The 144,179-nt window shown below is 37.3% G+C and overlaps 3 protein-coding genes and 1 pseudogene across 3 annotated transcripts; 1 reads left to right on the forward strand and 3 right to left on the reverse strand.

Annotated features, from left to right (window-relative positions):
• Positions 1 to 25,875: 25,875 nt before the first annotated feature.
• Positions 25,876 to 100,416, reverse strand: LOC129777566 (carbonic anhydrase 2). Its single transcript, XM_055783915.1, has 4 exons — positions 99,871 to 100,416; positions 48,879 to 49,294; positions 32,466 to 32,537; positions 25,876 to 27,179 (listed from the first exon to the last, which is right to left on the reverse strand). Exons 1-4 carry the CDS (start codon positions 99,902 to 99,904, stop codon positions 26,871 to 26,873), a joined length of 831 nt encoding a protein of 276 aa, XP_055639890.1. The 5' UTR covers positions 99,905 to 100,416; the 3' UTR covers positions 25,876 to 26,870.
• On the forward strand, positions 63,058 to 82,444 carry LOC129777567 (uncharacterized). The gene is made up of 3 exons (XM_055783916.1): positions 63,058 to 63,173; positions 82,043 to 82,207; positions 82,281 to 82,444. Exons 1-3 carry the CDS (start codon positions 63,117 to 63,119, stop codon positions 82,368 to 82,370), a joined length of 312 nt encoding a protein of 103 aa, XP_055639891.1. The 5' UTR covers positions 63,058 to 63,116; the 3' UTR covers positions 82,371 to 82,444.
• A 29,825-nt stretch (positions 100,417 to 130,241) lies between the features above and the next one.
• Positions 130,242 to 131,507, reverse strand: LOC129773506 (A disintegrin and metalloproteinase with thrombospondin motifs adt-2-like). The gene is made up of 4 exons (XM_055777119.1): positions 131,467 to 131,507; positions 131,219 to 131,354; positions 130,626 to 131,144; positions 130,242 to 130,563 (listed from the first exon to the last, which is right to left on the reverse strand). The coding sequence occupies exons 1-4, from the start codon at positions 131,505 to 131,507 to the stop codon at positions 130,309 to 130,311; spliced, it is 951 nt and encodes a 316-aa protein (XP_055633094.1). The 3' UTR covers positions 130,242 to 130,308.
• Positions 131,508 to 139,092: 7,585 nt separating this feature from the next.
• On the reverse strand, positions 139,093 to 139,249 carry LOC129780860 (U4 spliceosomal RNA; annotated as a pseudogene).
• Between the last annotated feature and the right edge of the window lie 4,930 nt (positions 139,250 to 144,179).

Here is a 144,179-nt window from a genome sequence, read left to right on the forward strand (position 1 = left end):
TAAACTAATCCATTTTTCAGGTAGATAGGTAGGTATTCACGTAGGAGAAGAAAATAAAACAATATATTTAAAATATATATTTAACAAAAGCTGTCCCCTGTGTATAGTCCTACGTCACTCCGGTTATGTCCCCGACATTACCCACCCGTCTTTTTTTATCTGTTCATGAAGGAGAAAATCCATGGAATTCCAGATTATCATCGATCGGGGATCGTTCCTACGATCTTCAATGCAAAGTATGGGCGTATCAATTGTGATAATATGTACTTCACTGATGGGTCCGCTATGAATGAGTCCACAGGATTTGGAGTGTTCAACGAATTTTTTAGCACCTCCCACAGTCTTCAGAACCCTTGCTCAGTGTATATTGCTGAATTGGCAGCAATACACTGGGCGCTGGACAGCGTCGCCTCACGACCTGTTGAACACTATTACATTGTAACGGATAGTCTTAGCTCTGTCGAAGCTATCCGTTCAGTGAGGCCGGAAAAGCACTCGCCGTACTTCCTTGAGAGAATACGAGAAATTTTGAGTGCTTTATCCAGACGCTGTTATGTCATTACCTTTGTCTGGGTCCCTTCACATTGCTCCATTCCGGGTAATGAGAGGGCTGACTCATTAGCAAAGGTAGGTGCAATTGAAGGCGATATTTATCAGCGTCAAATCGCCTTCAATGAATTTTATTCTTTAGTCCGCAAAAATACCATAGTTAACTGGCAACGCAAATGGAACGAAGATGAATTGGGCCGGTGGCTCCACTCGATTATCCCTAAGGTTAGCCTCAAACCATGGTTCAAAAGTCTGGACTTGAGTCGGGACTTTATTCGCACCTTCTCCCGACTCATGTCCAATCACTGTTCGTTAGATGCGCTACTCTTTCGTATTAATCTTGCCGACAACAATCTTTGTGTTTGTGGCCAAGGTTACCACGACGTCGAACACGTTGTTTGGTCGTGCAAGGAGTATCTTGTTGCCAGATCGAATTTAGAAAACTCTCTTCGGGCTAGAGGAAGGCAGCCCAATGTGCCGGTGAGAGATGTGTTGGCTGGTTTAGACCTTGATTACATGTCCCAAATATATGTCTTCCTAAAAGTTATCGATCTTCGTGTCTGATTGTCCTTATATCCTTATATTCTCCTTTTCCTTTTCCTTCGCGAGAAATCAAATCCCTTCTTATTAACAATAGAATAAGGTGAAATGTAAAAACATATTAGATATAAGATAGGCTTAAGAATTGAGTGTAATGAATGTGAGTGTGAATGTGAGAGTGAACATTGTCAACATATCCTTTTATCCCTTCCTTTTCCTGAAGAAAATATGTCACCCTTCTAAACTCGAGTAGACCGCGAGTAATCGGTTTTCTACACCATTAACATTAGAATTAAGGAAAAATGTTTATATATACTTGTAACAATACAGTCAGGAGTTTGGCTCCTTTAAACTTATGTAACTGAGCCTGTAAAAATAAACGATTTAATAAAAAAAAATTAACACTTTGCCGTCCGGCGTAACCACAGAGGTTATATGCGCAAACAAGCGCCTAACCGCCGGGGTCACCACAGTGGTTACGTGCGCAAAATAGATCGCACCGCATTGATGTCGTGAGCATAGTATCGCTCAGTGGCCGACGACAGTACTTCAGTATCGTTTGCATTCTGTTGGTGTTTTGTTTGGTAACAATAACTTACACGTACACGTCAACGTTTTTTTTTATTATTTCACAAGTACTTTTGCCCTGACAACATTGCAGACGAAAGAGACGATACGATTCTTCACGATGAATGAAAAATAGTATTCATTTGCGATACATATTATACATTTACTATACTACACTTCGAAATTTCATGACAGTAAAGGAACAGAGTCGAGAACTTATGAGAACTATCGATGAGATTGGTGAAACTTAACAAATTGTAATTTCCCGCTAATGTCAAGAACCGGTCATATCTCAAAAACTAAAAAATAGCATCTCTGAAATCGAGACATGTTATGTAAAAAAATCTCAGCTTCCAAGAAAAAATATAAAAAAGTATAGCGCCCTCTAGTCCAAAGCCATGAAAACAATAAAAAACAACTACAATCAATAATTGCGAAAATAAAATGCATGGCTTTCGCAAGTTCAATGTTTTTCAATAAAAAGCTGGCCCATTGGCTTTCATTCGATATACCGATTATCTAAATCGATTCAGTGGTTCGAAAGTTATGAATTCATTTTAAAGTCATTTTAGAAAAAAATGAAAAAAGTGATTTTCCGGACCACTCTAAAACGAAAATGTGGTTCTCAAGATGAAAAATGATTTTTCAGACCACCGATTAACTTTGAAAAATCCTAACCCAAAAACGAAAAAAGACGGGTGGTTAATGTCGGGGATATAACCGGAGTGACGTAGGACTATACAAAGGGGACAGCTTTTGTTAAATATATATTTTAAATATATTGTTTTATTTTCTTCCCCTACGTGAATACCTACCTATCTACCTGAAAAATGGATTAGTTTACTGTCTACCCTTGCGGGGAACTCCAGATCAACACGGTTCGAGCGGGATTTTGCCCTTCCCTTCACTTTTCCTCCTTTGCCATATCCAACCATGGCTGCTTGGGTTGGTTTGTTGATGTGTTGTGATGCGAAACGATGTGGTCTACTGTTTCGATGAGAATGATCGTTACGGCAGCGGAGCGGGGATTTTTAAGCTTTAAGGCTGGCTCGAGAATTACGCATGTGTGAGACTGCGACCAATGTTTCGTTCATTTTTTTTCTTTTTCCTTTCCAATCGTGCTTCATTCTATTTCGCTGCTGCTCTGGTTGCCCGTTTTGGTCGGTACGATTTGAGGAGCACAAAATGGACCAATCAAAAATGGGTACATAGTGCATTTTGACAATGCTTGATATTTCACAATTATTCAATTATTTATCTCAAGAAAAATGAAATGTTATTCGTTATGATAGATGCGTAGATATATTTCCTATCAATTGATGCAAAAACCTTTGCGATCTATTGAGAAATGCTCGAGTTATTAGCGTTCCAAATCTTGCATTTTTTCCTACTTGTTCAATGCCTAGATTTCCATTTCACCCCCTATATCTTCCGGTTAGACGTAGTCCTACATCAAAATAGCGCTTCTGAAATCGAGATATGTTATGTAAAAGCTCCTCATCTTTCAAGAAAAATTTAAAAAATATAGATATAGAATATAGATAATACGAGTCTAATGTTTTGCAATAAAGAACAAAACTACCACTTTTCATCGAAATCTGAAAACCACTTTATCGGTTTGGCATGAATGACTGTATACATACAAAATAATAATACAATAATATACAATAGACAATCTTACGTGCATCGCGATGCACAATATATTAATGAATCTGTGAAAATATAACGTTAAAAGACATTTCTATAGATCCGCAAACTTTTACAGACATTTCCACATTTTTAACAGACTTTCACATATTTTTACAGACTTTTTTCAAAAATCATCTGGCAACTCTTCGTTCCACTTTTTATCGAATCGCAGGAGTAAACATTTGCGTGACTTCGTTTTTTTTTATTCCGTTCGAAAAAATAGTATATCAGGGAAAGGCTGTCCGAATACGAGCGAAAATGTTCGCGTGTGCTTTTATCGTATACCCTCGGAAACGTTTTTCCAGACGGCTGGGTCGATTTTTGCGGAGACGACAAACTAGTTCCGAATAAGGGTTCCCGTATCTGTGGAGTAAGTATGATGTTTGAATTATTAAAAACCAAAAGTGTATCAAACCTTTCATACACATTTTCAGGATTATTTTGATAGAAATACATCGTTACATTTTAACCGAAAAAAAAACCTCGTGAGAAACCGTAATGCCTCCACTATTAAGCTGGTAGTTCACTCAGAAGATTACGTCCATCATCAACACGAAGCGCAGATTGCTTTACCGTTATATTCATCACAAGCACTAGCGGATCTTTCATTCGGTCAGCTTCACTTGCAAAGCTGTTTTCATGTATGTACTTATCGAAATTCGCCAATGTTGAATTTTGCTCCCACATTAAAATCATGGAGTGAGCTCAGCGTTATTCGTAGGTTGTTGATATTCTGTCAGGTTCTGATACCTTGCAATATAAGATGCTCTTTCAGAGATGCAATGGTCAGTAAAACAATTGACGGAAAAATGTAGTTCGTTTATTTTATAAGTTTAATTATTTTTGTCTTTGATAACAATACCTTTTTAATAGTATTGATTATCATAAGAAAAATAACACTCCTGATCGTTGGATCTTATTTGACATTTCAATTGGATCTTTGTTGACACACCTATTTACTCACACCTTGTATTGCCTCACATTGTTATTCACCGATGCATACCTTACCTTACGAGCGAAGAGAAGAACGGACGCGAAAGCTGTTACGGACACAATCTTACACATGGTATGGCTGTATATATACAAAATATACATATACAAAATATACAAAACACAATCTTTCGTGCATCGCGTTGCACAAAATATCAATGAATCTATGAAAATTAACGTTAAAAGACATTTCTACAGACCCGCACACTTTTACAGATATTTCCACATTTTTAACCGATTTCCACATATTTTTACAGACTTTTGTTTAAAATCATTTGGAAACTCTTCGTTCCACTTTTTATCGAATGTTTTCAAATCGCAGGAGTAAACATTTACGTGACTGTGACTTCGTTGTTTTTTTTTTCGTTCGAAGAAATATTATATCAGGGAAAGTGGACATTCAAAATGCGTTGCTCAGTGAAAGGTTGTCCGAATACGAGTGAAAATGTTCGCGTTAGCTTTTATCGTATACCCTCGGAAACGTATTTACAGACGCGCTGGGTCGATTTTTGCGGACACGACAAACTAGTTCCGAATAAGGGTTCCCATATCTGTGGAGTAAGTACGATGTTTCAATTATTGAAAACCAAAAGTGTAGGAAACCTTTCAAACACATTTACAGGTTACAAATACATCGTTACTTTTCAACCAGAAAAGAAACCTCGTGAGAAACCGTAATTCCTTCTCTACAATTAAGCCAGTGGTTGACTCAGAAGATTACGTCCATCATCAACACGAAGCGCAGATTGCTTTACCGTTATATTCATCACCAGGACTAGCGGATCATAATTAAGCGGATTTCATTTGGTCAGCTTCACTAGCAAAGCTGTTTTCACCGACGTTAGATAAAAAAACGTCTCCAAAACATTTAACTTTTGCTATGTATGTACGTATCGAAATTCGCCAATATCGAATTTTGCTCCCACATTAAAATCTACAAGGTAGGCAATACACTACACCATGCCTAACCGATATAGTGGTTCTTAGATTTCGATGAAAAGTTGTAGTTTTGTTCTTTATCGCAAAACATTAGACACGTATTTTTTGACGTAGGCCTACGTTTTTCATTTCTATACCGGGGTGTAAAATCAAGATTTCGAAAACGAAAGCGTTACGCCGGAGTCCGAGATTTTGAGTGTTAATAGCTCCTAAACAACTGAACGAAATGGTATGATAAACACTTCATTCGAAAGATAAAATGTCTACGCGTTCTATACTTGTTACTTTCTGATCCAAAAACTTGTTTCAATAGTCTTAAATTTGCTTTCAAAATAGGCTATTGAAATCACCAATCGGTATATAAGCGAGCGCCGCTCGGAAATCCACTCAGTTCTAATTGAACAGCGATTGGAGCATGTTGTTGCTGTTGTGGTGAAGCTCTTCATTTATCATGAAAGCGCGGATGAACGGTGTCACCAAGAGCCTGTTTGTGCACCTTAGGCCAGAAGGGAATCCATCAGGAGGAGAGTGATGCTACAAACGGTTCCCCGGGAAGATCTCGAAGCAGCCGCTACACACACACACATACACGCACGGAATTCTTTCCGTTTGGATCGAGAAAGATCCGGAAAATAATCTGCCAGTTCCTCTAGGAATTTAAAAATACATTCATGTGAAAGAGTTTATTTGAATGTTTTCTATCCATGTAACACTGTGACCAAATATGTTTCAATCAAGTGCTATTAAGAGATGGTTATCGAGTTAGCATTAACCACTGGTGGGCTTCCAGTATCGAGGAAAATGTGGAAATATCTAATCGTTACTGAAAATAATCTGCCAGTTCCTCTGGGAATTTAAAATTACATTCATATGAAAGAGTTTATTTTAATGTTTTCTATCCATGTAACACTGTGGCCAAATACATTAGGTTTTGTGATTTTTCAATCAATCGCAATCAACAGGATAGCTTCTGAAGATTATTCTTCCCCATCAGTAGGATGTTTCCGTATCCAATATTGGATGCATAAAACCTTGTGCCTCCAACGTAACGCTCTCGTTTTCGAAGTTCTCCAAATATTCATTCATTCAGAATGAATTCAGATTCAACTTCATACAAATGATCTCTAAATCAACGATAGTCCTACGTCACCCTTGCGGTTATACCATAGATATAACCCACTTCCTGTTTTATTTTTTCGTTAGAGTGACCATGGTCCGAAAAATAATTTTTTCCACATTTTTTCCCAAAACTAACTTTTTTCAAAAATTCTTAACTTGAGAACCACTGAGCCGGTTCAGATTATCGACATATCTAAATGAAGCCAATGATCTAGCTTTTTTTATCCAAAATATATATTTTTATTAAGGCTCATATGGCGTCAGCCTAACGGGGCCGGGAGTTCAATATTTTGACAACGTTTGCTTACAACTATGTTAGTAATATGTAACCGATTACTCGCGGTTGGCTCGAGGTTAGTATTACAAGTGTTCTCATAATTGGGATGTTGCAGTCCTCAGTGCTCTGTACCGTTAATCACCAACGCCCCCCCTTGTCTGCACCCCATATCTAGCATGGTGCGTCTTTGTCGACTTGAGGAATCCAGGATAGAATGATCACTAGCCGGCTCAATCATCAGCTCGTGTAGAGTTGTCATGAGCGGTACAACCTTTGGCTCTTGTTGAATCATCAGTGGACTGCACAACCTTCGGCCCGTGTATCTGTAAAGAGTGCGTGTATGTATTGCCGCGACTAAGTAAAACTTTATAGATCGGATAGGAGGGATATGAAATAGGGACACAACGAAGGAAACATCATTAAACGTTGACATCGGCGTTTCTGAGGAACAGGTATAGATGAAGCAGAAGATCAGGATCACGGCTATCTAAGATATCCCGGACGGGGATATCCGATTGTCTGCCTTGTGCCCTCAATGCACTGGAGAGCTGAGCGCGGGCAGCATGAAACCGGATACAGATCTAGCTTTTTATTAAGAAATATTGAACTTGGAAAAAAAATGATTTTATTTACGTTTATCGATTGTCGATTATCGATTGCATTTGTTTTTTTATTGTATTCATGGCTTTGGACTAGAGTGCGCTAAATTTTTTATATTTTTCTTGAAAGATGAGGCTGTTTTACATAATATATTTCGATTTCAGAGATGCAATTTTTTTTCCTTTTTGAGATATGGTTTTTCAAAGGTGATCCGAAAAGTCATTTGGCGGTGGTCCGAAAAATCATTTTTCCCCTTTAGAACGCATGGAATGGCTGTATATATATACTAGCTGATCCGGCGAACTTCGTCCCGCCCAAAATTATTGTTTTAATATGAATTCTTTAGAACGAATTTCTAAAGGAAATTCGTGAGCAGACGTGTTTTCGGTAGCTCCGTTTTTGCTGTGGAAATATAGCGTTCTCCAGTGAAAAAGTGTGGTTCCACTTACAGGAAGACCATGACGAAGACCGCTGATGCAATCATTTGTCGAACCGGTTGAAGCATGTTCGTGCAGTTCTGTATATGTGTTTTACTTCGTGCTAATCGAGGTGCGTGTTGGTGTGCGTATCGTAGTGAAACCATATGAGTGAATACCACCATAAGAGAAATTGCAGGAAGTGCAACATGATGAGTTGGTTCTGGAGCTAAGTTTTCAATTATTTTCATTCTCATACACATACTACAATACATGTAAATGCAGGGGTTCTGTTGCCATATGGCAGACAAAATACGCTCCATGGATTTGTATCCAGCCGTACATTAACCCTTTCCCGTACAACATCGAGTCTCACTCGTGCGCTAGAACGCTCAGCAGGCTAGTGAAATCAATTGATGTGTGACTTATTAAATAATACGGGAAGGGGTTAACGAGGTTCTAAGCTTGGGAAAGTTTTTATCGTGGTGCTGTGTTTGTTTTCTTTCAGTGTTTGAAATAGTTGGCTAGTGGGATGAACTTTGAACGATATAAATATTTTGTACACATGCCTCCAAAGATTTCTAAGACACTTTAACAATGATAAGTATTTTTTCGATTGTCGAAAATTTATACTTGCCTCGAGAAATACATACTTGTTATTGGGATTTTATGTTTTAAATTTGTCATTTACGTCTCATATTTTTTGCGTCAATTATTGGAATTCAGTGGCTTGAGTTTTGTTTTGTGTATTGTTCTTTAAATTTTCGTGTTTTAGAGAAGTTTCATCGGCTACCTTCTCAGGTCTCCCAGAATTTCAATTAAAAATACGTGCGATGAATAGTAGAATATATAGATGATCCAATGAAGTTTACAACTTTTCCTTTTTAGGATACATAAAGATAATCTACGTGGCAGTGTCACATGAGATTTTTGGATTTTCGTTTCGTCGAATGGTCGATAGTTTCCGTTTACATAATCACATCACTTACCACAGTGAATCCTGATTGTTCTTAACCATTCCCACTAACAACTATCCCTTCCATGATAAACGCTAGGGAACCACGCTATAGAGGCGACCCTTCTGGCCTTCGGGCGGCGAATATCATACTAACATTCCTTCCCTTCCCCTGGTGACTGTATGGACGTGGCCGGCGTCGTTATTGACCATTCAAAGCTCGAATTACCGAGAATTGCACAACGAGAATGATTTGCTAGTCCCAAGCGTCATTCTGTGTGTTCTTTGTGCAATTTGTTTGGTTCAGGTCAATTACGGAGAGCAACTACGAATTGTGCAGTCTACCCAAGCTCAAGCTCAAGCTCAAGCTCTTTAGAACGAATTTCTAAACTTTTTCTCATCATAACATTGTTCTATGGGCAGAATACAACAAATACAACAAAATGAAGATGACTCAAAAGGGACCTTTCCTTCATAGGATTTTGCGATTAGCAACACATTTGGCTTCCATTTTTACTATTTTTATTTATATAGATAAATGGATAGAAGATATAGGAATGCGTTGTTTTGCCTGAAAATCCATTTCCACTTTCGAACAAAGATCAACTTCGTTTGTGCAAATATCAAATGGCCTAACAACGCTCATCATGATGTAATTTTAGGTCATATGGGAATTCCATTTTCCAAATTTTCCGACATTCCTCCAGAGTTTTCCGTAAACTTTCCAGTTTTGATCTCCACTATATTGATCTACGGGAAGAGACAAATACAACAAAATAAAGAAGGCTAAACTCGGGCCATCCCTTCTTCGGATTTTCCGCTTACGAACAGATTTGACTTTCCATTTTTATGTATATAGATAGGTATAGGCTTACAGTGCAAGGTTGAAGGGATGCTCATGAACTGGGATGAAACGATCTCCGTTATCGCTTGGATGTAGTCAATCTTAATATTACTCAAAGATGTTCAGTCAAGGCTTTGAAAATCAACTCATTGTCGTTTGCTCAAAAAAGACCGCTCTAGGAGAGTCATTTTTAAGGAAATTAGCGACGCACATGTTTGCCGTCCACACGTTTACTAAAAAATGATTCGCTTGGCGCCGGTAGCGCTTATTCGGTTTAGTTGGTTTGTCGCCGGTCGTTCTTGACATTAACGGGAAATTACAATATGTTAAGTTTTACCAGTCTCATTGATAGTTCTCATAGGTTCTGGACTCTGTTCCCTCACTGTCATGAAATTTCGAAGTGTAGTATAGTATGTATAGTAAATGAATGCAATTTTTCATTCATCGTGTTAAATCGTATCGTCTCTTTCGTCTGCAATGATGTCAGGGCAAAAGTACTTATGAAATCATAAAAAACGTTGACTCAAAAAATAGGTATAACGTCATGTGTATTGATATAAACTAAATATGAAAACTTTTTATATATTGAAACTATGGAAAAATGTCATACGTTGAGTCAAATAAATTTGATGTGGTGTATAGAGCCTCTCATATTTCATGAACCTGTGAAATATTGTTATATCAAAAAAGTCTGCAACAAAAATTAAAAGTATTTTACAGATATATCTGTGAATTTACAAACATATCTGTAAATCTGGCATCTCTGGTGGTATGAGAATTTATTGCAAGAAATCACTTGAAAAGATGCATAAATTTGCTTGAAAATTAAGTGAATTGAGTCCGCACCACTTAGGTTCTAACCAGTTCTTTGTAGCACAGCTGGCGTTTCGGCAATTTTTTTAAAATAAACGAAATTTTATTATTTTATCATATACTAGGTGACCCGGCAAACTTCGTTCCGCCTAAAACTTATTTTTTGTTATCACATCCACATCACATCCATCAAATCAATGTTTCACCAAAAACAATCAATAAAATTCATGATCAGACTCAGCAGGTCCTAAACAGTTTATATGTATAGAACACTTTAAAAAATTGACTGTTTTTCAATGACTTTTCGATAAATTTGCTCTTGCTGCTCTAAATTGGGAGTTGCTAATACAAAGATGGCTCCAAAATAAATATCTTTAAAATATCAGGCATGTTGCTAGATATCAGAACTAGTTACCACATAAGACTAGAAGTGATAATTTATTGTTAACACGTTAACTCCCAATTGTTCTTGCTGTGTTCTCCATTCAGCTCGCATCAAGAGCATTTGCACAATATCAGTGTCGGTCCTAGCTCCCAAAGATACATACTGTATAAATAGAACTTTCAAAAATTCGACAAGAAAGTAGTCACATTTCGTAAAACATCCGAAAACAAACCATATAGGGTAGAAGTACCTATCATCGCAATAGTACTTATTATGATAATACGAGTGAGTTTTTTATTAGTTTAGAAAACATATCTTATTTTTAAAGGCTCTAATATGATTTTTAAACATTAGAAATTCCTTCTTTGTGCATTCTGGTACTTGATTCCATGTCCGACCGAAGCATATTTGTTTGATCCACTCTGTCGAAAATTAAATTTTAGATTAATGGGATAATTTTAAAACAATGAAGAGAAGCGAAAACTGCATCACAACCCAATGAGGTACATATTAAGGTGGAGCAGTAGGCGAAGTATATCTGTATTGGCAAGCAAAATATCGTGTCGTAATTATTTGTATTCAAAATGGAAAAAACAAAACAATGTTCAAAGTACTCACGGTTGCATGATAATTTGAGCCGAAATTCTCATGAAATCATTCAAATGTTTGTTTTTTAACAGATGACAATTGTATTGTGGCTTATTTCGATTATTTATGTAGTAAAAAGGTCCAGAGAGCAATCTTATACTTAGATCTCGAAAGCAGTAACATTTTTGGTGAAAGTTTCATTAATTGCAGATTATTTTCTCACAACATACACACCGACACTGAAAGCTTTCAAAACATTAACTTCGTAACGTTAAAAGAATGAAAGTTTGTTTGTTTCTATGAACGTGGAGGAGTGAATATGGCACATGGAAATATCACTTTTATCCGTCTTTTTTGACGTGATTCCACAAATATTCACTGCACACTGTCACATTAGCTTCATATTCAGCGGAAACTGTAATAAAATGTACGTTTTTAATTGATAAAACACATCCTGAAAATAGCATTTTCACATGGATGTGGTAGGCAATCAAATATAAACACAACGACTGACGTCACTATTTGAGAAATAGTTGAAGCAGCGCATGCTATGTCGCTTGAAAAACCACCATCTTCGTTACCTTTTTTCCAGGACATTGATCACAACCCTCACGCCTTTGAGATTCTCCTGTCAGCTAGCAGAGAGACCTAGCAACGAGGAGCAGACAGTTATTTTACTACCTGGAAGCACATAACAATAGTCAACTTTTGAGATGAAACGGTTATTCGGTATCCTGTCTATTCTGTTCAATATTTTTTACCCAGCCGGATACCGGATATTAGGAAAAAGCAATAATTTCTCATTAACAGAAGATAAATCATAACCGGAACTTGTGATGCTTGTTAATTCTTTTCTGGTTTGTAGTTAATTAAGTGTACTCTTTCTCAAATTATCATCCCGAAAGTTCTTAATTTTTTAAATTTTGAATATAAATAATTGGTTGATGTTATTTGCATATTGAAATTATGTGGCACAGAATCTGTCTGGAAAGCCCTAGTTATCGTAAGAGAAAGTCAATTAAGAGAATCGATCAAAGCAAAAGCAAAAATTAGGCAAAAATTGGCGAATAATGAATAACATTCAATTAGTATTGTACAGAATGTATTGTAAACTGCCTTCTGATTTGGGAACTTTTTCATTCTGTCAAAACTTTTTCCTGTAGTAATAGAGCGTTCCTGGAATCAAATGAATGCTGATTTATAAGGTTAATTGGATTTACTATTGACTTGGTTAATAAAACCTTGTGTTAATCTACAAATTCTTTAAAAAAACAGAAAAAATTGATTTTTTTCTTGCCAGTATTGTTATTTTCTACACCTACACAAAAAGAAAGAAGCATTCAAGTATTACATCTCAAAACTTGAAGCTTTCAAATGATGTACATCCCGTCTTCATACGTTGTTTTTTCACAAAATTATAGCGTTTCTAGAATCACTTAAAAACTTCGTCTTCGCGCTCCGCTCCCATATTTTTTGTTGAGTGTAGAATCAACGACATAGTATTGCATACTAGGAGCAGAGTTTTATTTAAAAAAGATTATTGAAGTATTATTTGAATCCTATTAACACTTTTTCCATGTGACTCCGACTATTACCATAATAGGTACACTTATTACGAAATTCCAGGAACACTATTACCATGATGGGTACATAGAAGTGGGATTTTCAAACATGTATTTTATACAATTTAGTCAAATAATCATCGAAATTTCAGCGAGAATCTTCAAAACAGAGTCCAAACTATTACGAAAAGTATACTTTTGTATACTTTTGAACTGAAAAAGAGTGTTTATTCGCTAATTTCTGAAAGCTGGTGACATATGTCTTCCATAATTGGTATACTTACCCTATGTTTTGACGTAGGACTACGTCTAAACTTTCAATATAGGGGTCCATTTCAATATTTTGGTGTGAAAAAGTTTTCAGTTTTTGAACGCTAATACCTCCTCAATTAATGAATAAATTTTGGTTCCAAATACACACATTGATACGAAATATCCTCAGCAATTGGTTATATACTACACATTACGGGTTTTCAGCTCATATAAAGTTCAAATTGATGAAAAATTGGAAGAAAGAATTCCCTACTTTCCCATACATTTTGTCTACGCTCCCGCAGCAAACAGCTATTTATTACAACCACGGGTACGGGCGAAACACATGGACAAGGTGGAGGAGGGAGACAGAAAAGAGATTATAAATAAATATTGGCGGTCGCTAAAACATTAACTATATGGCTATATAAAGTGAGCGATGGGGCTTGGCCACATTCTATCATCGGACGCCAAGCAGGAAAGACGCTACCCTGAAATTTATTTTCAGCATAAGAGATATCGCTGCATTTGCCGGGGATGTATGCGAAGCGATACCGTAAGAGTGAGAGACAGGAGTTTCAATGGGATGTGGAGCAGGAGAGCCTATCGGATTGTGTTAAAAGCGGTGGAAGCGTCGCGCCGGGTGAATGAGTGGCTAATCGCGCTCGATTTAATAGAATGTTGGAGTTTTTAAACGGTTTTATTTAGCTGTGACATATTTGTATGTTTGTATGTAACATGTTTGTCTATGGCGCTGTACCATATTAATTGAAATTTGACCCCTTTCCTATTGACCGGTTGATCTGAAATTTGGAACACACCTTTATCTCTGCAGTCATTATAAAACATGATTCATGATATTGAAAATCCAAGATGTCGACCGCTACAAAATGGCGGATTACATATTTTCTCAAAGCCCCATCAATATGGGTATCAAATGAAGGACTTTACTAGTAGAACACAGTTATTCATGAGAAGTGCAAAGCCCAATTATATCACGATACCAGACGGTAAATTCCTATCACGATATGCTTGCCATCAAGTATGTGTTCGTTGCCGGCTGAACAATAACCCCTGCAACATTTGCACCGCACGACATTTGCACGACAAATTTTGATTTTTTCGTATTTGAATCTAAACGTTTGAGTGTTTGCTGAGTGCTGAGGTTTTATTTTATCCTTTAATTTTTTTTCTGTAATTACGTCGAAATTTCATAAAGTAAAAAGTTCTGGAGACCCTGAAAAGGTTTAATGGCTTGCGTGGTTTTGTAGAATCATTTCCTGAAGCAACGATTCTTTCGTGCCTTTGAGAGAACAATACACTAGTTGGTCATATGTGGCAATTTGTTCCTTTATATCAATGAACGCATTGCATTGAGTATTTAACGAGAGGCATCTTCCGTGCATCGCCATCCAACAAGCATCAAACTCGCGTCTAACAGATGCACACAGTTGCAGCGATAAAAATGAAACATCGAAACACACTTCATGTGAAATATTCGCTAGCGTTCACAGCTCGAGGGGAAACATAAAACACAAAACGAGCAGAATAAGCGACCTTTGTTGTTTCGGGCACAGAAAGATTCTGAAAATTTCCCTCAGAGGAGATGGAATATATATACGCTAGCGACAGCTAATTTACTATGCAAGGGTGGAGTTTACTTCGCAAATATTCTCCTTTCGCTGTCCTTCTTCGTTGTTTCTATTCTAGCGGCTGCATAAGTTGACCATTATTAACAGCTCTGTTCGGGAAAGTACACAAATGGACATAAAAATATGGGAAATATAGGGAAATAGGAATGCTTTTCATCAATTTAAACCATACACAGACTATGGGTTTGTAATGTATAGCATATCAAACCAATCTTACAAAAATTCCGATTCGATTGGTATGCAAATCGTTGAAATCCATTCGTAGCAAAAATAGTTATTAACGTTAACTTTATTTCATAAAAACGTGACCTGTTTTCTGATTTGGCGCCCTTAATGTAAGACGTAGTCCTACGTCAAAAATAAAATCGTTGGTGGCAATACAGTTGTCACTACCCGTAAAACATTTCTGCCAACGTGATTTCCAAGCAGCCTACGCGCTCTGTAACTTCTTGTCCGGAACTCATTTCAGAGAGACCGTCGAAGTTACTTGAATGTTATCTGGGATGTCCTGATGCTGTCTCTTGAGGTTCCCTTGTAATCGAGAAAACAAAAAGCCATCCACTAACGCCACGTCGGAACTGTATTGCTGTTGGGTCACCGTATTGGCATTAATCCGATTCAGGTAGTTGGTATGGGTCGGCACGTTTTTTTTCCAAAATATATATTTTTATCAAGGCTCATATGGCGTTAGCCTGACGGGGCCGGGTGTTCAATATTTTGACAATTTTTCTTATTATCTGTGTTAGTAATATTTAACCGATTACTCGCGGTTGGCTCGAGGTTAGTATTACAAGAGTTTTCGTAATTGGGATGTTGCTGTCTCCAATGCTCTGTACGTGTGCCCGACACGGGATACTTCGTATTGGGATGCAGCTGACCATTAATCAGCAACGCCCCCCCTTGTCTGTACCCCATATCTAGCGTGGCGCGTCTTCTCGACTCGAGGAATCCAGGATAGAATGGTCATTAGCCAGCACAATCATCAGCTCGTGTAGAGTTGTCATGAGCGGTACAACCTTTGGCTCTTGTTGAATGATCAGTGGACTGCACAACATTCGGCCCGTGTATCTGTAAAGAGTGTGTGTGTGTAGTATGTATTGCTGCGACTAAGTAAAAGTTTATAGATCGGATAGGAGGGATATGAAACAGGGACACAACGAAGGAAACATCATTTGTTGCGACAGCAATGAAAGGCAACGCACTGATTTTTGTAACGAGTTTTTATTTACTGTTTCAAACTGCAAGTTAGTTAAGCATTAGTTTTAGTTTAGCTTTATAATTTCATTTGCTTACATTTTCAGTGGCCCTTCAATAGGTTGGCCTTTCAATTTACCGTCGAACTTCAGGTAAGATTTAGATCCTAAGTAGTGTGTCGGTTCAATAGTACAATTAAGCTCTAGATTAGGCTATTGGTTTAAGTAATGTTACCTTTTCTAGTTCGTAAGTAGGTTTAGAACTAGATAATAAGCTCTCAATCCAATTTCACGTAATTTTTAATTTAATTTAAATAAACTTTTTAAACTATTTCACCACACATGAGATATGTTCTTCTATTGTTTTGTGTATACTTTTGTTTTCTATAGCCCCAATTCATCACAACATCGCAGCTGACAGTTTATCGTTCAAGCGGTGGAACCGGTAGAGACAGGGTGGCCAGCTCGACGGTACCGTTGTCATCATCATTAAAGTGTGATTCACATACAACATCCACGCCACGTTCACGTTCCGTCAATTATTCTTCCACGCAATTCCTATTGAAGCATTCACATACACCAGCAACGGCAACTCGAAGTTGCCGTTGCCGGTGTATGTGAATATTTGCATAAGAACTGCTTGGAAGAGTAATTAACGCACTTAAACGTTGACATCGGCGTTTCTGAGGAACAGGTATAGATGAAGCAGAAGATCAGGATCACGGCTACCTAAGATATCCCGGACGGGGATACCCGATAGTCTGCCTTTTGCCCTCAGTGCTCTAGAGAGCTGAGAGCGAGCAGCATGGAACCGGATACACGACCAGACAATATGCTCGATGTCGTGGTAGCCATCACCACAATCACATAGATTGTTTGCTGCGAGCCCAATGCGATAAGAATGCGCGTTTAGGTTGTAGTGATTGGACATAAGCCGAGATATCACGCGAATGAAATCACGACCCATATTCAATCCCTTGAACCATGCACTCGTCGAGACCTTAGGGATAATCGTGTGTAACCAGTGACCGAACTCATCTTCACTCCACATGCGCTGCCAACATACGAGCGTGTGCTGACGAGGAATGTGTAAAAAATCATAATAAGCATTTTACCTTTCAAAAAGTGTGCCTTCTGAAGCGCCCACCTTAGCTAGCGAGTCCGCTTTCTCATTCTCCGGAATCGAGCAATGAGAGGGAACCCATGCTAAGGTAATCTTGAATAATTTTTCGACCAAAACACTCAAAAGTTGTCTTTTTATTATTAGGAAATAAGATGAGCGTTTATCAACTTTCATTGAGCGGATTGCCTCTATTGAGCTGAGACTGTCTTAAAAAATAAAATAATGATCGATGGGCAGTGTTTCAATGATCCCTAGAGCATAGTATATCGCACCCATTTCAGCGACATACACGGAACAAGGATCTATGAGTTTGAAAGAGGCACTGGAATTTTCATTGAAGATGCCGAAGCCAGTGGACCCGTTTATGCATTTCATCAGATCTAACTTTCCCATATTTTTCCGAAAATATCGACGGAATAACATTGGAGCGTAAAGGGTGTGTCACATCAAATTGCATCACGGAAAAAACGCTGTAGAAATTTAATTTTTATGAATTATATCTTCAGCTTTCGCTTATAATCAGATAAGAGTGTATAGATCACGTTGGCCATGCTTCACTGTCAATTTTTCGTAAATTTGGAAAAATGTCGCCGAACGAAAAAGAGCGTCGTGAATTAATCCTGTGCACTCATTTCGAGAATCCGGAGTTGTCACATCGGGACATCGGTAAGATGCTGGGAATCGTCCAATCCACGGTCAGCAGAGTACTAAAACGATACTTCGAGAACCTAACCATCGACCGGAAGGTGAAGAACGGCAAAAATGGATGCTCCGTCAGTGAAAAAGATCACAAGCGCGTAGTTAAGCAGTTTAGACGTGATCCGAGAAGTTCGGTCCGGGATGTCGCCAATAAGCTGAATTTGTCAAGTTCATTCGTCCAGCGGACCAAACAGTGGGAGGGCCTGCGTACATACAAGGTTCAGAAGGCTCCTAACCGCGACGAAAGGCAAAACATGGTGAGGAAGACGCGAGCCCGGAAGCTGTACACCGAAATGCTGACGAAGCCGCATTGCCTGGTAATGGACGACGAAACCTACGTCAAAGCGGACTTTCGTCAGCTGCCGGGCCTGTTGTTCTTCTCCGCAGAGGACAAATTCAGCGTTCCGGAGGAGATTCGCAAGCAGAAACTATCCAAGTTTGCCAAAAAGTACATGGTGTGGCAAGCGATCTGCTCTTACGGAAAGCGGAGCGCCCCCTTCGTGATGACCGGCACGGTAAACGGGCAATTACCTTAAGAAGTGCCTACAGAAGCGCTTACTACCACTATTGAAGCAGCACAAGGGCCCGACCATCTTCTGGCCGGATCTCGCTTCGTGCCACTATTCAAAGGACGTGTTGGAGTGGTACGAAGCCAACGGGATCACCTTCGTGCCAAAGGAAATGAACCCGCCCAACGCGCCGGAGCTTCGCCCAATAGAGAAATATTGGGCGATTATGAAGCAGGCCCTCCGGAAGAACCCAAAAGTTGTCAAATCGGAGGCGGACTTCAAGAGAAAATGGATTTCTGTTAAAAAAAAAACTACAACCTGACGTTGTACAGAACCTTATGGACGGGGTAAAGAGGAAGGTGCGAGCATACGGGCTTGGGCTCGAAGTATGAATAAAAAGAAAATGCCAAAAGTTGTTTAATAGTTTTTATTTTACTGTCTAAAATTTTCAAAAGGATCGGTCTACTGGGCGAATTTCTACAGCGTTTTTTCCGTGATGCAATTTGATGTGACACACCCTTAAATGATCTGGGATTCCATGGATTTTTTGTCGCATGGACAGATCAAAAGTGACAGAGGAATTGCAAAAGTATGGGAAGCAAAAATGATTGGAGATGCCTGGTGAAGGGTGCACGTCGTGGGTAAGGTACTCATGGTATAAAGACATAAAAGTTGACTGAGGAGTCAGTTGAAGTAGATTTTCGAAGTTATCAATCACCAAACGGCACGTTGTTGGGAGACAGTTCCATGACTCGAACATGTCATTAAGGATATCTTTTTTTTCTGTATTATAGTGACCTTCAACATTTTTTGGCTGGGTCATCAAGTTACTTCTCGGAAGAATGTCGAGAGTGCGAATTGAACCCGTCACCTTTAAGGTGAAAGGTACGGATGTTACCACTACAGCAGATCAATTCCACAATGAGGCGTATTACTTGGTATTAAAATCGATATCGATATCAATATCGAGGAACGTACCAAAAAGTTTGGCAAATCTAGGAAAAAGGAAGGTTGGTAAAAAGTTTGAAAGTTGATATTTTTTATATGAGGAACACGAAACGTGTAAAACCAGCGAATGTGTTTGAATACGCCGAAAACCGATGAAACTGTGGAAGTGAACGTTATCGAAACTAATTGATCGAATTGAACCGTACTCCACAAACGACCAGAATATCACAAAAGGCAACACAAAGTACTTTTTCGCGATGACAATGCTCGATGACTGTTTTGACTCAAAACACAAAGATTTTTTAAAACTTTTCAAGAACAATAAACGTGTATTTTATTGAAAAACTCTGGTTTTACATGCCATCATCTGATAGCTGGTAATAAAAATAGTATTCACATGACGATTGTACTCGGCTAGTTTGGTTCGGATTTTGGAACTATGACGGTTAGCCATATTGTGGTGCTAGGAAAACATTTTTTTTTTTTATAAATTCGTTTATTTTTACAGGCTCAGTTACATAAGTTTAAAGGAGCCGAAATCTTAAATATATTTTTAAAACTATATATATGAACAATTTTCTTAAATCTATGGTTAGTAATGTGGGAAACCGATTACTCGTGGTGGACTCGAGATTAAAAGGGTGACATTTTCTCAGGAAAAGGATGGGGTATAAGGAAATTATTACAATGTTGATAATCACACACACTCAATTCTTAAATCTATTCGTACATCAGTTGTGAATTTACATTTCATTCTTCTGTTTATAGCAAGCGGACCAATTACTCACAAAGGAAGAAATGGAGGGTATAAGGATATAAGGATAATCACACACGAACATCGATAGATTTAAGGAAAACATATATTTGGGACATGTAATCAAGGTCTAACCGAGCCAACACATCTCTCACCGGCACATTGGGCTGCCTTCCTCTAGCCCGAAGGGAGTTCTCTAAATTCGATCTGGCAACAGGATACACCTCACACGACCAAACAACGTGTTCGATGTCGTGGTAACCTCGGCCACAAACGCAGATATTGCTGCCGGCCAGATTGAAACGAAAGAGTAGCGCGTCTAACGAACAGTGATTGGACATGAGTCGGGAGAAGGTGCGAATAAAGTCCCGACTCAAGTCCAGACTTTTGAACCATGGTTTGAGGCTAACCTTAGGGATAATCGAGTGAAGCCACCGGCCCAATTCATCTTCGTTCCATTTGCGTTGCCAGTTAGCGATGGTATTTTTACGGACTAAAGAGTAAAATTCATTGAAGGCGATTTGACGCTGATAAATATCGCCTTCAATCGCACCTACCTTTGCTAATGAGTCAGCCCTCTCATTACCCGGAATTGAGCAATGAGAAGGGACCCACACAAAGGTAATGACATAACAGCGTCTGGATAAAGCACTCAAAATTTTTCGTATTCTCTCAAGGAAGTACGGCGAGTGTTTTTCCGGCCTCACTGAACGGATAGCTTCGACAGAGCTAAGACTATCCGTTACAATGTAATAGTGTTCAACAGGTCGTGAGGCGACGCTGTCCAGCGCCCAATGAATTGCTGCCAATTCAGCAATATACACTGAGCAAGGATTCTGAAGACTGTGTGAGGTGCTAAAAAATTCGTTGAACACTCCAAATCCTGTGGACTCATTTATAGTGGACCCATCAGTAAAGTACATATTATCACAATTGATACCCCTATATTTTTCATCGAAGATCGTTGGAGCGATCCTCGATCGTTGGTAATCTGAATATCCATGGATATCTTGCTTCATGGACAGATCAAAATGCACAGAGGAATTGATGTAGTCAGGGAAACAAACACGGTTGGGAATATACGAAGAAGAATCAACCTGCATGGAGATGAATTCATGATATGAACTCATGAATCCGGAGTGAAAATTTAGCTCGATCAGCCGCTCAAAATTTCCGATCACCAATAGGTTCATGACCTTACACCGGATGAAGAACCGAAGAGATAATAAATTGAAGCGATCTTTTAGTGGGAGTAGGCCTGCCAAAACCTCGAGACTCATGGTATGCGTTGAGGGCATACATCCCAACGCAATACGGAGACAAAGATACTGAATTCGCTCGAGTTTAATTAAGTGTGTTTTGGCAGCTGATTGAAAACAGAAACTGCCATACTCCATCACTGAGGGAATAGTTGTTCTATACAACATTATAAGATCTTCGGGATGGGCTCCCCACCAGGTGCCGGTAATTGTACGGAGAAAATTTATTCTTTGTTGGCATTTTTTACTCAGATACCTAATATGGGCCCCCCAAGTACATTTGGAGTCGAACCAGACCCCAAGATACTTGAATGACATAGCATGAGTGATCGGTTTACCCAAAAGTTGAAGCTTTGGTTTTGCTGGTCTATGCTTCCTAGAAAAAACCACCATCTCTGTTTTCTCCGTGGAGAATTCGATCCCTAGCCCAATGGCCCAGGTTGAAAAATTGTTCAAAGTATCTTGTAAGGGTTCTTGTAGGTCGGATTCTGTTGATCCTACGACAGAGACCACTCCATCATCTGCAAGTTGTCTTAGGCTGCAATTTTGTGTAAGGCAATTGTCGATGTCGCTTACATAGAAGTTGTACAAAAGGGGGCTTAAACATGAGCCCTGGGGGAGGCCCATGTAAGAGACCCGACTTACTGCCGAATCTCCGTGAGAAAAGTTCAAATGCTTCTCACAAAGCAAGTTATATAACATATTATTCAATAGAGGCGGCAGACCCCGAGAGTGTAATTTGTCTGTCAAAACCTCTATTGAAACAGAATCAAAGGCCCCCTTTATGTCCAAGAATACTGAAGCCATTTGTTTTTTTCCGGCGTAAGCCATTTGAATTTCTGAAGAAAGCAACGCAAGACAATCATTCGTCCCCTTGCCCCTGCGGAACCCATATTGTGTATCTGAGAGTAGGCCATTCGTTTCAACCCATCGATCAAGGCGGAACAAGATCATTTTCTCCAACAATTTCCGTATACAAGACAGCATTGCTATTGGGCGGTACGAATTGAAGTCGGACGCGGGTTTTCCGGGTTTTTGAATAGCTATAACTCGTACTTGTCTCCAATCATATTATTCTCCAGAAACCGATTGAATAAATTCAACAAGCGATGTTTCGCCACATCAGGGAGGTTTTTCAGCAAGTTGAACTTAATTCTATCCGATCCCGGAGCAGAATTGTTACATGAAAGCAGAGCAAGAGAGAATTCTACCATCGAAAACTCGGAATCAAGATCGCACCTATCTTGTGGTATATCTCGAACAATTTTTTGCACAGGAGCGGAATCAGGACAAACCTTCCGTGCAAAATTCAAAATCCATCGATGTGAATATTCCTCGCTTTCATTGGATGAAGAGCGATTTCTCATGTTTCGAGCCACTTTCCATAATTTTTTCATTGACGTTTCTCGTGACAAACCTCCCACGAAATTTCGCCAATAAGCACGTTTTTTCCCTTTGATCAAGTTTTTAAATTGATTTTCAAGGTCCAAATACGTCTGAAAATTTTCAGGGGTTCCACGTTTCCGAAAAGCTTTGAATGCGTTCGATTTATCCTGATAAAGCTTGGAACATTGGCTATCCCACCATGGATTGGGAGGCCTTCGACGAATAGTGGAGCCTGGGATGGGTTTCGTTTGAGCGCGAACCGCGCTGTCATAGATCAAACGAGAAAGGAAGTTATACTCCTCCAATGGAGGTAAACCATCTCTGGAATTGATGGCTAGAGCAATCGCGTCCGCATATTTTTTCCAGTCAATGTGTCTTGTGAGGTCATATGCCATGTTTATAGATTCAGAAAAATTCGACCCAATGGTGATGGAAATTTCGATTGGCAAGTGATCACTACCGTTGGGGTCCTGGATTACATTCCACTTGCAATCTAACGATAGTGAATTCGAGCAAAGCGAGAGGTCAAGAGCACTTGGGTTAGCAGGAGGTTTAGGTACACGTGTTGTTTCCCCAGTGTTCAAAAGTGTCATATTGAAGCTGTTACAAAGATCATATATCAACAGTGAACGATTGTCGTCGTACTGTTCCCCCCAGGCAGTTCCGTGAGAATTGAAGTCTCCCAAGATCAATCGTGGCTCAGGAAGGAGTGAGCACATGTCAACAAGTTGCTTGCGGCTAACCGCAGCTCTCGGAGGCCAATACAAGCTGACAATACAGAGGTCTTTTCCTCTGATGTTTGCATGACAAGCAACAGCTTCAATCCCTCCAATAGGTGGAAGGTCAATTCGAAAAAATGAGTGGCACTTATTGATCCCCAATAGCACCCCTCCGTATCTGTCATCACGGTCCAAGCGTATAATATTAAAATCGTGGAAAGAGAGATCATCTCGCGAAGAAAGCCAAGTTTCGGACAGAGCAAAAACATCACAATTGAAGTTATGAATTAAAAATTTGAATGTATCCAATTTAGGGATAAGACTACGACAATTCCACTGTAAAACAGTGATATCTCCGACCTCTCTATTTGAATTAGACATCAAGAGAGATAATCATTGCAAGGAGGGGCCATGTTTGCATCAATTGTTGCAAAATTGTCTTTAATACTGGAAGCATTGATATGACAATGGTTCTGATGGAGTCGGAAACATTAAAGCATGTGAAGATTTGAGCCACAAGGTCAGTCAACTTTATAAATCCCGATTGGGAAGTTGAACTGGTCGGTAAAATAGGGACAGTTGGGGTTTTTGATGTCCCTTCGAGTGCTGGGTCGTTCGAAGGTGAATTATTCCCACGGAAGCCAGGAGGAACCTGATTTTGCTTGTCCGCTGCACTCGATTTTTTAGGCATGCTAACAGAGGGTATAACCGGAGGGGCTTGTCCTTGAACTTTGGGAGTGGTCACATTTTTGCGCCGGGGATTCCCTTGGAAGATGTACGGTGTTCCCTCGTTAGCTGTATCCGCTTCCATTTCGTCAACTGGCAGCGAAGCGAAGACATTGTTTGCGGTTAAAGGTTGTTGCTGTTGGGCCAATGGAGAAGCGCCCTTCAAAATTTCCGCAAAAGTGCGCTTCGAGCGTTCCTTTAAAGAGCGCTTCTGCTTCTCCCAGCGACTCTTGTAAGTTTCACAAGCCGAGAGCACGTGCGGATTTCCTCCGCAATATGGACACTTTTGCTCAATCGCACTGCAGGATTTGTCCACATGTTGCTCTCCGCAAGTGGCACAGCGCTCCTTGTTGGCGCAGTAAGCTGCTGTGTGACCAACTGACTTGCATTTCAGGCAAGTCATGGGCTTTGGCACTAAGAGTCGCAGCGGTAGCCTCAATTTGTCCACCATAACGTAGTCAGGGAGGGCGGAGCCAGCAAAAGTGACTCTAAACGAGTCGGACGGCGTAAATTTCGATTCTTTCCCTTCCTGGGAGACTTTGCCGAGTTGTCGGCATTCTAAGATTTTAACCTTAATCAAAGGCAGCTTTTTAAATCTGCCATCTCCTTCCATAATTGATTTGCACGTCAGACCCGTTTCGGTTATCACCCCCGAGATTTCTACGTCATGGGAAGGCACGTAGACACGATATTCCAGGGTAAACCTCTGGTCGACGACAATACCGTTTGCGTCTTTCCGATCAGCCACGACAACACGCAGTTTGGTCGGTCTAACCTTCGTAATTTCTGTCACGGAGGAGTATCTTGCCAGATCTTTCATGATCTGAATAACATTAAGTGCTTTTCCGTTTGGCTTAGGCCTGAAGAAAACAACCCACGGACCAGTTCCAGGTGCATCTTCAGGATAGACCTTGACACGTGGAGAGAAGACAACAGGAGGAGAAGGAGATGACGAGGATTGAAGGGGATCGGGGACAACAGGATGGGGAGGCGAAATCTGAGCTGGGGTAGGAGCGAGGGGGGTTGGAGAGGAGATATTTGCAGGTTTTTTAGAGGGGGGCTTGCTAGAGTTAGCAGACTCGTCCCCGGACGAAACATCCTCTGATGTAGGAACGCGTTTAAGTGTCTTCGCTGTTCCTTTATTTGTTTTTTCAACCAGAGGGGAGTCATCATCAGAGATCTCCATATCTGGAGATCCTCCCCCTCCTTCTGCCATTCCGTATTTGGTACCTCTAATCACAATGCACCCAGTGCTGATGAACTGGCAACCGCTGCTTGCTTCTCAATCGGAGCGCTTGAGCGCTCGGCACTATCACACACCACTAAGAAGTGATGCTCTCCTTCACACTGCTGTAAGTGAACAGCGAATCGCGCTGGTATTGTGTGCGTGCAACTGAGCACCGATGTCCGACTTCGATTGCGATGGCGACAAATCGGCGAAAACTGAAAGCCGGCTGGCCTTGCCAGGCTTTGATGATTCTGCTTTTCTCACTAATTCCGAGTTCACACTGCGTTTTACGATATCTCGAACAGTTCGAAAACGCGCGAAAAAAGCACACCCGGGCGATAAAAAAAAAAATAACAGCCAACGGTAATCGAAAACAATGCTTTAACGGAGACGCTCACAGCACATGACCGGTTACTCGAAGCTTATGCCGAAGAATGATAGGAAAACATTGCCCGAGATAAAAATAATGATCAATCGAGCATATTAAAATTGCACATTTAAGAAAAAAAAGCTCTTATTAACGCTAGAAAATTTACATAAATTTTAGAGCTGATAGGGATCCTGTGATATCGTTTTCAGCACACAAATTCACAATTCAGAGCTAGAGGTTTATATTCTTTGCACAATACGGTGTAACACTTCTATTTAATCAATCCAAATGGGTAAAAGTGGACTTGTGTAAATATAACAACATTTATTCAACACACTGACACAAGCAGCACTGTTTTAGGTATGATCGGGTCAGTGGGGTTTTTCAAAAATAATCTATATTTTGCATTCGCTTAACAAATACTGCCCACGGTTGTTTGTTCCCTTCTGTTAACTGTTCGACGGCGGTTACATCTGTTGTGGTGTTCTAGGCACTTACTGGTTCACTTGAATTGACTTATTTATTACTTCACAGAGTTCGGCTTTATACTATAGGAATTATACCTGATCAAATTGAATTAGAAGATGCCCCGAGAAGTGAACAAATATCATTTACTTATACACAATTTTAACAACAGTCTACACTAGATGGCCCTCTTGATTTATGATAACTAAATTATCAATCGCACTTAAAATATTAATATAATATTGTGTGCACTACTGCAACGACGATTAAATGGTTGTGAATAAAATCAACAAAATCAAACGAATATCTCGGTCAACAACGGCTTTTATCGCATGAAATTGCACTATACCATCTTCTTTCGATGAAACTCCATATTCCACTGTTTTAAAACATGCGTCTATCTATTTATGCCTGGGAAAGAAAGGCGAACTAGTATGCGATATGCATTGTGTATTAGATTCTTCCTTTCGTTCAAGGACTCAAATAACAAATATCTTTGGGTAGATTTTTGTTTACATAGTAGGTAAATAAAGAATACACTTAATAATTGTAAATTGGCCTCACAAACACTAAGTTCAATGCATTCCCAACGTATATATCTTTTCTAGAATATGATGACACAGCTTTCGCTACATTGAATCGTGTTAGACACTCGACGTGCAGACACACACATGAAATGCTATTGCTTCTCCGTTGTGAACTCAACGCTATATCAATTCGTGTCACGGGTGCACCGCTTCCGCCAGCAGTAGTCCTAGTGGCCTCCATACTCACGGAGCTCACGGTTGCCCAGCTCCAGTGGTGGGCGATAGTTGTTGATCACCTTGCCGTACTCGAACGTTTTGTGGAGCGAATCGTCGCACGGACACTCCTCGCGCGCATCGTAGCAACGCATCTCACGGAACAGCTCCAGCTGCTCGTGGGATACCTCGATGGGTTCCTTGAACAAAATCCATGTGACCGACTCCGAACACGGCGGGGTGGTCAGCGACCCGAGATAGGTCCAGTAGGCTTTGCTTTCCGGCAGCAGGTTGGCCGGATCCAGCGGTTGCGTCAGAGTAACCTGCAATTGTTGAGAAAGAGCATGTGAAATTAAGATTTGGAATATGTCTTATGGCAGTTTTTGTAATAACAATGCTTTTCGCAATAAGCGTAATAACCAGTGCCGTGAAAATTCAATCTCAATCGAGAGAAATCGACGAAAATGATAAAGTATACCATTCGTTATCAAAGAAAGCATTACTCGATCGTTTGAAATTTGCACAACCTCCTCAACTGAGATCCGAAAGGGTTCATTGTCAAACGAAAGATATTCCTTTTCATTTGATTGTGAAGAATGTATTAAGTTGAACGAAATCAAATAATTAATTTTCACAACAGAACAGGCGATGGAAGAGCCTAATGCCCCCTTACTCATGTGTTAGCATCACACTCTCGCAGTAATGCGAGAAGCGTAAGAATGAAAGAAATAAGAAATCACTCTCGCCAGCTGTTTCTCTGCTTCTCTCGTAAAACAAACCATGGCATCGTCGAGTGTCAATTGAGCCTGGGTCACTAGTTCAATGGATAAGGACAAACCTAAATCTCAAATAACAGCATGACGAGCGGATTGAATGATGGTGCGGTTATTCAATCGAATGGAAATGATACAGTGAGAAGAAATTCGTATGAATGGAATATGCTCACTCGTCAAAGCAGTTAATGTGCCCGCGATATTCGTATGAAGAGAAGTGCTGTCAAGCCTGACTGATGGTAACTGTTCGTTCGAATTCAAATGAATGAATTGATTATTTTCAGCCCTGCGTAAGATAAAGTTTAATTCTAAACTTTTTCGATCTCTGGTGTTTCACCCATGCGTACGCTTTTGGTAGCAGCTTCGATCTTCTTAATAATTAGAGTTGATAAAAGGTAAAAAATTGTCCAATTTTATCATGAACAGTTTCGAAGGTCGACAGATGGAAAAAAACAAGAAGTGGGTTATATCTGTGATATAACCGCAAGGTAGACGTAGCACTACCGTTGGCTCGGTAATCATTTATTTGAAATTGCATCTGAATCAATTCTTAATGAATGATAAATGAATATTTTGAAAGACTGTTGAAAGTTTTTCTTGTTAGTGTATGGGTGGATGAGTATATGGAATTGTTATTAACATAAAAATCAACTCTTTCGAACTTGTTGGTGGTCCCGAAACGAACCGATGGAATTTGAGTGGCCTTGAAAAAGTAATTGAAGATGTTTGGTACATGATTCATTTTTTTTCGAGATTTTTCATGGTCACTCCATGCGCAGAATAGAAACTGAGGGCGCCATTTCACGGTGAGAACGAAATAGTATATAACCTTGCATAAAATTCATTTCGTTTTTATCGTGATGTGGCAATTTTTCATGACTGTTCCATGCGAAAGCAGAACAGAAACTGATGCTATTGGATTGCATCACGGAAACACCAAGTTGAGTGCGTAAAGGGGTGCGATTATTCCTTCGCTCGGACGCATTCACACGCAAACTTTTTTTCATGACTGTTCCATGTGAAAGCAGAACTGAAACTGGTGCGAGTAGCGTTGCCAATAAGAGTTTTCAAAAAACTGGAAGATGGCTCCTAAAAAACTGGAAGAAAACTGAATCCTGTAAAACCGTTTCATTTCAAGAAGATCGGCTTGATTTGTCTAAAGGTTGTGTCACATCAAATTGCAACACGGAAAAAACGCTGTAGAAATTTTATTTTTAGGAATTATATCTTCAGCTTTCGCTTATAATCAGATAAGAGTGTATAGATCACGTTGGCCATGCTTCACTGCCAATTTTTCGTAAATTTGGAAAAATGTCGTCAAACGAAAAAGAGCGTCGTGAATTTATCCTGCGCACTCATTTCGAGAATCCGGAGTTGTCACATCGGGACATCGGTAAGATGCTGGGAATCGTCTAATCCACGGTCAGCAGAGTACTAAAACGATACTTCGAGAACCTAACCATCGACCGGAAGGTGAAGAACGGCAAAAATGGATGCTCCGTCAGTGAAAAAGATCACAAGCGCGTAGTTAAGCAGTTAAGACGTGATCCGAGAAGCTCGGTCCGGGATGTCGCCAATAAGCTGAATTTGTCAAATTCATTCGTCCAGCGGACCAAGCAGCGGGAGGCCTGCGTACATACAAGGTTCAGAAGGCTCCTAACCGCGACGAAAGGCAAAACATGGTGGGGAAGACGCGAGCCCGGAAGCTGTACACCGAAATGCTGACGAAGCCGCATTGCCTGGTAATGGACGACGAAACCTACGTCAAAGCGGACTTTCGTCAGCTGCCGGGCCTGTTGTTCTTCTCCGCAGAGGACAAATTCAGCGTTTCGGAGGAGATTCGCAAGCAGAAACTATCCAAGTTTGCCAAAAAGTACATGGTGTGGCAAGCGATCTGCTCTTGCGGAAAGCGGAGCGCCCCCTTCGTGATGACCGGCACGGTAAACGGGCAGGTTTACCTTAAGGAGTGCCTACAGTAGCGCTTACTACCACTATTGAAGCAGCACGAGGGCTCGACCATCTTCTGGCCGGATCTCGCTTCGTGCCACTATTCAAAGGACGTGTTGGAGTGGTACGAAGCCAACGGGGTCACCTTCGTGCCAAAGGAAATGAACCCGCCCAACACGTCGGAGCTTCGCCCAATAGAGAAATATTGGGCGATTATGGAGCAGGCCCTCCGGAAGAACCCAAAAGTTGTCAAATTGGAGGCGGACTTCAAGAGAAAATGGATTTCTGTTCAAAAAAAACTACAACCTGACGTTGTACAGAACCTTATGGACGGGGTAAAGAGGAAGGTGCGAGCATACGGGCTTGGGCTCGAAGTATGAATAAAAAGAAAATGCCAAAAGTTGTTTAATAATTTGTATTTTACTGTCTAAAATTTTCAAAAGGATCGGTCTACTGGGCGAATTTCTACAGCGTTTTTTCCGTGATGCAATTTGATTTGACACACCCTTTAAAGTGATTTTTTACCCATTTCAATACTTGAGAAATATAAATTCCTTCGAAGCTCCTTGAAGTATTTATATGTAGAAAATGGTGGAATAAATCTTTGATTCATCATATCCTACTATGAGGGATTTTCGTTGATCAATCATAACAAATTCGATCCGTTATTCCTGCTGTATGCATGATTTTCCAAATCTGATAAATGTGGTATGTAGCTTAAATAATGCTTAACCAAATGTAATCAATAACTCGAAATTTTGAACTCTGACTTAACACCGACCAATTGGTCTGAGCTCCAGAATGTTTTAGAGTACCTAGAACATCTGATTATTAAACAAATTCAAAGGCAGTGTAGCACATTGTTGCTTGGGTAGGCACCACACCGTATTAAATTCGAATGTGTAAGCAGGAGAATAATAACACTGAGTTGAGTGTATAAGAAAATAAGATCGATCCAAGGTAAATATACCTTGGATCGACTGATCGATAAATGGTTAAAAACAAAATTGGTCAAAGCATAGGAAAGGTGAGGGAGGGATAATATTCATACAATGTGAATTTATTTAACACAAAGTTGGTGAAACCGAAGCAAACATATGAAAACTGCATGAAACTGGATAAAATTTATAAAAACTGGAAGTTTTTAGGATTTAACCATTTGACTGGACCAAGGAAGAAAAACTGGAAGAATCCAGTTTAAACTGGAACAATGGCAACGCTGGGTGCGAGTAAAATTACTCACGCCTTGCATGTGTCCGCTATGGTTTCCCAAACACTAATGCAAGCGAGCAAAAGAAATCCCTGCCTAGATTTTTCGTTCGTGTTCGGGAATACATTGCGATCACCAATCATCATCAATGAGCTAGTTATAATTTCAATAGTTTGCTTTAAAAGCAATTCTTATGCAACTGAAACGATTATTTGGACCAATAAGTGACAATCACATAACTCGTTGACATTTTATGTTTCGGATGAAGTGATTATTATACCACTCCATTCAGCCGGTAAAGAGGTATTAACGTTCAAATCCTTGCAGTCCAGCGTCACTCTCTCGTTTTCGAAACTTTGAACTTACACCCCAGTACAGAAATGAAAGACGTAGTCCTACGTCAAAAATACTTTCCTTTCATCTGGTACTTACAGAAACATATTGAAATTAAGAATTGTAATTTCTATCAATTGGTCTGACACACAACACAACATTTTCACTCTAATCACACCTCTAGTAATAAATTACTTTCGCAGTACAATGAAGGTTACCCATAATCGCATGTAAGAAAACAATTGCGTGCTGAAATAGCGTTACATTTCCGCTATGCAAACAAACACTTATGAAATGAAAACTGATAGTCCATCTCATCATCCTATGCTTTAGGGTTCGATGTAAACAAACACGTTCACATGTTGTGTAATCCAAACAGTACTCTAGATAATCGCACATCGTGATAGATTGCTAGCGACAGTCAGCGGAACAGTCATTCACTTCTAACGATCTCAAAAATCCCAAAAAGTCTTGGGACTTGTTATTCGATATACCGGTGATTTTAAGCCATCTCGTATGATTACCACTCATCGGAATGGAGTAAATTTGCATCGTCTCGCGAATGCAAATCCCCCCATCCGCTTTTCGCGTTGGCGTACCAATCCACAAATCGGTTCGCGTAGAATACTAAACGTTCCATGAAGTGACGTAGCGCGTGCGATCTCGGTTTTCAAATCTGGTTATCCCACCGGAGGAGAAATTGGAACAGTCGCGATTGAAGGTGTGCCCTTAAGTTGCTAGCCGACTCAGTGTCTCATACGCTGACAAGAGATATGCGTTATTCTTGCATTCTGAAGGACAATAAATTCCAATCACAAAGGAGGTCGGATGGAACTCGCTAAGCAAAAATAGAAATGAGTGTCACATGAAGTGTTTGAACCAGAAAATTTAATAAACAGCGTCATATACGCGGCTTACAATTGACATAACCATGTTCCGAGATTTTCGTAAAGAGTATACCCATCACCCACATGAAATAATTTAATAATTACCAGAATTGAGATCAGTGTATTGCGGTACCAAGATTAGAAGGTCGTGAATTGTTGAAATATTTTCAGAGTTCGAATTTGGTTAATCGTATTCATTGATTCGCGACCTTGTAGGAAGATGTCCTAGTACTGTTGATTCATTAATGTCTTATGTCATATCATATACCCAATCATAAAACAAGTAGTTTACATAACGACTGCGACATTTACTGCAGAGCAGCGCTATCAGTATTAAAATGCATATCGAATTGCAATATCACTCCATTGAGTGACTAATATTGACATCCCCTGGGGCGCGACTGTCGCGATTGATTGAGTGTGAAAGATTCGGTCTTTGAATCTCATGGCGATACTTACTCTGTCACCCTTGTGTGTGATGAACGGCAACAGCTTTGCGATAGTGTCTAGTTCTGGGTGGGGCTTTCCAACCTGTGAATTGGAAGAAAGACATAATACCATTACATATTTGTTGAGGAAAACTTGTCCGAGGAAACTATAATATTTTTCGTTTTTCTATGATGTTAAGATGATGTCGGAAAAAAATTATGGGTTTTCTGGCGTCTAGCTTATTTGTTGATATTGAAATTTACATCAGTTTTGGATACAACAGATTCGCCGATTATCTCTAATCGTGTATCAACATGCAAAACAACACCGTTGCAACGATAATCACGAGCGTACATCAAGTGCCAACTCTAACTCATCAAAAACAAAACTCAAACAGTTAATAAGATCATCTGGCGATGATACACGCTCTATTGAAATGCCGGGAAAAAACTGGCTCGACGCTCGACCTTGGTATTGCAACAGTTTAAGCCGGAGATCATTAGCATTATACGCAATAAAGCACGGCTATCTCACGTGATGGTGGTATTGCTATTAACTGGAAACGGCTGCATTATATAGTTCGCCTAGAATGCAACGACAGCTACCGCCCCATCGAGTGCATCAGGAAGTGATTTCTTCTTGAAAAAAAGTGACGCAACAGTTTGAGTTGTCTAATCACTCTACAATAGAAATTAAGAATACGCGTTGGTTTGCTACAATGATGATAATGCAAGGAAAGTAATGGGTATAAATCTATATAAATAAAAATGTAAGGCAAAATCTGTTGGTAAGCCGTAAATCCGAAGAAGTGATGGTCCAATTTTAGTCTCCTGTATTTTGTTGTGTTCGTCTCTTCCCGTAGATCAATATGGTGGAGAGAAAAATCGGAAAATTTTCGGAAAATCCTGAAGGAAGGTCGGAAAATTCGGAAAACTGAATTCCCACATGTTTAAAAATTACATCATATTAAGCGTTGTTAGTCCATTCGATGTTTGCGCTATCGAAATTGATCTTTGTTCGTAAGTGGAAATAGGTTCTCAGGCGAAATAACGCATTTCCATATCTTATATCTATCTATATAAATAAAAATGTAAGGCAAAACCTGTTGGTAAGCGGAAAACCCGAAGAAGGAATAGTCCGATTTGAGCTGTCTTTATTTTGTAATATTCTCTGTATCAAACATGTATTCTATGCAACGGAGAAACATGTTATTTCCAAATGCTTGAAAAATCTTGAACGAGAATTATGTCTGAAAATAATTTTCTATTATAAGGACGAATTTTTGTAAAAATACTAGACAATTTATAGTAAAAGGAAATTGTAAAGGGTCAAACGGGAATCAAACTATAAAGAGTTCAGTGATTGGACTCACTGACGTTCACTTAGTAAGAAAACTTGGATGTTTGAAAGTATTCAAATCAAAAAATCTATTTTGGGCGGGACGAAGTTCGTCGGGTCAGCTAGTTACGCATAAAAAATATTATTGAGCAAATCCAGGCCAAATTAGCTGTCCGCCAAATGATGAAAAATATTATGTTTCACAAAGTTGTTGTCAAATCAATTAACTATTCAGGAAAAATAACATTTAAAATGCACTGTTGAAAAAACTTATTCAAATATTGAATTTAACAATAAAAACTTTTCTATCTCAAAACCATGGTTTATTAATACAGCAATCATTCAACTATCCATCTGTAAGGTTGTGTATACCAGAGGACAGATAATGTGAAAGCCATGACCAAAACAAAAGATCAAGAGCCTACCACTCACTGACAAATTTCGGGAAGTTCTATAGAATTACTATAGAACTCGCTTCTGCAGATAATCGGGTTTCTACTGTATCTCCAGTTTGGTGAGTCCGACACGGTACCACTAAAAGTGTTTTTCAATAAAAATATTAGGTTGGGGATAAAGTTATCCATTACTTTCTCGGTAGCTGGCTTTAGTGATCAATATCTCGCGTAATATCGATCCTACAATTTCAGTTTAGGCTCGTTGTAAAGGTGACGTTCACACTACAAAAAATTCATTCGCTGTTTTTTGTTTGTTCCATTCAGTTGTGAGTTACAGGGTGTTGACAGTGGAGGTCAACAGAAGGAAAATTCGGTCCATTTTATATTTTTTCTTTTATAAAGATGAAAATGCAAGCCAGGCCGATGAAATTGTGAATGGTGTTTATGGTGCCGATACATCAATAGTGAAACACGTGCAATTTATTTTATTTTTAAAAATTAAACATTTTTTTCCATTTTTTTCAAGTTTTTTAAAAAAATTTTTATGGACCGTTTGAAGGTAGCGATTGACCAGAAACGTTCAGAATTGGCCAGCACAAGAGGCATTGTGTTCCACCAGCACAACGCAAGGCCATATAGTCCGGACCTGGCACCAAGCGATTAAAGCCTTTTTCTGGAATTGCAAAATTTGATGAGTTGATAAGAAATTGGGATCAAGAGAAGATTGTAAAAATCTAGAGTTTTTAGTCAATAAGGACCTCTCTGTTAGAGACATTATGAAGCTACCTTTAGAATGGCAACAAATTTTACAACAAAACGGTGCATATTTGGCCCAAATCGGACAATCCGAAGCATATTAAAAATAGTTTTGACTTTCACCCTAAAATAATGGATAACTTTCCCCCCAACTTAGTTTTTAATATTAAATTCAATTTTGAGTAAGATTCTTTGACAGTGTATTCAAAATGTCTTTTTCTCTAAATAGTTCTTTGATTTCTTACAACTTTATCAGACATCATATTATAATCAGACTTCTGGATTTTGAGTTACGATTTTTTTTTTAAAAAGAATCCTTTTCAAAAGATCAGTCGTAATTTAATTGGTCATATGGTAATGAAAATTGTGATTTTGTATAGCTTCCATCATAATTACCAAGTTTAAAAAAAACGGAGAGGTTCGGGTCAAAATTTGCTGTTTTTGGTCGATTTGGCGTGGAATTGCTCCATAATAACCAAATCTATCGATTTCATATACAGGGTGTTAGGTATTTGGCCCAGATTTTTTTAGGTGGTGACAAAGAATCATATTTTATGGACAAATCCTTCGTTGCTGTAGAAGAATGCTGTAGAGACACAAAGAAGTAAAACTCGTGGTTTTTGAAAATTCTAATTGTAGGCTAATCAAGAAGTGTTCACAATGGTATTTTGGCGATATTCAAAAAGATAGGATGGGTCCCAAGGAACGGATTGTGGAGCGGTTATAGAGCTTTAATTTAGCTAATACAAAACCAAGTATATCACGTATTTTTGGGAGGAAATGAATAAGAACCCATAAGAGAACACTAACTTTTAAGTGTTCAACTTCTAGAATGTGGTTCAATTCCACTAAATTAAATGTTACAGTGCAAAATTATCCCATCTTCCAAATGGAAGCAACAGAATCGTTCTAAGTAAGATTTTTTCAATTTTGAAAAACAGAATCCAAAACAAGAAAAGTTCAATTAATCTTTCATAGTTGAGATTCGACCATATGCCTAGAATTATTCCTGCATCAAATATGATACTCTGTCACCCCCTGGAAGATTTCGAGACAGCTACCTGACACCCTGTATATTCGATCTTCCTCATGTAAAACAAATCGATGATCCAATTCTCACTCATGGTACCGGATCTATATGCATGCAAAAATTGCGACTCATCCCAATGAGCAACTCATTATTGTTCGTTACGTTTCGACAATTTATTCATGGATACAACAGCTATAATATGATCCAATAAGCATACAGGAAAAAACAAGTATTACTGGTTTAGCCACAGATCACCAACGTGTAATCGATCTTATTGTAGCCGCGAGAGAAGAAAATCAGATCGAAAGCAACACAGCCGGCAAATGAGCAGAGTTGTGCTGTCCATTGTAGGCTAAAATTGGCTGTCATCGTCGTTTATGCTTAATTACATGCATTTTCAACGCCTCGAAACTTCCGGGACAAACAAATATCAAGTCCGCCTGGAACGTCTTTCACGGACCAATGAATCGTTTCGCGCGAGAGTCTATATGTTTGTCTGCTTTCATGTTTAGGTTTAAATTTAGGATAACAGCGTTTGTTCTTTATATAATATAACAATATTAAAGAATAATAATAAAGCATAAAAGAATAATAATAAAGAAGCTGATATGAAAATGTATTTTCTCCTTCGATCTAATTCACTAATTACTTCGAGAGACTAGGTTCCCTGTTATACGTGTAGCCAGTCTTCCAAGTTTCACAAAAAACACTGCGTCCTGAATAAACATGTCCACGCTGCTGTTCACAGTTTTGTGTTTGAGTACAAACATGATTTTTTCGTACCTATGTTAGAAAATGTGACATGTTTGTATTCGTGGTATGTTTGGACATACGATGTTTAATCCCAATGTTTCACATGATGTTCGAACATGGTGCACAGTTTCTCTTGCATTTTCACCCCAAGCACCGGCAGTGCGTAGAGTAGAAGAAGCGAATCGGACACCACACCACCACCACTCAACGCGTGGTGTGTTGGTATGTTGACATGGAAAAAATGCTTTCCTTTCATGACAATGGGTGCTTCATCAAAAATATTGGGCAAGTAAAATAAACCTCTTTTTCTGTTCTGAACAAAATAAACATCGATTGATATGAGAGTTTTTCACATTTGATGTCATTATTTAGTGCACGCATCAATTCATATATTGAATTCATGTAACATTCGCTATTATTAGCTATTTGAAGAAGTACTAAAATTGAATTATTCAGCAGTGACATGTTAGGCGTGACGCCAACCACTCGACCACGGGAGCAACAATTTTGGCAGAATCTTTGAATACAAATGGCCAATACTGCTTGTTCGCGACGATCGCGCCCGAGCTATAAAACGAGCGGAGAAGAGGAGAAGAAAGGATGATGCAATCGCATGCACACATAGCATATGTAGTGCAGTGTAAGTGTAGCTTTTAGTTTTTTCCTTCATTCAGTTTGTGATAACATCGAGAAATTAATGGTGTGTTTTAGCCGCTGAAATTTCTCTGCTGGTTCTGCTGTGTGCCGCTGAAGGTTGCATCTAAAACTAATTTTTGGGTATTTATTTTTTTGGTCAGCATTTGTACGACGTCGCCCGCTATGCAGTCGGCTCCCCAGACTTTAATTGCCAACATGCACGCAAAAAAAATAGAAAGCTTCTTTCTTTTCAGAGAATGTTTTCTTTGAACGAAACCAAGGATTATTTAATCAGACTTGCAAAATGTGCATGAACGATCTATAAACTTTTACTTAGTCGCGGCAATACATACACACGATCTTTACAGATACACGGGCCGAAGGTTGTGCGGTCCACTGATGATTCAACAAGAGCCAAAGGTTGTACCGCTCATGACAACTCGACACGAGCTGATGATTGCGCCGGCTAGTGATCATTCTATCCTGGATTCCTCGAGTCGAAAAAGACGCACCACGCTAGATATGGGGTGCAGACTAGGGGGTCGTTGCTGATTAACGGTCAGCTACATCCCAATAGGAAGTATCCCATGTCGGGCACACGTACAGAGCACTAAAGACTGCAACATCCCAATTATGAGAACACTTGTAATACTAACCTCGAGCCAACCGCGAGTAATCGGTTACATATTACTAACATAGTTGTAAGCAAACATTGTCAAAATATTGAGCTCCCGGCCCCGTTAGGCTGAGGCCATATGAGCCTTAATAAAAATATATATTTTGGTGCATGAACTTATAGCCTCTTAGTTCGTGCAATTTTTGAAATGCGAACTAAATTTCAAGTTCGTTTCTGTGAAAAAGTATTCTACGAAGAAATGTTTTGGGATGAATAATTTCTTTCCGTGTATGAAAAGAAACGAAACGAAAGCAGTGAATACTGCGACATCGGGTGATATGTTTGTACATGATGTTCTTGAATTATAAACATCGTGTTTGTTTTCACATGTATATGTTTGTGTATAATTGTTCGTGTTGGGGATAGACACTCAACACTAGCGAGTATCATATTCGAATTCAAACAAAAACATGGAATTTTCACATCGCGTGGACATGTGTAAGTGTTTTTCGGAAGACTGCGTGTAGCTTGATTTCACTATTGGCGCTGCGCAAGTTGTCCTCAGGTGAGTATTTTTTTATTACAATGATTTTCTTGTTTTAGTTCTTATTTTCAATTGTTAAGAAACGAGAAGTTTTTTAAACAATGATGCGAATTATACTCATTTTAATGTTTAAAAAACTTGTTGGAGTTATCCATCACCAAAATTTTTAAAATGATATCCTTCCTTTGAATCATAAATGATTTTCGAGGTTTATTTCATTTTCCATAATATAAAGGTCGTCAATGTCTAATGGTGGCTTAAACATCACAGGATAACTTGTAGAAAGCCAAAATTTTGACTGGAGCAAAACCAGTAACGATATGATAATAAGTATGACCATACAAACCAAAGTGAATAAAACTGAAATAATCCTTTCAATATGGGTTCAACTTCGTGTGACTGATATCAAATGATATCAAAAGTGTAACTATAAGAATTGTATAATTAGTAGTTCGCCGGTAATACGACCTAGATTAGCATGACCAAAAAGCCAATTTATACATAATAGTGAGGTTTAAAAATATAAAAAAAACATTTCAAAGTGCATCATAAACGTTGCGAATTTTCCCATTTTACTTCAGAGTTTTCTGAAAATTTTCAATTGTCATGTTTGGTTGAAATATTTATATGGGACCCTCTCTCCATTCCAGAGGAGATAGGGGTGTCATACCATCATAGAAACATTTCTTGTACCCAAAAACCCTCATATCTCCAATGTGGCTCCATTTGCTAGATTAATTCTTGAGTAACGCAGAAATTTGTGTTTCATTTGTATGGCAATCCCCTCGTAGAAAGGGATGAGAAGTGTCGAACTACCATCGAAACGTTTATCGACGAATTATGCAGAAATTTGTGTTTCGTTCGGATGGCAGCACATCCACCCCCTAAGAAAGGGGGAGGAGTGTCGAACCACCATAGAAACGTTTATTGCTCCCTAAAATCTTGAAATGCCAAATGTGGGAGGGGTCTCGAACTATCATAAGAACCCCGAAAATCCCTACATACACCTTTCACGTCGAGAAAGATAGACAGAAATTCATTTATATATACACCCATTCCATGTCAAACCGATATAGTGGTTCCCGGATTTTCGTCAAAAGTGGTAATTTTGTATTTTATCGCAAAACACTAGACTCGTATTTTTTGTTTTTTCATTAAGGTGCCCATTTCCATTTTAGGGTGGTCCGAAAGATCAATTTTTTTTTCGCTTTTTCCTAAAAATGACTTTTTTTTAAGTTCGTAACTTTTGAACAACTGAACCGATTTAGATGATCGACATATCAAATTGACGCCAATGAACTGTAAATTTTTGGATAAAAGAGGAAAAGTGATTTTTTGGACCACCGGTTAACTTTGAAAAATCATATCTCAAAAACAAAAAAAAATAGCATCTCTGAAATCGAGGTATATTGAGCTTGAGCTTGAGCTTGGGTAGACTGTACAATTCGTAGTTGCTCTCCGTGATTGACCTGAACCAACCAAATTGCACAAAAAACACACAAAATGACGCTTGGGACTAGCAAATCATTTTCGTTGTGCAATTTTCGGCGATTCGAGCTTTAAATGGTCAATAACGACGCCGGCCACGTCCTTACAGTCACCAGGGGAAGGGAAGGAAAGTTAGTATGATATTCGCCGCCCGAAGGCCAGAAGGGTCGCCTCTATAGCGTGGTTCCCTAGCGTTTATCATGGAAGGGATAGTTGTTAGTGGGGAGAGGTATGGATCAGGATTCACTGTGGTAAGTGATGTGACAATATAAACGTGAACTATCAACCCCTCGATGAAACGGAGTTCCGCAAATCTTAAGTGTGGCAGAGTTATCTTTAGGTAATCTAAGGAAGAAACTTGTTGAATTTACAGAAACCTTTTATCCTATTTACTCCATGCGAAAAATACGCAAAATTTTGAAACGAAAACCCGGTAATGATGATCACTTTCTAGATAGTTAAATTCACAAAATTGGTGTACGATATTAAAAATGTAGCACACCTATAGTGAATTCTAAAAGGACACCAAATAACTTCTGTATAAAAAACCATTTCGGCTACATATTTTGCGATTCTTTGTGCGTTTATTTGCTATTGAAGAACTGTTTCATTACGAACCGAACCGACTACATACTACATATCGGGAAATTTAATATAAAACCACAAAACAGAATAAACTGAAATATAAAAATATATATCTTCTCTTGACCAGAGCATCATCTAGAAATTCAAGTGTAAATTATATAAAAACAAACATTTTTTCGCACGGTATTCACTTGCAATGTTTACCATCAGAATCATTTGCAGTAGTAATATTCCACGCCCTCAAAATCTGTCATAATCGAATCAATCAAATAAAATCTTTTAGTTATTCTGTGACTGTTCGCACTGATGCGAGTAAACTTGAGCTTTTTTTCTATTTTATGATTGAAAGAAAATCGCTCAATAAGAACGCCTAGTTGTTTCCTACGCATTATTCTGCTCTCGAGAATCTTTTTATCAGTGATATCCCCACTGTATATATTCATAATTCAATTTAAGAATTCGTTCGTTTCTATAGTACTCACTGCAAATAGCTCCACAAACAGGCGCATAAGAACTTGACAAGACATGAATATCAACTTCACTTGCGAATTGTGTTACCATACTTGTAGAGCGGTTTTCCTTCTCACACACACTCTTTTCTCATACATGTTCAGCCATTTACTATTATTCGTATACACCAAGCAAAATTTTCCAGAGAGAAAAAATCAAAACTCGATTATGAATAAGTTCACAAACTGTATTTAAAACTTGTACGATGCCAACACGCATTACGCAGAACTCATCAAATACGTCATAACACCAAAGCGAGTGTTGAACGCGAGCACAAATTAAATCTGAAACATCACTCACACATACGAAATCAAAAAACCTTCGTACGCCTTTTGACCTTGCACTTTTATTTGAGATTCATCCATAAAACAACTGAAAAAAATTGATAGAAGCAGAAACACAGAATTTATCACCAGAAACACAAACTTTTGGGCGCAAACTACTCACAAAAACATTGAGTTCGAATGCTTACACTATTTTCTCTCTCCCGAACAACGCACGGAGCGACAACAAAAAGCGTCCGCACTCGATGCCTGCTCGATCGAGACTCAACATCTCTGATATCGAGACATATTATGTAAAAAGTCCTCAGTTTCCAAAAAAAAAATAGAAAAAATTATAGCGCCCTCTAGTCCATAAAAACCTCTATAGCCATAAAAACAATAAAATGCGACTACAATCAACAATTACGAAAATTTAATCCATTGTTTTTGCAACTTCAATATTTTTAAATGAAAAACTAGTTCATTGGTTTTAAATTTATATGTCGATTATCTAAATCGGTTCAGTATTTCAAATGTTATGAATTTTAAAAAAAAACTCATTTTTGGGAAAAAGTGAAAAAAAAATGATTTTTCAGACCACCCTAAAATGGAAATGGTCACCCTAACGAAACAATAAAAAATACGGGTCTAATATTTTGCGATAATGAACAAAACTACCACTTTTCATGGAAATCTGAGAACCACTATATCGGTTTGGCATGGAATGGCTGAATATATTAAAATGATTAGATTAAAGTAGTTTGCGTGTTCGTAATATGAATCAAGCTCAAGAATCAATTGCAAAAAGTTGTTCAAATCCACTATTTTCAGGCAAGTACAGAAATAGTTCACTAATTGGACTAAAAGGACAGTCATGTTTTTAAGCAACATTAGAAAAGGACCTAACGCCATTTGTAAACAAATATTTGTAAGCTATTGCCTCGCATATCGTAGGCCACACACGCAAACTAACGAGAATAATTTTGATTTTTCTTATCAGGTTTTCAACATAAACAACAATTACAAAATCGGATTCCTTAAGTAAATCTATGAAAAAGGTCGGAATTCAAAGATCGAATAGACAGTCGAGCTGCAGCAAGGATGCACATCATTCCAGTAAATATGCTGTACGATAGAAAAAAAACCATCAATCGCAAAGATACTGCTGAAAAACATCCACTGAAGAGCATAAGATCATGAGCTGGCTAGAAGACATGGCCCCCTCAGGTCATCCAATCTGTGAAACAGAAGTATTTCAATCCAGAATACAATCACGAGTATGGATGCTGCGTTTCTTGAAACGACATCCTTCCATCTCGAAGCTAACGGCAAATTCTGTATCCAAATGGCGTTGGGCGAACTAATAGTGGCCCGACGAACTCTGGAGCATTCAACGAGTATATGGCCAAAGCACTCTATCTTTAGTTGGTCATCGCTTCCATGTGACTTCCGACATGATCTAATTCTGTGAAGATCGCGGCATTATGTTGGTCTATCTGCCTCCTCACTATCTAATATGTGACATTTCATTTTTTTTTCAACCCAATGAAAACTGCCTGGGATATTACACTCGTAAAGTGGCGTTTTGAAAATGGAGGTGCAACGATATCAAAGCGAGATTTCTTTCCACTGCTAAACAAAGTCTTAGAGTCAATGGAAAGTGTAGACTAAATACTGATCAATAGATTTCTAAAGTGCGGCTTCCTTCCATGGAACGCTGAAGCTGTTGATTATGAATCTTTTTTCCAGATTAAAGTTCAGTTTCCAGAAATAAACTGCAAAATATACAATATCCCTGCACAATTGTGCTGTTCAGACTTTGAGACAGATGTGTTTGCAATTTAAGTCGAGTATAATTCAAAGTATTGTCAGTTTTTTGCCATGTATAGGGATTTGCAAATACATTTTATTGTGTTTAAGTGGAGAGAAGACTTTATTACATTCAAAAATCGAATTACTCTAACGAAAACACTATTCAGCTATTAGAAAAGCTCAAGTGTTCGGAATTTGGACGAAATAATCACTGGGGAACGGTATCGAATTCCGTAGATGCGATTGAGCCGAGGACAGTAGCGATAAACAATATGGCAGCATGTTGGCAGCTGCGCCACCCGGAAAAATTCATTCATTCGTAACCATTTTTTACAATAAGCGAAAACTTTGTTAGACATAATTTACTATATCATACTAAAACTTTGTGTTTCATGGGGAAAAAGTAGACCAAGGGTTATTTTGAGTAGACTTTTATTTCGCAATACAGAACAATTCAATATTCGTTGGTATACCAACGTTGTGAATTTCTTTCGGTCAAAAACTGAAAAATACCAAATTTTCTATCCAATGGTAAGCGGGGTCAGATCAAAAACAATCAATCCTGCGTCTCCAGTTCATTTTCAGTTTCAATTCTTGACTTTCCAAAAAGTCATCACTGTAGCTTTCCGAAGCGTTGATATCATAACAAAGTTTTTACCGAGAAATGGTTATCGTTGATTCTAACTGCCATTGACAGCTAAGTACTAAATTGGATGAAATCCAACGCACGATAATCAATTGACGGTAATCAACCGGCTTATGTACAACGTTTTATCAGATGAAATAATTGCTCGTGGAAGTTTATTCGTCGAAGCAATCGTTAGTTGTGAGCGCTGCATTTTCCGCCTACCCGAGAGCTACAAGTGTACACGAGATCAACGAGCTATAATTGCATCTAGTCGTTCAACGAAGGGTTGGACCTTGCTCTAGCCGGGGCTGCTCCGATCGATCGAACGCGTAAGCGGGGTTTTGTTCGCCGGAAAGATTGTGAATTTGTCAGCCATAAACCACAGCCGAGATGAAGGTGCGATTTAAAAATTGTTCCTGGTGGCGCAGCCGCCAACATGCACCTGCGACTTTATTAGAAAGGCCGGAATAGACCAATCAAGTCAGTTCGGTGATATACCGACGCTGCGGTGATTAACCTGGAAGTGTACACTGTATATAATGCTGGCTTGTTTTCGAGTTGCATCGATAGAATAATGCCTTGGTATTGAACAATCGACAAGGTGAAGGGGGAAGCCTTATAAGTGACAAGCGTAGCGCACTAACATTGAAAGTACCATTCAACAATTGCTTGTCTGTTGCACACTGCCTGATTCTAATTGGATTGGATTTGAATGCGGTGAAAGGCGTCATCGTATTTCTCGTTCTGGAAGATATCGCGCTTTCCTTGCTGTTACACGGTTCAATCTTAGCAAATCGATGATGGAAATGTTATGAAACAAGAGTGTCATGGAATGTCTATTTGTGACCTTTTTGTCAGGTACAGCACTAATTGAGCAAATGAAACAATATTATAAATTAGAATTGTATTAGCTTCATTTGAAGTAGTAAAATCCTTTCTTAAGCATCTCAAATTGATCCAGAGAAATTGTGCTTGCATTTTTTATACAAAACAGCCTTTTGTCTTTAATTTTCAATGGCTCATCTGTAGGCTGCATTCAAAAGAAAAACCCAAAAGATTTTTCTGTTTCCTCATTTCTTGTCTGAACCAAGATGTCTTGTCTGAACAGGCGTTGTTTGGTTTCAACTAATTTAGGATGAAATGGTAAATCAAACTGGTCAAAAAGTAAGTGACAGCTAAATAAATAATATATATATATATATATATATATATGTATATATATATATGAATATATATATATATGGATGCTGTCATACAAAAATGAAACACAAATTTCTGTATAACTCGGGAATTAATCTAGCAAATGAAATTTGGCATGTGAAAGTTTTAGGGTGTAATAAATGTTTCTATGGTGGTTAGACTCCCCACCCCCCTCTCTAAGGGGGTTCTGCCATACAAACGAAACACAAACTTCTGCATAACTCGAGAACTAATCAAGCACAGTTTGAGATGTGAGGGTTTTTGGGTATGAGAAATGTTTCCATAATGGTTCCCCTCCCTCCTCTGGAATGGAGAGGGGGTCCCATAAAAATATTCCAACCAAACATGACAATTGAAAATTTTCGGAAAACTCTGAAGGAAAAAGGGAAAATTCGGAAAATGCAATTCCCATTTGTTCTACAGTTACATAGTGACAATTGCAGTTAGTCCATTTGAAGTTTGCGCTAGCGAAACTGATCTTCGATCGAAACTGGAAATGGATTTTAATGTGATGAAACGCACTCCTATATCTTCTTTTATCTATACCAATAAGAGAGTATCGCCGAATGTGTTGATAAGAGCAGAACTCGAGCAAGGAATTGTCCGATTAAGGGCTGTCTTAATTCTATCATCTTTTCAAAAAAAAAAAATTGTCCCATGTAACGTCTTCGTTACATGGTTGAAAAATCATGTTATTTGCAAGTGGTTGAAAAATCTTGAACGAGAATTATGTCTGAAAATAATCTGATTATATGATATGAGTTTTATTAGAAATACTAGGAATTTTATAGTAAAAGGTAAATTGAACGGGGTCGAATAGAAGATCAATCAATGAACAGTTCTGTGATTGGACCCATGAACTTGCTCATAGTAAGAAAACGTGAATGTTTGAAGGTATTGATAACAAAAAAAAATTGAGCGGGACGAAGTTTGCCGGGTCAGCTAGTAAATAAATAAATAATAAGCTAAATTAATTTAGCTGTGTGCATATTAAAAAAAGGTTTCCAATTTTTTTTTAAATTTCCTAGCTGTATCAGAAGCAGTCGACACGATATCCTGAAACTACATTGCAACACATTATTTTCTCCGTCTCTTATTCATTCGATTGGAATTGCTCGAAGAAGCTATTTTTGATAACTACACCCGAACTAGCGTTGGCAGAAATCATTTCATCTTTGGCAGAAATAATGCTTTTTCGTGTACTGAAGGGTCAAATGCGCATAAAATGAGTTGTTTCAAAAGCTTTAAAATGTTTGTATGTATAGGAGCAGACATCTCTTTCTTTTTTCTGTTTTCATTTCTTTTGGGATTGCAACAAAAAAAAAGTCCATGTGATGATAAGGGGAATCGAACCAAGGCCGGCTGGAATGTAAAGCTGTTTCACTCGACCACGCTATACATATAGCTACTAGTGCTATTGTATGAGTACGTGGTAATATTACAGTAATGCATTGAAATCCGGATCCTTAAGCGCTAACGATAATAACTTCAACTACTAAAATTATTGATATATCGTAGCATAAAAATTTGCGTTCCTATAGATTTAGAAGGCATTTATCTTAATTATGAATCCCAGAATTCCACAAAATCATGTTATATTTGTTCAAAAATTGAAATTTCTTTCATCGTATCGTTCGATACTGTCGATTCCGGACACTTCTGCTTTTAATTACGGACACATGTTTTCTTTGCATTTCTTTGAGGAAAATTATTTATTGATTATTGTAGAAGTCATTAACGGGGGCGTCATAAGTAACGAGACCAAATGGAAACACGTTTGGTACAAAAGTTTTTTATTGATTCAATTATTTATTGTATTTTCACAAGATGACCACTGCAAGATGGCACCATGTGTATATTTTTTCAACTTTCTATCTTTCATAGTTTTTGTAATATAAGTCATTTTTGTATGAAGACTCCTGAAACTGTAACATTTGTGTGTGTAAATTCATACGTTTGACATGTTCTTGACATGTTTATAAATAGAGAAAAGATAGCAGAGCATGTAAATAGCGATAATATATACATAAAAATGTTACGAATTAAACATTAATAGTATTTTTTCAAAGAAAAAAATAAAAAAGTTGTTGTTCGAAAAACTTCTTCCATGTAACAGATAGAAAGTTGACGTCTTCGACAAAAGTGTATATTTTAGAAAGATCTAAAACTTTGTCGAATACACTACACGAATACACTCTTGGCTTTAAAAAAAATTATGATGAGTTGTATTTTTTTCAAAGAAAATATAAAAAAGTTGTTAGAAAAGTTTTTCCCTGTAAAAGTGCCCATCTTCCGATGTATGGGCGATTTGTTATATATATATATATAATTTATATATATATATATATATATATATATATATATATATATATATATATATATAATTTATATATATATATATATATATATATATAATTTATATATATATATATATATATATATTATTTATTTTTTTTCGGAATAAAACATAACGTTTTTGAGAAAAATGAATTTTAATTTTTGAAATAACTTTTTTGTCAGCGAAATTTTTTTTCAAAAATGTTTTATTTAAGAAAAATACAAATTCAAAATGGCACCACATATGTATTTTTTCAAAACCACTTCAATGTGGATATCAAATGAAAGGGATTGACTAGTAGAACACAATTATTTATGAAAAATGTATATCCTAAATTTTGAAGAAATTGTTGAACGGTTTTATTGTAGAGAAATATACTAATGATATAGATAATGTACTAAGAACTAGAAAATAAAATGAGTAAAAACACTTTTTAAGTTCAATGGATTCACTGTGATTCTACATAATAATACGGTTTGCCAGAATTTTAGACTCGATTATCCGGAGTATTTTATGTTTGACTTTTCTTATTGTTAGATCGGAATTTTTGAATAATTTGTATAATAATTTGTATAATAAAGTGGAACATAGTTATTTATGAAAAACGTAAATCCAAGATGGCGGCAACTACAAAATGGCGGATTACATATTTTCTTTGAACCCCATCAATGTGGATATCAAATGAAAGGGATTGACTAATAGAACACAGTTACTTATGAAAAATGCAAATCCAAAAAGGCCGCCACCACAAAATGGCGTCATATTTTTTTTTCAAAGCCTCATCAACATGGGTATCAAATGAAAATGCTCAATTGGTAGAACACAGTGAATCTCAGTTCCTGAATAAACAATAACTTTTTAATGGTTTCATTACGTAGTCTTTATTTCATTACAACTTTTGATCCGCCCGAATTAAAAAACATTTGTTGATTGTGCTTTTTATTCCGGACATGGGCTTGTGAAATTCACAGTTATTTTTTATTTTTGACTTTTTTGTTGACAGCTAGGTACTATGTTTGACAGTAAACTAAATTGAAACAATAGTAACTATCACTCATATTAATTCAACATGCAAAAATGTCATGGTTTCGGCATGATTTTAAATGTAATGAAGTGTCCGGATTAAAAAGCATCACTGTACACCTCATTATAAAATGAATTTGGAAAGTGTTTCTAGGAGTAAAAAGGAGAACATAAACTGAATATATATCTTTCTCGGTCTAGGCCGTGTATGTGATGAAGCACGCGAAAAGTTTTATTGCGAGCTTTTTTGCAATGTGTATCTTGTTTCGCTCGCTCATATTATCTTATATCGCCATACCATATACCATATATAATGCTATACAAGTATTTAAGAGTAGAACTTTTTCTGTTATTTTTAGGCTCATTTAATGTAATAAATCGAGATGTCAAAACATGTGCTAAAATGTAATTTGGGTGTAGAAAGTAAAATCCCTCGATCAACATTTCAGATTGGAATAATATACTTGCTATGCAATACGGTTTCCACATCTAATATTTCGTGTGAAATTTCTCCATTTTTATATTTACCTTCAAAAACACTCCCAATACGGCGAGTCCATCGGGCTGTCCAGCGGCCTCGCCAAAGCTCGCGTACTTTGTCTTATTCCAGTGCACCAGATGCAGCTCGCCTGCCGACGATTCCCCATCGACGGTGTGCTCGGAACCACGCGAGTCCGAGCATCCCCAGTGGCAGTGAAACTGTTCGAGAATGAATTCCTCATCCTGCAGTGGTCCGCCGGTTAGGTTCGATCCTTTGCCGTTAACGTCCACTCGCCAACAGTAGCCGGGATTCACCAGGCTGCGTGTGTTCTCCGGAACGTACGTCCAGCGCAGAGGGTTTTCCTTGAGGTCACTGGACTGTTTGGTTCGTTTTGTGACAATATCTACCGGCGATTGACGCTGACCGGCGGCCTGTGGATACATCTGGGACCAAACGTGGGGTCCTGTCGGATGATACAGAAAGAAATGATAGTCTATAAGTTTTTATGATTACATTGTGAATTAAACAGTAATTAATTTTCAGTTGCATTTGTTATTGGAGGCCCTGCGGTAGAGATCGATCACTTTTAATTTCGTAAAATATTGTACAATTTGTGTTTGAGAAAATACAACGCGGAGTACTGGAAGAAGCAGCACTCGACCAGTATAATACTGACATACATTAATTGCTCAAATCAACGGATTTCCTTCACGTTTACAATCTATTTGTCTGTCAAAAGTTAATTGCCTGGTGACGATGTACTTTATTAGATGAGCACCGTTCTTCTACAACGTTAAACTGAAACTTGCGTGTCTACTTTCTATTTAAGGTTGCTGTCACCTACAATTACGAATAAAGTATGAATAATTGAGTGATTTCATTGCGAGGGACTTTAGCACCTTCACGAAAAATGAGTTTATTAAATGGATATACTGCTCCCAAAGTATATCAACACGTTGAACTTCGGCTACTTTCCCCGCTCAATCCGACTGGGCTGCTGTGTCATTGTTGTCGAAGATGCACTTATAATTGCCCGTTCGTGCTTAATTACACGGATCGGACGCTTTTCTTATCCTTTGTTATTCGCCTCATCGGCCTGCAATAAAAGTGTGCATTTATTCGCCGCTTAGCTTGCAAATTATACACCAACGGCGGCCGAGTTTCCTTGGGATGTAAGTAGAACTGTATGCGAACGGGAAACGGGGGATCTGGATTGAGGCAGCATCGTAAGAAGTGTATCACTTAATATCTTTCCGGCCCTGTATTGAAGCGTTCACATCTTCGGGGTGCCGAGAGGCAGGCGTTGTATTCAGATGAATTTGTTTGCATGCAATGAAAATTTCAAATGTTAACATTCGTACACCGATTGTATGGTGTTATTTAAAATGCAGTTTGCTACTTCCAATGTTAAATGTAAAAGTAGAGATACAAACAAATTAATAGCTGTGTTTACATTTTGAAGTTAAACGACCTCGACTCCAAATTTCAATTCTGTTAAAGGGTGTAACGACCAAAATTTGTTCACCTTAATCTGACTTATTTCTGTTGAGTGTGCATTTAAAAAAACCAAAACACCTCTCATTTAGCGGATGTGTGCGTGTAGAGTAATTCTCCTATTTTGATTTTGACTTTAACCCTTCGGTTCTCAAAACGGAGTCCAAACAAGAGGATCACCACTCGGAAATTTTGCTCGCTCAAGTTGTTGGCAAATTGGACTTTAAGCAGTTTCCGGGACAAATGCTTTACCCGGCAATGGTAAGGGTAAAAGTGGCAGACATCTTCAAAACCACGAAACTATCCAAATATCTGCTTTGCATATCATCCGCACCTGTGGCTGGAAGGTGATATTGTCATCACAAGTATGCAGCCATTCCATGCCAAACCGATATAGTTGAAATACAAAACGAATTTTCGTAAAAAGTACTAATTTTGTTTCTTATGTGCAAAGTATTTTTTTTTATTTTTCCATTTGGGCCCCCATTCCATTTGTTTACTTTTTTCCTAAAATGAAATTTTTCAAAAATAACTTCATAACTTTTAAACCACTAGAACGATTCAGATGATCGACATACCAAATTAAAGAAAATTAACTGATTTTTTTTTGGAAAAAATATTACACTTGCAGAACATTTGAATTTCATTTTCGTAATTGTTGATGGTATTTCTTTTTTTTTTTTTGGGTTTACAAAGCTTCGGACTAGAGGGCGCTATATTTTTTTATGTTTTCTTGAAAACTGAGATTTTTTGTAAAATATCAGAGATGTGATTTTCATGATTTTTTATTATGATTTTTCAAAGTGAACCGATGGTCCAAAAAAAATATTTATCCATTTTTTTCCAAAATGACCTTTCTCAAAAATTTATAACTTTTGAAAAAACGTTCCGCTCGTCTTTCTTCAATAAACACGTCCGAGAAACGTCCGCTGTTTCTCTTCAATAAACACGAAAAAATCATTCTGTTTTAGTAGGACAGTTTTCCACTCCATGGTGTATCGTCTCCTCAACATATCAATGGAGAGAGATGATTACATAGCGGAGAAAAATAGAATCTACCATGCTGCAGAGCTGAATGGGTACAAGAGATGTTTTGTGGAGAAAATCCTTCGGAAACATGAGAAGAAGAAATGGAGAAAAAACAACACCACATTAAAGCGTGAGAAGGAACAACACAAAAGGATCAGCCTACCGTACTATCCCAAAATAACCAACGCAGTCCAGTCTACACTCCGGAAACACGGATTTCATGTGGTGTACAAAAGTGAGAGCACCCTGAAAGACCTTTTGTGCAACCTGAAAGAATTCCACCGGATGAAAAATCAGGGATCTATCAGATTCCCTGCAAAGACTGTACTAGTGTATACATCGGTCAAACTCGTCGGAAATTCAAAATCCGCCTACGTGAACATAAGAATGCGGTGGATATTGAACGAGCCAACGAATGAAGTGTGGCAGCACATGCTTTAATTGAAGCCCACTGCGTAGACTGGGAGAAGGCAAAAATTATTAGAAATGTACGAAAAGCCTCACAGTTGAATGCATGGGAGTCAATGTACATCTCAACCAGCGATTCCCCACTTATGAATGAAGAAGATGCACCAATATCATCTCAACTCTTCCATCTGACGAAGCTGATAACTCAGCAAAATATATCTTCGACAAGTACTGATAACCGTATGAATATGTGTTAGTGCTCCATCGTAACCAGTCGGACACCGTCCAGTAGATGGTCGACGAAAAAGGTAATTTAACCCTTTTATTGTTTGTAAGGATTATAAGTGTTGTGTCCTAGTTCCGTGTCGCGTCTCGCGAGTGAATAGTGATAAATGTCCTTACGTTAGCACAACCAAATGATGAACTAAGTTTTCTTCTCAGCATATATTCATATACATTCTTTTAAAAAAATTATTCATTTCTTTGAGGCTTTAATTGTTCAATCCTCTAATATTTTAATTGTTTAATTTTTGATTTTTCAATTCTTTAGTTCTTTAGTTCTTTCGTTATTAGTATCTTCACGACGGCGGATTGAAGTTCGATAAAGAGTACGCTCGATGTTCAATGGAATATATCGCCGGGTCGATTGGTTCTATAGGAGTTCTCTTGGTTACCTTCTCAGGTTTTCTAGATATAAATCTTCGCAGTGACAATAGGGGTTCGATGGAGTATACGATCGATGATTAACAGAATATATTGTCAGTTCGATCGGTTTGACAAGTTACTTTGGTTCTTTCCTTAGTTACTTTCTCAGGTTCCCCGAACATAACTCCATCGCAATAGGAGTTTGATATAGAGTACGGTCGAGTGATTTTATAAGAATTCTCTCGGATACCTTCTCAGGATTCCTAGAAATAATTCTACGCCGTCGCAATAGGAGTTCGATTAAGAGTACGCTCGATTATTAACATAATAAACCGCCGGGTCGATTGATTTTACAGGAATTCTTTCGGTCCTACTCAGGTTTCCCAAAGATAACTCTCTGCTGATGCGATTGGAATTCGATAAAAAGAACGAACGATGAATAACGGAATATATCGCAGAATCGATTGGTTTTAGATGCGTTTTTTCGGTTCGTGACCGGAATAAATCGCCGTAGTAAATAACTGAAACAACCGCTTAAAAATAGTGTAGTAGGATAGAAATATTGTGGCGCGGGTAAAAAAATCATGTGTATGAATGCCTCACATTTATATTATAAATTTATTTTCTCGTTTTGATTATTTCAAAAGCGAGTTTCAAATCCAAAAACACAGCAAAAATATACTTCGTAGTTGCTAAATATACTTCGTAGTTGCTTTGCAAGCTCAAGCTCCACAAAATATAACGCACTCTATCTCTAAACCATGTATACAAAACCCAAACTTTAAACGACTGTAATAATTTAATATTTTTTTTCCACTAGCAAGAATCGCACCACGCTAAAACCGTATTGGTTTGGATATCGCCACTGCGCAAAGCTCATATTCTTAGCTTTAATTTAATATGTCGATCATCGGAATCATTCCAGTAGTTCAAAAGTTATGTTTTTTTTTTCAAATGTAATTTTTTGGAAAAAGGGGAAAAATATTTCACGAACCACCCTATAATGGAAATGGCCACTCAAATGAAAAATAAAAAAAAATACGGACAAAAAAGTGTATGTGTGTATATTGAGTGAATTCTGGAATTTCTCATACATCCTAATACATCCTCGCTTAAGGGAGTATTCTGGTCTAGAAATTTGAAGAAATTTTTTTTTTCTTTCATATTTCTGTAGTTTAGGCATTCAAGAATATACCCTAAAAAGGATTTATCGGAAATCCTATTATTTACCTAGTTAGAGCCATTTTAGTGATGCGATATCTCACCTGGTACGGTCATAACAATGAACTTCAAACGCGTTTTTCTCGAAACTAGTTTTTTTTTTCAAACTGGCGTACACGATATCTCAAGTTCTACTGAACCGATTCATGTCGAATTTATATGGATACAATCTGCAGGCACCTCTCTATCGCATGAACCTCTAAAACATGATATTTCACTGTTTTTAAAAAATCGGGAAACGAAAGAAAAAAGTTTTGAGTCGCATTTTGCTTTTCAAACGGTCGCCATGTAGTCAAAAGAGATCTTTTCGACTCATCCGAGGTTCATGCGACAGCGGCATCTTTACTGATTCGGAATCTGTTCGATTTTTGTGTTTCAGATAACCAGAAGGTTTGGAATCGTGTACGCCATGGCACAACTTTTTTTTGAACCCTTCATCAGCTCTTAACTATTCTAGTTATGAATATTTTTTCTCCGTTCAATTTTTGTTTTATTGTTAAAAGATAGATGAACAAATAAGGATATAATGGATAGTAAAAATATTGTTTGTTTTATTTTTACGGAGCTCGAAAAAACGTCCGAAATTCGTGTCTCTACACTAGAACACCCCCTTAAGCGATTTTCCACACCGGAAGAAACTTTTTCAACTCATATTAACTCCTTAGCCTATGATTTAATTCGGTCACGCATCGAGTGATTTCATCACTCTGTTGAGCTTCTTAGCGCCCTGTTATATGTAAGTGCACCACGAGCGAGATTTGATGTTTTAATTGGAATGGTAAAATAGCCCCTCTAAATAAGCAACAGACCTTCAACCCGCTAAACCTACAACCTCACAGCCCTTTGCCATGGGCTCTTCTCCTTTTTTCTTCACACTCAATGTCAAAGTCTATAAATACAAAGCACCTGGAAAAGGTTCGTAGAAATGTTTCTTCCGGCCCACTCCAAAAGAAAATGATCTCATCGTTATCCAGATCATAAGGGTTTTGGAAGCATATATCTCCGTGAAAAAAAAAATGGTAAGCTGAGACCGATCCAGCTATGACTGCGGCAGACATGACTGATTGGAAGCACGCAAATGCGATTGTTGCTGAGACACATTTTTCTTCAGAGTACAGCGTTTACTTTCCCTCTAATGACGTAGAAAAGAAAGGCTTGTCTGACGTACGAAACATTGGAAGTTGAAACGTTTAAAAACAACAACGTTAAAGACAACAATCTGGACTACCGTCAACTCGGAACAGTTTTCTTTGTAGAGAGAAAAAATTAAGTTTACGTCGAATCGAGTGACTTTTTCCGGTTCCACCTCTTATACTCCACCATTATAGACAAATTGAGGATACATGTGCGACTTTTAGTACTCAAGCCCATAGTTTGCATAAAATGCAAGTCAGTGGGCCATACAGCAGATTTTTTTTTACTCTGACAAGGCATGTCGTTCTATTCGCGGGAAGGAACATGTGGGCGAACAATGCATGGATAAGAAACCTAAGTGTCCGTATTACGGAAAACCCCACACGAGCTCTATGTACACACAAGAATCGCAGTGATAAATGGTAGCGCTCTTTGAAGGAACGATAGAAATGTACTTTGGCGGAAATTCTGAAAACAACAACAGCATCAACTAGTAAACACAAACAATATCTTTATCACCTGTTAGTTGACGAAATGGCCGAGTAAATTTGTTACCACTCCCAGAGTTTCAAAAAAAAAGTCCTTCCGGTGAAACCCCTGTTTCAAAGTTGTCTGACATCTTGGATAGAATCTTATCGTTCGATCAAAATCATCCATCAAAACCATTGCACAATGGTCTAGGAGATGTATTTAAATGGACATTAGCATATAGAGCTCGACAGTTATTCTCTAGACAAAAACTGTCTTCGACAAAGTTGTTACATATGATAGAGCACTCATTGATAACATAAATGAAAAATTTCTTATCTTTATAGATAGAGGTAAACATAGTTCACAATGTTGTAGTCCTAGTTATTTGTGATATCTTTGTAGAATAAAGTTTTTTTTTCTATCTCTTGAAATGACTGATATAGCGCCTTTTTCTAAGTTACGTTTGGGTCATCATGAAAAAAACTGTTTTTTGCTCTAATTTTTATATGTCAAATTCTACATACAAACTGTCTTCGAAAGGCTGTTAGAACTTACTAATAAAAACATTTTGAGATGCAGAACTTGTCAATACCTCAACTTCACTCAAAGTTATTGATATTTTTTTCACAAAAAACACGCTCTTTTCATTTGTTTGTCATGGGGCATACATAGAACATGTTTGTTGACGGAATTTGAAAGAACAAATTTCACTCTTTATAATACGTGATTTTCATAACTATGTTTTTTTTTTGTGTTTGAGTAAAATAAATTGAAATCATGAGTTTTTGGGTAAAACAACATCAATAACTCTAAGTAGGATTAAGATATTAACAAGTTCTGCATCGCAAAATGTCGAACTATGTTGATAAGCTCTAAAAGTCGTACGAAGACAGTTTTGATGTAGAATTTTAAATGTAAAAGTTAAAGCAAAAAAAACCCGTTTTTTCATGGTTACCCTAATGCAACTTAGATAGAAAGCGCCAAAACCAATTTTGTGCGAGATATTTGTTCTTTAGACAGAAACTGTCTTCAACAAAGTTGTTACATATGATAGAGCGCTCATTTTTATGTCATGAAGAATAGGGTGACCGAAATTGTCGATGAAATAAAAAATCTAACTTTCTTATCTTCATATATAGAGATAAACATAGTGCAACAATGTTGTAGCCCCAATCATTTTAAACAACTTTGTAGAACAAAACTATCAACACAATAATTTCTATTTTCTATCTTTTAATATAATCGATTTAGCGCTATTTTTCTAAGTTGCATTAGGGTGATCATTAAAAAACGGGTTTTTTTGCTTTAACTTTTATTTTTCAAATTCTACATCAACATCATCTACATATTCGTACGACTTTTAGAGCTTATCAATACCAACATTTTGCGATGCAGAATTTGTCAATTTCTTAATCCTACTTAAAGTTATTGATGGTCTTTTACCCGAAACTCATGATTTCAATTTTAATTTACTCAAACACAAAAAATAACATAGTGTTGAAAAACACACATCATGTAGATTGAAATATGCTCTTTCAAATTCCGTTAATAAACTTTGTTTATGTTTGCCCCAGAAAGAATGAAAAAACAATTGAAGAGTGCGTATTTTTTGGGAAGAAATATTAATAACTTTGAGTAAAGTTGAGATACACACAAGTTCTGCATCGAAAAATATTTGTATTAGTAAGCTCTAAAAGTCTTCCGAAGACAGTTTGTATGTAGAATTTTACATATAAAAGTTAGAGCAAAAAAACAGTTTTTTTTTCATGGTGACCCTAACGTAACTTAGAAAAAGGCGCTATATCGGTTATTTCAAGTGATAGAAAAAAAAAACTTTGTTCTACAAAGATGTCTCAAACAACTAGAACTACAAGATTGTTGAACTATGTTTACCTTTTTTCTGTATTATAGTGACCTTCAACACATTTCGGCTGGTTCGTCACTTTCACTTCCATTTTTGGAAGAATATCGGGAGTGAGAATTGAATTCGTGATCTCTGCGTGAGAGGTATGGATGTTACCACTACGCCAGATCGCCTCCACGCTATGTTTACCTCTATCTGTAAAGATAAGAAAGTTAGATTTTTTATTTCGTCGGCAATTTTGGTCATCCTATTTTTGATAACATAAAAATGAGCCTTCTATCGTATGTAACAAATTTGTCGAAGACAGTTTTTGTCTACAGAATAACTGTCGAGCTCTAAATGCTATATTCCACTTAAAAACATCTCCTGAACCATTGTGCGTTGTCGCCGCAATGCTTCGAATAGTAAGCCAATTTTTACAGCAATCGATACAAAACCTCTCTATGCAATGATTAACTTTCACGATGTCTCATTTGAAATTTACGGGTAATTCTTTAGGAGCAAAAGACAGACTATGATGTGATGAGATGTGATTGAATGCGTTACATCAAATGAAGTTTGATTAGTGAAATTAGTTATATGGCTGTCAATTCCAATTAGTGTAAACAGTTCTCTGTACATGACCTATCAAGCGTTAGCAATCCCCTCGGAATGCCCTCATCAAATTAACCGAGAAAATTATCAGCACTACCGCTCGTCATAATCTTACCGGACCCGTGCATCTGACATCGTAAAACATCTCGCGCACACCGAATCGCGCTCGCTTTCGAGGATGCATGATTTACGTGTGTAAACAGATAAGAACCGTTGCATACTAACGAGCCTAAGTATGTCGATTAATATTGACTGTTTAAGGCTGTTAAATTATCAGTCCGCCCCAACGAAAGCGACTTGTTGAAACGACAACAAAGCAGCGAGAGAGCGTGCTGGACGCGAATTTATGGGAAAAATCGTTTGAATTGATTACGGCCGACAACAGCACGTGACAGCGAAACGGTTATTGTCATTTGTCTGGCGGTATCGATCACTAGCGTTCCACCGGGCCGCGATCGCGTATCGCGACGGTCATTTCAATCAAAACAAATGTGACCGATTGACTAGGCACATAAACAAGTCAATTGGGGTTTCGATTTTGGTTTTATGAATGGCGGTGATTCAATTGACGCTGTTATTAATAACAATGAAGAAAAAATCGGAACAATTCCAGTTATTTTTGTCAGTGGGAATTTTGTAAACAAGGGTTTTTTTTGTTTATAGTATGGATTTTCAATTGAGTATTATTACAATATTACAAAAAATCATGAAAAGCGCTATCATCGAAGGTATTCTGTGAGGCCATCAAAACAAGGTCATAGCACCAACAAGTTGGTAATACCCAAAATTACCAGTTTCTCACAGATAACTTATCAGCACATCACTTTTTGATTGATACCATATATCATACAAACATTCCAAAAGCAATCAATTTGTTCTTCATTATGAATGGACACCTCAGGCAACACGTGAGGAATAAACACAATTACTTCTTCTGAATACATGATATTGGTATTATTGTCCCAAAATTGATAAGATAACCGCGCCAAAAGCTTTGGTATTCAACAACACGATTGAGCGGAAGCACTTGTGATGTTGAATTAATTGGGTATGTGATGATAGTACCACATAGAATTTGTACACAAACAATGTTGTATATTGTTGTCCATGAGATTTCTTCAAAAACATAACACTTTAAACCAGGGTTTCTCAAAGTGGTCGATATCGACCACCTGGGATCGATTTTGGTTTCCCAGGGGTCGACAGAAACGAAAATTGACGGGTCGACGAGGTCTTAAAATCGACCTCTTTGAAATAATAAAAGTTCTTATTTGAAATATTTAAGATGCTGCATAAAATGTGTTACGTGAACCACGTGAATGACTAATATTTTAGTAGAAAGTATTATTGCTGTACATTTTAAAAACTCAACAAGACGATGAGCGTTATTCCATGGTGACTGATGGTACACCATCTATGGTTGGTCGTCATCGTGGTTTTACAGCTCACGCAAAGTTACAACTGCGTCATTCACGGCGTGATTGACAGACAGCATTTAGTAGCAAAAAATCTGAGTCCTAGATCGCATCAGCCTTTACTATATTTTATAAATGCTATCAATATCCTTCGAAGCAATTCTTTGAACACTTGATTATTTGCTCAGCTGCATGGGTAAAATGACGAAATCTTTACTGAGTTACTTCTAACGCTGAAGTTCGCTGACTACCAAGAGGTTCATGCTTACCAACATTTTCAGTTTTTTTGAATTTGTGTTTCAGCTGCCTGGTCACGACTCGACTTGATTGAAACAATATCAAGAAAAGCCTTTCTGACGAAACTTTGAAAACAAAATTTTCGCAAAAAAGAATATTCACAGTTTCTGCATTTGTCAAAATTATTACAAAAGTGTCAATATCATATTATATTATCATATGTTATTCACTTGGACGCATTACACACGAATTTTACTAAGATGTTTTAGAATCTTCCAAACTCCTCAATGGATATTAACCACCCGTACTATACCACAACCATGGAATAAGCCAAGGTGATAATGCAAGAAAAGTTGATTATCATCAGCACAGATGAGGAGCTCAAACAGGAGTACAACCAAGGTTGTCATAAGTTCTGGTTACAATGCAATATTGAAACACAGTATCCTGCGTTGTGGGACATTGCTGAAAAATATCTTCTCGTTTTTCCGTCAGGATACCTTGTCGAAAAAGGCAAAATAAAGGTTTATTTACTTTTTTATTTTATTTTTCTTATTTATGGTTTGTGAAAGTCGTATCAATACAACAAATTAAATCATTAAACGGGTTTCTCATAATCTTCTGAATTGCGCCATGATGTTTATACATGGTTTTGTGGAACTTTGCCTTCAGATTATCCGTCAATTTCATCCATGACGCTCCTCCTCGAGCCGATACACAATTCTTCGCTTTCAAAATAGAGTCTATAATTATGGGGGTCAACCGATTCCCGGACTTTGTTTCGTTGGCATTGTAAAACGAAAATATTCGCTCGACACACGCTGATGAATGTTATCATAGAGTGTCCTTCAAACGGCCTTAGCAATAGATACAAAAAATTCTCATCGCCTTTTGACATTCAACAGCTGGGACTAAATTATGTCTGAGTCACTCAATTTCTGCTCCATAATTTTCGTCTTGAGTAGCCTGCTTTCATTATCCAAGCGCATCAAATCATTAAGGTTTGATAGATTCACGAAATTTTGAAGGTTTATCAATGTCGCAGTTTTTATAACCGGATCGCTGAAATCAAAAAATTCTCAATCTGTTTCACGAGTTCAATATAGAAGTCACGACAAATCGATTTTAAGGACAGCGTCCTAGCTGCATCCAATCCTTTTTCAGCTTCTTCTGCATCGAGACCAACCTGAAAATCCTCAGGCTTCTTCAGAAAGTCTCCGAAATCTTTCACATCAAGGTCAGCATCATCGAATCGATGCACGTAGCTCTCCAAACATAAGTTACCCAACATGATCAACAATAACATTCTTGTCTCATTATAAAACTCAGAACTTTCTGATTAAAAAGTGCAATTGACGTTATTGATGAGCGGTAGAACAATATTTAGGAATTGCATAATCGGTTTAGTCATAGGAACGTTTCAATGAGTCAATTTACGATTGGTGGATTGCTTATGGTCATACTTAGTTTTGAACGAAAAGAATAGTTTAAGCTCTTCAAATCGCTCAAGATTTTGCTTAACAACTGCCTCCAACGAAAACTATCTCGTTGCGTTGCGGTCAACATTTTTATAAATCAAGGTACAGTTGAACCCCGATTACCCGCGAAATAGTCTGGCAAGGTCTTCGCGAATAACGAATATCGCGATAATGGGCTAAAAATGAGGTTCAAACACGAAATAGAGATATTTCAGCATAAAACTATGTTTTATCAATACAGAAATCATTATACTATCCATCTGTAAGGTCGTGAACACTTGTGGTCAGATAATATGAGCAAGTGCCTTCTTCTCACTGACAACTTTCGGGAAGCTCTGTTGATTTACTATGGAACTCGCCTTCGCGGTTAATTCGCACCGTGGATAATCGGGGTTCTACTGTATCTATGTATGCACTGTAATCAATTTAATATTCAAAATTGAATTTAAAAAAATGTAAATTATGATCTTTGCGAAAAATCTGTACAATACAGACTATTCTGTATATGTGGTAACCCTACTTTTAACACTTTTGGCTGGTTTGTCACATTTCTTCAATTTTTTGGAAGAATCTCGGAGTGAGTATTGAACTCGTAACCTTTTGTGTGAGAGGTACGGATGCTACCACTACACCAGATCGCCTCCAAGAGAAAATAATGTCAATTTTACTCATTTAACTAACTACAATGTTTTTAAATTGACAATTATTCAGTAAGAAAAAAACTAAATATATGACTCTCAAAGAAATTATGTTATGGGGGTCTAAGGTATGACATCATTCTGGAAAAGGGGTCTCTTGCCCAAAATAGTTTGAGAACCCCTGCTTTAATCAAATCAAATTGTCGAATTAAGTAATATAAATAATCTTTCATAAAAACATGAAAACAATCTCACTACGAATCACATTTGAAAAACTAGAAGTGGGTTATATCTTTGATATAACCGCAAGGTGGACGTAGAACTAACGTTGACTTAGCAATCAATAAGTAACAAGCATATAAATCTTAGACGTTTCATCTTTCGAATAAAGTGATCATCATACCTCTTCGTTTAGCCGGAAAAGAATTATTAACGTTCAAAGGGGGAATCGATTCCTTCTCGGAAATACCCAGCGCAAATAGTACCCACTCTCCAAACCCCGACAACTGAAATCATCGTTGATCCGGAGCAGGATTATTACCGCTTGAGAAGGAATGGATTCCTCTACGGAATTACACAGCGAAAATAAGACCACCATCCAACAATTCCAACTTCCCAATAACTACGATCGATTGCAGCATTCGTAAACAAATAATTTTATAATGTTGCTTTGTGATTTCTTCGATATGTAATATAATATCCACTTCGATCATATCCACTACACCGTATTATACCATATCAAATCCATAGTCAATCCGAGTACAAAAGTACCCACTGCTTACATCTATTTTGCAATGCCGATTTCCCCTGGTTCCATGATTTTGAAGTCTGCAATTATAACTGAGTGGATTTCCGAGCGGCACTCGCTTATTTCAGTAGCCTGTTTTGAAAGCATTTTTAAAGCTATTGAAACAAATTTTTGGATCAAAAAGTAACAATCATATACTCGTAGACATTTTATCTTCCGAATGAAGTGTTTATCATACTATTTCGTTCAGTTGTTTAGGAGCTATTAACGCTCCAAATCTCGTTCTCCGGTGTAACGCTTTCGTTTACAAAAGTTTGAACTTACACCCCAGTATAGAAATGAAAGACGTAGTTCTACGTCAAAAACACCACTATCAAAATGATATTAAAATAAATTTAAATATCAGCGTAAACCGTGCTATCCTGTTGCATCTTATAAACACATCAAACAAAAGCCCGGCACTAGGAACTGCTCTATACGATAAAGATCATAAATTTCTTCGGAGCACCCTTGAAAACACGAGATTCAACGCGGCAGCTTGTTTACTCGCACGTTCCAATCATATTATGCTTGTTGACCAGTGAGTCACCTCCTGCGACAGTTTTCACCTCTTCTCACCTGCGACGCATCTGTTCGTCGCGTCTTTGGGCTACGCGGAACGAAAAGTTGTTATTGTGGATCGTTGCTGACTGCGGCGGCTACGCACGGGCCAAAATCACGTGACGAGCGTCGATCAACACACGGATCAACGATGGCAACAAAGCGTTGCAAAAATGGCGAGAAAATAAGATAAAAAAGCTGACATGAACCGGCTCTGTTGGCCTATAGTCATCGCCGGGCAGGCTATCGATTCGTAGGCATAGCGGTGCGGGGCGATCTCGGAATTCGCGATCGCCAGGGTAGTGAATAATGCAACGCATGAGTGATTGCACAACTACAACCGTGCCGCAATTTTTTCCAAATCGGGTATTGGTTAGGCTGGTGAAATGATGGGATAATCAGTGATAAATTTATCCAACTTATATTTTCACAAAGACAAAAATTAAGTTTGCACTGACACCGCTAACCATTGGGCTACTTGAACCACTAAGTTATGTGTATTTTAACCCTTTGCACTCGAGAGGTAAGTCTTACTAACCGTGTGATTTGATGCCACAACCGAGTTGTCATAACAAAATATGTGTTTTTTTGTCTTAAAAAAATCTTTTTACCTTAATTTTTTCTCTGAAAATCTGTATCGAAATTTATAAGTTGCATAATCTTAGCTTCAGTATCATTTATTGGCATAGTTATTATGAATTTGACGATGATGATAGTAGAAATTCACATTTACTGTGCTGCCGTTTTAAGCATAGTTGTCCTATGTTCGAAAATCAGTAACTGAGAAAAATGCAATCAAAGTTTTTCATCATATATATCTACCAGAAGCTTTAAGCATTTCAGTTTAGCAATGCACCGGTTTTTTTAAGAGCAGTAAACTTGTATCTAAGAAATGTGAAACATTCCCCTCACTTAAATCAATCAAGCTTGATTATGACTTTAAATATTCATGGTGGGACAGTTATGCCTAGGATATAAACATGGGACGAATGAACTTGATGTTGTTTTCGGGAATACTGAAATACAAACAATATTTTTTTGTGTTTTTCCGAAATATCATGAATGAAAACATTGTTTTATGAAGAAGGGAGTGATCAGCAACACCTTCGCGGAATAAATCTCATTGTTATTAGACATTCGCTAACAAGGTGTACACGTGTTTTGCTCTGTTTTTGAAATATTCTTGAGATCAAGCCATAACTAATATTGGATCTTTATTTGGGAAAATCTGTAAATCTGTATGAAAACCTAAAAATCTGTAAACTGTAACTACAGATTCTTGGTTTCAAAAAGTCTGAAAAATACAGATTTTTGCTGTAGATATGGTAACCCTCGCTTCAACTCCAGGGATGATTTAGTGTCTTTTCCAAGCAAAAAATCGTCACTCAATTATGACCCTACTGCATTTGGTGTTGCATACTATTCACACTAGGATATCGCTTAGTTTAAAATCAGAAGTGTGTAAATAGTTGACGCTATATTCGATGTAAAATGTTGCTGTGGGGGGTATTTTGAATGTTATAAAAATTGACTTTATTTTCGAATGACAAAAACATTGATTGAATTCCAGGAAATTTATCATTCAAAATTATATTTTATACTTGTTGTCTCTCTCAATGCAAAACCTCCAAACCGTTTAGTGGGAAACTTTCTTATCCAATCCAATCCAATCTTATCCAATTTCTTATCCAATTTCACAGTATAGTGTACAATGTTGACGTCTAGTGATGACGAGTTTGAGTTTGGGATCAAAATTATTTTATATCGGATTAGAAGGTCCAAAACGGTGGAATCCAAATAATAATCGAACGTCATATGAAGCGTTTTGTGAAACAATGTTTTGAAGTAGAATGGGATTCTCGTACTGCTGTTACTTGACTGCTATATTTCATTAGGCTTTCCTATCTTTTTATAACCTTCCGAATTTCATATTTGTGTATTATGAAAGCTGGGCCTGAATGCGTATTGAATTTGAATGTGTTTAATGGCAACTGAGCAGAAAAGAGAGAATCTGACAGCCACCCTTTTCTGACTAGCTGCGTTGTATTGACGGGACTAATTTTAACATATTACTGAAACTGACAGTACACAACAGTGTCATATCAGTTAACAGTTTTTTACATTTTTCATGACAAATGTTTTAACATTGATAACTCTTTTCGCGATGAACGGATTCCGATGATTTACGAAGCACTGTACATTTTCAAAAACAAGGGAAACAAATAAAAAACAAAGCTGTAAATTGTGCATTTCCTGCGGCAATCCGTCAGTTGTAGCCTTGCTACTGCGAGATTTAGTTACGTCAAGCCTTTTTCTTTTGAATGCATTCTCAGCACAGACAGAATATGCCCAGTTCAGAGCTAGCACTGACGCGCAGAAGAGCAAAGCAAAAGTGAAAACTTGCAGCGTAAGCTCCGATCTGGCGCAGGACGAGATGATAAAAAAGATGTCACTTATAATTCTGAGTCTCTTAGAGGCGAATGAGCTGCAAACCTCAACCCTTTACAAGGTCGTGGAAATTAGGCAACGAATCGACTCCAACTTCAGAGAACATGATCCTTACATGAGGAATAGCATATATTAACCTTTGAACAATTTTTAACTATTGGAACAGTTGAAAAAATTGGTTGCCACGGCCCCGGAAAAAATTGGTTGCCTTGGCCCCAAAAACCCGAACCCTGAACCCAAAAACACTGCCTTGTAAATTCACTTTATCGTGCCTTTGGTTATGCAAAAATCAAAACAATATTTCTAGTGCAGCGAAAAAACCTGTTTTTATATAGAGTTTTAAAAAAAGGAAAATTTCAATGTTTCATCAAATACACCATTTAATTTATTAAAAAAAAACTGCATGATCTTACGCAGTAGATCCTAAATAGTACGTTCACAGTGAAAAACTTTTCAACTTTTTGCACTTTCAATGAATTTAAACATAATTTTCTGCCGCCGTGTTTTGGCGTTTTGGTACATTAAAATGACTCCCAAATTAATATCGTACATTTTTAGTATCCCAAAAAAATGGAGTATTGTCAGATACCTTTAGAAGATTTTGGCTGAGTAAAATATTGAAGTTATATTCCAAGTGCGGCGAAAAGAATATTTTTTGTTCGTTGTAATATAGGTGCCAGTATCCGTAAAAGGGTTAAACCCTTTTGAATACAAACAAAGACAGCGAGAATTTAACAGCTAAATGTCAACTTCAAAAGATGATGATGATGTGTTGAATCTTTCATTAATCTTTAAGCTTTCAATTAAAATAAATAAATTTACCAATTTTTTCGAGTACTACGTATAGGTTTTATCCTTTTAATTGTTGTGGATGTGTGTATGTGTGTGTTTGTGTGTTTGTTCGTTGTTTGTTAACTGCATTAATTCTCAAATTCCGTTTCACTCTAAAATAATATCTAAAATGATAAACAAGCGAATGAAATGAAATAATCCTACGTCAACAATGCGGTCGTGTATTGAACACCACTCTCTAGATTTTCTGTGTTACAGCAAAGATCAAATATTTAAATTATTAAAAAATATATAGTATAATTTAAATACCCCAAGGGGTTGATATCAGCTCCTTTCCTTGCTTGTTTGTATTAGAGAGGCTTTAAACTTTGCACAGTTCATTCGCCTCTACAACTCTTATGAAAATCCCTAACTTTAAGTCTCCGTCAACAATAGAATAGAAGAAGAGGTACCAAACCGTACAAAAAGTTTCTTGTTATTCTCAGAGGAAGCTGTGCCAAGACATGTATCTAAAATCAGGAAGTAAACATCAAGAATGTTCTTAAACTGGCGTCCAGAATTGTAAAGAACATATTTGTTTGTAGCAACCTCAACATTGAATTACATAGTATGGCCTGTGACAATATTTCACATTCACCTTGAACGAAACAGTAAAAGAAAATTACAAATGTAAATTGAAATGAAATCCTGAAATTCAATTTTCACGAGGTACTAGATCCGAGCCGAAAGACGCCATAAGGGTTTTGTCAGCAATTCAATGATGAAAATTAAATCGCGTTATGTTTCCTACCACTCGGGTGTAAAATATAGTGTAAATACAGGTGCTAAATCAGAACTACCTTTTTTTAGAACGTGATTGAAAAGGGCAAAGTTCAATTACCTCAATGAGATATTCTAGCTTCATTAACTCATCACAGTTTCTGAAAACTCGAAACTGCAGTTCAGTGAAACTGATTCGATAAAAGTAAAAGGGTCTGTTAGCGAATCCACCTTTTGTTTTGAGATGGCAAATGCTCAAAGCATTTATTTTAAATTTAAATTCCGTTAATTATAATGTTTATTTACATCTAATTCAACTTCCAGTTTTTCCTCTATCCAACAAATGAATAATTGTAGCTATTCTTAGAACCGATCAATTCAGTAAGGTATAAATACAATCGAATTCATTTTTGTATAGCTTGCATTCAATTCGGTTTATGAATGATGGCCGATCAGATCTCAACTATCTCACCGGCAATGATACTGTTGGGATCAACAGGAACGAAAACATGATGTAAGAATGTGATTGTTCGAAAAAGTTGTTTTAGAATAGAATTTAGTTAGTTTTTAATAATTCTGATATCCGTTAATTTAAATAATTTTATATATTTCCAAATGCCCTTTATGCACAGGAAAATTGCCAAGTAGATTAAGCTCACTACCCCAAATATTTATATTTCTAGGGAAGACATATATGGGGACCATAACTAAGATATATCAAACTGGTATACATAAGTATGTCTCCCAAACCTCTGAAAATCAGCAATCAGTTTAGTTCTTTCATACCTATATGACCGAACAACGAGTTCGATATCGAGATATACTTGATCAGAATTTCATCTAATGTGTCTAGGATGATCTACAAGATGGAACTATTGAGCATCAACCTTGATATCATTCCAATAAAATTTCTATCAACATTAAACTGTTTAAACCGAGTTCACGTCGAATTAACAGAGTGTAACAAGTAATCATCCAGGATCACGCAAGACAGTACGAGGACAGTCCGATAAGTACTTAGCCTACAAAAAAAACTAAATCTGAAAAATACGTTTTCTCGCAGGCTGCAAAGTAGTCCTTTGTGGCAGCGATGACCTTCTCATTCGACTCTAATTTCTGCCCGGCGAGTGACTTTTTCAAATTTGAAAACAAAAAAAAGTCGCACGGGGCCAAATTTTAAGAATACGGCAGTTCGTAGTGCAATACAGCAGTTCGTAGTGCAATACAGCAGTTCGTAGTGCAATTCGACCAATTTGGACGTAGCGACGGCGGAATATCCATTTTTTCCATTTTTCTAAAATCCGTGGACACACCCACACGGTCAAAACAAAACTACGAGTCTGATTCGGCTGAAATTTTGACAGTAGCCGATACTTGCGATACTGACACCACCGGACGATTAGGCTAAGTACTTATCGGACCGCCCTCGTATATCTTTATCGATTCCGCATGACCGAGAGTGAAATAGGGTTGTCTAACCGGTGATATCAATACCTGAATTACCAGAACCATCGGTCTTTTTTCGATACCAGTACATGTTACATGTTTTATCGTATCTATAAATTGTACATTACACAGTAGCCATATAGGCGAATGGGTATTCCTTCTGTTCTGTTCTGTTCTTGATCCATTACGGCAGATAGAAAAAAATCGTAATTCTCATGGATTCAGTTTGCAAAAAAAACAGGATAGAACGAAGAGAAAAGAGAAAATCATACGATGTTATTTAATGCGTGAATTTTATGCAAAAATGTCATTAGATATATTGTGTGGGAATGCAATGGCAAGTAAAATTAAAAAACAAAACAACCCAATTTTTTTTCGTGAAATTATTTAATTATAATACTACTATTACCATTATTATTATTTGTATCTTAGAAAAAAGCTATTTATTGTATATATTACTAGCTGACCCGTCAAACTTCGTCCCGCCCAAAATTTGTTTCTTGTTATCAATACCTTTAAACATTCACGTATTCTTACTAAGCGCAAGTTCATGAGTCCAATCGCAGAACTGTTCATTGATTGATCTTCTAATCGACCCCGTTGAATTTACATTTTACTAAAAAAAACCTAGTACTTCTACCAAAACTCATCTTTATAATATCAGATTATTTTCAGACACAATTCTCGTTCAAGATTTTTCAACTACTTGCAAATAACATGTTTCTCCGTTACATGGAATAAATGTTTGATACAGAAAATATGATAGAATAGAGACAGACCCCTCCTTTCTTCTCCCCTCAGAGAGGGGGAGGAGTGTCTATTCACCATAGAAACACTTCGTGCCCCCTAAAATATTAACATGCCAAATTTGGCTCTATTTGCTTGATTAGTTTTCGAGTTATGCAGAAATTTTTGTTTCATTTGTATGGCATATGGCAGACCACCCCCCCTCCCCTAAGAGAGAGGGATGGAGTGTCGAACCACCATAGAAGCATTTATTGCACCCTTAAACCTTCATATGCCTAATTTGGTTTCATTTGCTTGATTAATTCTCGAGTACTGTAGAAATTTGTGTTTCATTTGTATGGCAGCCCCTCTTAGAGAGGGGGTGGAGTTTCTAACCACCATAGAAACATTTATTGCACTCTAAAACCTCCATATGCCTAATTTGCTTTTGTTTAATTAATTCTCGAGTAATGTAGAAATTTATTTTTCGTTTGTATGGCAGCCCCCCCCCCTTTTAGAGAGGGGGGTGGAGTGTCTAACCACCATAGAAACATTTATTGCATCCTTAAACCTCCATATGCCTAATTTGGTTTCATTTGCTTGATTAAATCTCGAGTAATGTAGAAATTTAGAGAGGGGGTGGAGTGTCTAACCACCATAGAAACATTTATTGCACTCTAAAACCTCCAGATGCCTAATTTGCATTTGCTTAATAAATTCTCGAGTAATGCAGAAATTTTTGTTTCATTTGTATGGCAGACCACCCCCCCCCCTAAGAGAGAGGGATGGAGTGTCGAACCACCATAGAAGCATTTATTGCACCCTTAAACCTCCATATGCCTAATTTGGTTTCATTTGCTTGATTAATTCTCGAGTAATGTAGAAATTTGTGTTTCATTTGTATGGCAACCCCCCCTCCCCTTAAGACAGGGGGGAGGAGTATCTAACCACCATAGAATCATTTATTGCATCCTAAATCCTCTAGATGACTAATTTGGTTTCATTTGCTTGATTAGTTCTCGAGTAATGTAGAAATTTGTGTTTCATTTGTATGGCAGCCCCTCTTAGAGAGGGGGTGGAGTTTCTAACCACCATAGAAACATTTATTGCACTCTAAAACCTCCATATGCCTAATTTGCATTTGTTTAATTAATTCTCGAGTAATGTAGAAATTTATTTTTCGTTTGTATGGCAGCCCCCCCCCCTCTTAGAGAGGGGGGTGGAGTGTCTAACCACCATAGAAACATTTATTGCATCCTTAAACCTCCATATGCCTAATTTGGTTTCATTTGCTTGATTAAATCTCGAGTAATGTAGAAATTTGTATTTCATTTGTATGGCAGTATTGAACCACCGTAAAAACATTTATTGCACTCAAATCCTTCACATGCCAAATTTGGTGTCATTTGCTTGGTTAATTCTCGAGTAATGCAGAAATTTGTGTTTCATTTGTATGGCAGCCCCCCTTAGAGAAGGGGAGGGGTCTCAAACTATCATGAAAACCTTCCCCGGCCCCAAAAACCCCCACATACCAATTTTCAGAATCAGACAGACAGGCAGAAATCCATTTATATATACATATATATCACAACAACAATGCTGCGTAATATGTACTTGAAATCTCCTGAACGGTCGCTACATGTCTCATTTTTCGTTTCGTAGAGTGACCTCCCTATACAGAAATCAAAGACGTAGTCCTACGTCAAAAATGATTAGAACAAAAATGATTTGAATAAGATGGAATGAATAATTTGTACTGTGGAAAAGGTCCTCATAAATATAAGCTTAAACTTATTGATTCATAATTTTTATCAACTTTTGCTTTCTTCACTTGGTCTTCGCTCTCCACAAATCAGGGTAAATCTTGAGTAGATCAAATCGACTCACCGTACTTTCCAACGACAACCAACGTGTGGTGTTGGGATGTATTATGTGTGCCGGTAAGTTTCTTCGGTTTTACAACAGATGGCGTAACTTGATTATTATTCCAGTGGATCAAATTTCCAGACATTCGTTGGAAAACTAGTGTCATTGCGTGTCTTTTTCAGTGTATGTCAAAAAGTTGAAGCGTAAACACCATACTTTTTTGCCACTTCGTTACTTCACCACTTCAACATTAAAAAAGCTGCGGAAAGTCATCGCATTTTGGTGGAAGTTTATGGTGACCATGCTGAAACTGAATGTGTCAGACGCGGTTTGCACTGTTTAAAAGTGGTAATTTTGACTTGGAAGACAAAGAACGTTCCGGAACGCCAAAAAAGTTTGAAAATGAAGAATTATAGATCCATCACAAATGCAACAAGAACTTGCAGATACACTTGGAGTTGCTCAGCAAACCATATCCGATCGTTTAAAAGCAATGGGAATGATCCGAAAGATAGGACATTGGGTGCCGTATGAATTGAAGCCCCAGACGCCGAACGCCGTTTTTTCACGTGCGACATAAAAGAAAGGGTTTTTTGCATCGTTACAGGCGATGAAAAGTGGGTCCATTACGACAATCCCAAACGTCGGGCAACGTGAGCCGTGCACTGAAGGAAAAACGGCCACAATACGAGCAAAGACACGATAAAGTTATTTTGCAGCACGACAATTCTCGGCCGCAATTCGCGAAACTGGTCAAAACATACTTGGAAACGCTGAATTGGGAGGTCCTATCCCACCCGCCGCATTCTCCAGACATTGCTCCGTCTGATTACTACCTTTTTCGATCGATGCAACATGGCCTGGTCGATCAGCACTTCTCCAATTTTGATGAAGTCAAAAATTGGATCGATTCGTGGTTAGCCGACAAACCGGCCGATTATTTCCGCAAAGGGATCCGTGAATTGTCAGAAAAATGGGAAAAAGTTGCGACTAGCGATGGGCAATACTTTAAATATTAAATTTGTAACCATTTTTGCAGAATAATGCATGAATTTTTGAAAAAAAAAAAACGAAGGAACTTACCGGTACACCTATAAGCATTTTTTAAAATGTAGCAATAATTAGGTTTTATTCGAGTAGCGGAAGACTAATTATCTACTGTCATATTTTTGTACCATCAGCTCAATATTCTAGATTTATTTTCGTGTGATAAAATGATAAATCAAAAAAATTAGGTTAATAAAAAAAATAGGATAATTTCGCCGTGTAGAAGAGGTTCGCATAAAATTAAACCGTGAATGAGCAAATCTAAAGCCTAAAAACTCAACTAACATTTTTGAAAAGTGCTAAGAATGCGCTGTTCTGCGCGATGAAATAATCATATATTATCATGCATTAGCTGGCTGGCTAACACAATGTATTATGTTGATTAGTGCCAGGTATGTTAATACTGAAAATCTCGTTCGTTCCAGAGTCTGTACTACCGTGTTGTTGAGATATTCGCATAAGTACAACCTCCGCTATCGTCTCATTGGGGAAGTTTTCATCTCTAGGTGTAAGGACGATAATTCCCGCGTCAGATTAATTTGCAACAGTTCATTTGCTTATCGTTACGAATATTCTGCCACATACTTTGTTGATGCTCATATTTTACTCCCCTAATAGATGACACGCTGTCCAGATCCAACTTGAACCGGTTTTCCGGTAAAGTACCGATCCGTTTTGCGTTTCAATTGCTGAATACTGAAAATAGGTGTTATTTTTAGCAACAATAAGTAAAAACGCTATCTCTGCGCAATCCGTCGTGATGGTAACAAAGACTTTGAGCCGACAATTTCGCATCCGCTGGCTGATGAGTAAGTCGGAACCAGTTTGACCGAAAAAAAAACCCGCACACATACTCGTGTACAAACATGTGCTGAAAATGTTGATGCACGTGAAACTCTCGCGACGCGACACATTTCAATGCATAAGCGGCTGCCGCCGGCTTACGGAACGTAAATAAACTCCCAACTGGTAAGTTCACTGACACTAGTGTAAGCGGTGTAATGTTTACCAAACTCTAACGGCAGCAAAAAGCCACACAACGAGGTGGCCTCAGAGTCAACATGGCGAGATCTTGCAAACACTTGGCCGTAGTCGTGCACTATAATACTACGGTTGCTGGCATTCCGAATCGCTGCCGGCGTACAGAGAGATCGTTTAAGTGCAGAGCGTTCAGACCACGGCGATAAGCTCGTAGCGTTATTGCTGGAACCTCAACTATGTATGGTGTAGTGGAGTTCGACAAGCGCATCGCTGCAATCCGTATGCAGTCGCGATCTGTGGCCTACTCTACACAACTCGCATACCGGAAGCACGGGATGATCCAGCCTGACAACTTGATGAGTAGTATTGGAGTGTGGTATTTTTAGTACCTAGAATAGGTCGCTCCCACATGCAGTGATTTATGAACACGTTTCACGTGCCGACTAGGTGCAGCGTTGAGACGCGAGGGCTACAAACCGCATGATTTTGCCGGTCAACTTTTCACTGGGAATTTACCGGTTTCAGTGGGCAGAAAAAAACACAATGACTTGGGAGTAAATGGCAGAAGTCAATTACGAGCCTATAACCGGTTCGATTCCACAAATAGATAGGAGGGGATGAGTCTACGATAATACACATGAGTTGGATTCTGCTATCAGCGTTATTCTGTCCCGAGAATGATTGTTCTGTTTATAGTTCGTGAATTAAAAAAAAAACAACTAAATGATGAGTTCAATCCAGCAATGATTTTGAAGCGATTTTCGGAATGAAAGAAACGGTTAACCTTCAAAAGAAAAAAGGAATCATAGAACGACGTCACTTCATAAATCTCGATGTGATTAAAATAACTCACAGAGATATGTGCTGAATATTTCAAGGTAAGTCTGGGATGAAGGTTCATTTCAGACATATTGTTTACATTGTGAGTGTATATTTACTCTAGAAGCAAAGTACATAGCAAATAAAAACCGGTATGCGTCTCACTTTCCATTCAATTACATCTAGTGCAATGCGCTGCACGAGAATTGTTGTAAAAATAACCAAAGAAATATAAATATTTCACGATTCTCCAACGCATCATTTCCTAAGAAAAACATACCGATGCCTGCGGTCAGCTTGGATTCAATATTTCTTCTAAGGAATAGACAAACAAATAAATAATTGGGTGCGACAGAGTATCGTGATGACAGCCCTCAATCGCACGCAACCGCGAGGATCACAGCTGCTTTTCATTGCATTTGATAAACAAAACAGGTATATTCTGTGCCAAGGACCTGCCTCCGTTAGACTGTGATTGACCATTTATCGTTTTCAGCGCTTTCATGAAATCTTTCTCTCATTTGAATATTATTCCCCCGACAGTAGTGGAATAATAAACTCTACTCAATTACTTGATTGTCTCTCCACTTGCGTCGGTCGTTATTGGCGACCGTAAAATGATTTGACTTTCAGTGAGGTCGAAGTTAAGCCTCGAATTGCCGACGATTAGGTGGAAGCGCAGCAGTACTTCACACAGGAAGTACCATTTTTCGACCGACGCAGGCCTATCTTGTAGAAAAGCTCGGTGATATAGTTCCTCAACTACGTTTCGACGCATTCATAGGCATAGAAAAGAGACCTCAACATACACTGTGCCAATAATATAGTCACTTATGAACCAGGGACTATCGGCTGTTTATATGAAGTAGAACTTTTTCATGGACAAATTTATCTAATTATTGAACCTCTTATGCATTGTTGTCGGAAATATTCAATTTTTTTCAACAAATGCGCAAACTTCCACGATGACCGTGACTGATATGAACCAACTAATTGAAACGCGCGACTGACGATTTTTCAGGCACTTACAATAATAGCCGCACGCTTACACGTTGTTTATCTGATTAGCATTAGCAGAACAAAAAGGTGACGAGAATTAATTGCGCAATAGTTTTCTTTCACCACCCACACTGGTCGATACTACAATCATTACCAGGATCACGTGTCAGGTGCAGTGGCGCACCATGTGTAGTGCACATGCTGTGCAATATCGGCGGGTGCATTCCTGAAGGCACCCGAGCTGAACGAGCCGAGGTTCAGCGTGGTGAAACTTGCTGTTTGGTGAATTTCAGATCGTTTGGACTGTTTCAGCAGAACTTCACCAAGTGCGGGTTTTACCATATTTGGTTCTCATAAAAATCTAGACTGTACTATTCACTGTACGGGATTATCCATCTCGTGGCTCGGGAATTACAACTCTGTATTATGATAGCTGTCAAAGATGTAAAATAATTTTTTTTGACAATGGACAACGTATAAGACTTGTTAAAGTACAATTTTGATATACCACTGCAAATCACGAGCACGAAAATCGTTTACTTGAAATTCGTTCTACGGACACTGGTGAGAGTGCAAATATTGTAACCAGGCTGCACTCTTTTTTCCCTTTTCAAGCTGTTGCCACCTACAACCAGGGTTGTCAATAATATTATTCTGAAAACTGGAAGATTTGCTCTTGAAATTGGATCCTGTGAAACCGTTTTGTTTTAAGAAGATCGGCTTTGATTTATCTTAAATGAATTCTACCTATTCCAATACTTGAGAAATGGAATGTCCTCCGAAGCTTCGTGTACTATTTATTTGTAGTTCATAAAATGGCGAAATAAACCATTGATTGATCAAACCATTCGAGCAGATCAAAATGATATTTTCTTCTAGACCAGGGTTTCTCAAAGTGATCGCTTCGGGTCGATCTCAGTTTCCCAGGGGTCGACAAAAACGAAAACTGATTTTGGGGGTCGACGAGGTCTAAAAGACGACCCCTATTAATTAACACAAGTTCTCAATATTTTAGTAGAATATATTAGGTTGGGGAAAAAGCAATCCATTATTTTTGCGAAAAAAAGAAAAAACTTTATTTGAGAAATTTAGGGTTTTTGAGCCGTTTGAGCTCCCTCACCATGCTTTGACCACGATAATTCTTGTACAATATTGTCGTATGTGAACTATGTTTGATTCTCAGTCACTTTGTCATGGGTCTACTTCATTCTGTTTGGTCAAGGCTTCGCAGATGGAAATTGGATCCATCGTATTTTTGGTGTTAATTGGTGTGACACCCAAACACCGAGCATCTTTGTGAATCCAGCTCTGCGCAAATGATTTAAAACTGTTTTATGGTCGATATTTAGCTCCTGGGCGATATTTCGACTAATATCATGCCGGTCTACTTCCTTTTTGTCTGTGATTTTTATCGACCATTTCGACGCCAGGCCTGCCTGTGCAAGGTGCATCTTTAACATAAAAAATGCGTGATACGTTCATCGAAATAACCAAAATTGCACGTAATTAGCTGTTACAGTATTGGCACCATAAACACTATCTGCAATATCAGTGACATTGCTTACATTTTCACCTTTATCAGAGAAATACTGTAGAATGTACCGTTGTTGACTTCCATTGTTAACACCTTGCAACTCACAACTGAATGGAACAAACAAGAAACAGCAAAAGATTTTTTTAATGTGAAATGTCACCATGACATAACCTGACATGAGCATAACCTGATTCGATACTATACGAGATATCGAACACTACAGCCATCTACCGAGAAAATGATGGATGTTTTTCCTCAACTCAATATTATTGTTGTAATTTTCAAAAACTCAGCAAGGCTCATCGGCATAAGTTCAAAAATTCATACAAGCTAAGAAAATCGGCGAGTAAAATATTTGCTATATTATATACTATATACTCGATTATACTCGATTTAATAGAAGGCAGTCACGATCAAATTCAGGTCCAAACATGCTACTAATATTGTACTGTATAACAAACTTGCACTTAGGTCCCACGTTCTGAAAAAAAATATTCAAAACCTTGCACCTCAGACGTAACCTCCTGTTTTTGAAGCTTTCACACCGGTATAAAAATGAGAGACATAATCATACATATCCATACGAAAGTAAGCTCAATACTGTGCAGTTTTCTTTGTGCATATTCTGAAAACTCTTTGTGAAGCTTAATTGGAGCTCTAATGATAATACACTCATCTATTAATTTAATTCAAGAGATTACAAAGTGATTACATAGCTAAATAAAGTGAACTAAAGTAAAGTGTTAAAAAGGAATAGGTATTACACAAGGTATTACACAAGGATTTTACTAAAAGGATTAAGGATATCCCAAATTCACAAATTCCTCAATGCCAATGTCGCCGATGCAAGAAGAGTTCATTACCTTCTGCACAGAAGAGAACCTTATACGTTCGTCGCCCAACGCGACATTTTTAAGATTCTTGCAGGGCCCAACTTGCGAGTAAATTATTAGTCGAAGATCAAACTTAGTTTGTAGATAACTTTTACATGATCTAGCAATGTTTGTTTTCAATTGAAGACGAATTGATAACAATAACACATGCCAAAGTCATATTATATGGATTTTGCAAAAAACTGCAGTACAAACCATCCGTACTATAAATTAATAAAAAGTATAGTATGAACAGTATGCCGGGGCGACGAAAGGGTTAAGCAGAAGCTCAACCAATGCTATCAGAAGTTCTGGTTGCAACGCGACATTGAAGTACAGTATTATGGAACGTTGTTGAAGAAAAAAAATATCGATTTTCCATCTTCATACCTTGTCGAAAAAGACTTGAGTGTGGTTACAAACATTTGAACAAAACAAAAACGTGTTTGAAAATCAACGAACGTGGAGATTTAACATGTTGAGCCCAGCGTCGGTCCCTAGGGGAATTATCTTCATTTTGGGATTTTTTTAAAAATTAATTGCCTACTTAAGTATTTACAAGCAATTTGTATTTGTGAGTAATTTGTATTAGTGATTGTTAATTACACTTGAAATTCACCGAATTTTATGGCTATTTATTCAGTTGAATTTCGTTGCGGAAATTATGTCAAGCCACTGAACCCTTTCTAGGACAACTATATTGCCACACACAAAACATATTTTTTTTCGCCGCACTTGGAATATTATTTCAATATTTTGCATAACCAAAGACTTCTAAAGGTATCAAGCAACACTTAATTTTTTTATGGCTGCTAAAATTTACGATAATAATTTGCATCATGAGTCTTAGAATGCAAGGGATGTAAGTGATTTGATCGATTTCTCTTCATCAACTTTTTCTTTCGTGAATAACTCAGCGCACAAAAACGTTCCAATTTGATTTTGCTGTAGAAACCGATGATTGAGGTTGTGACCTGTCGCCCACATTGTCAAATAAGCTGGGAAGGTGTTTGCAGTAAAGTTATGATCAAAAGAGAAAGTCGATAAAGAGAAATCGATCAAGTCACTTACACCCCTTGCATTCTAAGCCCCTCATGTAGAAAAAAGAAATTTTAGGGCGCCGGCATCAAATTCGGTTTAAATTCATTCAAGATGTTTAAATTCATTGGAAAATCCGCGTAAAAAAACCTCATAAAAAGCCGCGTAAAAAACCTGGGTGTAATGTGAAAGTTCATGCAGTTATTTCAATAACACAAACGGTGTATTTGATGAAAAATTAAAATTATAAAAATGCCAAAAATTCTATATAGGTTTTTTCGCTGCACGAGAAATATTGTTTTGATTTTTGCATAACCGAAGGCACAAAAAAGAGAGCTGTGAGCAGCGTCAAACAGTGTTTTTGGGGTTAACGGGCAGTGGCAACTATATTGTCACCATTTTTTAAATTGTTTCAATAGTTTATTATTTATCAAAGAGGTTTATCTTCTCTGAAGTTTTAGTCGATTCCTTGCCTAGTTTCCACGGTCTTCTAAAGAGTTAATCAACAGCAAAGTTTTTCAATTGTTAAGTATTTCGTAAGATTTAAGAAGATTGACTATAGGGGTCTGTGGTATCACTTCATTCTGGAAAAGGGGTCTTTTACCCAAAATAGTTTGAGAATCCCTGTTCTAGACCCTCTAGGAAATACGGTTTTATTTGGGTAAAACTTGAAAAAACTTTATGTTTATTGCTTTATGTCCATGATATCGCTGATAGAAGATCGTCGCAAAACTGCTCGACAATGTGATAAATTGTACTGCATATGTACACAATATCTAGTTGTAGATCACTGCATCAAACCTAACCTCAATCCTCTCTTATTTTTCTTCTAACTTGAATTTCAACATTTCCGTAGTTTTTTTTGACAATCTTTTTCGCACTCACTAAGAATGTAGAATAAAAGATATCACTACACCTTACCAAACTTTCGGTTTGATGTTTTTGTGTGGTTTGTTTTGGCTCCCATTCGTTAACATTTGAATGGGGATATGCGGAATTGTAACGGGTGCACTGATTAATGCAGCGATTTACGTATTAGAATTGTGGAATAATTTCTGATCAGGTCCCACTTTATGATTCCAATACTAGAATAATAACATTCAAAACTAAAGCAACACTGCTCAAATATTACTTTGGTGTTAAAATTATCAAATTTTGGCATTGAAAAGTATTTTTGGAAAAAAAATGCATACATGCAAAATGCATGCATACTTGCAAAATAAACTCTATAGTGCATATTCATTTTATACAAAGTGCGCTTTTTAGTACGAACTATGCGTCAAATATGAGAGTTTAGATCATGCGTAATATAAATTATATCGGGAACTAAAAGTTCATTCAGTGACCGTGAAAAACAAATATCCCATTGATGTAAACGGAAGGAGGCTCACTTGGGTTTTATATTCATATCAACTAAAGTCATAGGAGTACATTGATACTATTATCCAGAACGGAGACTCTTTAGATCTTTAATTCTTTGATACTTTGGTTCCTTTATTCTTGGTTCCGTTAATGCTCCAGTTCTTTAAGTCTGCAGTTCTTTAATTGTTGAATTCTTTAAAGTTCATCAACTATTGCGTTCTTTATTTTTTTCATTCTTTAATTCTTCCATTCCTGCCTGCCGTCGTGATTGAAGGTCGATAAAGGGTCTGCTCAATGATCAACGAGGTGTATTGCCGGTCCGATTAGTTTCAGAGGAGTTCTCTCGGTGACCTTCTTAGGTTTCCCAAATATAGGGTTTCAACGTCGCATTTGAAGCATTTGATAAGGTGTGTGTGCGATGAATGGCCATGTAAGTTTCTCATCTTATTGGTTTTACAGGAGTTTTCTTGGTTACCTTATCAGGTTTCCTGAAAAAAAACTCCCCCGCCGCGATTGGAATTCTATAAAGCGTACAATAGTTCTCTCGGCGACCTTATCAGGATTCCCAAATATAACTCTTCGCCTTAACAATTGGATTTAGATCTAAAGAACTTGCGATAGAAATAGAATACATACAATTAGTTTTATAGGTTTTCCTCCTCAGATTACCTAAAGATTACCTTGTCGATAGTTCGCGTTTACACAATCACATCACTTACCACAGTGAATCCTGATTTTTACCTCTCCCTACTAACAACTATCCTTTCCATGATAAACGCTAGGGAACCACGCTATAGGGGCGACCCTTCTGGCCTTCGGGCGGCGAATATCATACTAACATTCCTTCCCTTCCCCTGGTGACTGTAAGGACGTGGCCGGCGTCGTTATTGACCATTTAAAGCTCGAATCACCGAAAATTGCACAACGAGAATGATTTGCTAGTCCCAAGCGTCATTCTGTGTGTTCTTTGTGCAATTTGGTTGGTTCAGGTCAATCACGGAGAGCAACTACGAATTGTACAGTCTACCCAAGCTCAAGCTCAATCTCAAGCTCAAGGAGTACATTGATACTATTATCATCAGAACTGTTGAATGATTTGGAGGACCTAAAAAAATATTATGTTTATTTAAACTCAAAGCCAGCATAGCAAGCGTGCTGTATGAGCCATTTTGAATAAGATTTGTTGCTATGAACATTGCACCAGTCGTAGTTAAAATGGTAAATTAATTGGTCTGAACTTCAGAATGTTTTGGAGGACCTAGAATATTTGACATGAGTAAATGAGTTTAAATACAGTGTAGCGCGTTGCCGCTTAAGTAGGCTGGTTAATAAGACACCAATTTTTTGATAACATATTTATTGTAACAAATTTACTTGTTTCCCTTGTCGTTTGAAATATAGAGGAAGTGGAATAATCACATTTTATATATATATATATATATATATATATATATATATATATATATATATATATATATATATATATATATATATATTTATATAACAAAAATTCTGTTCGTACCTATAATTCATCTTTACAAGTTCGATGTTCAAAACACCAAACACCGTTTTAACCTTCCTATACTCGTGCATACGGTTTCACATACTGGAAAATCAATAATTCAGCTTTGCGGATGCTGAATAAGGTTACTATTACAACTGAATGAAGTTAAAGAAAAATAATTCTTGGAGTTTTTTCATTCAATTATATCTTTTTCTTTAAATAAATACTGGAAGAATCCAGTTTAAACTGAAACATTGGCAACGCTGTCCACATCGTTGCCAATGTTGTCAGAAAATTAACTTACATTGACATTTTTGACGCATTAAATAAGCTTGATGTCTCGAAAGGGCCAGGTCCTGACGGAATTCCACCAGTTTTTATTAAAAAATGGCATCTGAATTAACTCATCCACTTTTATGGATTTTCAATAAGTCATTGGAATCAGAAAGGTTCCGAAAAATATGGAAAACCCCTTTTCTTGTACCAATATTCAAATCCGGTAATAGTTCCGATGTAAGAAATTATCGTGGAGTAGTAATTATTTCTTGCATTCCAAAACTCTTTGAAGCCATAATAAACAAAAAAATTTCAACAACTAAGTAGGGGAGAGGGAGGCAAGTTGGCGAGGGAGGCAAGTTGGCGAGTGAGGCAAGATGACGAATCGGTAATTTGACCCGTTGTAATGAAGGTAGCGCCACCTACTTTTTACTGAAGATGCATCATAACAAGGCCAAACTTTGTACTCGGCAACTCTGCCAAAAACGTTATCACAAAAAAAAGTGAAAAATAAAAATGAGAAAAATCGTGATTTGGTTATTTTTTTTTCTCGTTTTTTCAAATCTCATTATCCACTTTATGAGAAAAGTTAAAATTTCAAAATAATTTTATACATGATAAAGGTACTCTGTTGTACATATTCTGTTTGTTTCCGGCGAGTTTCAATCATGAATTTTTTTTCAGCTAAATTTTTTTATTGAAAAAGTCGCTTGGGGGCAAGTTGGCGAACTGCAATATTATGTTAATTTTTGGTTTTTTATTGCAGATGGTTAGAACTTATAAGCGAAAAAGAGACCATTATTGGTCGGACACCAGTTTGGAGAATGTTATGAATATAGAAGAAGGTTTGTCTGTTCCGGGTGCTTCAAAACAGTTCGGTGTGCCAGAACCAACTTTGAGACGCTATCGACGGAAATATCCAGACATGGAGGTTAGATTTTCAATTCAGCATTTGCGTTTCCATGTTCTTTATGCAAGAAATATTAAATCTGTATCAATTTCAGGATACGTCGTCCAATAAAGACCGCTTTAAAGCCACATTCAGGTCCAGCTTCGAAGTATTGTCTATTCGTTTGCGGTTAAATATGGCATAGAGCACCGTTTCAAAGGAACATGCACTGGACGGACATGGGTTGAAATGTTTATGAAGGCTCATAAGCTATCTTTGAGAAAGCCAGAAAATACCTCAGCGGCTCGATTAATGGCGTTCAATAAAGAAAATTGTGACTTATTTTTTCGAACTTTGGGAGATAAACGAGCTCAGTATCGTTTTCCTGCGTATGACATTTACAGTGTTCATGTAAATGGCATTTCCACTGTTCCAACCAACCACGTGGAGGCAAGATGGCGAAATCGACGCTTTTTGCGCAAAGATTTTGGGTGGACAAGTTTTTTAGTTTTTTTTTTGCCCATCCAATAGATAATATGATAGAAAACACTTCAGGCTATATGAATCAGTATCAACATTAAAAAAAATAATTCCAAGATCCAGGGCTCGCCAAAGCTTAACGTCGCCAACTTGCCTCCCTCTCCCCTACACGAATTACGAACAAGCAACACGGTTTTTTCAGAGGACGATCAACAACAACAAATTTGCTGGAATTTGTCACATTCACTTTGAATGCAATGGATAAGGGTAATCAAGTTAAAGCTTTATACACTGACTTTAGTAAGGCTTTCGATCGTGTTGATATACCCTTACTCCTTCTTAAACTTCAAAAAATAGGGATAGAAGTGAAGCTAATAAAATGGCTAGAATCATATTTGACTGACCGCACGCAAATGGTAGGATTTAATGGGAAAATTTCAAAACCAATATTCGTTACATCCGGAGTTCCTCAAGGCTCTCATTTGGGGCCACTTTTGTTCATTTTATTTGTTAATGACGTTTGCGTTTTTCTTAACAATGTCAAGGCACTTATCTACGCAGATGATATGAAGCTTTATATGGAAATAAAGAATGTGGAACACTCTCAAACATTCAAAAATGAAGTTGACATATTTTATAATTGGTTTATCACAGCTCAATGTTAGGAAATGCGCTTTGATGACTTTTACAAGAAGAAGAACACCATTGAACAATAATGCAAATAATATGTTGAGCTTCGCTTCGCTACGCTTTAGTTACCATTTCCACGATTCGTACACAATAAAAACTTTGTATATTACAAACGTCAGATCAATTCTCGAATACTGTAGTATTGTATGGTCCTCCTATACGAGGGTCACTATTTATATTTCGGGAATAGGAACAAAAACAAATAGTTAAGCTGCGAATATATTTTTATTGTTTTTCAAAGTACTCGCCACAATGATCGATACACTTTTGCATGCGCTTAAACCAATTTTCAAAGCATTTATTCCAATCGACACGAGCCTTTTTTTGAGCGATTGTCAAATTATGTGGGATCCAACGTGAACATAATTTTCGCACAACTAAGTGTTCATGTAAAATCGCATATATGCTGGTGGAACTAATGCTTAGGGATGCCTCAATCTCACAATAGGTTACATGACGATCTTGCTTAATCATTTCGTGCACAGCATCGATGTTTTCTGGCACTACAGTCGATTTTGGACGACCTTCACGAAACTCGTCGGACAGCGAACTACGACCACGATTGAATTCACTATACCAGCGATACACAGTGGTTTTTGATGGAGCTTCATCGCCAAAAGTCAAATTAAGTTGATTGACGCACTCTTGTCGTGATAATCCACGTCGAAAGTCGTAAAAAATCATCGCACGAAAATGTTCACGATTCAGTTCCATTTTTTTGCCGAGACCGAACTTTCAACTAAATATAAAATAAACAAATAGCGTCCGTATGACAAAATGTTCTGAGTACGTATATCGTCAAAGATGTCAAACTTTACGATGGAACCGTCAGATGGACTCACATGACATCAGTGTTGCCAATTCCCGAAATATAAATAGTGACCCTCGTATAACTTCACACGAAGACAGGATTGAATCTGTACAAAAACATTTTTTTTATTTGCACTTCGTAAACTAGGCTGATCTTCATATCATCCATATGAAGCACGCTGCATGCTAATCAATATTAAAAGCCTAAAAGAACGCCGGAACTCTACCATGATTCTATTTATTATTGACATCATATCACAACGAGTGGACTCAGAAGAAATATTAGGAAACCTAAATGTTTACGCAGCGATTAGGCACCTGAGAAACCCTAACATTTTCTGCATAGATTACCGAAGAACGAATTATGCCAAATATAGTACTATTAATCGTATGATGAGCCTCTGTAACGAACACAGTGAAATAATTGATGTAACCATGTCAAGGTCAATGCTTAAAGACTATCTGAATAGAATAAGATATAGTTAAATTTCACTGTAATATTTGGGCAGCATATTTAGTCTAAGCTGATTTGACGAAATAAATAAATAAATAAAAAAAAATTTTTTGATTATGTAACTTGTTTCTTTTGAATTAAACGGATTAATTATTCAGCCAGCTCTCTTTATTTTTTTTTTTAGTTTTAAGTAAGTAGTTTTAAGTAGTATTAAGAATGTATCGGTCTACAATTTTGATTGACGACAATAAATAAATAAAAATTTACTCCCACCTCTCCTACTGGCTAAATCCGTGTATCGATCTAAAATTCCAGAAAATTTCAGTCAATGGTGGAGAGAGATAGTATCGTGGTTTTGCATGGTATGCATTTACCTGATCGCGAGTTAAGTCCGTCGACGTAACATGGAAGCTCCAATGAACTTAAACTATTTGAATAATTACGACACTAATCGATCGTCCACACAATTACCGGAATACCAAGGATAATATCGAGCCAATCCACGGTGTATCCCATGTAGCTGCCTATTATCTTGATCTGAATATCTAAACACCAACAGTCACTTAGCGCAAGTGATTTAAATTCGTACGCACGTGTAGATTTGTTTATCAACAACTCCCACAGTGTACGACGGGTGATTGTTGTTTGCAACGCAACAACCGTTTCGTTTCAATCATTGCGAAATTTAAACAAGCAACAGTTCCCACTGGATGCGTGTTGTCACGGTGAGCTTCACACCTATTATTGATGGGCCTATGAAGTTCAACATACTTAGTGGTCGGAGTGATTGTTTATCTTCGGAAGTTCGGTTATAAATTGTAACATCAATAAGCGATGCACTGAATGGGTCTTGTTTCATTTTTTTTAGAACTAACGTGAATAATAATACACTTTCTCAAAAATATATGTGTTCGCTCACTTCGAGAAAAACAAATCAGGTGATGTTGACGATTTTCGCCAGCACACATTTTCATAATCGAATGTTTCAGTTAAGAAAAATCTTAAAAATTCATCTATGATACGCAACCAACTTTCTCAACCTTCTCAACCAAACACATTCTCTGGACTGAATCCGAAATGAATTCGACAAAAAAGGCTGTTTTTACCGATGGCTGCTGACTGTTCTGAAATCGAACGGGTGTTTTATGGGCAGAACTGTTTATAAATATTCACGTGGCACACGACGGATACATTCGAAGCCTCGACTAGGCACGCTCCATTCGGTGAAAAGTGTCGTCAAAACTCGTTAAAAACTCTAATTGTTATGTCTCGGGCTAATAATAGCTTCTCTGGCTGGTGCCGGAAGCTAGGAGCTCTACAATGACGAACTATGGCTAGTACTTATATTTGAGTAGAGCCACTAAATTGCTTTATAGCAGAGAAACTTTTGATTGTTGCTTGGGGAATGGGAAATGTGCACTGTTTCAACAAATTAATAAGTAAGAACAATGCGCAATTTTCAACCGATAATGCTAGGAATGCGAAGTAAACAGTAGCTGACACGTGCTGTTGATGGGTTTTCTATATGCACATTCAATTTTTTATTTATTAAAGTCGACTATTGTATTCCACTTTTATCTTGAAGATCTACGAAGTAATAAAAATTCTCGTGGAATGCAAAACCAGACAAAATAATCAACACACACCACATTCAAAAATTCTCGGAAAAGATGAAGATGATCAAGCTATCCAGTCCAATGCTTACATCAGACTTGAGTTATTTATATGGAGAAAATAGCTGCGTTCGTAATCAATCACCACTTTCCACACTCTCTAGCTCTGTCTCTATTGAATAGAGGTAGAAACAACAAAATTGATATAGATTTCTAACAACTGGATGGTGCGATAAACATGCCATACATCGAATCTAACCGTCATTATCATCGAATTCAAGTGCAATGTAAACTGACAACCGCAAACAGCTTCAATTGGAATGAGAGCAGCAGAGTGTCGTGAAAATGAGTTGTGCGATAAAAATGCTGTCCCTAAATCATTCGCGTGACTTCTTTCGATCAATCACCAATTAAAACGGTTCACGTGGTACTCATAATCTATGAATCGAACCATGATAACGGTAGGAAATTACTACGTCAAGTAGTCAAGTGCATTGTTCATGAGAATACACTTGAAAACGAGATTAATTGATGGTGTCTCTGAAGGGAGCTACTCGATGACCCACTCTTGGAAAAATATGTACAGAAGACAAAAAGTAATCCCTCCCCAATCAGCCAATAAAAGCCAACCGAGAAAAACCGTTCAGTTTTATGACTCTTGCTTTCGTCTCGCAGATACAAAACAATTAGCATCCGTACCGATTGGACCCCACAAAAGGAGGGGGTAACCCATTATGCCCTCCCCCCACTACCACAATGATCTCAAGCATTGACGACATAGGCCACTCGAGGAGCCGATAATGTAAACAATGATTGTTACTATCGCGCGATCGCGGATTTTGCTATGAGTTCTTATCAGCGCAGATTGCTCTCGATTGCGGCCAGAGCGGAGTGCGAAAATTGAAACCAACTTTCGAACATTGTGCGCGGATATCGGTACTGATGGCGTTTTGATTGATTGAGGCTGGTCGAATGACGCATTTTCTACCATCACATTGGCATTGTTTTTCGCGATGCGTTCGAAAGTTATGATTAGATCTATTGTTTGAGAATTGTGTAAATTGGGTTATTGATACTCTAGCGACCGACACGATATGGCGATATGTTAGTATGGAAATCATGGGATGATTACAATTTTTCTATCGAATTTTCATATTAGGTTAAGGATAAGTTATCCATTACTTATGGGTGAAGCTCAAAACTATTTTTAATATGCTTCGGATTATTCGATTTAGGTCAAGTATGCATCGTTTTGATGTAAAATTTGTTGCCTTTCTAATGGTAGTTTCATAATGTCTCTATCTCTAGTTTTGGTCATTATTGGTGGAAAACTCTAGCAATAGATTTTTACAATCTTCTCTTGATACCAATTTATTATATCTCAAGAAATTTTGCAATGCGAGAAAAAAGGTGGTTATTGATTGGTGCCAGATCAAAACTATATGGTGGATGCATTAAAACATCCCAATCAAGCTCTCGTAATTGTGTGGCCTTGCGTTGTTCTGATGGAACACAACGTATTTTCTATTCGCCAATTCTGGACGTTTTTGGTCAATCGCTAGCTTCGAACGATCCATTTGTTGACTGTAGAGATCTGAATTTAGTGTATTGCACTAAAGAAAATAAAAAAAATAATTAAAAAATACTTCCTTTTTTTAAATAAATTAAATTGCACGTATTTTACTGTTGCAGTATTGGCACCATAAACACCATTCACAATTTCAGCGGTCTGGCTTGCATTTTCGCCTTTATAAAAGAAAAAGTGTAAAATGTACAGAATTTTCTCTTTGTTGACCTCCATTGTTAACATCCTGCAACTCACAACTGAATAGAGCAAAAAAAAAACAGTGACGGATTTTTTTAGTGTTGGATATAACCTTTATAACGAGCCTAAACCTGAAATTGTATGATCGATATTACGCGAGATATTGATCAATGAAGCCAGCTACCGAGAATATAATAGATTACGTTTTCCCCAACCTAATATGTTCAGGTTGAGAACATCGTAGTATCGAACTCGTATTAACATAATGCAATGCATAAGCAGTACTAAGTAACTTATATAAAGTTGATTTAATGGAAATGGCTACATATCGATTGTATCCCAACGGATCGTGGCTCCCTTGGTAGCATTAAACTCTCTCTTAATTAATGAAACATTGAAAATTGGCAGCTTTCAACATACTCTCAGAATCCGGAATATTTTCTACGTTCGCCAAACCTTCCATAAGTTGACAGCAGCCGAGAACAGTATAATAAACCTAGACAAGCATTCCCGTCAAAGGCAACCTGTTGCGTCCAAATAAGCATATATTTCTAGGAGTTATGACTGTTTGAACATTGACCAAATTATGCAAGCGTAATTTTTTTTTGTCTATGTGATGTATTCAACGTTGCCAAGTAGTATTTTCGTAAGCCAGAAAGCATTAACTATAACAATCAGGAAACATCAGAATCACCTGATTTTTTTTAAAACAATAAAAAATTTGAATATGTAAATTTTATCAAAAAATGTATTTCTGTCATTTTATACATCGAAGAGTTGTATCTCGCTTTGAAGCTTAAACTCGTAAACTTCACAGATTCCGATTCTTCTTCGTTCTGCATCGTATGGTCCACAGTGTATTCTCAGTATTCATTATTTTTGTTTTATTACTTTGCTTAATTACTTAGGAGTATTCAATTTACACGGTAAATATTAGATGTGCAACGTAAGAAGTTGGTCAGATTAGTGATTCACGTATAATTTAAAGGAATGGCGAGAGGTAATCGATTAACGGAGGAAAAACGGAGAATAATAAAAATGTTCAAAGAAGAAAAAGTTTTCTGTGAAATTGGTCGATCTGAGAAAGTGGTACGTGGTAATGGGCCTGAAATGTGGAATAAAACAATCTACAAAAGGAAACACCAAAGTTACTTTGTGTCTTAAAGGTCAAATAAGACACGAAGCAACCAAGAAACGATTGTCCTGCTCACAAATTAAGGGAGATTTGGATGTTCCTGTAGCGAAGAGACATATTACGCGCATCTTGGACGAGTCACCAAACATCAAGTGGAAGAAACTTCAAGAAAGGCCGAAACTGACCGCCACTCATAAGCAGAACCGTCTAAATTTCGCCCGGCAATACATGGAATGGAAACTAGAATGGCGAAATGTTGTGTTTTCCGACTAAAGAAAGTTTAATTTGGATGGCCCGGACTGTAACAGTTGCTATTGGCACGATTTAAGTCAGCGGAATGTCGTGAGATTGAAGCGAACTTTGGGGGCGGAAGTTTGATGGTATGAGGAGCCTTTTTCTATCACAGCAAGCTTCCCATTTGTTTCATTTCCATCCGAATGAACTCCGAAAAGTATCTTGAGTTGTTGGAGGACGTTTTGATTAGCCATATTGAGAATAACGCTACTGAGGATATTGTTTTTCAGTAGGATAATGCATCGATCCACGTTTCCAAGCAATCAAAGGCATGATTTGTTGAGAAGGACATTCCGCTTCTTGAATGGCCTGCTTGCAGTTCCGATTGCAATCACATATTGAACCTATGGGGAATCTTGGCCGGGATGGTCTATGCAAACGGATGACAATTTGACAACATTTCCAGCCTCAAGGCAGTAATGCAGGAATGTTGGGCCCTAATCGATATGACAACACTTGCAAAGCTGTCTGACTCGATGCCAAATCAAATTTTTAAAGTGATCCGAAATGAAGGTGGACATACTAAATATTAGCTACCGATTGAACTCGAAATTTGTCGCAAAATTTTTTTTTTATCGAAATATGAAGATGCGGCTAAACGAATGTCCAACCTAATTTCACATATTTGAATTATTTTGAAAATAAAAGATAAATTGTTAGTTGTTTTCATATAATGAATTCGATGAAAATAAACAATAATCGTCTTTTATGAGCAAAACTGAATAAAGAATTGACTTATTTTTAAACATATTGAAGAAAAATAAGGTGCGGCTAAACGAATGTCTACCACTGTACCAGGAATCGTGCAAATAAGGCATGAGTATTTGTAGAAGGAATAACGTATTTTATGACACCGGCTTTTTCTAATACGCGAGTCCACTTTCACCAATTCTTTTAAGTATAAATTCATAGTCAAAACCATAAAGAACTCCAAGAGTCATTCGAAAGTTATTTACAGTTCGAGTAACATTTGCTCTGTAAAAACATGTGTAATCTACCCTCTATGCTGCTCATGGTTGCGAAGTTTTCGTAGCCTCCAACACAATCACTGACATAAAAACGCATTTTTTTGTGTTTTCTTGCCTTAAATTATGTCAATTAACATTTCCATAAAATAATCCATCCAGTTGATGAAATTTGTCGGCTGAAAGCGGACCGAAAATATTGTGTGACCTTTTACACGTTTACCTCATTTAAAAAAGCCAATAAATGTAAACAATCAATCTGTGTAATGAACGTTAATTCGGACAGTTTGTTAAAAGCATTAGGCTGTTTTGTTTGTGTTTTATTGAACATTAAAAAAAATAAAAAAAAAAAGTTTTTGGATTAGCTGAATAATGATGTGTGATTTTCACCAGCTACTAGCCCGTTGAATCATTGGTTGCATCAGATTCAAATTTTAGAACATGAGCTATTCAATTATGTAAGATTATTAAACGGAAGGAAGGTGCAATTACATGTTCAGTACATTGAATGGCTCGATTCTTCAATATGACAAGTAAGGCTAAAGGAATGTATCGTCAATGTTTATAATCATCTTGTTTTGATTGCAGTTTTAATCTGATTATTTATATAATAACACGAAGTTTCTGTTACCGTCGAAATACGGAACAATTGAATGTCACCGTAGTAGTTTGGTTTTTCTGACGTAGAACTACGTCTTTCATTAAGGGTGCCAAATCAGAAAACAGGTAACGGTTTAATGAAATAAAGTTAACGTTAGTAACTATTTTTGTCGCGAACTTATTTTGACGATTTACATACCAAACGAATCGGAAATTCCCTAAGATTTGTTTGATATTCTATACATTACAATTCCATAGTCTGTATATGGTTTAAATTGATGAAAATTGAAAGCATTTCCATTTCCTCAAACATTTGTTCTGTCCATTTGAGTGCTCTCCCGAACAGAGCTGTCAATAACAAGCAACTCATCGACGAGCAACGGAGGGGAAATCGTAAAATGTAAAGTCTCCGTGAACAAAGGAAAAGAAGACGAACGAAGGGGAATATTTGCCTAGAGTATAAACAGTGGATCTCGCTGAGGCAAACTTTTTTTCTTCGTAAGGAAATCGACTGAACAACATCGTTGCTGGGCGAGCTGGACGGCGAGGGATTGAATGCCTTTCTCAAGGCAATGGGGTGGAGGGGTAATATGATGGATAAAGTAAAGTTTTCCAAGGGCCTTTTTGAAGGTTGAAGACGAATGAACCGAAGAAGTTTAAAGTCTCAAGCAAGGAAGGAAGGCAAACTTTCATCAGTATCAAAGCAATGAATATCACTTGTTCTTCCTTGTTTTGCGTCATCACATGTCTTCGTTTCGGATTGAGCTGTGGACGCGACCAAATTACTCACTAGCTGATGTCTCTAGCATTGCAATCATTGCATCAAACTGACGCCATTGCATTAAGGTTTTGAGCTACACAATTGTGAGGGGAATCATCAAGCTAGGCTATCGTCAGCTCACCAAGAAAATAAATGTTCTGGAATTTTGTGAGTGATTTGGTTTCGCATGGCGGTAGGGAAACTCTCTCCAGCAAGGATGACAGTTAAGTTAGTCTAGACTAGCAATATTAACAGAAAGGGCTTCTGTTGAGAAGAGCACAAAACGGAGATAGGTGTGTGTATATTTATTTGGCTCAAGTCATCGATATATGGATATTTGTGTGCGTACGTGCCTGCTTCATAATCCGTACGTAAAAATAGTGCATCTTCGCTACGCTGAAACCCCATTTGTATCTGCTCCCGTCTGCATTAGCCCTGTAACGATGCAACAATCGCCCAATTTTTTATGCTATGATTGACGATTGTTTTGTGTTGCAAATTATGCAGTCGTTATGATAAATATAAACAAGGAAGGAAGATAGCGGGAGGGACATATTTACGCTAGTGTATTAGTAATGAATCTCTGTTGAAGCAAATATTCAGCCTTTTTTCCAAGCAGTTAACATTGTTTGTTTTCTGTATTCAATGCATTGAACTGACGCTATAGTGAAGCAGGTGTGAGGGTTGTGCACCAAAAAACTATTTGGGGAATACCAAGTTGTTCAGTAAGTTATATGAAGTTATCAATTTATTTGGGCTCGCGTGCCAGTCGCAAAACTGCTTTCAACTAGGATTACATTTGCGCTAATCTTGATCATAATGAAGCAGTGATACTCGTTTCGATGTTGTTGAGATTAACATATAGAGTTTATTTCGTTTATTTAGTCACCAAGAAAGTAAATGTCGTTCTGGAATTTTGTATGTGATTTGGTTACGCTTGTCAGTAGCAAAACTTTCTTCACTAAGGATGACAGCTGCGCTTTTCTCGAGCATGCATTATTCTTCGAGCACAAGAATGAATCTTCAAACAATTATCGTCAAATGATTCTACAATACAAAAACATTTCAAGGCAACCAAACCGGTAGAAGTGTTATTTTAAAATTTTCGTAGCATTATAAAATAATATCCGCAGTTATAAACAAGCGACTTGAATCAAACCACAGCGTAGTTCTACGTCAACAATGTGGTCGTGTCTTGAACCCAACCTCCTATAACTTTTGTTAAAAATTGTTTTTGTGACTAGTTTGCATATATTAGGTTGGGGAAAAAGAAATCCATTATGAAATTGAAATTCAAAACATTATTTCAAATGCTTCGGATTTTCCGATTTGGGTCAAATGTGCACCGCTTTGTTGTAAATTTTGCCATTCTAAGGGTAGTTTCATAATGCCTCTCTTATAGAAGTCTTGGTCCTTGTTGACTTAAAACTGTAGCAATCGATTTTTACAATCTTCTCTTAATCCCAATTTCTTCTCACTCAGGAAGTTATTACAAAGTTTAGATACCAATACCATAACAGGGTTTTAGATATAAATTTGTCTCCAGCTGTAGTATTATAATTATTGGATTGAAAATTAAATTCTAAACCTCTTTCGTTTTTATTTTTATGTTGGTTACCTACTTACTTGGTTGCTTGTGGACAGTTATTAGTTTTAGCAAATTTTTCAAACTATTTTCTAAACTCGTCCTAGAAAGTTCATTGATTTTCCGAAATCGGTCAATGTTGATATTTCCATTGAGCTGATGAAATCTGAGCCGAGATATGGAGTGGAAAAATTCTCCGAGAGATGATGTTGACGGCAACAGTCATGTTGAGATGCTAAATATGGTTGGACAGAGGCGCAACTGAGGAAGGTGAGTCGAAAATTGGGAGTAAAGGTGAACCGGCATTTCCTGTGATTGATCATATTCCTCAGTGGACAGGATCGCCATTGACCGAAAAAAATATCATACTAACATATCTTCTTTCCAAACTGGTGACTGCAAGAACACGAGCGGCGTCGTTATAGATGTGAAAATTTGCAATTTCGCCGGTTCAGGCCAATCTCGAAATGTACAGTCAATTCATGGTCAAGTTCACACGAAACATTTGTTGATAATGCGTGGGAAGTATCTGTCACCATAATGCACATTCAAGAGGACAGAAAGGGTGTATGACTATTTTGCTCGATAAGCATGCAAAACCCCCCAACCGCATAGAGAATGAAACATTGTTATTGATGAATTGAATATTTTATATACCCCTCATGCAACTTTCAAGATAATTGGATGTTGTTACAGTTTGTACAACTTTTAATAAGTTGACACACCTACTGCCGCGTATTTAAACTGTATTAACCCTTCGTGGTCGTTTGTCTGTTCTCAGCCACCATAACCAGGAATCATGCTGAATATTTAATTCAATGAAGTAATAGTTTATATTTTTTCTAAACGAAATGTGAAGTGAAGTATTTCACGAATGTATACGGAGTTTCTATGATTAATAGATAACGGTACTCAGTATAAATAAAATATTATTAGCGTGAATAGATATAAGGGTCTATTTCGAAGGAAATTAATTCCTACCGCAAATAGTAAAAACACCACTTTCTTGAATAGATGTTCATCAAGTTATCAGAGTATAGGTCGGATTCGATTATATATAGACTTGATTATATACAGACTCGATTATATATGATTCGATTATACAGGTCGGACTCGATTATCCGGAGTATTGATTATTTTTAATTATAATTATGATTTGCACTTATTTATTAAACGGGTTTCTCTAGGTTGACCCGTTTGTATGTTTGTGACTTTGTTACTTTGTAACTTTGTCTGTAGCGCTGTACCACGTTTATAGAAATTTAACCCCCTTCCTGTTGACCGTTTGATCTGAAATTTGGAACACATCAAACTGCGTATTCCATGATCTTGAAAATCCAAGATGGCGGCCGCTACAAAATGGCGAATTACATATTTTCTCAAAATCTCATCAATATGGGCTTTCCCAAAACCCCGTCAATATGGGTATCGAATGAAAGAGCTTGCCCAGTAGAACACAATTATTTATGGAAAATGTAAATCAAAGATGGTGACCGCTACAAAATGGCGTATTACAAATTTTCTCAGATCCCCATCAATATGTATATCAAATGAAAGGGATTGACTAGGAGAACACAATTATTCATGTAAAATGCAAATCCAAAATGGCCGCCACCACAAAATGACGCCACATATATTTTTTTTCCAAACCTCATCAATATGGGTATCAAAATAAAGTTCTCGACTAGTAGAATATAGCAGATCATGAAAAATACAAATCAAAGATGACCGCAGTCCCCAAACAACTAGTTACTTTTCCAATTGTTTCATTCAGCTTGACCTGTTTCTATGTATGTTTGAATGCTTGTAGGGTTGTCCCACATTAATGGAAAATTGACCCCGTTCCCGTTGACCGATTGATCTGAAATTTGGAACATACATTTAATTCTACTGTCATTATAAAACTGCGTATTCCATGATCTTAAAAAATTCAATTTGACCGTCGTTAAAACATGGCTGAATGATTTGACTTAATACATAATAAACAACATAAATACAAAAAGGTAGACGCCACTAAATGGTCGCCTATGATTTTTTTGCAATCCTCTCAATATCGGTATCAAATGAAATGATTTGCCTAATAGAACATAGTACACCATGAAAATATTTCGAAGAAAATTAGGTAAGAAAAAAACGTTGGATTTCCATTATTTTCTTCATAAACCCCCAGTCAGTTGTTTCATCATAAACCCCACGATTTAATTTTAGTCTCATCATTGCCCTGGATTAATGAAGGAACGGATTTGATAACTACTAACTGCTACTTGTCTAATTATTTTCTAGCTATTAGTACATTAAACCGTTTAACTTAAAAAGTTTTTTTACTTGTTTTATTTTTTAGTTTTTAGTAAATTATCTGTATCATTAGTATACTTCTCTACATCAAAACCATTCAAAAAAAATTTTTTTTTATTTTTATTTCTTACCTAACTTTCTTCGGAATATTTTGATGGTATACTGTATTCTATTAGTCAAATCATTTCATTTGATACCAATATTGAGGGGAATACAAAAAAAAATACATAGTCGACCATTTTGTGGCGGCCACCTTTTCGAATTTATGTTCTTCATAGTATAGTGTATTCTCCAAGTAAAGCCATTCGCCCATTTTTTAGCGGCGGCCAAATTGAATTTTTCAAGATCATGGAATACGCAGTTTTATAATGACAGTAGAATTAAATGTGTGTTCCAAATTTCAGATCAATCATTCAACAGGAATGGGGTCAATTTTCTATTAATGTGGGACAACCCTACAAACATTCAAACATTCAAACATACATAGAAACAGGTCAAGCTGAATGAAACCATTTAAAAAGTAATTAGTTGTTTGGGGACTGCGGCCATCTTGGAATTGGATTTTTCATTATCTGCTATGTTCTACTAACCGAAAACTTTCTGAGGTTTTGAAAAAAATATATATGGCATTTTGAATTGGCCGCCATCTTGGATTTGCATTTTCCATAAATAACTGTATTCTACTAGTCAAGTCCTTTCATTTGATACCCATATTAGCAATTCAATATAGAACTATTATACAAATTATTCAAAATTTCCGAAAATCAAAAATAAAATACCCCGGATAGTCGAATCCCGGACAATCGGGTCCGACCTGTATACAATTTTGGACTCAATTATACCGTTTTTTCTCATATTCCGAACACTTAAGCTTTGATGGCCATTAAACAGTGTCTCATTACATAAAATGGTACTCCTTCGCGAACTTCATTTGATTTTTGAATACAATAGAGCCTTCTTTTTCATTTGACTGCAATAAAATTGATTTACAAATATATATTCATGGTTAAAAACTAAAAATATGTTTAATCACTTTTGTCTCAAATTCCGAACACCATTTTTGTCACTGACTCATATTCCGAGCACTTTTGTCTCAAGTTCCATAACATTCATATGCAATTCTTTTAAAAAACCATGACTTTTAAACTACTTAACCGATTCATATGATCGATACATCAAATTAAAGTCAATTAGCTAGCCATCTTTGTAAAAGTGTTATGCTCGCAAAAAAAAATGGATTTTGCTTTCGTAATTATTGATTGTATTTGTTTCTTATAGTTTAGATGGTTTTTGGACCAAGGGCGCTATATCGGTATCGATACCTGTAAATGATGTTAGAATGAATTCTATAACCCATAGAATGTGAGGGTTTTGAATATTATATTATTTATAACATTAAAGTTCAGTAAATTTACATTTCAAAATGAAGTGTTTGGAATTTGAATCATGTGTAGAAACTTATATCAATATTAATTTTAATGATGATTTCTTATTCAGAATTCCCCCCATTTATTGTAGGTACATACATTCTTTAGTACTTAACATGAAAATAACAAACTAAATAGTTGAAACAACTACAAAACTGGAAAATGAACGATGCTTTGTTTTTACGGATTTTGCTAACGCATTTTATGCATTTTATCATTGGTTTTGGCTGTCACTTTTTTGCAAATGTTTAATATTATAAATTATAGGCTGTATCGATACCTGTAAATGATGTCAGAATGAAGCCTATACCTCAAAGAATATCTGTGTTGTATATCTATCTGGAATAGTTTATTTCGATATTGTAGCGAAATTAAGAAAGATTGAATTTGGGTGTTAAAGAACAAATTGTTGAGTGGTTTGAGAACATTAATTTGATTGATAGAAACAATCAAGTTTAACCCTCCTGTACTCGCGTGCAAAATCATAACACGTATACTCGCGCACGGTGTCACAGACCGAAAATTGAACTTCTCTGTAATGTTGCCATTGTGTATTTTTCAGGCTGTATTGGCATTTATTTGAAGAAGAGGGTATGATTGAATGAAAAAATTCCAAAAAATATGTTTTCTTCGTCTTTGTTATGTTTCAATAGTCATCTAATTCAGCCTCGTCAAAATGGAGTAATTTTTCACAAATAACGAAATTCGAATTTTTCACTGTTATTAATTAAAAGTAAGCAACTGAATATAATTCATGGAAGTATAAAGAGCTATAAAATAACATAAAAACGTATTAATCGATTGTGGTTTCATTGGAGTAAGCATCAAAACATAGCATAACTGCATGCTCGAAACAAACATATTTTTTACATTTAATTCAGTTGTTGCGTGTTTTTCGGGTCTTTTGTCGAAGATAAGAAAGTATAACGACCTTCTAGATAATTACCAGATGATAAAGGTTCTTAAATATAAAGTTTTCATATTTCTAATATTCGTTGTCCCTGTTTTCTTGGTAAACTAAGAATTAATGCCTTTTTTAAATAGGGCATAAACAGAGGATATAAAAGGATCTTGGAACTTCCTTTTCTTTTTCTTGTTTTCTTGTCGATATTGTCCATTATAAAAAATATCCCCGAAACTGTAACTGCTAAGCATTACCTTAAGCTACCAATTAGTTTATAGTTTACTGTTTACAATTCTTCAACAAGTGAAATTCTTTCACAAGTGTGTATATGTATGACCATTATATTTAACGAATAACTATATGAAAGTCAAACATTTATATATTGCTTTTGAACGTATGAATCTTACGACGAATATATCGACGAATAGTTAATATATGGATCCGTTCAATCCAGTTACAAAAGGGACTGAAATCAAATAAGAATAGTCCGGTAATGATTTTATGCATTATATTCAATAGATATTCCACGCCACTAACATTAATTCATACATTTCATTCAACAATATTCTAGAATATGATAAAAGGCACTTGTCCAAAAAAGTTACTCCTATACACGCGTCGGTGTGTCAGACCGAAAGTGTTAAAAAAGTGGCATACGTCCCCTTTGTGCCAACACATGCGATACGCTAAACGATGACGAACGACGGATAACGAAGCTAGAGAGAATCGCAAAGTCGTAGTGTTGACATTTTCTGAGAAATGAACGAATTATTGATTTCTCGGTTTGACAGACCAATGCGCGAGTATAGGAGTGTTAATTTGAATTTTTATTATAAAATTATCAATAACACAATTCACACACATCAATAATTCAGGCAAATTACTAACTTTTAAGTTTTCGCTTCCAGAATGGTATTTAATTCCACTAATTTAGATGTTCCACTACTGTATCCTGTACTAAATCAGTACAGGATACAGTAGTTTGAGGCAACAGAGTCCGAAACAAAAAAAAAAGTTCTATAACTCTGTCATTGTTGAAATTCGAACAAATGCGTAGAAGGATTTTTACCATCAAGTATAATCGTCTATCACTTTCTAAGTGATTCTGGATATTTTTTTTTCTTGTGAGGAAGGTGTTTTATGACTTTAAGGGGATGAATCAAAAATTGAATTCTTCTATTATATTCAAAAAACCTAACATATATGCATAAAAAACAGATAAAAAAATCTGTTTTGACTCGATTATATACAGTGGAAAGTAATCCGAGACTGTATATAATCGAGTCCGTCCTGTATCTCAAAAAGTGTTGCTTCCAAATAGTACCTTTTTCCGTCAGTTCGATGTACTAATTTATTACTGTTGTAATCTATTCGTCGAAGAAATCAAATGAATCCACACAGAGAAAATTATAGTAGTCGAGATTAGCTTCAAAGTTGAACAACGCTTGCAAGATTGGCGGTGCCAACATGTAAGCGCACTCAACTGACGACGATGATAGATAAATTGAAACATCCCATAATTCGATGCTTCACGCGTTTTACATCAACGCTTTGCCAACAAAATAGGATCCGATCGGCTAGTTAATTAAGCGAGCTCGAAATGTTTCCCGTCATACAGCGCGGCCAATCAAGCGACACAATTTTAGATGAGAATGCTACCTATATAATTTACATATTGTAATTTTGCGAATAAATTCACCCTGCGCAACGGGTTACGCGTTTGCTGCTTAGTAGTGCACTGTCATGCGGCTTTCCTCGTGCAAGCGGTGCGTGCTTCGTACAGAGGTGTACATCAATGGCAGCACCATTTACATCACCGATTATCCAATTTAAAACATTCTCGCCTCGTAGTAGTGCCCTGAACAATTGCTCCAGAACGTTGATTTCTGCCACCGAACGCGGTGTATTTTCCCACAACGTGTACTCACCGTTCTGCTCAGTATATCCCCAAACGGTGGACATTTTGCTCGATAGTTTTGCTTTGCGCGAACACGAAACTCCAAGTGCACTTTCAGCTGCCTTTTCGCAACCAATAACTCAATTAGCTATTTATCAAAAGAAAAACTTTCCAATCTGTTCGCGTAACAATATAAATAAAAAATAGCTGCGAATTAATAGCGCGCGCGATGATCACTCGTATGCACTTTTACACACTTGAGCCTCTTTTTTTTTGGAAGCAATTCCTTGCACTAAAGTCTGCAAACTTGTCTCTTTCACTGAGGTTTTTGAACACTACACACCGTAAATAAGATCGCCAAAATTTTGCGTCAACCAGCTAATGATTGAACTTTCCGTCTCGATGATTCGTGACGATAATGGGAACAGATAACACTCTCCGCACAACAAATCCTTCCCAATGGATATTATAAGTAGATACCGGAATCGTCAACGAACGTCCGTTCTGTTTCGAAAATACTTCTGGACTGATTGATGAATGAGCTCGAGCGGCAACCAGACTACACTTTATATACGACTGATGGCATTTTTCCGTTTGAGTCGATCCGAGCAGCGAAACCTAGCAACGCACGACTGATTTACACTGGAAAGCGGTGGAGAAATGTGAAGATTTTTAGTGAAAACAGTGAAATTTTTTTCTCTTCTCAGATATGATGGTGTGTGCCTTTGAGACTTATTCAGGAGAAAGTTTCATAGAATAATGAGGAAACCTTCGTCAAAAGTTTGGCGAAGAGTAAAACAATTTAGCATGAATTGTACATTATCTGGAAAAATATAGTCAAACGAATGTTCGCCAATAAATGAAAATTTAGATAGTGGACAACTTTAACATAATTCGGAGGCGATCTGGCGTAGTGGTAACATCCATGCCTCTCACGCTAAAGGTCACGAGTTCAATTCTCACTTACGACAATCTTCCAAAAATGGAAGTAAAAAGTGACGAACCAGCCAAATGAGTTGAAAATCACTATAATACAGATAAAAAAAAAAAAAAAAAACTTTAACATAAGACGAAGGAGACGAAAGCAGTTCTTCTACACGGCCATCTATACTATTGAGCTTATCCAGTACCATATTCTCTCATTCCAATAATGGTGAGACATAGAGGATGTGTTCGATAAAAATTGCACCACACAAGATTGTTTACCAAAATCACACTCTTCATAGGATTCTCTTGAAATTTTCGGTGAATATTGGACCACTAACTACTGATTTGTTTTATTTAATTTATTCAATTTCCCCGATTCCGAATGCCCCTACTTTTCTCTTAACTCCACCTATCAAACTTTGTAACTCTGTAATAAAAAATGGGAATTTCTTCAGATTGAATGGCGTTAACGTTCCCTGTGGAACTTTTATCGTCTCAACGTATGCATTAACTAGCATCATTCATTTCTTAAGCCAAATAACACGCTTTGAATGTATTCCGAGGGGCAAGCTCTAGAATACGCGTGATCACAGTGCAAGTCGAAGGAAATTTCTCTGACGAAAAATCCCCCGGCCAGAACGGGAATCGAACCCAAACACCCGGCATGATAATGTGAGACGCTAACCACTCGGCCACGGGTGCACATCAAATTTCTTCAGTGATAAAGTATGACTAAAAAAAAAAATTCAGTGAATGTTGGCGAAGGGGCCGTGCTCAGCCGTAAGGCACAACCTGGTGGAGATGCTCTCACAATTCTTTCCAGTCGCTATCTGCTCTTCTGTGTACTTAGGGACCTAGTCCTCTTCCGACAGACGATGCCCTCCTGCTTGAGGGTTCTGTGGATGTAGGAATGAAAGCAGCGAAATTTTCGGTCGGCGTCACGCAAACTCGTACCGTCCTTGTTGTTGAATACTTTCAATACTTTTTCAGATAATCCTTTTTTTCCGTCATAATCTTCGCCGGACGGCCCCTATCGTTTTTCCGCTCGACTTTCCGGGTTGCCAGGATCCGGTAAACAGTGCTCACCGGCACATTTTCGTCCCGTAAGTGGTTTACTGTAAACTTGTTTCCTTGAATTCCACGCGTTTCGAAGAACCGTAAAACATGCTCGCGGAGTGTTTGTTGTTTCAACGCCACCTTTGCTCGAACTGACAGCAAACGAGCAACCCGTTTCTAGAAAGCCCAGAGACCAATTCTCTCGGTGAGGAAAAAAATGTATGCTCTTTATTTTTTTACAGAAAGGTATAGAAATCATTCCCATTTTTTATTGAACACCCGTTTCAACAATTTTTTGCATTTTTTATAGTATCCAATCTTTCTGGAATTCCAGCGAATTTTATGGGTTTTGTAACAAAATTTACATTGTTGGTGTTGAACCAGTCCAACACTTCACGAACATAGCAACACGGTACAAGATAAGACCCAAAAAAACCAATCCACATATATATATATATATATATATATATATATATATATATATATATATATATATATATATATATTTTTTTTTTTTTTTCTTTATCAAACATTTATTTCATGTAACGGAGAAACATGTTATTTGCAAGTGGTTGAAAAATCGTGAACGAGAATTGTGTCTGAAAATAATCTGATATTATAATGATGAGTTTTGGTAGAAGTACTAGGAATTTTTTAGTAAAAGGTAAATTCAACGGGGACGATTAGAAGATCAATCAATGAACAGTTCTGCGATTGGACTCATTGGAACTTGCGATTAGGAAGAAAACGTGAATGTTTGAAGGTATCTGGGCGTGATTTTTCGCGATGGTATTCTGCTTCCCATTCTGGTTTGGTGCCTTCTGCACTCTGTGAAGATGTAGTCCAAAAAGATTGATAGATTTTTGGACAAACCCGACTGACACTTGGCATTTTCTAGCGAAATGTTCAACTGACACTAGAATTCTCTATGTCATCTGGAGGTTCATCATTTTAAGGCCGCTCCTTTTATTGCTTTTAACCGTTAAACGCATTTTGGAGGTTTTATCACAAAGGAAGCAATGTCTTTTGCGATTCTAAACTTCTTAGCGATGCACCGAAGGGAGACTACCCGTGAGTTATTGTTAGTGCACAAGTTTTTGCAAGTGGTTAGCTATTCATCTTGAATGTAAGTACCATATGAACTGCTATAAAACCTAACAGATGAAAGCAAAACACTTTCCAATTAGTTTTACTCACAATTTCAATTTCACACTTTTGAAAAGATGATATCAAATTGGTTTGTGCAATTTTTCATCGAATACCTTAATTGACATCTATAAAGAATGCTATCTATCAGAAGAATGATGATAAGATGAAAGTTGCGAGCAGCCAGACCTAGACTTGCTGTTGAAATGATAGGGTAAGATCATTTTTCTTGTACTCAGGGTGTCGACTCAAAACCCGAAATTTATTAGTAATGAAATGTGTGAACGTCTGTCGATATCTTCTAATAAATTAATTGTTTGTTATTTTTTAAAGATTTAAACGACGACTGAGAAGTATCGTAAAAGATAAGCAATTAGATTGATTAACACAATTTAAAGTTAACTTGAAGGATTCTTAAACACTATTAGAATATGGGTAATTTTTATTTTGATTTGGATCAATATCACGAAACTCCAATGATTTGAACGAAACGTTTTCTTCAATCAATCGTTTTCTGCAATCTTTCAGTTTACTTTTGTGTGATTTCCAAAAATTTTCTCGTTTCGTCTGGAAAGATTTCGCTTTTTCTTCTCGTAGCCTTCTTATTAATTTTGATTCATTTGACACAAAAGCCTCTTTCTTAGGGCTTTCTTCGTTTTCTAGATAAACAAAATGAAAATTACAAAATCATTGAATTAACTAGCTCGACATTTTTATGATGACCTTCTCGCATAGCACAACCGTTTCTTCGCGCATGTTTTCGTAAAAGCATTCGGTATTAATGGGAAAGCCCTCTAAACGTCAGGATTTCCTCACGATAGACTTCAGAAAAGTTCCGTAAACTTATTATTTTCTAAAATGCTCTAGCCGTTCATTCTTCCTGATCATAAAGAATAAACTTGTCGTTTTTGACGTAGGACTACGTCTAACCGGAAGATATAGGGGGTGAAATGAAAATCTAGGCACTGAACAAGTAGGAAAAAATGCAAGATTTGGAACGCTTATAACTCGAGCATTTCTCAATAGATCGCAAAGGTTTTTGCATCAATTGATAGGAAATATATCTACGCATCTATCATAACGAATACCATTTCATTTTTCTTGAGATAAATAATTGAATAATTGTGAAATATCAAGCATTGTCAAAATGCACTATGTGCCCATTTTCAATTGGTCCATTTTGTGCTCCTCAAATCGTACCGACCAAAACGGGCAACCAGAGCAGCAGCGAAATAGAATGAAGCACGATTGGAAAGGAAAAAGAAAAAAATGAACGAAACATTGGTCGCAGTCTCACACATGCGTAATTCTCGAGCCAGCCAGTCAGCTTAAAAATCACCGCTCCGCTGCCGTAACGATCATTCTCATTCAAACCGTACACCACATCGGTTCGCATCACAACACATCAACAAACCAACCCAAGCAGCCATGTCTGGACATGGTAAAGGAGGAAAAGTGAAGGGAAAGGCAAAATCCCGCTCGAACCGTGTTGATCTGGAGTTCCCCGCAAGGGTAGCTAGGCTGAGCGCGTTAGTACCAGTGCACCAGTCCACCTAGTCGGCGTTATATAGTTTCTGCCGAATTATGACCCCACATTGAAAGTCGACACTGTACCACTGTCATCGCAAATGTTCAATTACAGGTTAAAATCGCCTCCAATGCGATACTGAGTGGCGCTTCGGCACGTCGCATTGAATGTAATTTACTGTACAACATGTCACAAAGCTGGATGGGAAGAAATTTTCCAACTGTGAAAGCTGTGGCGAGTGGCAACAAATCGCTAAACAGGAAGGTTTAGCCGAACAAGATGGGGATATCGAGTGATAACAAAACAATAAACTCTTTAGATTGAAGATAATTTTGTGATCCTGAAAAGGACCCTTTTTAGCCTGCATGTGAATCCAACGAGCGAACAAATCGTAATGAATGTATTTTTTTGCCATCGCTCCCTTTTAACGCTCATTCGTTCGTCTCGTTGGACTAGCCCCTCTGGCTGAGTCTGCCGAGTTGCCGAATATCCTGTGAGTGTGTACCGCCAGAGTATAAAACACGCGGACCCCAAAAAATATATTATTTTCTTTCAAACCGTAAACCCGTGTTGTTGTACGGCATCGGCATCGTGGACGTAACAAAGGAGGACAAGTTAAGGGAAAGGCAAAGTCTCACTCGAACCTTGCAGGTCTTCAGTTCCCTGTTGGTCGCATTCACTGATTGCTCCGCAAGGGTAACTAGGCCGAACGGATTGGTGCCGGAGCACCAGTATACCTAACAGCGATTATAGAGTTTCGGCCGTCGGAGTGCTCGAGTTGGCTTGCAAAGCTGCTCACGACAATCGGAAAACCCGCATCAAGAACAGAGCAGCTTCGGTTCGGCGCTCATCAAGGCAACAATTAGTTTCAGTGAGTGGCAAAGTGTTTCTCCGGCACGTCGCATTAAATGTAATTTACTGAACAACATGTACAAGCTGGATGGGAAGAAATTTTCCAACTGTGAAAGCTGTGGCGAGTGGCAAACGCAATAGCTAAACAGGAAGGTTTAACCGAACAAGATGGGAATATCGAGTGATAACAAAAACACAACACCAAAGGTTCTTTTCAGAACCATCAACATGTTCATAAAGAGTAAACAGTAAACTAATCCATTTTTCAGGTAGATAGTGAATATCTACGTAGGAGAAGAAAATAAAACAATATATTTAAAATATATATTTAACAAAAGCTGTCCCCTTTGTATAGTCCTACGTCACTCCGGTTATGTCCCCGACATGACCCACCCGTCTTTTTTTGCTAGCAATATTGATTCAGTGTAAGTCTTAGCTCAACTGACACGACCAAAATCCGTTAACACAGTTTTCCAGCCATTTGTTGATTGGAATAAATGTGAAAGGATGAAAGGATTTAGACGACATGCGATTGACCACCTCCTTCCATTCTTCATCCCAAAATCTAGTATTCATACTCATTCGCAACTTCTTTGTAGTCTAGTTTAAAGACTCGTCGAAAACAATGACAATGTATAGCTTCTATCATGTAAAGTTTCATGAAACATTCTTCTCAATACAATCATATCTTTTTAAGCAGTGCGGAGTGGTTTGTGACACATAACTGTTTCCAGGCATCACAGGATCTCTGAATCCCCGCAGGAAATTTGATAGAACGGTTCTCAAGCATGAATTTATCGATAATTTTTGAAGGAAAAGGGGAAGGGAATTGGTTGAATTTGCACTGCAGGTACTGATTACGTAAGTAAGTAAGAATCAAACAATTCAAATACATTTTTTGACGTGGGACTACGTCTAACCGGAGTATATGGGGGGTAAAATGAAAACCTAAACACAGAACATGCAGGAAAAAATGAAAGATTCCGAATGCTTATAACTCGAACATTTCTTACTGGATCGGAAAGATGTTTGCATCTTGATAGGGAATATTTCTACGCTTCTATCGCAATTAATAAAATGTTATTTTTCATTAGATAAACAATTGAATAACTGTAAAATGTTAAGCGTCATCTAAACGGCATAACTGCCTCATTTTGATTGGCCAGATCTACGATTTCCCTAACACAGCCATCAAAACCAAGTAGCCTTGGGTAAATCAGCATTGCAAATACATGTAAGTCGGGGGCATTTTTGGTCCGACTGAAATGTGTTTCCCTAACACAGAGTTGAAATCCATGTAGCGTGGGGAAATCAACATTGCAAATACATAAAAGTCGGGGGAATTTTTGTTCCGACTGAAATGTGTTTCCCCAACACAGACTTCAGAACCAAGGTGTCTGAGGAAATTTGCATTGTAAATTCATGCAAGTCAGTAGCATTTTTGTTCCGACTGAAATGTGTTTGCTTAACACAGACTTCAAAACCAAAATGTCTGGGAAAATCGGCTCTGCAAATAAATGCAAGCTTCGAGTACTTTTGAACTCGCTTGCCTTTGTGCAATATGTTTCTTTAACACGGTCTCCTGAACTTAGAAACCTGGGAAAATCGTGCAGACACTAGAGACGAGTGAACTTTCAAGTTTAAATCCTTTATAGTATAAGTATAGTATAAGTAGAAGTTGAAGTTTTTGATTCATGCAAGTCGGGGGTATCTCTGCACCCGCATTTTTTTTGCACTCCGCAAAGTGTTTTCCTAGCACGGATTACAAAAGCGGGTACCAACACAATGCTTTGGCTCGGTTATTCATTATTGTATTAAAGGATATAGCTTCATATCTTCCGCTCATTGAATTTCTACGCACCCCATTTGATGATTAGGCAAAATGTTGTTAACCATTTGCTGCGATAACGCCTATTCATTAAACAATATGCGTTCGACATACGTGTCAAAATCGAAACTGAGTATCTGAAGTTCATATAATCAAGCGAATTCGCGGTTCGATTAGTACGTACACTTGGGAGAAGCAAACTTCAGAAGCAAATGTAAAATAAAATAATCGTTTGAAAATTCTCCCGTTCACAACCCGTAAAAGGACTGTCTTTAAATGTGTCTATCACAATGCATGAATTGACCTTACATGACATTTCACAATCTTTTTACTTATAAATCAAATATATTGAATTCAATTGAATTCGGGAATTGTTTCATTCCATCAACAATTTAATCAATACAAACAAATGATTGATAAGCTAAGGTAGTCCCACGTCAACCTTGCGGTTATATCATAGATATAACCCACCCATTTTTTTGGTATTATAAACTTTCTAATTACTGCAATAATCAAAATTCTAATCTGCGAAATTGCATTTTTTCCAGATTGGTGATTATTATTCATCAGGGTCGATATGTGTTTATAACAATCTCCTGTTAATTTCAGATTGGGACTCAAAAGGAATTTTCGTGATTGATTACTTTCAACTCAATTATAAAAAATCCTGTGGTATCTCAAGAAAAACTTATACCATAACTTTTTTGACCAATTGCTTGGATCGTAATCCCAATTCTAGTCGCGATCAAATTATTCAGAACCAGAAACTGTCTAAATCTTAATAGAAAATCTGTGAAAAAACCTTACAGTTTGTAGGTAGTTTCAATAATCTTTCAATTTGCAGCAAATTTCAGATTTCATCGATGTGAATGAATCGTTTAGTAAAGTGAGTTTAGTTGAGCTCATTTTTGATACTAAAATGACGAAAAGTGTTGCCAACATGACAATACGATAAAAATGACTAAACCGATGATCTCGCTAAACTTTTATTCAAAAATTTCGGTTATTAACCGACCTTAGTGATAATCGTACGTCAATAATCTTGAAATTAATGTGTAATGTGTGTTAATCTTTAGGTTGGATGGATTTGTATACATCTTCATAATTTCTCAAATAATCACCATTCCGACTCATCGCTACCGTATGATATATTCGGTCGGGCTGGACGACACGACGGGAAAACAACAAGTCAGCAAACCGGCGCACGGAAACGGCCGAGCGAGCACGAGGTACTGTTTACTGTTTATGTGTGCTTATCGGCCACTTGCCGGCCCACCAGCTTCGGCGCCCGATCGAGCTACTGCCTACGATGGCTCTGCTCTCGCGGGAAGTGGGCGGCGGGATTTACCCGATCTCCGCTTGTATCACAGCATCTTCGCGTAATGTCGCTGTTGCGGGATGCGGTGTATGAAAGCATGGCTGATGCGTATGCGTACCGAAAGATGCAGTTTCAAGTGTACTGATTTGACAAACGAGTAGCTCTGTAGGCAAGGCGTTTTAAGTGATTTCTTAGTTCATTTTTATATGGCTGTGTGGAATGCGCTTTGAGATAGCTTTATCCAATTGTGTCGAATTGAGTCTTCCTGTCTGGAAAGGCTTGATGCTGTTTGTTATGGATGAAATCACAATTGAAGCCAGTAGAATTTACAATAAATCACGTGGATTGAATGTAATTTTTGAAGTGTATCTATTGAATAATTCAAAATAAGCTAAAAATTGTAGACTTATAACAATTTTTTTCGTTTAACATCATTTAAAAATCAAAATATTGAGACGGTGTTATTGTATCAATATTTTTCTTCTTTTCTGTATGAATATTTTTTTCGATAAATAATTGGTTCAACATGAAAATGGTTGCCATAACAGTCGCGTGCTAATGGGGACTAACAAATATTAACTGAATAATACTCAAACGGGCTGGCAAATATTGACTACGCCACATGAAACCTGCGTCAATCACCAACGTCGAATCTAAATTGATGTAAATCAGCGATCACAACAGCGTTTGAGCTGTTGCCAGTTGTGTTATGCATTGATGGGAGAAATCAGGCGATTTTTTTTCGGCTGAGTCCCAATAATGGTGTGAACAGATGTCAGTGCAACAATCGAACAACGAGCGATTCGGGAGTTTCCTGATAATGTAATCCATCAACAATTTCGCGATTTCGCGATCCTTTTCTTCGTCACCAACGACTGTGCATATTAAGGGGACAATCAACCCTTTCATCAATATACTACTTTGATCAAAATTTCCCCGAAATCGCAGAATAGTTTTTGAGTAGTGTGAGAATAGTTTTTGTAAATTATTTTATTTTTTCGGTTCTCCTAATATTAATAAATATGGTACACCGGGACAAGTTGAAATTCGGGGTAAGTTAAAACGTAAATCATAACTTTTGCTAGGAATGATGGATTAACGCGAACACTATCTTTCAGCCCACCTTATGACAGGCATTACCAGAATATTGGTATGCACTAACGCAATCCGCGCCTTTGATTACTCTTCCTTGTTCCGTGAAAGCAAAACGAGCACTTTTGCTCGCTGACTGAATCGGTCCAAAAATACTGATTTTTTCAAAAATATCGTCAGAATCGCACCTCAGGTAATCAAATAGGGATAATCAAGTGTGGTGGTTCTGAAAACCAAACCGAAAAATCTTTTTCCTTATAGCTCTGAGCATTTAAACTCACCCCATGTTTTTTCCAACCCAGGTGTAAGTTAAAACCAGTGATAATCGACTATTTTTTAAACATTGCTGCAGATGCCGGACGTTATATTAGGCTGTCAAAAATATTTTTCGGTATTTCCGCGAGGTGTCGTTGTAAGCGCGTAGTTCTAGTTGTATTCATTGTATCGAGTCATACTATAGCTTGTTGGAAAGGTATTTTTGCGCGCTATAATATAGTCTTTGACAGTGTTTTGTTTGGTTAAGTCGTTCGCGAGTTATAGTGTCGCAAATATGGAGCAAAATAAAGAGAAAATCCGACATATTTTACAGTACTACTATGACAAAGGCAAAAATGCATCTCAAGCTGCCAATAACATTTGTGCAGTTTATGGACTCGATACAGTTTCCATTTCCACCGCACAACGATGGTTTCAACGTTTTCGTTCTGATGTAGAGGTCGTCGAAGATGCGCCACGCTCCGGAAGGCCTGTCGTCGAAAATTGCGACAAAATCGCTGAATTAGCCGAGAAAGACCGGCATAGTAGCAGCCATAGCATCGGCCAAGAGTTGGGGATAAGTCATCAAACCGTTATTAACCATTTGAAGAAGCCTAGATTCACAAAGGGGGTGCCACACACGTTGACGCAAAAAAACATCTTTGACCGTATCGACGCATGTGAATCGCTGCTGAATCGCAACAAAATCGACCCGTTTCTGAAGCGGATGGTGACTGGCGATGAGAAGTGGGTCACTTACGACAACGTGAAGCGCAAACGGTCGTGGTCGAAGCCCGCTGAAGCGGCTCAGACGGTGGCCAAGCCCTCATTAACGGCCAGGAAGGTTCTGCTGTGTGTTTCGTGGGATTGTCAAGGAATAATCTATTATGAGCTGCTTCCCTATGGCCAAACGCTCAATACGGACCTGTACTGCCAACTGGACCGCTTGAAGGTAGCACTCATGAAGAAGAGGCCATCTTTGATAAACAGAGGCCGCATTGTCTTCCATCAGGACAACGCCAGGCCACACACTTCTTTGGTGACGCGCCAGAAGCTCCGGGAGCTCGGATGGGAGGTTCTTTTGCATCCGCCGTATAGTCCGGACCTTGCACCAAGTGACTACCACCTATTTTTGTCCATGGCGAACGAGCTAGGTAGTCAGAAGTTAGCCACAAAAGAGGCCTGTGAAAATTGGCTATCCGAGTTTTTTTGCCAATAAGGAAGCGAGCTTCTATAACAGGGGTATTATGAAGTTGGCATCTCGTTGGGAACAAGTCAAGAACATAAATCATTCATATTTCGTTCCTCAGTATGTTCTACAGAATTTATGAATACACTGACATGATACAAGTAATATTTGTCAATTTTGCAACTAGGGGTCGTTCAAATATTACGTAACGCAATTTTGTTACTATTTTAGACGTCCTCTTTCCTACATAACATGTAACAAATGATCATTTGCATGAAAATGTTTAGATTCAGTTGGATTTATTTCCAAACATGTTTCCATAAGCCATCCCTTCCTCCCTTTTTGAGTGTGTTAAGTAATATTTGAATATTTGAAACCTCCCATAAACCTCAATAGTGGCCTTCCGAGTGGCTCTACTCTGACATGAAACCGTTTCAAATAGTATTCTTGATGTTATTGTTTCTTATATTAATTCTTAGTATGTAGTGTCCATTTTGTGTGTATTAGAATAGCCCCCCCCTCACATCTCACGTGTACCAAAACCCTCTTTTTCTAATGTTTATACGTAATTCTTTCAATTTAGTGATTCATAAATCAGTTGTAGATATTTCGAGAAGCAAAACCGCACTTACCCCGCTCTACGAGACAACGGGAAACAATGCTCACGAAAACTAAACCAAAAGTCATCTGTTACACCTTGTATATGCTGCAAACAGATTTCATTTTAGTGATTTAGTGATTTTTTAAGATAACTTTCAAGTTGAACTTCGAAAAAATCGTTTCAATTTGCCCCGGTGTACATTATTCAAATTACAGGACAACATATCACACGAATCACAGCGAAACGACCGAAAACTTCTGAATCATTTTCAGACTGGGTGAGAATGAGTTTCATCTAAATTTTAGTATACAAGTAGTGCGAATTGAAATTGTCCGATTGTTGTGCTAAATGTTACTAGCAGGGTTGTATACATTCCTTCGGTCCGACATGTACATTGATTCAAACTCGGATTAGTACCCCACCATACAGATTTCTTTTCACTACTTTTGAAAGTCGAAAACAACATTTCAAATCATTCTTTAGATAATGATATCTACATCATTTTAAAAGTTAAGCCTTCTGCTTTTGAAATATTTTACGAACATATTTTCATCTTGATGAATGTAAACGTAGAGGACAAAAATATCGAGGAGAAATAAAAAATCGATTTTTTCCAAAAAAAAAATTTAAAGAATTTTTTTTCCTAACCAATTTGATGGCAAATCCAATTAACCTTATCAGTCAGCTTTCATTTGGTTCCTATAACAATCTTGTAGGACCTTTTCATACAGAGATATTTTTGTTTGAAAGAAAAATTACCCCTTTGTTTCTAAAGATGAATAGTTCAATAAACAATCATCGCAAATTTTGTACAAGTTTAATTTTTTGCTTTGACGCAAAACAAAATTTAAATTTAAATTAAACTTTTAAATATTTTAAAAACAAGAATTTTAGAAAATCATCTGTCATTTTGCAAATATTGCAGTAATTTGTAATTTTGGCAAAAAAATATTTTAGCCTAATGTATCCCCAAAACATCTGTGAACGTGTCATATTGATACGTTCAGCCGTTTTTTAGCCGATCGATCACGATTTGTAGTAAATAAGAGGAGCATTTCAACACATATTGTACCTATTTTGAACTTCTGGATTGCGTACTCTCAGAATAAACAACTCGTAACTTTAGTTTTCATAAGAGGATTGCAAGAAGTGATGATGATGACACATATATACATACGCACTCCAACATATACATGCACTCCTCACCCACAAATATAACCGATTTTTTTAAAATCAAATTAAAATATCGCGTTTTTATTCGTTACACCTACACAGGATAACAATATGTTCGTAAAATATTTTAAAAGCTGAAGGCTAAGCTTTAAAATGATGTACACTTTCAAAAGTAATGAAAAGAGATCTGCATGGTGGAGTACGAATTCGCGTTTGAGTCAATGTACTTTTTTTATTTGACACTAGCTGATCCGACAAACTTCGTCCCGCCCAAAATTTATTTTTCGTTATCACATTTACGTTTTTTTACTAAGCACACGTTCATAGGTCCAATCGCAGAACTGTTCATTGATTGATTTTTTAATCTACCCTTCAAAATTACCTTTTACTATAAAATTCCTAGTACTTTTACCAAAACTCGTCATTATAATATCAGATTAATTTCAGACACAATTCTCGTTCAAAATTTTTTAACCACTTGCAAATAACATGTTTATCTGTTACATGGAATAAATGTTTGATACAGAAAATATGATAGAATAAATACAGTTCTAAATCGGACAATTCCTTTCTCGAGTTTTGCTCTTATGAACACATTCGGTGATCCATTTTATTTATATAGATAGAAGAAGATATAGGAGTGCGTTTTATCACATAAAAAAATTCAATTGTCATGTTTGGTTGAAATATGTGTATTATTTTTACGGGACCCCCTCTCCATTTCAGAGGAGGGAGGGGTGTCAAACCACCATAAAAATATGTATAGCTCCCTAGAACCTCCATATGTCAAATTTGGTTCCATTTGCTTGATTAGACCTCGAGTTATGCAGAAATTTATGTTTCAGTTCCATGGCTGACCTCCCCCCCACCTTTGAGAGATGGAAGGAAGATGGAAGGAGATGGAAAAATGTCAAGTTTCGTTCCGAATACAGATCATTTGAGACATTCGCTACTATTGTTTTTCTTCATTTAAAAAAAAGCACATTTTTTGCTTATAGCGCAATAACTTTATTTAGAAACCCCTAGGTACAAAAAAATCATGGCTTTCACTTGGTGATGACGGCCCGCTGCACTACAAAGCCAAATCATTTCGGTTGAAAGATTATGCTCTCTGCGTGGAGAGTCCAAGAGGATATGGTGTACCATGAGCTACTTAAACCTTAAATCTCATGTTTACGTAGTTCTCGATCCGCGAAAGCTCATTCACCTCTGGTATCTGAAATGACGAAATGACGTTTTAGGGAAACATATTCCGGTATGCACAACGACAACCGAGTACAAAAGTACTCAACAGCAAAAAATATCCCCGACTTGCATGTATTTGCAAAGCGGGTTCACCCAGGCACATCAATTTTGAAGTCCATGTTAGGGAAACACAGCTCAGTGGGACAAAATACCCTCGACTTGCATGTATATTTATTTGCAAAGCGGATTTCCACAGGTACATCGAGTTTGAAGTCTGTGTTGGGGAAACCGTAAATCGGGCCAATCAAAACTTGGTAGTTTAGTTTTACAGTTTTTCAATTCAAGTTTTACAGTTATTCAATTGCTCATCTCATGAAAAATAATATTATATTAAGTCTGATAGACGCATAGAAATATTCCCTATCAATTGAGGCGTTTCCGATCTGTTAAGAAATGTTCGAGTTATAAGCATTCGAAATACGGGTAGGGTTAACACATAAATCGGTAGAACAAATGTATGGTAAGAAAGGAAGTTCTTCCAGTTTTCATGAATTTAAATCGTTTAGAGATTAGCAAATTGTAATGTATAGCATATCAAACAAATCTTAGAGAATTTCCGATTCGATTGGTATACAGCGCGGACTCGATTATATACAGTTTCGGATTTCTTTTCACTGTATATAATCGAATCCTGTATATAATCGAATCCTGTATATAATCGAGTCAAAAAAATATTTTTTTTTTGTTTTTTTGCATGTATTTTTCGTTTTTTGAATATAAAAGAGGAATTTGATTTTTGATTCATCCCCTTAAAGTCAGAAAAAACCTTTCTCACATGATAAAAATTAATTTATCCAAATTCCCTCAGGAAGTGATAGACGATCATATTTGATGAAAAAAATCCTCCTACGCATATGTTCGAATTTCAACAATGACAGAGTTATTGAACTTTTTTTTTGTTTCGGACTACGTTGCCTCTAACTGGCTCTACATTACAAAGTACGCTACGGAATACGATTCTGTTACTTTCATTTGAAAGACGAGGAAATTTAGTACAGGATATAGTAGTGGAACATCTAAATTAGTGAATTTTAATAACATTTTGGAAGTGAAAAACATAAAAGTTAATAATTTTTAATGTGTTATTGTTAATTTTATCCTAGAAATGTATATTAAACTAGATTGTTTCTATCAATTAAATTGAAGCTCTCTAACCGCCCTACAATTTGTTCTCTGACACCCAACTTCTATCTTTCTAAATTTGGCAGCAATGTCGATATAAACAATTCTTGATGAAAGTTCAAGCAAAATCTTCAAAAATCAAGATTTTAACCGCACTGTACATGTAATAACCACTTAAATTACACCTTAACGTTGAAAGGTTAAATTTCTTCTTGAAATAAGTCATATTTGAAATATAAAAAAAATAATTGTTTCCAAGCTGTATATAATCGGGTCCAAAATTGTATATAATCGAGTCCATATATAATCGAGTCCGACCTGTACAAGTCATGAGAATTCTTTCATAGTGAAAATAGTTATTACTGTTAAATTTATTTCATAAAAACGTGACCTGTTTTCTGATTTGGCACCCTTCCTGAAAGACGTATTTCTACATCAAAACAACAGATAAGGCGATTGAACTCCAAGAGTTTAAGACCTCTATAATTCAATAACGAACGAACGAACGAATACAGATAGCTATCGACAACAGATGATAAATTAAAACATTGCGTTGACGGAAAAAGACCGAAATGGGACCGGTGACATGATGAAGTGATATTACAGCATAACAATACACCGGCGCACACGACAAAAACCATGAAGGAAGCAATGAGAACCCTTAACTGGGAACGCTATATCTTCCGCCATATTCTTCAGAACTGACCCCGTCAGATTATCACATCAATAATCATTCAAAGGGACATGCACTTTTAGAGCAGCTCTGTGTGGAATATAAAGATGTCGAAAGTTTCATCAAAATAACAAAAGTTTCATGAAAAAAGAATCCACTATTTTCCTGAGAAATGTGTAGAATCAAACAGGGATTACTTCGAATAAAAATATATTGAGGTTCTCCTCCTATTTACTTTATCGAGAAAAATGAACAGTTTCAAACTTTTTTTTTACTGTTTTATAGTGACTTTCAACATATTTGGCTGGTTCGTCACTTTTAACTTTCATTTCTGGAAGAATGTTGGGAGTGAGAATTGAACTCGTGACCTTGAGCATGAGAGGCACAGATGTTACCACTACGCCAGCTCACCTCGCACAATTTCAAGTTGCACGCATAGTAGTTGTCACTAGATAAGATTATGAATTGCGTTTGATTTTCGATGATTGGGAAAAACATTTTTTTCCGTTACTCAATTTGAATTATAAATCATGCATGAGAGGTAATTAAAAGACAATTCTATCATTTGCGTGACTGCCTCATGTTCTATGTGATATTCTTCATCAATTAACTAAATCCATAATCTAGCACCAGCATAAACGTAAATGGTTTGTCAAAGTTTTCCTCCACTGTCAAGAATAGTTTTTGAACTTTTCTGTAAGCGCAATTAACACTTGATGAAGAATTAACCTGCTTTACTCATGACCCTCAATAAGTGGATGGATAATTCTCGATGAAAAGTTAAATAATCACCTCACTCTAGTAGTGTTGTGGTTAAGATGAAATTATCATCAATTATTCGCACCACGCAAGTAGTTTGAATAATTTCAACGAACAAAGATTACAAACGTGGTTACAAAAATTAATTCGAGGATATTGGTGAAGGCCAATTTATTTGGTTGAAAAAGTTTCTCAATTCATTTCCTAAGTGAGATTGACATTAAGATGACTAATTTCAAGTCATCGTTATGGACGAATAGTGATTATGACAGAACTTTATTATTGAATGAATCATTCTCAGTTTTAAAATTTATAACAATGACGCACGCGATGTGGAATAAATGTACTATTTCAGTTGACCTTCTACTTTTGTCCACTAATTACCCAAATGCGATAGCCGATACCAGCGTGGACGCTAACAGTTCACCAAACTGTTCCCACGTAGTCGACCGTAGTTGTCAAACTTTTCTATAAATATTACCAAGAGCAATTAACACACCCTAGCGAAATGAATAGTTAATAAAAATAAAGTCACCAACGTGTAAAACGCGTGACCCGTTATCACCAACCAACGAAACACGTGATAACTAGTTGACCGACACCAACAGATGCGTTCAAGCAGTAAGTAAATATTTTGCGCTTGAAAAAAGTTAAATTACCACCTGACTTTAATGTTGTGTATCGTTCAGTAGGAAACATTTTCCAATATTTTTGCAGAACGCACATGATGCGGATGTTTTCAATAAATAGAGCTCATTCACGTCGGTTTGAACCGCGAAATTTTTTGATCAGAATAAATTTTTCGTTGAATTGCATTACTTTATTTTTGAGTCGTTATGTTTTCAACAATTAATCACACACTATGATTCTGAAACTAACATTTCTAGACATTGAAACGATCATGCTAATTAGTTACAAGCAGAGTTGCCACATATACAGAACATATATTCATATATAATCTGTATTTTACAGATTTTTCGCCAAATTTCTGATACAGAATCTGTGTATACAGAATTACAAATTTTCAGCAAAGATACAGAATTTACAGATTTTTTCTAAATTCAATTTAAAAAATTAAATTTAATACGCAAACATGTTGAACGCAACGCAACGAGATGGCTTTCCTTGGAGGCAGTTGTTAAGCGAAATCTTTAGCGATTTGAAGAGCTTAAACTATTGGCGATCTAACAAACGTGGATTTTGTTTTTGAACTAAAAAAATGAAAAAAAATCTATGGGGTTGTATCCAGGCTGACCTTCGACTCGATTCGTCGTGACTTCTATATTGAACTCGTGAAGCATAACTGCGGCCTTGATAAACCCTCAAAATTTCGTCAAGCTACAATACCATAATGATTTGATGCGCCAATTTCCCCAATTCATTGCAGCAGATAACAGACTAGGCTTGGAAAACGAATTCAGGCTACTCAAGTCGAATCTTATGGGGCAAAAATTGAGTGACTCAGATATTACTTGGTTCCAGCTGTTGGATGTCAAAAGTCGTGATGGGAAATTTGTGTATCCATTGCTAGGGTCGTTTGTAAGACATTTTTTTTAATGATATTCATCAAATTGTGTTGAGCAAATATTTTCACTTTACAATATCATGAACACAAAGTCCGGAAATCGGCTTGCTCTCACAATTATGGACTCTATTTTGAAAGGGAAGAACCATGTATCGGCTCAATGAGGAGCGTCAAGGATGAAATTGAAGGAAAATTTTGAAGGCAAAGTTCAACAAAACCATCTAGAAACATCAAACAATTCAGAGGAGAAAAACTGGAAAACAAGACTTATAAAACCCATGAATAAGAAAAATAAGTTCAAAGTGAAAATAAATCTTTATTTTCATATTTTTCCGATACAGACTTTTATATATATTTAGGTTTCGTTACTTAATGTGACATAGGGGGGAAGGGGGGTAGCCGTGATCGTTACGTAACAAAATTCCATTTTTATTCCTGAATAAATTCATATCCTCCTAGCTTCGATTCTGAGACCAAAAAAGGTGTGTTTCCTGAGCCAAGATGATAAAGCACGTGCTGTAATGGGCAGTAAGCAGGCACCGCTTAATGGATCTGGAATATTGCGTTAATCTACCGAATCATGATTTTGTCATGGCTGGAGAACATAAGCTTATTCCGTCTGTTATCGCAGGATGCAAAATAAAGCTAGGGCATCTCGATCTTGCTGAAGTTGCTTTACGCAGTGTTCCAATATACGTTGCAGTTTGTTCAGGAAGGCACTGTTCTTCAAACGCATTTCCTCATGGGATCAATTTTCAAAGTATGTGCGAGCTGCCTGAATTCGAGATTATTCGGTACCGAAGAATAATCAAGCCAGTAACCATAATTAATGTGGATGGAGGACCAGACCAGAACCCTCGTTTTGAAAAGGTTATAGATATTTTCGATCTATTATTTCAATCAATTGAATGTTGATGCAATATTAGTTGCTACAAATTCCCCAGCACGCAGTGCATTCAACTGAGTTGGATTGTTTCTTATTTCGGGCAGGTTAAATACTTCCTCGTGATCATGAGGGATCTCACATGGATAAAAACTCGACACAAGGGACCCGGAATTGGAAATAAAACATTTTTAGTATGCAGGGGAATCGTTAGCTGATTTGTGGAATACCCTAGCGATCGATGGATATTCCGTCAAAGCAGAATATAGGGGAAGGATGGTAAAGACGGATACCTTAAGTAAACGTTGGTTTTTTTCTACTTCACAAAAAATATATAGCTATCTCACCACAAATTGATATTGACAAATTGATAATTGATTGTCTTTGAGGCAGAAATTTTGCAAAATGAATGTGTCCGACTTTAAAAAAAAATAATGTTGAGTCGGGAAAGACGGACACTTGGCGGGAAAAACGGACACCTGGGGTGGGAAAGATGACCACTATCTGAAAATTTAAGTTTATGTACTTGATAAGTTCTGGTGGTCTTCAAATAGGCCTTAAAAATTATCGAACAAAATGGCTAGACTAAAATCACCTAAAAGGCTTGCAATTTCTATCATTTTTCCATGTCCAAAATAGCTTCCGACATTCGGAAAGACAAATTCGGATTAGGTTTCAAAAACCGCTCCGCTTATTCGTTCATGATATCTGGTTGCGCTTGCAAACGTAGTTAGTGAGCATCTGTTAAACAAAGAAGGAGGAGATAATCAATTTTTTTTAAAAACGAAATGTTCGTCTTTAGTCGGTGGAGTGTCCGTCTTCTTCTTCTTCTTCAATGGCACTAACGTTCCTAGAGGAACTTCGCCGTCTCAACGTAGTATTACTTGCGTCATTTTTATTAGTACTTAGTTAAGATTTCTATGCCAAATAACACGCCTTGTCGAAAGTTCTTCCGAAGTCACTACTCGCATATAAAGAACTTTCGTTTGAATGTTTGATTCCGACCTGGGCAGATATCTGATTTTTCACGTTGATATTCTCATTAAAAAAAAGCTAAAAATTCTTCAAACGACTTTGACTTTGTGTACATATTAGCGTTACGTAACATGAGGGGGGGGGTCGTCTTGCGTTACTTTTTGTTACATAGGGGGGGAGGGGATCCAAAAACCTTATGTTTAGCGTTACGTTATTTGTGCACGACGCCTTAGGTTGGGGAAAAAGTTATCCATTATACCAAAGAGAAATCAAAGAGAAAATTTGGTACATTTGAAATTTTTTTCTTTTATAAATGCGAAACTGCAAGCCAGGCCGCTGAAATTATGAATGGTGTTTATGGTGCCGATAGTGCAACAACCAAACACGTGCAACTTAATTTATTTTTCAAAATTTATAGTTTTAAAAAAAAATAATTTTTTTTTTTTAAATTTTTTTATTACCTCTACTGTCAACAAAATGACCGTTTCAGGCTAGAGATTGACCAGAAACGTTAAAAATTGGTCATTGTTGTATTCCATCGGGACAACTATTCCGAGAGGTTCATTGGGATGTTTTAATGCATCCACCATATAGTCCGGACCTGGCACCAGGCGTTTACCTTTTTTCCCAGTATTGCCAAATTTCCAGAGTGATAAGAAATTGGGATCAAGAGAAGATTGTAAAAATCTATTGCTAGAGTTATTCGCCAATAAGGACCAATACCTCTATGATAGAGACGTCATGAAGAAGAATAACGAAGTGTAACAAATTGTACAACAAAACGGTTGATCGGTGATTTGATCTAAATCGGACAACCCGAAGCATATTAAAAACAGTTTCGAACTTCACCCAAAAATAATGGATTACTTTTTCCCCAACCTAATATTGACGTGGATTTGGATTTAGCGTATACCGCAAACATGGTTTAATGAAACTTATTGAATGTTTGATCAAGAGATCACACTTCGAGGGAGAAGCTGTGGAAATTGAAATCAGATTAATGCCTCAGCATTTTCGCCAAAAGCTTGACTTAGGTGGAAATTTGAATCTAATGAGATTGAGTTTCTGCAGTTGAGCTTTAGCTTTAATTTCCAATCAATTTCTGATGTAAACAATTGCAGCAGTTCCTTTGATTTTTTTGCAACAAGAAAAAATCCGTTGTAGACTTTTATTATAAAGGTGAAAATTATACAGCATGATTCCTCCGTTGTATTTTTGGTACGACTCCCTATTTTTTGGGGTTTATTTATCTCCCCGAAGACATGACAGTTCGGTGAAAAAATCTTCAGCGAAACTTGTTTCTGATAGTTATTTTATACTGAAATAATGTATTTTACTGGAACTATCCAGAATTTGACAGAAAAATGATTAAGTCAAGTACTGCGTGTTTAAAGTAAAGTTTTCATACGAGTTTCTAATTCTTTAAGTCTGCTAATCTAATAGATAGTCTCATATGAACGGATGTCACCAGATATCGACACCTTGATTTTTTCCCGCTTGGGTATGATGGCATTTTGGGTAACTTTTGGCATTTTCTTTTTATTCATACTTCGAGCCCAAGCCCGTATGCTCGCACCGTCCTCTTTACCCCGTCCATAAGGTTCTGTACAACGTCAGGTTGTAGTTTTTTTTGAACAGAAATCCATTTTCTCTTGAAGTCCGCCTCCGATTTGACAACTTTTGGGTTCTTCCGGAGGGCCTGCTTCATAATCGCCCAATATTTCTCTATTGGGCGAAGCTCCGGCGCGTTGGGCGGGTTCATTTCCTTTGGCACGAAGGTGACCCCGTTGGCTTCGTACCACTCCAACACGTCCTTTGAATAGTGACACGAAGCGAGATCCGGCCAGAAGATGGTCGGGCCCTCGTGCTGCTTCAATAGTGGTAGTAAGCGCTTCTGTAGGCACTCCTTAGGGTAAACCTGCCCGTTTACCATGCCGGTCATCACGAAGGGGGCGCTCCGCTTTCCGCAAGAGCAGATCGCTTGCCACACCATGTACTTTTTGGCAAACTTGGATAGTTTCTGCTTGCGAATCTCCTCCGGAACGCTGAATTTGTCCTCTGCGGAGAAGAACAACAGGCCCGGCAGCTGACGAAAGTCCGCTTTGACGTAGGTTTCGTCGTCCATTACCAGGCAATGCGGCTTCGTCAGCATTTCGGTGTACAGCTTCCGGGCTCGCGTCTTCCCCACCATGTTTTGCCTTTCGTCGCGGTTAGGAGCCTTCTGAACCTTGTATGTACGCAGGCCCTCCCACTGTTTGGTCCGCTGGACGAATGAACTTGACAAAGCTTATTGGCGACATCCCGGACCGAACTTCTCGGATCACGTCTAAACTGCTTAACTACGCGCTTGTGATCTTTTTCACTGATGGAGCATCCATTTTTGCCGTTCTTCACCTTCCGGTCGATGGTTAGGTTCTCGAAGTATCGTTTTAGTACTCTGCTGACCGTGGATTGGACGATTCCCAGCATCTTACCGATGTCCCGATGTGACAACTCCGGATTCTCGAAATGAGTGCGCAGGATTAATTCACGACGCTCTTTTTCGTTCGACGACATTTTTCCAAATTTACGAAAAATTGACAGTGAAGCATGGCCAACGTGATCTATACACTCTTATCTGATTATAAGCGAAAGGTGAAAGATATAATTCCCAAAAATTAAATTTCTGCAGCGTTTTTTCCGTGATGCAATTTGATGTGACACACCCTTTATATCGCGTTTCGCTCGGGTGTCCTTTTTATGTTGGAAATCAAGCAATATAAAACAAACGGAAATGGTTTTCCGGATTTCCTGAATATGTGGGTAATAACTCTTTTTTCCTTACTATTACTTAGACCCAACCAGGGTAGTGCAGTCTTTTATTTTTTTGGAACAACTGTTTCTCAAGGTTAGTTCCCATCATTGACGACTAGCGGAAACGAAGTCAGAATCCAACGCGAACGAAGTCAGAAGCTAACATATGCCGGATTTCTGAAATTATCTTTAAAGTTTTCAATAAAATAATCATAACTTGAAATTTTTCAAATGTTTCAAAAGTCACCTAAATTTCTCCGTTACTCAAATCTCGAGACACTTCTGATCCTTCAAATTATTGACCAATTTCTACATTATATGTACAAAATGAATGGTGAAATTGATCGAAATAAGATTGTAGTATTTATCGATCTTAAAACATGTATTGACACCGTAAACTATGAAGTTCTACAGAAAAAACTTAATCGATACGGAGCTAGATAAATTGCCAATCTATATATATTAGGGTGCCAATGAAAATGGTCATCTCGAATTTCAGAAAGTTACCAAATAAAAAATGTCCACCATCTCGAAAAAATACCCTATGCAAAATATCAGCTAAGCCGGACTTAAGGGAGAGTGGCGTAAAGCGGTCAAAGTTTGAGTTTTTTGAAAATCGAAAAATCACTCAAGGGAGGAGTAGAGGAAATCGGGGTTTCAGAATTTTTTTATGCCAAATGTCTTAAAATTGCATGAAACGAGATCTAGTGTAATCTCGAAAAAAAGAAATTTTATCAAAAATTGGCATTCTGGGACCTTTTTTATCGGAGTACGAAACAAAAAGTATGCTTTTGGGTGCCAATAAAAATAGTTATCTCGATTTTTCATTCGGAACTTGCTACGAAATGTTGTTTTGCACGATAATATAACCTATGCAAAATATTAGCTCATTCGGTCTTCATTTACTGGTCATAAACGTTAAAATTTGAGATTTTTTGAAAAACGAAAAATCACCGAAAATCGAGGTTTTCAAAAAAAAAGTTTGATGTCAAATGTCTCAACATTGCATTAGTCGTCGAGATTTACAGTTATGTCGATTTTTTTCTTTGTCAAATGAAACACAAATTTGGCATGTGGAGGTTTTAGGGTGCAATAAATGCTTCTATGGTGGAAAGACACTCCCCCCACAGCTCTAAGGAGGGAGGGCTGCCATACAAATGAAGCATAAATTTCTGCATAACTCAAGAACTAATCTAGCAAACGGAACCAAATTTGGCATGTGGAGGATTTAGGGGGCAGTTATTTTTTCTATGGTAATTTGACAATCCTCCTCTCTCTCTGAAGGGGAGAGGGGCTGAATAACTCGAGAACTAATCAAGCAAATCGAATCAAACTTGGCATAAAAAGTTTATAGGGATCGATAAATGTTTCTAAGGTGGTTTGACACTCCTTCCCCCTCCCTCAGGAGGGATACTGCTGAATTCGAGAATCAATGATTAATAATAATATAAGGGGCGACAAATGTTTCTATAGTGGTTTGACACTCGCATAACTCGAGAATCAATCAAGCGAACGGAACTAAATTTGGCATGTGGAGATTTTAGAGGGCACGAATTTTTTCTATGGTGGCTCGACACTCCTCTCCCCTCTCTAAGGATAAGAGGACTGCCATACAAATGAAACACAAACTTCGGCATAACTCGAGAACTAATCAAGCCAATGGAGCCAAATTTGGGATGTGATGGTTTTGGGTACGAGAATTGTTCCTATTATGGTATGACACCCCTACCTCCTCTGGAATGGAGAGGGGGTCCCATAAAAATAATACACATATTTCAAACAAACATGACAATTGAAAATTTTCTGAAAACTCTGAAGGGGAATGGGAAAATTCGAAGAACACTATTCGCATACGATCTAAAATTACATAGTGACAGGTGTTGTTAGTCCATTTGATGATTGCACTAACGAAATTGATCTTTGTTCGAAAGTGGGAATGGATTTTAATGTGATAAAACGTACTCCTATATCTTCTTCTATCTATATAAATAAAAATTGATCGTCGAATGAGTTGATAAGAGCAACACTCGAAAAAGGAATTGTCCGATTTAGAGCTGTGTTTACTATATCACATTTAATGTATCAAACATTTATTCCATGTAACGGAGAAACATCTTATTTGCAAGTGGTTAAAAAATCTTGAACGAGAATTGTTTGAAAATAATCTGATATTATAATGACGAGTTTTAGTAGAAGTACTAGGAATTTTATAGTAAAAGGTAATTTTAAAATAACAGCTCTGCGATTAAACCCATGAATGTGCGTTTAGTAAGAAAACATGAATGTGATAACGAAAAATAAATTTTGTGCGGGACGAAGTTTGTCGGTCAGCTAGTGATCTGATAAAAAGCTATCTACGCGATCGAAGACAATTCGTTATAATTAGGGAATAAACACTAGCATACGCCAAATTGGTAAAAGAGATCCACAGGGAAGTAACATAGATGTTTGCTTTTTTTAAATTTCCATCAATGACTTAGGATATTTAAAGCTTCATGGTATTTAGACCGAGACTATTTGCAAATCATTCGGCTTTATTCTATCGTTGTCATAATACTCAATCCTCAATAGCGAACACGAAAGCAGGGGTGGCATTCCACATTTCGAAACGAGTGATTTTTGTTCATTCCGACCACTTTTGCCATTATGCATCTCGAAGCGAGCTCGAAACAAATGAAACGAATAAAGCGCGATTCACATACAACATCCACGTCACGTTCACGTTCCGTCACGTCACGTTGCGTCAATTATTCTACCATGAAATTCCTATCGAAGCATTCACATATACCAGCAATGGCAAGTCGAAGTTGCCATTGCCGGTGTATGTGAGAGTTTGCATAAGAACTGCTTGGAAGAATAATTGACGCAACGTGACGGGACGGAACGTGAACGTGACGTGGATGTTGTATGTGAATCGCACTTAAGGCAGTAGTAGAATTTCGAGCAAAGTTTGGTAGTACGTAACATTGCGCTCGAGCGTTATCTAGCTCGAAACTAGAACAAATGCTCGACAAGAAATGGTTGTAAATCGTCGTATGGGAAAATGCTAGTGAAACATTGATTTTAATACTAAACCTTACAGCAAAAAAAAAATTCAATTGCATTTTCTTTGGTTTTGATGTCTATTTATATCAATATGTGAGTATAAATACAATACTTTTAGTATGTTGCATGATTAATCACTTGATGTTTAGCACTATGGAATCACAAAGAAATGCAATAAACATCAAAACTTCCTAAGTGGAACATTTGACGGAGTTCCTTCCGCCCGAAATTTGCTGAATACTACTGATGCGAAGAGGACTTCTCACAAATTATAAGACAGTTTAATGAATGCACCTAATGAGCGGGGGACCACGGTACGGAATATTTCGGAGTGGAAAAAGCACATGTGTTCATTTTCCGTAGGCCTTAGAATGGGTATATGAGTGCTATCACAACACCGGGTGTCTTGAATTTGTCGAAGAAATATTGCTTTGTTCATTAAACGATGATGTATCCAATTCGATCAATTCTTCGCATAAGCTTCTATCTAGAAGTAGCATCATTTCATTGAATACTGATGAAACTGTTGGTTGAACCATACCAAGCAAAATGTTCCTCCTTTATTACATTAATTTGGTACGATCAGAAGCCTGAAGGTTCAAAACTTCCGCTAATTTGAAAGCTGAAGGTATAGCAGTGCTTCTGAAAGTTGGTTGGAACACGGTTGTATCCGAAATATTTTCAATTGCTTCTAGGCTAAGCCTGAAATACTGCCGAAATCTTGAAACAAAAGAATAATTATTATCATATACAGGTCGGACTCGATTTTATACAGACTCGATTATATGTGATTCGTTTTGAGCTCGATTATATACAGTTTGGATAACATTTTTTTTTATATTTCAAATATGGCTATTTTCATGAAGAAAATTCCTTTCGAAATGCGGAATGCCACCCCAGATTTAGCGACACTTATCAAATGCTAAAATGGTAATCATCTTACCATAAATATTCCCAAAGCAGCACATGGTTTCCCACTTGTCACGCAAAAAAAATCTCTCAACATCCGGATACGTGAGTCTGTAACTTAATAATTGAAAATCCATCCCATTCTCGAATATTTAATGATTGTCTGGGGTCATGAGGCTCAACCGAATCAATAAAAAATCCAAACACTGCAGGAAAACAAAAACCATAATTTATAATTAGCATTTCCTACATCCGAGAGTTGCACTTTATACCAGTATAGACCGCAGAATAATTCCTATTTAGGCTTGTGCGATCACAAAAAACTCATATTTGTACATAACATCTCACATCGATAATTTTACCATAATATAAATTATTCGACTCGACTTCACCATCACAATACCAGAAATGTGAATGAGCTAATGAACAGCAAAGCATACAAGAACTTGGGTCTTACACGTATATAACAGACGGTTCATTAAATAATAATATACTTCCTATTGTCCTTAAGGCAATAACTAATAAAAACACTTTTGAGTAAGTTGAAACAATATATAAACAGGAACGTAAGCGAATATATTTTTAAAGTTTACCAACCATCTCAAATGTGAACAGTTTAATTTTTATGTTTTCTTATGATGTAGTTTTTGTTGAAAATATACAAAAAAATATGGTCTTCCAAGCAGGGCTCAGCATAGTCATAGTCAACTGAGGATAGTCGGCTGACTAACCGACTGACTATATCCATAGTCAGTCGGTAAATGACTTTTGGCTCTTCACGCAGTTTCTCCGCCAAAACGACTGAACAGTCAGTCGGGCGTTTAGACGCTATCTCCCTCTACCGACTCGACTATACAATTCCATTCTTCCCAGTCAAATTGTCCTCATTGCATTTTGAAGTGAATTCCCCCAAAACGAATTCGTGCCTCTCTCTCCCTCTCTCTCTCTCTCTCTCTCTCTCTCTCTCTCTCTCATGCATCGATGTTTGAGTTCACCGTGACACGTATAAAATAGCATGCAGTGTGTGTGTGCTATTTTGCACGCCTAATACTAACTAATACTAATGCGAGGACCTTTATAGCATACTTGATATATGTCTAAGTTCGTTGGTTTGAGTTCACGATGGGTAGAAAAAAAAACCGTCAATTGATGGGGTATCCAAGGCGCCTAGAAGTATATCCTAAGGTGGGCCAACTTGCTAAAACCACTCTTCAGTCATCTTCGAAGTCTTCTTGTTTTGTTTGTAAACAAAACACAATACGCTAGTGCCGAAGCTCGCTCGTGATCAGTCTGTCTCTTTCACGCTACAAGCAAATAAATCCCCTTCTGCTTTCTTCCGTACTGTTTTCATATACCGCTCCTCTAACCAACTTAGTGACGAAATGGCCTCACCTAGTACCATAGACCCGTATTGAGGGTTTTTTTGCATCAGGAATCAAGTCCACTGACTGGACTAGTTCACTAGTCATCCTCGCTAGTCAGCGCTAGTTAATTCATTTTCTAGTCAAGTCATTTTTTGTTGGCGGCGACTGCCGAAGCAGTTCTAGTCGAAGCGAAGCTACTGGGAGTAGAGTCGGTCTTCATTTTTCACCTTCGAAGATTTCGGGCCCTGCTTGCAAGTCAGTCCTCAGAGATGAAACTTACTTTACAGCTCAACGAATTATTACTAGGGTATTAATAATCCTCCACCGTAATCTAACTATCGTTTTTTTTTCGACGAAAGTTTAATTCCCAACCTCCAATTGGAATAATAAACCAATATATCAATCTATATAAATAAGAATGTAAGGCAAAATCTGTTGGTAAGCGGAAAACCCGAAGAAGGGATGGTCCGATTTTAGCCTTCTGTATTTTGTTGTATTCGTCTCTTCCCGTAGATCAATATAGTGGAGAGAAAAACCGGAAAATTTTCGGATAACTCTGGAGGAAGGTCGGAAAATTCGGAAAATTGAATTCCCACATGTTCGAAAATTACATCATAATAAGCGTTGTTAGTTCATTCGATGTTTGCGCTATGGAAATCGATCTTTGTTCGTGAGTGGAACTGGATTTCCAGGCGAAATAACGCATTTCCATATCTTATATCTATATAAATAAAAATGTAAGGCAAAATCTGTTGGTGAGCGGAAAACCCGAAGAAGGGATGGTCCGATTTTAGCCTTCTGTATTTTGTTGTATTCGTCTCTTCCCGTAGATCAATATAGTGGAGAGAAAAATCGGAAAACTTTCGGAAAACTCTGAAGGAAGGTAGGAAAATTCAGAAAATTGAATTCCCACATGTTCGAAAATTACATCATAATAAGCGTTGTTAGTTCATTCATGTTTGCGCTATCGAAATTGATCTTTGTTCGTAAGTGGAAATGGATTTCCAGGCGAAATAACGCATTTTCATATCTTATCTACATAAATAAAAATGTAAGGCAAAATCTGTTGGTAAGCGTAAAACCCGTAGAAGGGATGGTCCGATTTTAGCCTCCTGTATTTTGTTTTATTCGTCTCTTCCCGTAGATCAATATAATGGAGAGAAAAATCGCAAAATTTTCGGAAAATTCGGAAAATTGAATTGCCACATGTTCGAAAATTACATCATAATAAGTGTTGTTAGTCCATTTGATGTTGGCGCTAACGAGGAAAAGGATTTTCAGACGGAAAAACGCATTCCTATATCTTTTATCTATTTAAACAAAAATGGAAGGCCAAATATGTTGGTGTGCCCTAAACCCGAGGAAAGAATGGTCCGATTTGAGCTGTCTTTATTTTGTAATATTCTCTGTATCAAACATGTATTCCATGCAACGGAGAAACATGTTATTTCCAAATTCTTGAAGAATCTTGAACGAGAATTGTGTCTGAAAATAATTTTGTAGATCGGATTTTTGACGGATTTTTGTAGAAGTACTAGACAATTTATAGTAAAAGGAAATTTTAAAGGGTCAAAGGGTAATCAATCAAAGGCCAAATATGATTGGACTCACTAACGTTTACTTAGTAAGAAAACGTGGATGTTTAAAAGTATTCAAATCAAAAAATCTATTTGGAGCGGGACGAAGTTCGTCGGGTCAGCTAGTCACTATATAAAATTCGAATACCGATGACGTGAGTCAATGACCATGACAATGGAAGCATCAGAACTCGCAAGTTTTCCAATTTACGAAATTGAAAGTATTGGAAAATATAAATTGAAATATTGGGAAACAAAATATTTTTAGTGTACGCGAGCTCAAGTGTCAGAATGGAAAATTTTATTCGGAAACGTGCAATATTATCATCTGGATGTGATAACTGCAAACAGAACTGTAAAACAACTACAAAAAAACACGACGCTGTAACTGTTTGCTCTAGCTGTTATCGAATTCATGGTAATTGGGCGTCATTCATAATGTTGCTTTATGACCTTCATATGAACGTCATGCCCAAAAAATTAAGCTCAGAATTTTTCGTAAAGTCTCCATGTCTTAAAGGTGTTTGACGACGATGAGTTGTGATAAGAGATAATATTTACACCACATAAAATAATGAATGTTTATTCACGAGAAATTAGTTAGTGTGCACGTTTTTGTTATGATACTTTTCAGCTACCGCTGACGATGAGCCGCCTTTCGAACTTCCTCTGGAAGTTCCAAATAGTCCATATCCGACCATTCGCCGTCATCCTCGTGTGGAATCGGTGTGTAGTTCCAATGTTTGATCAGAGGCTTTCGATTACGATCTATCGAGAGATATTTGAATAGTTCACTGTCCAAGTACTGCGTTCGTATGGGAAGTGCATTGCCCGGGATTGGAATGTCCTCCGTCAGCACCCAAATTGATATCTTTGAAGTTTTGAAGTTCTGACAGGAAAAATAATTATAGATTAGTTTGATATTTTTTCTCAATGAAGATAAATGCTTACCTCCGGCAAGCAATGGTGTTGCTGGCAGTAATAATTTGTCGTTCCGTCAGAGTGACAGAGAGTGCCATCCGGAAAGTATGAGTCGACTCCCAAATCGTTCAGATCGAAACGCGGCGCATAATAAGCATCGGCATCTGCTCGTTTGCAATAAATAGCGCAACTCATCCAAAGTCTGTGTCCATCGTAGGGTCCTTGTATCCCGTATCCAACTGGATCAAGTCTAGACAGTAATTTACTAAATTCCCTACATCTCACGCTCGCGTACACTTCAATCGGTTGCCGTCTGTGAGAACACAGTTTCATGTCATCGCAAACCACAACGTCAAAAGTACTTCCTTCGCAGCCTGCATCGGTATTAACCGGTTTCGGGCTATCGCAACGCCTGGTCCTCTGCTGGAAACCTTTCGATCGTTCCAAACAACCGGAATTGCAATCCTCTACGACCCAATCACTCCAACCTCCCTTAACGACTTGAACGGGCTTTTTCCTCTGCTTCACACAACTGCCACCCACGCACCACTGAAAGCAAGCGAAGCTTTTACAGTTAACGGTTCACGTGTAGCGATTGTTGCCTACCGTGGCGGCGATTTTACCTTACTGTTGCCACAGTCGGTTCCCTCCAAAGCGGGTCCAGCGAAATAGAAACCGGTGCGATGTGGCGTCCGACATTGCAGGTTCTGGCATATGCGATCCAGTCCCGATGTTGGGGCAGCGATTGCGTCTTTGTCCCTGCAATACATCAATAAAAACACGAGGATGGATAACCAGAATTATTTTCAAATGGGGTTCGAGCGATCGTCACATTTTCAAAACAATTTAATTTTTTTTCAATACAGTTTACTTATACAGTATTTTATTCGAAATTGGCAACAAGTTCTCCATGCTGTTAAAGTCGAATTTTTTCAAATTTTATTTGTTACTGTTTGGATGGTTCGATCCAAAAAATGTTCGTTGTATAAAAATGCTCACAAAACATGAGAATTGTCGAATTTTGGATAAATTTGGAAAGATTCAACTAAACTGCAAGGCAAATCGTGCCATCGTATCTGAATAATGTCATGTTTTACAAAATCAAATGAGCCTCTCTCGAAACTGCAAAATATAAATATAAGTCTAGAGACAGTTTCAGTTCAGTAACCATGCAAGCTATCTACGTTCTGTGAAATAATTTTGGATCTTCCCGCTGATAATCGTTCATTATTTTTGTTTAAGTTGGTGCTGAAACGTTGAAAATGTTGCAAGGACGACCAATCTACCTCTTCAACCGATGAAAACATCGATAAAATAAAACGAATGGTGCTCGGAAATCGTTATTTAAGTTTGAGAGAGCCAGCCCATGAATTGAATTTCTTTCTCGAGGCCGTTCGAAATATTGTTTGTGGCATGAGAATAGTTGCAGCACGACTAGTGCCAACGGAGCTCAATTTTCTTCAAAAAATTTAATTCCATTAAGTAGCTGAAGACATGCAAATTCTTATCACACGTTCATCCAACGCATAATTAATGGCGACGAAACATGGGTGATGGTTTTTTCTATTTCCAAAACTCAAGTTACCCCATCGTGGGATTCGTTTTGACAACACTGAAGGCATAAGAACGAAATCGCTGCGTGAACTGAAAATAATTCCTTAGTACAGCTTTAAAAGGTGTGTCGATGACTGGATTGTTCGTTGAAAAAAAGTGTTTTGCCTTGAAGGCGATGAAATAAATTCAGATGATCAATAAAGTACTTTCTCCAAAAACACAAATTCTCAGTATATATTTGGTTGGGGAAAATTCTCAGTATATATTTGGTTGGGAACCGTGTTCATGTCTGTATATGGTTTAAATTGATGAAAAATGGAAGCATTCCCATTTTTCCATACATTTGTTCTGTCCATTTGTGTGCTTTCCCGAACAGAGCTGTCAATAACGAGTAACTTATGCAGTAACTGTCGCTAGCGTATAAGTATTGCATCTCCTCTGAGGAAAATTCTCAGAATATTTCTGTGCCCGAAACAACAAAGGTCGCTTATTCTGCTCGTTTTGTGTTTAATGTATCCCTTCGAGCTGTGAACGTTAGTGAATATTTCACTTGATTGCATCTGGCATTGCAATTAACACAACCCTCCGGGACATGGCAAAGCAGGCGAAAAAAGAGAAGAGTACAAATGATTTTAGGTCGCTTCTAAACATCAGGGATTGGTTTTTTTGTGTGTAGCTTGTTTTCATTGCGCAAAACATAGAACTTAGAAACTTTGTTGATGGTATCGACCGAGAGCCGAGAAACGATTTTTCATAAACGGTCAATCTTGCAATGTTTCATTTTTAGCACTGCAACTGTATGCATCTGTTAGACGCGTGTTTGATGCTTGTTGAATGGCGATGCACTTCTTCTTCTTCTTCTTTTGAATTATGTACACTTGAAACTCAGAGAGTTCATTCGTCTTCGATGGCGATGCACGGAAGATGCCACTCGTTAATATTCAGTGCAATGCGTGCATTGATATAAAGAAACGAATTGCGACATATGACCATAGCGTATTGTTCTCGCGAGGGCAAAAAATTATCGTTGCTTCTCGAAATGAGTCTACAAAACTACGCAAGCCATTAAACATTTTCAGGGTCCCCGGAACTTTTTACTAAAGAGTTATTTCGACGTATTCGCAAATAATATTCGACCATCAAACCATCAAATTTCAAAAGAAAAAAGATTGCGTAGTCCTACGTTCTAAGCGATCGTGTCTCTGATACAACCCCTCGAATTTTTGACGTAGGACTACGTCTAACCGGAAGATATAGGGGGTGAAATGGAAATCTAGGCACTGAACAAGTAGGAAAAAATGCAAGATTTGGAACGCTTATAACTCGAACATTTCTCAATAGATCGCAAAGGTTTTTGCATCAATTGATAGGAAATATATCTACGCATCTATCATAACGAATAACATTTCATTTTTCATGAGATAAATAATTGAATAATTGTGAAATATCAAGCATTGTCAAAATGCCCTATGTGCCCATTTTTGATTGGTCCATTTTGTGCTCCTCAAATCGTACCGACCAAAACGGGCAACCAGAGCAGCAGCGGAATACAACGCAGCACGATTGGAAAGGAAAAAGAAAAAAAATGAACGAAACATTGGTCGCAGTCTCACACATGCGTAATTCTCGAGCCAGCCAGTCAGCTTAAAAATCCCCGCTCCGCTGCCGTAACGATCATTCTCATTCAAACCGTACACCACATCGGTTCGCATCACAACACATCAACAAACCAACCCAAGCAGCCATGTCTGGACATGGTAAAGGAGAAAAAGTGAAGGGAAAGGCAAAATCCCGCTCGAACCGTGTTGATCTGGAGTTCCCCGCAAGGGTAGCTAGGCCGAGCGCGTTAGTACCAGTGCACCAGTCCACCTAGCCGGCGTTATATAGTTTCGGCCGCCGAAGTGATCGAGTTAGCTGGCAAAACTGCTCGCGACGATAAGAAAACCCGCATTCGGAACAGAACACATTCGGTTCGGTGGACATCAAGACAACAGGCAGTTGCAGCGAGTGGCGAGTGGCAAACGCAATCGCAAAACGGCATCAGGTAGCAGAAGAAAAAAGTTTGTTCTTTATACAAACTGCTTTGGTGGCAAATCAAGAACAAGGCGGCATCGAGGGCGTTCGAAATGGGTTTTTTCAAAACCACGAGTACTAAGTTTTCTAAATTGGAACCATTCCATAAAACAAGGCGCTTTTCAGGGCCATTAAACCTTCCAAAAAAGAGTTTACGAAATACAGTTCAATGCTTTCTAAAACATTATCCAAAATAATAATAAAACACAAATTGATTTTTTCATAATTTGTTTGCCAGGATCTGATGAGTATGTGAATTTGGCAGTTGTTCTGAGCTTATTGATAGTTGGGGACTTTACTGATTATTCAATTTTCACCAATTCTTAAGTTGTTTCCAGATTGAAAGTACAGTAATTTACAATTAGTTCGACATTTAGATAATTGGACGGACATGGAATGCGACATATTTAGTTGGACATTTTTGTAAACATAGAGATCCAAATTATGACCCCACATTGAAAGTCGACACTGTACCACTGTCACCGCAAATGTTCAATTACAGGTTAAAATCGCCTTCAATGCAATACCTAGTGGTGCTTCGGCACGTCGCATTGAATGTAATTTACTGTACAACATGTCACAAAGCTGGATGGGAAGAAATTTTCCAACTGTGAAAGCTGTGGCGAGTGGCAACAAATCGCTAAACAGGAAGGTTTAGCCGAACAAGATGGGGATATCGAGTGATAACAAAACAATAAACTCTTTAGATTGAAGATAATTTTGTGATCCTGAAAAGGACCCTTTTTAGCCTGCATGTGAATCCAACGAGCGAACAAATCGTAATGAATGTATTTTTTTGCCATCGCTCCCTTTTAACGCTCATTCGTTCGTCTCGTTGGACTCGCCCCTCTGGCTGAGTCTGCCGATTTGTCTCTATCCTGTGAGTGTGTACCGCGAGAGTATAAAACACGCGGACCCCAAAAAAATATCTTATTTTCTTTCAAACCGTAAACCCGTGTGGTTGTACGGCATCGGCATCGTGGACGTAACAAAGGAGGACAAGTTAAGGGAAAGGCAAAGTCTCACTCGAACCGTGCAGGTCTCCAGTTCCCTGTTGGTCGCATTCACTGATTGCTCCGCAAGGGTAACTAGGCCGAACGGATTGGTGCCGGAGCACCAGTATACCTAACAGCGATTATAGAGTTTCGGCCGTCGGAGTGCTCGAGTTGGCTTGCAAAGCTGCTCACGACAATCAGAAAACCCGCATCAAGAACAGAGCTGATTCGGTTCGGCGCTCATCAAGGCAACATTTAGTTTCAGTGAGTGGCAAAGTGTTTCTCCGGCACGTCGTATTAAATGTAATTTACTGAACAACATGTCACAAGCTGGATGAGAAGAAATTTACCAACTGTGAAAGCTGTGGCGAGTGGCAAACGCAATAGCTAAACAGGAAGGTTTAACCGAACAAGATGGGTATATCGAGTGATAACAAAAACACAACACCAAAGGTTCTTTTCAGAACCATCAATATATTCATAAAGAGTAAACAGTAAACTAATCCATTTTTCAGGTAGATAGGTAGGTATTCACGTAGGAGAAGAAAATAAAACAATATATTTAAAATATATATTTAACAAAAGCTGTCCCCTTTGTATAGTCCTACGTCACTCCGGTTATGTCCCCGACATTACCCACCCGTCTTTTTTTTACGATTTAATGTTTGCTGGGCAGACCCGAAGGCAGTTTTAAATTGTTAAAATATGAATTAAATTTTTTACTTCATGTTATTTGATTACTTGAAACATGTAGTACTGAACTTTATTTAACCATTTCTATATAAATTTTGCGATATTTCCACTAAAGCACAATAAACAATCAGGAATGAAGTATCCGAGTGCAACTCTTTCGTATCATATGTAAGAACTTTAGTTGCCCTAGAATCATATTTCAGATAGCCGTACGAGATAGCTGCGGCTTGATAATCCAAACAACCAAACAACGATAATCCCATCGGAGCAATTGATTAATTCCTATTTGTACAAACATAATGTTTATAAAGGTTCTATATACATACAAAAATGATGATTCCCCGGGCCGAACATTTTACTTTAATATTTTCCGCCATTTTTTATGGCAGTGATGAATCGTATATTCGTATGACAACAGACTTATTATGTTATTAGGTATTGCCTAATAACCTTGCATGTACTGTAAGTTAACTAAATGTGGAATTAGAGGTAATTGGACAGACCTGTAATGGGATACAAATAATAGGACTTTTCCATCTCTAATTGGATATTTATTTTTTTTACATGCCGAGGCACCACTCAGTGTCGCTTTGGAGGCGATTTTGGGCTGTAATTGAACATTGGCGATGTGCGTGGTACAGTGTCGACGTCTGGTGACAACTTTAATGTAGCGCCATAATTTGGTCCCCGAACTCGATGTTTACAAACATGTCTAATTAAACGTGTCACATTACAGGTCTGTTCAATAATCTAAACGTCGCATTAAATGTAACTTACTAAATATAAACAATATTTATTCCCAGCTGTTTTGAGAGATGCCCAGATTGACAATATCATTCAGTTGTCAGTGAAAGTCGGTTCGATTTTTAGAGTGTAAAAAAAGTTCACTGTTTACATAAAAGCAATCTCGAATCGGTCCCACTTTTTTGCTTGAAGTTACTATCCCCTGCTAGTACTCGATTGACATGTTTACATCTCAATATGGTAGATAAACAAATGTTTTTACAGTATTCTTGATTTATTCAGGTTTTACATTCTCATACAAAAAATGAATCAAATATGTGAATTGTTTAAAGGATACCAATTCCAGCATATGGTAAACCACGGTAACCCCAACCAGGGTAAGCAGCGTGAGCATATCCTAAGGCATATCCAGGATAACTGTAACGTGTCTCATGAATGATGGATCTAGATTCGCACACACCAACCAAACTTCGCACGTATCCGGGAGCACAGGTACATCCGCATGGCCCAGACCTGATCCTTCCGCAGGTGTTAATCTCGTGTAAACCGCACAATCCTACAATAACGTAACGAATAACGTAAGAATGAATTTATCTTTTGCAATTCACGTCATACAAACCTCCCGGATAACAGCTAACAGCAGCAATTGTCATTGCAAACAGTAGAAATACGGTTAGTTTCATCATTGTTTATAGTGGTTTACTGTAGATTAGAGCAAACTCAAGAGAACTATGATTCACCGCTGCTTTGATCGCCTATTTATATATGATCTGTACGTGTTACACACTCTTACGCTATAGTTTTGCTAGATACGGAAAAAAAATCATACACGATTCCACATTACTATGAACATACTGTTTTTAGATGCATATTGTTTCCTATTTGATACAGGTTGCTTTTAATTCTGGACACTTCACAGTTATCGATGGATTCGATGTGTTAATAACACATTAACGGCCAGCCGTTCGAAAAATCGAACAGCAACTTTGATTATTGTTTGTGTCTTTGGATCATAACCATATTGTAATGGTTTTGCACCAAATGATAGCTTGATTAATTAGCTACCATTTGCCACTAATTTCAATTAGTTCTGTATAACTTCATTGAATAGCCAAATCTGATGAAAAACTAAAATTATGAGATCTTTTCTACGGTATTATTTTGATAGAAGAACAGACATCGTGATGTAGGACAGAAAATATTCGGTTAAACTTCCAACATGGAAAAATGGGGGAAATAAAGTGTTCGACAAATTGAACATCGATCATGAAAAACTTTTTTTTTCAGCTGAACAATTCTGCTGAATTATTTATTTCTGAAAACTTCTGAAAATATTTTTTACTTATTTTTGCATTTTCGGTGGAGAATGTTTGAAAGTATGAATTCATTTAGCAAATATTGATGAAAAGTTTTTTTTTTCGCAATAACCTTAGTTGATGGCGTTCCATGTACAATTTTGAACCACGCATTCGCCCTCCCAGACCTCAATGATATTGTTCTTTCCGCAGCACGTTTTTGCAGGATTTGGAAAATGTTTGATTTTTCGGAAAATGACCGCCGGCAATGAAAATAACAGCAATCGTAGTGCATGTTTTGGCCAATGTTCGATTTTTCGAACAGTTATTTTCTGGAAAAAGGAATTTTGGAAAAAAAAACCGTTGTACATTGGGATTTCTTTAGCGCCAATAATCAAAACTAAACCTTTGCACAGTGGTCAAGGGAACGAATTCATGTGGAAATTTACATCTAGAGCTCGAAAGTTGTACTGTAGACAACAATTGAGGGGCTTAGAATGAAAGGGGTGTAAGTGATTTGATCGATTTCTCCACATCGACTCTCTCTTTTGGTCATAACTTAGTTGCAAACTCATTCTGCATTTGACAATGTGGAAGAAGAACCTCATCTATCGGATCCTATAGCAAACTCAAATTGGAAAGTTTCCGCTGTTGAGTCATCACCACTAAACCTACCGATGTTTCATGTATACCTATTCCTACCACAGCGGGTTAAGTGATCCTTTATGAATAGTTAGTGGACAATCACTCGATTCATATAGTTTTGTTGAGAAACGTTGCATACCACATTTCTCCTGTACATTTCGAAATTTTAGGATAATAATTATTAGCAAAATAATGTAAAACAATTTCCATCACGCAAAATAACACTGTAGATTGGAATGGTTAATGTTAGCTCGCTTGGATAGTCAGCAATACAATTAATTCTAATAATTCACTATTCATTCACAAATACTACAAAATCTGTAATGCAATAGCAAAAATGTGTAATGCAATGGTTTTGTATCACAACCACATATACTAATCTTTCTGATATCATATGAATGTTTGCACGGGTCAAATGACCCGTTGTTAGTTAGGGCAGATTAGAAATATTTCTCAGTAAAAAAAAAATAACAAGATAGAAGTAAACACTGAAAAATACATTCGATGTATGTTTTCAGAAAAGTAGTGTAAGCAAATTATGTTGTGACAATGTAATTTGCAAACAAAATTGACTACAAGTTTTTTTATTCAACTAGCAACAATCGTACCTCGGATATACCTCATTGGTTACAATATCGCCACTGCGCACTTGACTAAAAATTTAAAATGGGTCATTTGACCCCCCCGCGGTAGGTTTAGTATTAATCAAAAAAAAAGTTAATGAAGAGAAATTAATGAAGGCCATATTCATCTCTACAAATGTTAAATTTTCACAACCATGCTTTTTTGTATTTGAGTAAACTAAATTTAAAACCTTGAGTTTTTGGGTGAAAAACATCAATAACATTGAGTAGGATTAAAATATTGACATGTTATGCATTGAAAAAATGTTTGTATTGAATATTTTCCTTTGTCTATAAAGATAAGAAAGTTAGATTTTTTATTTTATCTAAAATTTTGGTCACTCTATTTTTAACAACATGGAAATGAGCGCTCCATCATATGTAACAGCTTGGTCGAAGACAGTTTTTGTCTAGAGGATAACTTTCGACCTCTAGATGCAAGTTACAACCTAAATTCTTCTCTTGGACCATTGTGTAATAGCTTTCGTCAAAAAAAATATTTTTATAACTTGACCGTTTATGTACTAATGGGAAACGAAAATTTTTATTAAAATTATATAAATGCAGCCATTCCATGCCAAACCGATATAGTGGTTCTCAGATTTCCATGAAAAGTGGTAGTTTTGTTCTTTATTGCAAACTTGTAGATCCATATTTTATTGTTTTTTTTCGTTAGGGTGACCATTTCCATTTTAGGGTAAAAAACCGAAAAAACATTTTTTTCAACTTTTTTCAAAAATCCATAATACTGAACCGGTTTACATAAATTGAATCCAATGATCTAGCCCTTTGTTAGAAGAACATAATTAATTTTCAAAACAATAGATTTTGTTTTCGTAATTATAAATTGTAGTTGTTTTTTGTTGTTTTCATGGCTTTGGACTAGAGGGCACTATATTTTTTATATTTTTCCTTGCAAGCTGAAAATTTTTTATATAACATATCTCGACATCAGAGATGCTATTTTTTCGTTTTTGAGATATGATTTTTCAAAGTTAACAAGTGATCCAAAATATAATTTTCCCCTTCTCTCCAAAAATGACTTTTTGCAAATACTCCTAACATTTAAACTAGAGGACCGATTTAGATGGTCGACATATTAAATTGAAGTCAATAAGCTAACCTTCTTTCAAAAAAATATCACAAGTTTGGGAAGACTGGATTTCAGACGCATAGGTCTAGTCCAGTCACATAGGAATATTGAACGAAGACTTAAAACATGTAAAACTTGAAAAATCATATCTCAAAAACGAAAAAAATTGCATCTTTGATATAGAGATATGTCCTCAGCTTTCCAGAAAAAAATATAAAAATATATTGCACCCTCTATCTTTAACCGAGAAAACTATGAAAAACTGACTTAACCAATAATTACTAAAACTTGAATCATTTTTTTCCCAAAAGTAATGTTTTTTCAAAGAAAACTAACTCATAAGCTTTAGTTTAATATTTCGATCATCTGAATCGGTCCAATAGTTTAAAATTTATGAATTTTTGTAATGGAGAAAAGGTGAAAAAATTGTTTTTTCGAACCATTGGCTAACTTTAGAAAATAATATCTAAAAAACGAAAAAATAGCATCTTAGATACCGAGGTATATTATGTAAAAAATCTTCAGCTTTCAAAAAAATAAATATAAAAATATATACCGCCCTACAAAGCTATGAAAACAACAAAAAAACGACTACAATCAATAATTACGGAAACAAAATCCTTTTTTTTTTGCTGGTTCAATATTTTTTAATAAAAGCTAGCTAGGTAGCTCATTGGCTTCAATTTGATATATCGGTCACCTAAAACGGTTCAGTGGCTCAAAAGTTATATTTTTTTTAAAGTAATTTTTGTAAAAAAGTAGAAATAATTGTTTTTTCGGAAAATGATCACCCTAACGAAAAAAAAAATACCGGTCTGAGAACCACTATATCGGTTTGGCATGGAATGGTCGAAAATACATACAAATATTTTTATTTTTTTTTAATATGAAAGAAGAAACATTAAGAAAAAAAATCGCCTTAAAGTGAGCAAATACTCGAAATGAAAATATTCAGGAAATGAAAAATTCAAGATTATACATCAATATCGATATTGTCCCCTTCAAACTGCAACGCATTTATGCCAGCGCGTGATCCAATCCTCGGAACATTTATTATATTCGATTTGCGGTATGGCCATCAGCGCCATCTTGCAAGTGATTGAAAATCTTGAAAGAGAATTGTGTCTGAACATAATTTGATATTAATATGACGAGTTTCGGTAAAAGTACTGGGAATCTTATAGTAAAAGGAAATTCTAAAGATTCGATTAGAAGATCAATCCATTTTGGGCGGGACGTAGTTTATCGGGTCAGCCAGTTTATAAATAAAAATGAATCGACAAATGTGTTGCTATGCTTAGAATTGTCTTTAATTGGTTGTTTGTTTTGAAAGAAAAATTACGAATTAAAATGATTTTTTTTTTTATTTTAACCATCAAATGTTTCAAAATTCTAAGATAATATTTAATGGAAAATGCAACTAAATCACCCATTGAGACATCCATACTATAATTTTGAACGAAGATAATAAGTGGTATCTGCCGCATATTTCATGAATAAGATACGTTTCCTTGATGACACAACAATCAAACTGAAAACAGTAAAGTGTCTCTGTGATACACAAACATCATGTGTCAAATAAGAAACAATATATATCTAGGAACTATATGTTGATAATGATACGGAATCAATGTGTAGGAACCTTTCCGTGTCTAGCACAACTTCAGAATAAGAGTTTAACACACGTACAGAACAAACATAAATAGACAATCGAAGCAGCAGAAAATTATAGTTCTCTAGAGTCTGCGCTTATACACAGAACACCGCCAAACAATGAAACTCACCGTATTTCTTCTATTTGCAATGACAATTGCTGCTGTTAGCTGTTATCCGGGAGGTTTGTATAACGTGACTCGAAACTGATAAATTCGTTCTTACGCTCTCTATTCTAGGATTGTGCGGCTTACATGAAATTAATACCTGCGGAAGGATCTGGCCCAGATCGTCGTGTGGATGTGCCTGTGCTCCGGGATACGTGAGGAGTCTGGTGGGTGTGTGCGAATCCAGGTCCATCATTCATGAGACACGTTACGGTTATCCTGGATATGCCCTAGGATATGGATACCCTGGTTGGGGACTCCGTGGATTACCGTATGCTGGGATTGGTCTTCTTTAAACAACTGATATGTTTGAAGAATGTGAGACCGTATGTCTCATTTATTTTGTATCAATATGAGAAAACCTGAATAAATTATTATTGCTGTGAAAATCTTTGTTATCGTACCTATAATGCTAAGCAGCGATTCTGACAAATACCCTAAAATGTGACGAAACAGGTGTTGTCACGTGTGTATATATGACGTATATTTCTCATCGGATCATAACTCCCATGGTAACATTAAGGATGAACCTTCATTATGTAATTTGAAATTTGGCCAAATGTTGGAATCTCTTGCGGCGTATGTGGATATGTTTGAAAATGTATTTAAAAACTTTTGGACTTAAAATACTGTTTATTAAGGTGCTGGTGATTGTGCGCGTAAATGTTCTCAAAATAACGGCGGAATATTTTTAGAGGCGACCCTTCTGGCCTTCGGGCGGCGAATATCATATTAACATTCCTTCCCTTCCCCTGGTGACTGTAAGGACGTGGCCGGCGTCGTTATTGACCATTTAAAGCTCGAATCGCCGAAATTGCACAACGATTCAGTGATTTGATAGTCCCAAGCGTCATTCTGTGTGTTCTTTGTGCAATTTGGTTGGTTCAAGTCAATCGCGGAGAGCAACTACGAATTGTAAAGTCTACCCAAGCTCATTTGTAATCATGAATTTTTGGGTGAAAAAAACATTGAATATGATTTAGATATTGACATGTTCTGCATTAAAAAATGTTTGTATTTATAAGCTCTAAAAGTGGTCCCAACACAGCTTTGATGTAGAATTTGAAATACAAAAGTATAAAGAGCTATAAAATAACATAGAAACGTAATCATCGATTGTGGTTTCATTGGAGTAAGAATCAGAACATAGCATAACTGCATGCTCGAAACAAACATATTTTTTACATTTCATGCAGTTGTTGCATGTTTTTCGGGTCTTTTATCGAAGAGAAGAATGTATAACGACATTCTAGATAATCACCAGATGATAGAGGTTCTGGAATATAAAGTTTGCACATTTCAAATATTCTTTTTCTCTGTATTCTTGGTAAACTAAGAATTGATGCCTTTTTTAATTGGGGCATAAAAAGATGACATAAAAGGATTTCTAGGAACTTACTTTTCTTTTTCTTGTTTTCCTGTCGATATTATTCATTATAAAAAAATATCCCCGAAACTGTAACTGTTAAAAATTACCATAAGCCTCCGATTAGTTTATAGTTTACTGTTTACAATTCTTCCACAAGTGAAATTCTTTCACAAGTGTGTATAAGTATGACCATTATATTTAGCGAATGACTATACGAAAGCCAAACATTTATATTTTGCTTTTAAACGTATGAATTTAACGACGAATATATCGACGCATAGTTAATGTATGGATCCGTTCAATCCAATCACAAAAGGGACTGAAATCAAATAAGAATAGTCCGGTAATGATCTTATGCATTATATTCAATAAATATTCCTCGCCACTAACATTAATTTATACATTTCATTCAACAATATTCTAGAATATGAAAAAAGGCACTTGTCCAAAAAAGTTACTCCTATACTCGCGTCGGTGTGTCAGACCGAAAGTGTTAAAAAAGTGACACACGTTCCCTTTGTACCAATACATGCGATACGCTAAACGATGACGAACGACGAATAACGAAGCTAGAGAGAATTGCAAAGTCAAAGTGTTGATATTTTCTGAGAAATGAACGAATTATTGATTTCTCGGTCTGACAGACCAATGCGCGAGTATAGGAGTGTTAAGCAGCCTAG

This window comes from Toxorhynchites rutilus, chromosome 3 (assembly GCF_029784135.1).
Source record: "Toxorhynchites rutilus septentrionalis strain SRP chromosome 3, ASM2978413v1, whole genome shotgun sequence".
Classification (NCBI taxonomy): Eukaryota; Metazoa; Arthropoda; class Insecta; order Diptera; family Culicidae; genus Toxorhynchites; species Toxorhynchites rutilus.

Coding starts and splice junctions, on each gene's coding strand:
- LOC129777567 (XM_055783916.1), top strand. CDS start 63,117: ATGCAACGCATGAGTGATTGCACAACTACAACCGTGCCGCAATTTTTT. Junction 63,174..82,042: donor CGCAATTTTTTCCAAATCGG/GTATTGGTTAGG, acceptor TTTTTATTGCAG/ATGGTTAGAACTTATAAGCG. Junction 82,208..82,280: donor GGAAATATCCAGACATGGAG/GTTAGATTTTCA, acceptor TATCAATTTCAG/GATACGTCGTCCAATAAAGA.
- LOC129773506 (XM_055777119.1), bottom strand. CDS start 131,507: ATGGAGAACTTGTTGCCAATTTCGAATAAAATACTGTATAA. Junction 131,355..131,466: donor TCGAATAAAATACTGTATAA/GTAAACTGTATT, acceptor GATGTATTGCAG/GGACAAAGACGCAATCGCTG. Junction 131,145..131,218: donor CCGACTGTGGCAACAGTAAG/GTAAAATCGCCG, acceptor GCTTGCTTTCAG/TGGTGCGTGGGTGGCAGTTG.
- LOC129777566 (XM_055783915.1), bottom strand. CDS start 99,904: ATGTCCACCGTTTGGGGATATACTGAGCAGAACG. Junction 49,295..99,870: donor GGGATATACTGAGCAGAACG/GTGAGTACACGT, acceptor ATCATCCGACAG/GACCCCACGTTTGGTCCCAG. Junction 27,180..32,465: donor TCACACACAAGGGTGACAGA/GTAAGTATCGCC, acceptor CAACAATTGCAG/GTTACTCTGACGCAACCGCT.